Genomic DNA, 144,179 nt, shown 5'->3' with positions numbered 1-144,179 from the left:
GGCCCAGGAGGGACTCCCCCGGCTGATGACCCTGGCAGGAGGCAGGGGTGTGGGCAGCTGGGCACAAGTGTGCTTCTGACAGATCCTCATCCAGGGGCTCTGAGAGCACAGGGCGGAGCTCGGGAAGAGGGCGGCACGGAGGATTTCCCTCCCCGAGGAGGGGAAAGGCTGCCGCCGAGTGGCTGTCTGGCTGGCTAGCAGGAATTACGGGGATGGGCTGTGGCTGGTGGAGGGCACAGCGTGGCCCATGGCAGCTGTCAGGGCAGCAGCCCCGTGGAGGGCACTCACTCAGTCTCTGACCTCGGATCTGAGGCCCGGGAGCCTGTTTGGGGCCAGGGACTAGGGGCAGCCTCCCACCTTGGGGCGGACCCAGGATGGAGCGTGGAGGGAGGTGTCTAAGGGGCCTGACCCTGTTGGGAGTGAGAGTGGGTGCTGGGCTGAGCCTAGGATCCCTGCCAGGGAGGGGCAGAAAGAGCAGAGCGTTCAGGATGATGCCTTCGGTCGGTAAGGCTGATGAAAGATGCTGGGCAGCTTGGTGAGGACTGGGGCCTGGCGCTGTCGCCGAGGCCAGAGCCACACTTTTCCGGACGCCAGATGTCCTTTCTCCACTTTCCTTCTCAGCCCACCTGTCAGTGGTCTGGGCTTCTCCGGCAGAGCCTACGTGTGTGTCCCACTGTCCCCATGTCTCCTTGTATCTCTCTGGCTCTCTGACTCTTTCCATCTCGCTTTTTCTGATCTGCGTCCTTTCTTCTTTCTTTGTTCAAGTTTCATCTTGAGCTCATACAAAGTTTTTATGCTGCATGATGGTCAGAGCGATGGTCACCAGGGGAAGACCCCCAAGGGGGGACCCAGGAGAGATGTCTGTGTGTGAGGGGGGCAGGGGAGAGGCTGTCCCTCAGTGGGCCTGGCCTCACGCACTTGTGCCTGCCCTGCCCTGTCCCCTGTCTTCCGCCCAGTAAAGGCAGTGCAGAGCAGACTGGTGTCAGAAAGGCCCCAGCGTGAGCACACAGCACACACAGCTCTGTGTTTCTGGCATCAGGCCGGAAGTCGGCTGCATTTGGTGGCTTTAGCAGCCCAGCCCTACCATGTGTGAAACACAAGGCTTTGTCCCATCCCTGGAAAGGTTTACAACCTGACTGGAGCGGCAGGATTAAGGTGAAGAATTAACGTAAAGAGACAATGAAGCTCAATGCGGGCTTCAAAGAACTGACAAAACCAGGGTCATATTGTGTTGTGAGGTGTGGGTGAGTGGATGGGCCCCACGAGGGCCCATCAATGACAGAAGTCACCAGATTTCCAAGAAGACTTGTGATCCGAACAAGGCTGTGTACTTTTGCTTCAGAATCCTCCAGCTTTTTCACCACCAAGTGAGGCCACCAGAAAACCCCTAAACTCCATTACGATGGTCCCTTCCCCACCAATGCGCTCAGAGTGAAGATGTCCTCTGTGGAGTGTCAACCCAACCCCTGGGCAGCACTGAGCATGGTCAGCAGACGTGGCCATGTGACATCTTGCTGCTTTGGTGAGCAAGTGCTTCAGTCACCATTGACCTCCAGGAGGTCAGGACTCAGGAGGTGGACCTCTCCTGGAGCTAAGCTGGGGAAGATGTGGTCCCTCTCAATGAAGTCACCTGCTCTCTTTTAGGAGAAACAGGGGTGTTTTTGCTGCTTCTGCCTTTACCTGGAAGCTTGAACCCAAGATTCAGGTTTGGGCCTCACCATCTACCTGCCCCTGCCTCAGCCCTCCAGCCCTTGGCCTTGATGATTTTTGCATCATTCTATCTGTTAGCCGCCTGGGATTTGAGTTTGCAGGGCATCACGGGGCTCTGGGTACGGGTGGCAGGGCTGCCACTTTCCACTTCTCTTGACCCTTGGGCACATCAAGAAGTCCTCAATGCCCGGGTTCCTCACTCATCAAACGGCAGTGACAACTGTGCCTGTCTCACAGAGCTGTCGCTGTGACTATTAAATGCGTTAATGCAAGTTCTGCCCCCTCAGAGTAAGTGGCCAATTAATGTACACTTCCCTCTCCAAAGCCCATGGCTCTGCCTTAGCTTTTCTAGGGCCCATCTTCAGGGATCAAGGCCCAGCTTGTGAGCCATGACTCCTGTCTTAAGGTTTCAAGCCCAGGCTAGAAGACTGAGACGCCCCTTGCAGCATGCTCTATTACCATCGCCCAGTCATTCGCCAAATGTCTATTAATATGTGCCACATCTTTTTATCCATTCATCTGTCAATGGACATTTAGGTTGGTTCCATGTCCTAGAGAGGTGGGGTAGGGAGGGTAGGAGGGAGGCTCAAGAGGGAGGGGATATGGGGGTATATGTATGCATATGGCTGATTCACTTTGCTGTACAGCAGAAACTAACACAGTATTGTGAAGCAATTATACTCCAGTAAAGATCTATTTTAAAAAATGTCTATTAATACCTCCTGTGTGCCAGGCACTGTGTCAAGTGCTCGAGGTAGAACACGCCACAGGGCACTGTACAGCTCCGTGGGGAGACCAGCCAGGAGACGCATCAGGGGGTTAATAGCTGAGAAGCTCTGAGGACAGCGCCTGGCACACAGCAGTGCCGTGTAATGTTCTTAAATAAGTGGTGTGGGCACTTACGATGGGTAAGTACAGCGCTGTGGAGCACCCAGAGGGGCAGCTAAGCCAGGTGTGGGGCGTCAGGAGGAAGTGACACAGAGCTAAGACGAGATGGAGGATAAGAGGGGAGAAGACGGGGCTGGGCAGAGGGCGTGGCCCAAGGGCAGCCGGTACCAGCCTGAGTGGGAAGCTGGAATCAGTGCAATCTGGCTGCAGTGAGAGGGTTCCTGGGAATGAGGAGGAGCCTAAAGAGGCAGGCAGCTCGGTGCTTTGTGACCACCTAGAGGGATGGGATAGGGAGGGTGGGAAGGAGGGAGACGCAAGAGGGAAGAGATATGGGAACATATGTATACGTATAACTGATTCACTTTGTTGTAAAGCAGAAACTAACACACCATTGTAAAGCAATTATACTCCAATAAAGATGTTAAAAAAAAAAAAAGAGGCAGGCAGGGGTCACAGTGTGGGTCTTAGAAACCGTGTTAAAGAGCTGGTTTCACTTTAACTGCACCTCAAAAAAATTGTTAACCAAAAAAAGAAAAATCACTTATAAAACGAGTGAAATAAAAAGCAGTCTTCTAATAGGAAAAAAAGAAGGATCAGGTTTAACTGAACTCAGCGGAACCTCACTCCTGGTTTTGCAGGGGACTCTAATGTCCCAGCAAGGCTCCCAGACACTCCATGGCGACCGGGAGCCACCTCTGTGCTCCTGAGGGTGGTAGCCCGGGGGGAGGGCTTCCTGTGCTAGGCTTTCCCAGACCTGCGGGAGTGGGTGTTTGGGGACAGCGCCCATACCCCCCGGGCCTGACCTTGGCCAGAAGTTCTGTTCTAACCAGACTCTGGGTTTTCTGTCTCCGCAGATGTTGGAGCAGCTCAAGTGTTAGCAACGGGCCAGGCTGCTGGGCCTGAAATTGGTAGGTGGCTGCCCAGCTGATTCTGGGCGCAGGGCGGAGGGGCAGGAGGAGGTACCCCGAAAGGCCCGGGCCGGTGGGGTGTCCTGGTAGGGTTTCCTGCCGGTCGTCATGGAACCAGGGCAGTGTTCACCCGCAGGCCTGCCTGAGTGGCTAACACGGCTGCATCCCGGGGGCGTGGTGTTGCAGGAGAGCCTGTCCTCGAAGGGGACGTGAGTCGTCAGGGTCGCCTCCATCCACGCTCTGTGACTGCGGCCACGAGCCCGGGACAGCAGGATCTGCCTGGCTTCCGTGGCCTGGCCGGTGTCTCTCTCCACATGCATGGATGGAGTTCCAGGAAGAGGAGATGGGGTGTGGGTGGAGGTTCAGGGAGGGGATGTGCTCCCAGGAGAGTGGGAAATTAGGTCGGCCTCAGTGAGTTGGACTGTGGAACGTTAAGGACCAAGTGAATGACTTTGAACTTCATCCTGATGTAAAGGGAGCTGTGGAAGTCCTTTGCAGTGTGGTGACTGATTGAAGCCCCTTGTTCAATTCCTCCCTGCCCTTCAGATATCAAATACGCCATCACTGGGATTGCTGTGGGCTTCGCCATATCGGCCAGCTTCCTGGCCCTGAAGATCTGCACGATCAGGAAGCCCTTGTTTGATAATGATTCCTCCGAAGAGAGAAGCACTAACGTGGGCTTCAATGGTAAGGAAATGATGCTCAGCTGCATCTCTGCCTTTGCCTGAGGCAAGACCTGACCTGGCCAGTCACCTGGCGTGAGGCTCTGAGGGCAACACTGGCTGGAGAGAGAATAAAAAACATGGGTTGAAAAGAAATGCAGCGACCTCTCTGTGTCTCTGTCTCTGTCTGTCTCTCTCTGCTTCTCTCTCTTTCTGTAGTTTTCCATTTAGTCATTCTTGAGATTCCTAAGAATCAGCTTTCCTGCAGTAAAGGTGGGGAAGGGAGCTGAGGTGGCTTCAGACAGTAATTTCTATTCTCTTACTCAAATAGTGTGATCAGATGAGACAGATCCCGGGAGGTGAAGAGGCGGCTGCTGGCACGGGTGGGTGGTGGGGAGTGTGGCTGGCACTGCCTACCTGGGCCAAGTTGCACTTTTTTTCATAAATTGGGCAAGTCCTACACTGAGAAGCGCTGAGCGTATCCTCATGATCCAAACAGAGCTGGGCTTACGTGAACCCAGCGTGGTTCTCCACATGCCGTGGCAGCCACGGAGAGGTGCATCCCATGCAGACGCTGAGCACTCAGTTTGTGAGTTTTGACAGCAAAATGTAACGTTGATTCGCACCCCTTTTCTCTCAAGGTGGGACCTGCAAAATCCATTCCCCGTATAAGACTGCTTAATGGGATGGTGATGCAGTTTTTCAGAGAATGAGGAGGAAGGACCCTCACCATGCATCTGGAAAATATGATTATTACCTGTGAAGATGTGCAGAGGGGGGCAGAGAGGGGAGGAGACAGCACTCAGGAGATTCCAGCGTGTCCAACTGCACAAGCAACTTCGTTGGTCATAGGTGTTCACTTGCCATTGATTTTGTATCACGAGGAATATGAGGGGAGAGAAAAGTCTCTTCATCACACAGCAGGAGATGTTCTAGATCTCCTAAGGGCAAGAGAGCCCGGGATCTGCAAGGAGGGGGGAGGAGAGAAGCGACTGGCGGGGGTGGGTGGGTGGTGTCTCTGGGGAAGCCTCAGTTTCACCCGTGTGCTGGGCTAGAGGGCTCAGTGAGGGACCAGATGGAGAAGCTCCAACTGTGCCAAAGGGGAGGGGGCAGAGCACTCAGCCCAAGACCACCCCCCCCAGTGACCCCAACCCAGGGAGCCTCTCAGCAGTGCCCAAGTCAGGCGGCTCCGACCCCTCCTGCCGGCCTGGGACTGAGTGAGCTGCATCACCATCGCAGTGCCCCCTTCCCAATGCCCTGCTTTCTCTGTTTAGACAGCATCGAGCTAAAGAAGAGACCTCCAAGGTAAGGTCGCTGCCAACTTGTGACTGGTATTTTCCCTCCTGTTTTATCCATCCTGCTCCGTCGCCTGACATCTTAGCTCCTTTCTCCAGTTTGAAACTCTTCCTAGGGAACTAAGATGCACCACACAGCCCCCTCTTCTCGCTCTCCCCTCCTTTGGGCAGTGGGCAGGTGTCATCTGAGTGGGGAGCCCACAGGGCATGGTAGCCAAAGGGAGCTTGGGCTCCCTTCTGCACACTGTGGGTTAGATTTTGCCCTACCTCTTGCTCAGAGCCATCTCAGTGCATCCCCCGCTCTCAGGATCATGTCCCCAGCTCCTGCCATGTCCCAGTTGGGAAACCACATGTGTTCTGCCCCCAGATACCTGGCTTCCCTGCTACCACCCAGCCACACTACTCTTCTGCATAGAGCCTACGTGCTCCAAGGACAATCCTACCTCAGGACCTTTGCACTTGCTCTTTTGTATCATATGGAGTGCTCTGCACCCAGAGAGCTGCAAGCTACTGCAAAGGCCTCTGGAGCAAGGATCTGAGTGATACCAAGGAGGCAGCCAGACCCGGGGGCTGAGTGAAGGTGCAGGTAAATCCAGAACAGCCAGCATTTGTCGGGGTGGGGAGGTCCTAGCTGGGGGGTGCCCTTTGGGAGGTAGGCGGTAGAGCAGGTGTGGGCAGTGGGCTGGGGGGGTGTGTGTTGGCGACTAACTTTTTGAACATGGTAAGTCTGAGGCTTCTGGAGACTTCCAAGTAGAGGAGATGTTCAGTGAGTGTCTGGCATTCAGGACAGACGTCTGGGCTGAGACAGGGTGGTGGGCTTTTAGAGGGATGCAAAGCATGGTCTCCCCCTCCAGTGCTTCCCTGGGACCTGGGGCTTGGTAAGTACAAAGTAGCATCTCTTGAAGAAATGGGTGGATCTGTGGATGAAGAAGAGATGGATGTGTGGTATGCGGCCGTCAGGGGGATGCCCTGGGGATGAGCTGGAAATGGATTTTTTCAAGACTTTCACTTTCTGAAGGATCTGCCTTCCTTCAGACTTTCCAGTTTCTGGGAATGATTTCTGAGCGTGAGGCCCTAAAGCATGTTTCATCAACTCTGTCTCCAAGCATTGCCTCTCTCTGTTTCTGATGCTCATTGTTTCTCTGTCTCTTTCTGTCCCGTCTCCTGTCCTCCCCCTCTATTGTCTGTTTGGCCACCCCACAGGGGCCTGGACTGGGGGAGACAGGTGTGATTAGGGTGACCATTTACCTTATCATCAAATCAGGACTTTTTGAGAGTGGAGAAGAGACACTACTGTACTAATAATAGTGTCAGGATGATGGGCGTAAACCCATGCTGTCCCAGGAAAATCAGCCTGTGGTCATCCTAGGTTTGGGAGGCCTGGGAGGCATGGTCTCCAGGTCCTGGGGTGGCCACACAGCTGTCCTCTCACTGACAGTGTTACCTCCTCTTGCACCCAGGGCTCTCACGGAGGGGGGTAGGTACCCAGCTCCAGGGGATTTTGGAAACGTGTGGTGGAATTGGGGGCATTTGGGGCTGGGGTAACCATGGATGCCATGTGTCCCATCTCATATGCACATGTTCACACACACACCCAGACCCACACTGGCTAAGTTGTCCCATTTCTCTTTCCAGAAGAAACACGCTGAACAGCTCCCAACTGTCACCAAATCCATGACCCACTCATGCAGGAAAGTAGAATTCCAAGTCAGCCAATGCCCCTCCCTTTCCCCGCCCTAAGGGCCCTTCTCCCTGGGCAGCTCTACCTTCTTCCAGCCCTTGGGGGATTGGTGTAATGACAGGTTCCCCTGAGCGTGCAGCTGCCACCACTCGCCAGGAGGGCATCCTCGTCCCAGCTCACCCAGGGCAGCGCTCTGACTTCTCTCCCACTATAGAATCAGGGCAGACTGGCCTTTACCAGGGGTTCTAACAGGGCTTTTGGCAGCCTGGGTCAGGGGAGGCAATGGACTAAGTCTGGAAGGATGAGGAGGAGTAGCTCTTGATGGCAGGGGGTGAAGGGACCTGGGAATGCATCGATGAACCCCAGGTTCAGAACCTGCATTACCTTTGGGGGCCTTTGGGGTCTCTGGAGTGGGGAATGTAGGATAGGGGTCAGTTTTGGGTGGATGTGGGCGGAGACTCTCCCCACAGCATGGTCTCAGGGGCCCTCTGCTGGGTGACTGAGGCACCCTGGCGTGCGGCTGCGGGCTGCTGTGGCCAGCTCTGGTCCTGTGTCAGAACAGTCGAGTGGACAGGCAGAGATTCTGGCAGAGTGATCTCACCACCCACGGTGAGCGACGCTGTCTTGACCATCCAAACCGCCCACACGCATCAGAGGACACTTTGGGTTAAGGCATCGTGCTTTGGAAGCTCCAGTGCCCCTGGAAGTTTCCAGAACTGTTGCAAACCCTGATTCAGGGACATATTAGTCATGGAATTCACAAAACTGAAAGATTTCACAATGCCTAATGCTTAATCCTGGTCCATGTGTACACGCATATGTGCATGCTAGTGGGGGGAGGGGAGGCGATTATGTGATGACTCCAAATGAAGGCCTGACACGCACATGTGTGTGTGTGAAGATGCTGCTGTGGACAATACAAAGCAAACCAATTCAAAAGCATTGTTGAACGAACAGTCACTGTGCTTTTACGTTCTTACATATGATCGTGTTCGGGAGCAGCTCCGCTTTGTATGTTTGGATGTTCTGAATTATTTTGATACATTGGAGCTGTAGGAGATTTCCATAATCCAGGCGAGGTGGCTGCCGTAGTCATTCAACAGTAAGCATTGCGAGAGTGAAGTACAGGAAAGGGACCGTGAAGGGTGCAGGAGGAAGGCAGGGTGCGGAGGAAAGGAAGGAACGGATGAAGGATGGGGAGAGGCGGGTGGCTGGGAGTTAATGGCTGGACGGGAGTCCCACCCCCATCTATTCCCCCACCATGTGCAGGGAACTGTTCTCAGCATGTATCACACCAGAGCTTCTCTGCACAGAAGGGAGCACAATTCAAGTTTCCAAAACTGACACTAGATGGAGTCAGGCTGAGTCGGGAAGAAGTTAGACCCGAAAGAAAAAGCAAAGGACAAGCAAGCCATTCTCCTGTAGCAGAACTTTGCCCGTGCTTTCCATCATCTAGGAATGATTTAGTGAACATCCTGTCCTTCTGTTTTGCATGTTAAACCTCGACTTCTCTGAAAGGTGAGTTGTAAGAGTGATGGATCGCTCTTACTGAAAGGAGGAAAGGCAGTCCCTCTCTTGTCCTGCGCTGGCTGGTGGCTCTCCTACACGCCCCCCACAGGACGGGAGGGGGATTGCTAGCCACGGGCCAGAAGTCCTGTTGCCAGGATGGCTGTGAGACCAGGAATCAGCATCTCTTTGGGACAGCTAATATGGGAGTACTTTGGCAAGATTTTAAATGAAGCTGCGGGGTGTTTGCCTGATTAGATCTGAGCAAACTGGGTTTTAACAGCAAGATAAATTTTATCTTATTTGATTTGATTTTCCAAGACCTTCTCTTTGACAGAGGCCAATCAACCGTTAGCCAGCTTAGTCCATTTGATGAAAAAAAAAATTCCAAAACTTTTCTTTGTGTCATCAAGCTATCAGTTTGGCAGAAGTGTCTGCTTTTCAACGCAGCTGTGGGGTCTCAGAGTGGACAAGCCTGAGTGTGCAGGTCAGCCTTCATGAAGGGGAACAGGATCCTAGGCTGCTGGCTGAAGGAGCCCTGCCCCCAGGAAAGGAGGCACCTCCTCCAGGTCTATCTGAATGGTTGGTTCACAACTCACTTCCCCTAGTCCTGCTTTCCTGCACCTCATCACCACCCATGTGCTCTCACAGTCCTTCTTTTCGAAAAATCTTCAAAGCCACAGAAGAGTTGAAAGAACAGTGCAATAAAAACATCTCACCTTTCACCTAGATCCATAAATTAACATTTTGCCCTACTTGCTTTATCTCTGTGTACATAACTTTTTTCTGATTCATTTAAAAACTAATATAAATATCATGATATTTCACCCTTAAGTACACCATGTATCTCCCACATAATCACAGTACAACAACATGAATGGTAAGAAATGAATGGAAATGGGTGGTAATTTGATAGTATCATCTATTACACAGCCTGTATTCAAATGTTTCCCAAGTATCTCTTATATTTCTATTTTTCCAAGCCAGGAGCCACTGTATTGGATTTTGTCCCTTTTTAGTCTCTCTCGATGTTGCCTTCTCTCTCCACGGCACTGTCAGTTTTGAAGTACGTAAGCCATTCGTCTTTCATGATGTCCCATTTTCTGGATTTATCTGACTGTTTCCTCTTGAGCAGATTCAAACTGAGAATTTTGTCAGGATTGCCTCAGAGGTAACATTGCGTGTGTATCTTTCAGTGCATTGCACCAGGAGGCACATGACCCCGGGCTCTCTCACTGTTGGTGTTGCTGCTTTTGATCACTTGGTTAAGGAAGCAACAGCTAGATCTCTGCATTGTAGAGAGAAAACCCTGCCTTTGTAATTAGTAAATAATAGAAGGGGTGGGACTTTGAGATGGTGGGAACACCCTGACCCCAATAAATCTTCACCCAATGATTTTATATCTGTTCATGATCCATGTTTGAATCAATTATTGCATTGGGGGTTACAAAGTACTGAGTTTCTAGTTCCAGAATTCCTTCTACATTTAATAGCTGCATTCTTCTAGAAAAAGACTGTCCTCTTCCCCTTTTCTCTTTCTCTTTCTTGTCAAACATTATTCTTATGGACTTCAAGGCACTATAATTCATCACCATCATGAATCTTTTTCATGCTCAAATTGTCCCAAGTTATCAGTACGAGTCACTTCTTGGTGGGTTTAGACAGGACCCCAGTAGTTATTGAGCATTTCCTAGACTTCTGACACAACACAATGTCCCAGGCTCACCTTGTACTGTTCCTGCTCAGACCCGGAATCACCCATTTTCCCTCGACCCATGTTTTTCTCCTTCTCCTCCTCCTCCTCTTTCTTTTTGATGTGGAATAGTTTTTAGAAACCAAGATCTGGGCACAATGTGTGCTCATGGCTATTGAAGCATCATCGCTTGTAGGCCCTCTCAATGGACAGTCAGCAAATGTATATTTAAATCAAAAACTCAATACCATAAGGTTCTTCTTGAGATTTCCTCATTCTATATTTCTATTTTGCCTCCTCTAAAGTGAAAATCCTGTTCCCCAGACATATAAATATTTTTACCCATTTGCTCTACCCTATAATACACACAAAATACGTACTTCCAGAATTACAACACTGTACAACTACAAATTCGCTTAAAAATTTCTTTGCAGGGGCTTCCCTGGTGGCACAGTGGTTAAGAATCCGCCTGCCAATGCAGGGGACACGGGTTTGAACCCTGGTCCAGGAAGATCCCACATGCCGCAGAGCAACTAAGCCCGTGTGCCACAACTACTGAGCCTGTGCTCTAGAGCTCGCGAGTCACAACTGCTGAGCCCATGTGCCACAACTACTGAAGCCCGCGTGCCTAGAGCCCATGCTCCACAACAAGAGAAGCCACTGCAATGAGAAGCCCAAGCACCACAACAAAGAGTAGTCCCTCGCTTGCTGCAACTAGAGAAAGCCTGCGTGCAGCAACGAAGACCCAACGCAGCCAAAAATAAATAAACAAATAAACAAATAAATAAATTTATTAAAAAAAGAGAGAAATATGCAGGAAGGGCAAATTTCTAGATACAGAAAGATAAGTGGTTTCCTGGGGCTATGTGTAAGAAGTGGATTGAAAGCAAATGGACATGAGGGAATTTTTTGAGGTAACAGAAGTGTTCTAAAACAGGATTATGGGGATGGTTGTACAACTCTATAAATTGCGGAAAATCACTGAATTATAAATTTACAATGGATTAATTTATGGAATGTAAATTATGCCTCAATAAAGCTTTGAAAAACAAAAACAAAAAAAAGAATCTGCCTGCCAATGCAGGGGACACGGGTTTGATCCCTGGTCCAGGGAGATCCCACATGCAGCAGAGCAACCAAGCCCGTGCACCACAGCTACTGAGTCTGTGCTCTAGAGCCCACGAACCACAACTACAGAGCCCACGTGCCACAACTACTGAAGCCTGTGCATCTAGAGCCTTGCTCTGCAACAAGAGCAGCCACCGCAGTGAGAAGCCCATGCGCCGCAAGGAAGAGTAGCCCCCTCTCACCACAACTAGAGAAAGCCCGCGCACAGCAACGAAGACCCAACGCAGTCAAAAATAAATAAATAAAATAAATAAATTTTTAAAAAAAATTTCTTTGCAGTTCTTTGTTCTTAGAATTTAGTCCTCCACGTGTACAGAGTATTGTGTTCAAAAAGAATTAACTATTTTCTCAATGTGGTTTTGCTATCAATTTGATATAGTGTTAGAGACATTTGTTTCAGTGTATATGCTGGTTTTAGTTTAATTTTATTTTTTGAGTATGTGAAACATGCATATGGTTCAAAACTAAAAACATGTAAACAGGTAAACTCAGAGACGTTTTACTCTCATCCTGTCCACTCCGCCCTGCTCCCACCCACTGCTTTGAGGTAATTAATCTCAATAGTTCCCATTTTATTCTTCCTGTGTTCCTTTTTTTTTTTCTTTTTATAAATTTATTTATTTATTTATTTATTTTTGGCTGTGTTGGGTTTTTGTTTCTGTGCCAGGGCTTTCTCTAGTTGCAGCAAGCGGGGGCCACTCTTCATCGCGGTGCGCAGGCTTCTCACTATCGCGGCCTCTCTTGTTGCGGAGCACAGGCTCCAGACGCGCAGGCTCAGTAGTTGTGGCTCACAGGCCTAGTTGCTCCGCAGCATGTGGGATCTTCCCAGACCAGGGCTCGAACCCGTGTCCCCTGCATTGGCAGGCAGATTCTCAACCACTGTGCCACCAGGGAAGCCCCTACCTGTGTTCCTTTTACAAAAATATATTTAATTAAAAATTTTTTTACATATGTACAATCTTTATAAAATTAAATAAGTGTTTATATATGTACATATATGTATGTATATACATATATAAATATATATTATTCTGGTTCTTATATGGGTTTATTTTTATTTGGATCTCTGATTCATTTGATATGGTATGTGGTATGAGATATAGATCCAATTTTATCTTTTTCCCAAATAGCAATCCAGTTATTTCAATATCATTTTTCAAAACCACCCTGTTTTCCCCAGTGTTTTACTTGCCACCTTTATAATGTTCTAAGTTTCCACATATGTTTGGATATTTCTAGACTTCAGGGTATTCTCCAATGGTATTTGTGATTATTCATGTGCTATTACCACACTCTTTCTTTTGGTGGCTTCATGTATGCTCTATTACTTGGCGGGGCTGGTTCCTGCACACCCTGCTATTCTGTTTTAGCTATTCCTGTGTATTTGTTGTTCCATATAAACTTTACAGTCAACTTCAGAATCTAGCTACAGAAACAAACATCTTGGTATTTTTATTGGAGTTGCATTATGTTCACATATTAAATTGAAGACAATTGACTTCTTTATGATATTATCCTTCACTGACAAGAAATATATTTTTTACAAGTCTATTTTTTTGCTTGTCTCAGGAGAGTTTTCAGATTTTACTCTTATGGATTTTTCACATTTCTTGTTAAGTTTACTTCTAAATATTTTAGGTTTTTGTTGCTTTTGTAAATGGAATTTCCCATTATGTCTCCTACTTGTTCATTGATTGCTTATGGATTTTTTTTTTTTTTGGTGTGTTAACATTGATAGCAGCTACCTTATTGAATACTTTTATTGTTTTGTTCGTTTTCTTCTTGATCTCCTTGAGTTTTCATCATATTATGTCATCTGCTAAATTGTAGATCGTCTCTCCCATTTCTTCAGCCTCTAATTGTTTTCTCTTCTCTGATTGCATTGGCTAAAACCACCAATGTTAAATAATAGTGGAAACAGTGAGTATACTTGTCTTGTGCCTGATCTTGGTGGAAAATCCTCTAGTGGTTTTCATTAAGTAAAATGTTAGCTTTAGGGCTAAAGTACACATGTTTTGTCATGTTACGGGAACACCCATCAATTCCGATTTTACTGAGTTTTTCAGGAATGTGTGTGGGATTTGGTCAAAAGGCTTCTCAGCATCAGCAGGCATTAAGTTATCCTTAGCAATTATACCCTGGGATAGTCCCAGGCAAACCAGGACATATAGGCACCTTGTTACTAGTTTAGTTTTTTCCTTTTGTCCTTGTTGGTCTGCATGATTTTTGGAGGATGTGGTGGAAGATTTGGGTTTAGGCCGCCACTATGATCTTAGAGTCTCTAAAGGTCTCTTTCTCTTCCTCTTGATGCCCAGTCCATGTCTGCAGCCTGATTCACTTACTAGTCCAGCCAGCAGATGCTATCCTAGCCTCTGCCCAGCTTATCTTTTCCTGCAGGTTATGTCTGGATCTCTAGGGGCTGGTGGCACACCTGTTTGTAGAGGAATCCCTTTCCTGTAAGAGAACAGTTCCTCAATGTGGTAACTCACAGGTGTCACTTCCCCAGCTCAGGGACATTGCGGGTGGGAGGAGACTGCTCTCCTGGTCTGCCCATCTTCTCTGGGCATCAGTATCTCAAGTGCAAATGATGACTAGGTCCAGCCACTTTTGATCCTCTCCTTAGCAACACCTGAAGGGGTCCTTTCAACTCAGGAATTTTTAAAGATAATAGGAGGGATAAACTTTCTGTTAAGCCCCTGGACCTCTAGACCAGCCAACTCAAACTCTTTGTTCTTCTGGACCCACCATCCTTTAAAGGAGAAGCACAACAACCTGACAGCATTTGAGGCTTTCTCTTGGAATCCCTTCTTCCTCTTCTCTTTCTCACTATCCTTGCTTGTTTCCAACCTGCTTGTCTTCCATGGAGGCTCTGATGCCATCAAGCTTTGTAACCCTGACCTCGACCTGTGCCCTTGGTCCTCCACACATGGGGTAGTTAGGTATATGCTGTCCTTTTAACAGATGTTGACTTGGCTTGCCCCATTGAGGCTTCATTCTGCCCTGTCTTTCTGCTATTTCTGCCCCTTCTCTCATGGGCAGATGCTAGACTCAAGATATTAGGACTGAATATGCACAATGGAATGGAATAAACAAGTATACAATGTAAGCATAAGTATGTCATGCTGTTATAACTATGGGTAATGTTTATGTGAAACTACAATGAAGTTTTGGTGGGAATTTGGCCTCAACATGGAAGTGTGGGTGAGACCCTTAGCCAAGAGTGGCTACAGCAGGGTCTCTGCCGTACTTTCAGCCCAAGCTCTACCATATCGGGGTCTGGTTCGGTGACCATCTTTTCTTCCATGTTCCTAGTTTTTAATATATATGTTTACTGCCATTCCCTCATGTCAAAGCTGATACACTACATTCCCTCCCGTCAAAGCTGATACGCTAAGTGTGGAGAAGTCTCACCCTCTGTAACAGTGTATAGTTCAGACTTGAAGGTATCAGTTTCTTGTTACCTTCCCATCAGCCTGTCTACCTTGTAGCACCTGCTCAGATCTATGCAAACTCTTCGAATACAGAAAGTGGCACTTTCCCCTCGATATGCTTATTAACCTTGGGGAATGACTTCTTCCCTTTTCGTCACCAAAGTGGATGAGGTTTTGTGACCTCGGTTTGGCAGGCAGAAAACAACCTCTAGGTTGAGCTCTATCTGAAAAACTCTCCCCTTTATCTAGAGCCACTTGTCTTCAGGTCCTTTCCTATGTCACACAAGGAAATGCCCCACCTTGCTAAGATTTGCTGATGAACTCTTTCATACTGTTTCATACCTGTGCATTAGCATCTGCCATGATTAGTTAGAGCATAGTCACTCTTGTCAGTAAATCTTCCAGATGGTTCTTTTTCTTTCCAGAAATGCACAAGTGATTGAGCTCTGAGAGAGCAGCCTCTTCAGGAGAGGTTTGGCACTCTGGACAGCTGCCCAAGGTTGCAGTCTTGTAGATAGCTTAAGTTTGAGCAACCAAAGCTGGTGATGGACCGTCACACGGAACTCAAAATCCAGGGCAAATAATAGAACTTAGAGAATCTAAAGTGCCTCTGTCCTGAAGGAAAATATCGCTTCTCTTCTGCAAGAAGCTAACTGCGTAGAGGGAAGTAAGAGCCCTCTTTCCAGTAGTGAGAAAGTTTGGAAGCCAATAAATGCTCACTGGCTATCCTGGTTCCCCAGTCGGAGCTGGTCATGCTTCAGGATGGTATTGTGTCCATGTCAGTGGATCTTACTGGCAGCAAATGGCTCATGGAATGAGACCCAGACTCAAGACAGCCTCTCCAGCACCACCATCTTACCAAGAGGTGAGCAGCATTTTCTAGAACAGTAGGCCTCACCTCAGCTGCCAGAAGAAAACCCTTGTCAACATTCAGGGGCCCTGAAACATGGAAACTATGGGGCAGTCTCCTTTCCTATAAATGAAAGACAGACCTTCCAAAGGATGAAATGGCAGGCTGGGCTGGAGAGGGAGAAAGGGGTCTGATGGCTGTGGAATGGGCCTGCAGGTCTGTAGCTCTTCAAATGGTGGAGCCAACAAAGGATTAAATGAGAAAGCAGCTGCCATGCCTTGTAGAGAGCTATACAAATGCAAGCAATTATTGTTATGAGTATATAATTATTTTGTGGTGACTGTGACAATGTCCATACTTTATCATGGAGGACACAGCTGGCAGAGGCTTAGGAAACCCACGTCTTTGATTATTGCCGTAAACGTAAGGCTCCGTGGCACAGGCCCCATTCACATTTCTCTCCCCTGTAATGTTAACCCTATATTTCCGGGCTGCATTAAGGAATACTCTTTGCCTTTTCGTTCAACAGAAATCCGGGTGGCTCTATGGACTGGTTCACTCCTTAGATAAGGTTACTCTCCTTGTGTGTGATGAAAGATGAGCTATATTTCAAAACAAAGTGCTGTGTTGTAATAATTTGCCTGGATTCCCAGGGCATCTTTTATCTGACTTGATAACAATGTAGTTCATTAGCAGACTTGGTTAACTGATAACCTAAAGCGATAATGCGATACTCATAAGCAATTTTCTGTGTGTAAGATAGAATAAACCATCTTGTAAGGTATCTGTTAATTGATTTGCTTCTTTTAGCAGCATTTTAATTAAGGCAGCTGGTTGTGAACTGAAGGAGAATGCATCTGGATTCTGAGTAATCGTTTTAATTTCTGTAAACTCAATAGAATGTGGGATCCTCTCCCCCATTCCACTTCATGACATATTTTCCCAGCACCACTCCCGGGCTCTGGTTTTGTTTGTGCCCCACACAAGGTCTCCTGTATGAAGAACACAGAGAAGTATGCTGAAGACCAGTGCTTTCTCCTTGGCTTATAAAGGCAGACATGCCCTGGGAGCAGCTCCTGGGGATAAAGATGCCAATGGGCAGGAGCCCTTGGACATGTTTTTGAAGCAACCACAAGAAGTCATTGTGTCTGTAGGTGCGATGTCTTGAGTGAGGGCCGTTCCTCCTGCCCCACCCTGTGGTTTGGGAGGATGCTAGCAGAGGCCTTCCCAGCCCAGTGGCCCCCAGAACACATGCAGATCCCAGGCAGCCCATCTCAGTGGGCAGAACATCCTGCCCAAAGGGGAAGGGACAGATGGTACTCAAATACCAGGAGGAAGAGTTATCCCTACACAGGTGGAGCGGACCGCAGATGGCAGCAGCCAGCCAGGATCTAAAGGCATGGCTGTGGTTTGCTGCCTCCAGGGCTCAGTACCTGGAGGAGAAGGTAAGATGGGATCGGGTTATCTGGCAAGATCAACAAATTACACGTATGTATCAATCTCTATGTCTTTAAGTTAAAAATATATTTGACATGGAATCTATAAATTAAAGTCAACACATAAAAATTAAATAAATATGTGTATTTACTCTTCTATGCGTGTTAAAATTATACATATTGTGGAATTCTAATATATTCCATCATAGAATATATGGGGGTTTGAATAAGTAGGTAAATAACAGCTCTTTTCATCATCCAAGTTTGGAAATAGTTGAGAGGCAGACAAACAACTTAGGCAGATGGAGATGAAAGTATCAGTTATTCTGATTTTCGAATGAGTCATGACATGTCAATATCACTCTGCAGGCCTTAGAGTCCAGATTGGTCCTTGCCCCAGTCCAAGCAAGAGGTGAGCATGGCTGGGGTTGGAGTGCTGGCAGCAAAGATGCAGAGGATGGATGGGTTTGGGATGGGGTTTAGAGGTGGAGATGCCAGGGCTTGCTGATATAGATTTGGAGGTGAGGAAAAGAGTGACTCAGCCTCAGTCCTAGGGTTTGGTGCCATTTATGAGGATGTGGAAGACCCGGGGAGTGCTAGCCTTGGGAAGGGTCTGCAGCTGGTCTCAGGTCTCTTGAATCAACTCTTAGGGAGCCAAAGGATGGGCTGCACTTAGAGAGAGAGCGAACCCCGCGTTCCTACAGGAGTTCAAGCTTGTGAACTGGGGTTAAAAACACACATGTCGGAGATTGTTCTAGAATGTGCTCTGAGATCCATGAAAAAAGCAGGGGAGAATCAGCCTGGAGGAGCCATAAGGCTCTTTTACAGTGAGATGGAGTGTGCAGAGGGGTTGCTTAGACAGAGGGAAGCTGAGCTGAGCTGAAGATGCAAGCAGAGCGGGTGGTGCCTGTGACAGGAAGCCTAGAAGGGCCAGGGCCAGGCTGCACTCGGGGCTCCTCCCACTGACTGATTCTTTCTCTTCCGAGTCATTTGTCATAATCCCAGGCTTGTCAGATAAATTAAGCATCCTTCAAAGAATATGATTTTTCACGTGGACGTTATCACTGGATGACAAATAAGTCTCCCAGGCTGTGTATGCAGACTGCGGCGAAGTCATTCAGGCCTGGACATGAGGAGTTTATGAGTCAGGGAGGAGGGCAGAGCATTCTGAAACCTGGTGTGCGAATACCCAGGAGTATAAAAGACCACGGCAAAGCTAAGAAAGGGCAAAACAATCACCGTGCCCAGGCTTAGGCTGCATGGGAGGAGGGTCAGGAAGTCTGTGATACACAGTGTCCTGCCATTTGGTTGTCTGGATTTGTGAAGTCTGTTTTCTCTTTCATGAAAGTAGTTGCAGAAAGACGGTAAGCGAATATGTGAAATAGAAGTTCAGAGTCATGAAGGAAAGATCCAGAAGTCCTACTCATTTACGAGGTGTTCTGGAAGGAAAGAGCAAACAGAACAAAAACAAGGACATATCGAAAGAGAGAGAATAAAATTGACCAAAGTTGCAGAAAGATAATAGAACACAGCTTAAAAGGAAGAATGTAGTGAGACAAATGCAAAACCAACTATATACAGCAAAATCAAAGTAAAATTTGAGAGTACCAAGAACAAAGAAAAGCAAATGACCTATAAAAAATGGGACTTTGACCAAAATTAGACTTCTCATTGGCAGAACTGAATGAAAGAAGATAAAGAAGCAATATTTTCAAAATTCTCAGGGGATATAATTATGCACCATAGTATTCTCTACCCAAACAATCATTCAAGTGAAAAGGAAAAAAAACTCAAAAACTCAGAAAATTTACTACCCCAGAATTCTTTCTGAAAAAAATGACTGGAAGATGAACTTCAGCAAAATGAAAAATGAATTTAAGAGGAATGTGTGAGATAAAAGAAGTGGCAGTGAGTAAAGAAACTGGTAACATTTATATTTAAATTTAAATAAGTGATGATTATTTTAAAAATTACTATACATTGCCATTCCTGTACATTGAAATCCCACATGATCTCAATATGGGACGTTGTATGGGAGACAGATATGAAAGCATTATATTGTTCAGGGACATAATATATCAATAGAATATTGATTAATTCTCAGCAATGATAGAAAAATATGGTACTAAATTTGTGTAACGTAAATTCAGGAAGAGCTCCTAGAATAAAAAAAAAGGTGGGATGGAAAATGTCAAAGCAATTACAAGCATTAGGGGAAAAGAAAAAGGAGAAAGAGAGGAAGAATTTGGAGGAGGAGGAGGAGGAGGGGAAGAGGAAGAATGAACATTCTTGTGTATATTCTTTTGGCACAGACATGAGAATTTCTCTAGGGCAGATACAATTTTTATTCCTAAAAATGTAGCGTATGTGTGGCATGGCCAGTGTGAAGATGATCTGAGTGGCAGTTCTGTGTATAATGGCATTATCCCTTAGTATTTTGGGGAGCCTGGTCTCCAAGGCTGCTGGACCCAGATATTGGAATGGAAGCACATCCCTCTTTGACCTCTTTGTCCTCGTTTGCACCTCAGACTTGGCTCCAATGCCAGACTGCCCCGGGAGAGAGTAAGAGAAATAAATGCTGTTTCTGCCAGCCTGGGAGGGTGGCCTCCAGTGGTCTTGGCCAAGAGAGTCCTCGGGTAGCGGAGCAGACAGAATGAACTGTGAAACCACTTTGGCAGCAAGGGCAGCAACATGGTAAAACTAAGAGTAGGGGACAGGACAACCCAGTGCCTGGTGAGGCTGGTGAGGCAGAGGGTGGGGATGCCGTGAGGACAGCTGCGGGTGCGGGCTGAGTCAGGCTGAGGGGGACCTGTGGGTGTCAGGAGAGGTAGAAAAAGCAGGAGAAGGGGCAGGGCTACACTGATGTCTCTTCTCCGGTTTGGGAGGAGTAGCTAGTGTAGAGATGATGGCTGCTATTTCCATCAGTTGGATGAACTCATATGGAACAGGCCTTCAGTATAGGAATCTCTGAAGTGATGGAAGGTACAGAACCCAGACACTCTCAACTTGCCATGGTGGCCGTGCATTTATTAATGGCTCATCCCTAAAAGAACCATCAGTGTTGTAGAGGACCATGTGGAGGGTTTTGTGCACCTGAATTGCGGGTGCCTCCCCCCCTCCCCAAGAAAGTCCAGGCGGAGGGGTGGACTCCACTTCCCCAGAGAGGGAGGTGGGCAGATGAGCAGAATGGTGGGAAGGGAGTTTGCCCTCAAAGAAAGAGAGTTTTTCCAAGCAAATGAAAGCGTTTTAGAGGAAATAATATCTAAAGAAGCTTTATCAGAAGGTGAGCCATGTAAAACCCTTGATGTCCCGATAAAGAAAAATGAGTGCCAGCCAAGATGGGCATGACTTGGCCTCAAGCAGGCTAAAATCATCTCCTTTCATCAACGTCTTAAATGAGGATGGCAATGACTCACCCAGATGAGGGAAGAGGGGTGAGAAGGGGGACGAGGAATGTGCACAATCCCAGGGTGGTGACAGGAGCTGACTGACGCCTGAGCCCTGCAGCTGGGGGCCGGTCATGCTCTTAGACATCACCTGGTCCCGAGGGAACCCCTTCACCTCCTCCCCCATTCTGAGTGGGGATCCTATGTCTGTGCTCTGAAAGCAATGAGGGGGAGGAACAAAAGGTCAGATTTAGGCCAAGGACAAGAGAAAACTTAAGTGTATTGTAACTTCTAAGCTTCAGCTACTGTTCATGAAATCAGCGAGGCATTTTGTCTCTCAAAGGGAAACATCCCTTCAGATTAATGATAATTTACAACATGTCTTAGCATTTGCCTGACACAATTGAAAATAAACATTGTAAAGGTGCCTTAGCCTTTGCAAGATGGAAATGATGCCAAGGCTGAGGCTCACACTAGCTCTTTAAGGGGGTCAGTTGCTCAGGATTGGTGGATGGCGGTGGGGGGAGGAGCTGTGGGCGGGGGCAGGTGTCGGGAGGGGGTGGGAAGGGAGATGGGGAAGGCACTGGGAGGACTCTGGTGGTCGCCAATGACAACCCAGCTTTCTGTGATAGGGCAAGCCTGTGCTCTGCCGATGTGCACGGGTCCTAGTTTGGATACCTGGTCCACAGCTCAGCAGCTACTTGACCTTGGGCAAGTTAGACAGGCAAATTGGCAGGAGTGGAAGGGGCTGGGGGTTCTCCGGAACCATCATAAGGATTAAAAGACATGATGAAATGCCTTGCTCTGTGCCGGACACATGGTTGGTGGTAGATAGATGCTGATTCTTTTCTGTTTATGAACTTGGGGCTGAGAAGACAGAATCTGGGTGATCCTTCCTCCCATCCAAGTGACTGGAACAGCTAATTCAGGTCTCAAAATGCCTGAAGCCCAGTCATACGCAATTTCCCCTCTCTCGCCCCCTCAGGCAATGCGTGGCTAGAGTGGCTGCCCTGCCCTGCCCCCAGGCCCGACCCCGCCCCGCCAGCCCCCAGCCCGCCTACAGCTGCCCTCTTCCCTGAAGGCGGGGCCTGCTTGCCCAGCTGGCTTTGATCAGTCTCTCAGTGAGCCACTTTTCTGTTTTCATTCGTCCTTGTTTATGTTTCCTTGCAAACAAATGTCATGTCTTTCCCACGGGCTTCTCTGTAGCCAGTTTATTTTAACCCTGTGTCGATAGGGCCGAGTTTCTGCTCTTTGCCCCAGCCGCATTTCCTGCACCCAGTGAGCCAAACGCTGCTGCCTTCTGACACCTGTCCCGAGGTCCTGGGGTGAGGGATGTGCCCACGGGACCTGGTATGAAGCATCCTGGGGATGGATGGGCAGGAAGTGTGGGGTTTTGCAAAATCTTACTTGTGAGCATATGTGTGTGTATATATACATATATATATTATATATAATGTATATATACATATATATATTATATATAATATATATATAATTATTTTTTAAAAATTTAGTATTTTTAAAAAAATCATTAATATTTAAATAAAACTAGAAGTAATTTATTGCTTATTTTCTTACATGTTTATTGTACAAAAATTAGAAAATAAGGATAAGCAAAAGGATGGGAGAACCCCTTTTCCAAAGATAAATGTTGCTCACTTTTTGGTATGTATCATTCCAGACTTTACATATGTGAGCATGCATATATATACATATACTAGGTTTCCATAACTGGGATTGTATGGTACATTGGACCCTTGAACAACACGGGTTTGAATTATGCAAGTCCACTTACACGTGGATTTTTTCCAATAGTAAGTACTGCAGTAGGTTGAATCCGTGGATGAGGAACCTCAGATATGGAGGGCTGACCTATTTTTAACTTGTGGAGGATGGGTGCCCCCAACCCCCCGATTTGTTCAAGGGTCAATTGTATATGGTTGTACTTCCTATATTGGGAACATATTTTCCTGAGTTCTTCATGAACTGCATTGCATCCCTTTTTTGGTTGTCCCATATTTTCTTCTAAAACTCTAGCAGGCATCTGAATCAATCACACAGAGGGCTTATTTAAACCCAGATGGCTGGATGTACTGGGGTGGAACCCAAGAATCTGCATTTCTAACAAATTCCCAGGTGAGGCTGATGTAACCCAATCAATTGAACCTCCTTGCTTGGGACACTGGTTGCTTCCGAGTTTGTGCGTATAAATAACACCGTATTGAAAATAGGCCAGAGAAATCTTGGCATACTGTTAACTTCCTCAAAGATAAAGTTCTAGAAGTGAGATTGCTGAGACTGAGGGTATCACAGGTTTAAAGTTGTTGCTACATATTGGCAGAACATTTGTTTCAATTAATATTTCTAACCAGTATACCAGTTCTGGACCTTGTGTTTATTTAATTCTTTTTTTAAAGCTAAAATGTGTCCATCTGATCTAGCTAATCTAGCTAAGAAAGCTGGATTCCCCTCCCACAGGCTGTGTGACCCCAGGAAACCGCACCCACTGCTCCAAGGCTGTTTCTTCATGTTGATGGGGAAAGGATACTCCTTTGCCCACATGTCTAGGTTGCTGTGAGAATCATAAAATGATGGTGGGAGTAAGTGCTTTTTCTATACTGTGACCCACATGCAGGTGGGAGGGTCTGAGCACTTCCCTGAAGGATTAAGAAACAGCCTCTATTGTGGAAACTTCCAGAAAGTTAGAATTACTGGGGGAAATTTGCCTAAAGGGCTTGTTTTCCCAGCCAGAACTGTAGGCTCCACTAACTGCATGTAGGAGCCCCCAGTGGTGCAACGGTAAATGTTTAACAACCTGCTCCCTCCCTGGGGTGGTGGTGGTGGGGTCCGGGGTGGTGGGGGGGTGGGTAGGAAAGGCCTTGACTTTAGCCTTTGCCAATTACCATGGTGTAAATCCACCCTCCAAGCCCTCTTACAAGCTGCCAGTGTGTCATGAAATGTAGTAAAATAATTAGGAATTGATGAGTTTTGAATATTTATTACTTTTGTGTATAATATAATCTATTTAACTGGAAGTTTATATGATTTTAATTGCTATCATGGCTGTGTTTCACAAATGGCTTGCAAAAATTTTTGAAACATTTAATAATTGGCTTTCCTTAGCCAGTCCTAGGTGGCCCCAGCACACCACTGGATGCCCCTCTTGGCTGGGAACTCATTAAAAATGCAAGTCACTTTTCCATCTTTCTGGAGGAATAATGCCTGGTTATGCTGACTTCAGTTTTTACATTTGACTGTGGGCAACAAACTGACAATCTGAATTATCTGAGTTCCAAAGGTTCGGCATTTATATATTAAAATAGTCCAACATTAGGCTGTGCAAGGACTGAGGTCTGGGGTCCTGCTAAGACGTTTGGCTCTCATGCAGGGCTGCCAAGCTCCTCCAGCATACGTCTGGTGCAGAGAGAAACCCAGCAATGCGGGAGAAGCAGGCTTTGTTTCCAGAACCCCATCACTGAGGTCTTGAGAGATCCGTTTTCAGTTGCTGCCATTCTTGCCTTTTAATTATCTTTGTTCGGCTTTATTGTGATCAATTTAATTTGTTGTGCGTTGGGTGGTGAATCCTACAGTGTGACTGCTCCTTATCACATTACTAGTGTTCGTGGCCCGTCATTTTCCAAAAAGCCGACTTGAATTTGTGTATACATTGTGGTCCAAATACGAGCTAGTCATACTTCTTTCACAAAGGCAGGTAAATAATATGAAACATTATTTTGGGATCTCAACAGCGCTATTTCACTGTCATGCACCACTGCCTGTGAATTTGTGCTATGTCAATAGCCTATTATGTGTTGTAGCTAATAAACTAATAATATATTTGCTGGGTTATCTTCAAGTTTTAGGGAATCATTTAAAACTATAACTCAAAATTTAAATAATACGCAGATCCTTTTAGTCTTCTCTTGCAAATAATAAAAAATTCATGTATGCTCCCCTCCGATCTTTATCATATTTGTTGAATTTCTGACAGCCAGAGTGGACTTGGGATGGCGTCTGAGGAGAGCTGTCTGTCCCGTTGTGAAGCGAATCAGTGCTGACCTCCTCTCACCAACACTGGCGGGGCTTCTCTTTCCTCCCCAGGATTGGTGCTCATAGAGCCAAGGATGCTGGCGGGTTCAGGTGACAGGTAGGAGGTGCACTGATCTCGCTGCTTTCTGCCCATTCCCTGTGCACTTGTGGGCGTGCTAGAGCCGGGTCCTGCCTCCTTGACCCTGAGATCCTCCACTTCACCCACCTGGACATGCTGATCGCATGCAGCAGCCTGCCTACCGCAGCAAAGCTAAATGGGATTTAACCTGGGAAGGCAAGGGTGGTTCAACATTTGAAAAATCAAGCAGTGTAATGCATCACATAAATAGAATGAAGGGACATAATCATGTCAATTGATGCAGAAAAAGCAATCCACAAAAATCAACATCCTTTCATGATAAAAGCGCTCAGTAAACTAGGATTAGAAGGGAACTTCCACAACATGAAAAAGGTCCTATAGAAAAGCCAGCAATGTTCTCAATGGTAAAAGGCTGAACGCTTTCCCTGAAGATAAGGAATAAGACAAGGATGCCAGCTTTCAATTCAACAGAAACTCAAGTTCTTGCTAGAGCAATTAGGCAAGGAAAAGCAATAAAATGTGTCCAAATTGAAAAAGAAGAAGTAAAACTAGCTCTATTTGCAGATGACATGATCTTATGTATCAAAATCCCTGAAGAATCCACACCCCCCCAAAAAACCTAATAAGCAAATTCAACAAAATTGAATTTTAAAAAGTCGTATTTCTGTACAACAGTAATGAACAATCTGAAAAAGACATTAAGAAAACATCCATTTACACAGCATCCAAAAGAATAAAATACTTAGGAATCAATTTTAATCAAGGAAGGCAGGGTTTGTACACTGAAAACACGCAGACACAAACCCCACTGTGGAAGGGGAGCTGGAACCAGTCTCACCGCACTGCGGGGGTCAGCCAGCAGCCACTGGTGTGGCTCAATGGGCTGCCCCACGTGCCGGCCCCTAAGTCTCAGCCTTGGGTTCCTTTCTTGGGAACTTTCCTGTGGGAATTTCACGCAGCCTGATCCAGCCTCCCCAGAAATCCCCCGCCTTACCACCACTGCATTCCCGGAAGAAGGCATGGGATCAGCTGCAAGGCTTTGGGTGGTAGGTTGGGGAGAGACAGTGGCTGGTTTCCCCTGGGACACCTCTACCATCCAATAAGCAACTGCATCATCTTACAAAAGAGCCACTTTCTCTGAAGGACTGGGATAGGAAAAGCCAGTCTTAAGACAAGAGTCTGCAATAGCCATTCTGATTATGGGGATAAAAATAAATCATCCTAGCTCTGCTCTGGTGATCCGTGAGCTGCTTTCCAGCAGGCGTGCAAATACCTTGGATGTTGGCTGAAGGCTGCATGGGGGTAAGCCCAGCACGTTTAGAAACTGTGCTAACTCACTGTTGGTCTTTAGGGTCCTGGGATCTCCCCCTCCATGTGGGAGCCATGCTTCCAGAAGGTTCACTCAGTACAAGGTAGCAGCTGATGTCCTCAGAGCTGGGTCCAGAGTGACCTATGGCCAGCACATTTTGGACATAGAGAGAAGGAAGACTCAGCCCTTTCCCCAGAGCTCTCCGCTTGGCTCTCTAAGAACATTCAAGGGGAGGGACCAGCAGCTGCGATCCTAGAGCTCCTGGGTCACATGCATGGCCTTCAGCTGGGATGTCCTTCCTCCCAGCTGAGGTCACCTTTCCAAGGAAACACAAGTTGGAAAAAGACACTTCTGGATCCAAAAATCTCGTTGAACCTTTGCAGTTCCATGGAGCCAGAGCTGGGGTGGAGGGGCTCTGGGCCAGGTTGGGGCTCTGGGGCCTGGAGCACAGCCAAGGACATGCCTGAGGGCCCCGCACAGGTGTCCCTCACCCTGCTCCCTGATGACAGAGAAGTCCTAGGCTATTTGTGTGGGTGTCCTGAGGTTAAGGTCAAAACCCTGAGACAGCTCCAAACAAACCACGGAGAAGCAGCAGCCTGTTATTAAGTCTGAAGGAAAACAAAAGCAAAATTCCCTTCCCCGTTTGCTTGGGGAGACTGAGGGAGAACTCTTCGTATTATGTTTCTCTGTGGCTGGGTTTTCCCTTATGCGGTCCACTGACTCACTTCTTTTTAAATAATGACAAGAAGCAACAGAAAATGAACTCGAAAGATGATACTTCCCTACTCTGATCCTCAACTTATCTTCTGGCACTTTCTCTGCAGGGTTAGCACAAGGCTGAGGCCATCCATAATTCCTGGGAATAGGCTTTCAGTGGGACGGACTCCCAGTCTGGAGGCCGCCCTATACCTGGCCCGCAGCATCTAAGGCAACTCACCACTTCCCCACCTCCCTCGGTGTTAAGTCTGATAATAGGAGTTTTTTGAGAGAGGCAGTGACAAGGTGGCTGGTGTCCCCTCAGGGGGCCCTGTTTTCTAGTGTGAAGAGAGGAGTGTTGCCCACTTTAAACACTTTACACAGCGGCTCAGCCACAGAAATGCTGCGACCGGTGCACCACCCCAGGTAACGTCAGGCTCCTTGGCCAAGTGGACAGGCTATTTCTGGAGGCTCATCGGCTCTGGGATGAATGATCTGATTCTCCCTGTAGCCTAGATTGTGACACAAGCTCATCTCTGGAGTTAGAAGTGAAGGGAAGCAAGAGGTGGCATCTCTGCTTCCTGCTGGGGCTGTGGCTGGTTCATTTCCTGTTAGCTTCTTCTCAGCTGAGAAAAAAGAAGTGGGGGTGGGGGCTGAGAAGAGGAGAAGAAAAGTGGAGACTGGAAAACCCTCCAGGCCTTCTTGATGAGGTTTAAGACTCGCATGTGATGTGTGAAATGAGTTGGCCCGGAGTCAGAGCTCCGAGAAAGTGCTGCGTTGGTCCTTTTGGGGTTTTGCACACCAACCCTGCCGGCTTCAGCAGTGGAGCGTGAAGTTCTTGGCGAGGCTGGAGACCCAGCTGGAAAGCTGAGAGGGCTGGGACGTAGGGGGCTGGGTGGGTCTGGGCCATAACCCCCCCGCCCCTGCTCTTCCCCAGGGAGGGCAGAAACCCTGTATGGGTGGCCTTGGCCAAACATCTGCTTGGAGCAGGAAGCAGGGCTGGGACAGAGGGCCTTCTTGTGGCTGGAAGCAGCCCAGAGCCCACATGAAAGTGAAGGACGGTGGCACACTCCGGTGGGGCTTTGCTCTAAGCCGCCCCTGTGCAGCAGCCAGAGGGGGACAGCACCGGACAGTCTGACAAAGCAGCCCTGCCTCCGGGGTGAGGGGTCAGCACCCCACCGTCCTATCTCCTGCCTGTACTTCATCTAACCCCTTGGCGTCTCTACCTCCCTCTGGAATATGTGGTTAATAGTGTCTCCCTGGTGGGATTGTTGAGAGGGTTAGAAGGAACATATGCACATTCTGGGGCAGAAAGGAACTGACCCAAGTAACTTTGGAAAATGGTGTTTTCAACTAGAAACTATAAGGCTAAAGGCAAAAGGAACTGTGTGTAAACACTGTACTCTAGTTGGTAAAGTAGCTTCCCAAGGGCTAACAACTTTGAAGCTGTTATACCTGCATACTGGGGTTGGACAAGTGGGTAAATGGACAGTGGGTGGTGGGAGCCTTCCTCCCAAGTTGTGCTGGGGGAGCCACAGCGCTCAGCTGGGCCAGGGTGGTGCACTGCAGTCCAGACGCTGGTCGGTGAGCTGTCTCACCAGAACATACTTAAACATTGCATTGAAATTCAAAGTCTGCTGAATTACTATGGCTGAGTAACAAATTGCCCCAAAATTAGTGCGTGAATCTATGCTCACAGTTTCTGAGAGTCAGGAATTCATGCAGGAGATGGTTGAATTCAGAGGTGGTGGCTTACCTCTGCCCTGAGATGCCTGGGGCCCCAGCTGGAAGATTCAAAGACTGGAAGTTGGAATCATCTGAAGGCTGGTTCATTCACATGTCTGATGGCTGGCTAGGACCTTTGCCGGAACTGTTGGCTGGAACACCTCCATGTGGCCTGGGCTTCCTTACAACACGGTGGCTGAGTCCAAAGGAGAGTGGAGAGAGAGAGAGACAGAGAGAGAACCCAGAGGAAGTCATATTGTCTTTTATGACCTAGCATTGAAAGGCTCCAAGCCTCACTCCTCTACATTCTGTTGGGGGAGGTAGTTAAAAAGTCCACTCTGGTTCAGGAAGAGGGACCCTGTCTCTCGATGGAGGACTGTCAACTTCACACTGTAAGAAGAGCACATGGGATGGGAGCACTGGTGTGGTCATTTTTGGAAAATACCTACAATCTCCCATAGACCCTCCTAATTTTTTTCCCTTTCCCTGAGGTCACCACTGTTCCCAGTGAGGTGTGATTATCTCCTCTGTGCCTTTGCATTCATAGACAGTATAGACTTGGTTTAGGGCTTTTGGGGGAGGGGATACATATTTAGTTTTTATATAAGTGGAATTCCCTTACATCTTGCTTTTTTCACTTAACATGGATTTACTTATTAGTACATGTAGATCTCTTTATTGCAGTATAGTATTCCACAGTTTGGTTATGTTGTAATTTACTTAACTACTTCTTTATTCTGATGATCTTTGAAAAGTTTCCTTTTATTTTCTAGTATGGATAATACTGTAATAAATATTTCTCGATGTGCTATTTCACCCACGTACACAAAATGTGAACGTTTCCCAGGAAGGAGGTGTTAAGTAAATTGCTGAGTTGAAAGAGCCCACTTTTTTTTTTTTAATATTTATTTTTATTTATTATCATTTTTATTTTTGGCTGCATTGGGTCTTTATTGCTGCACCGCGGGCTTTCTCTAGTTGCAGCGAGCAGGGGCTACTGCTCGTTGCGGTGCGCGGGCTTCTCATTGCGTTGGCTTCTCTTGTTGCAGAGCACGGGCTCTAGGCGCGCGGGCTCAGTAGTTGTGGCTCACGGGCTCTAGAGCACACGCTCAGTAGTTGTGGTGCGTGGGCTTAGTTGCTCTGTGGCATGTGGGATCTTCCCAGACCAGGGCTCGAACCCGTGTCCCCTGCATTGGCAGGTGGATTCTTAACCACTGTGCCACCAGGGAAGCCCTGAAAGAGCCCACTTTGAATTGTAATGGGTGCTACCAAATTTCCTTTGAGAAAGGCAAGTCATGCACTTACCAATAGAGTGTAAATGTGTTCATTTCCTTTTGTTCTCACCAGCACTTAGCAACTGTCAATCTTTTAAATTCTTGCTTGCCTTGTGGGTGAAAACAATATACTATATAGCATGTGTTTTTAATTTGTAGTTTCCTTCCTAGAGTTAGGTTGAACATCTTCTCATATGTTTATCAGCCATCTGCCCTTCTTCTCCTGGGAATTGCCTGTTCATTTCCTTTACTGAACTGTTCATTTCAGTTTTACTGAAAAGCAGAGAAATGCAAATTTAAACAGTGAGATTTTTTTTTTTAGCAATGAAATTAAAAAAGATTGACGTGTATACACTGATGTGTATAAAATTGATGACTAATAAGAACCTGCTGCATAAAAAAAAACTAAAATAAAATTCAAAAATTAAAAAAAATAATAAAAAAGATGACAAAGATTCTCAATGCTTGTGATTGATACATTTAAGTTTAGAAAAGCCACCCTATAATTACGAATGTTAACTTATATTTTCTTTCTAAACATTTTAAATTAAAAAGCAACCCCAGAGCCATAAAAAATAGTCTTAGTTGTCTTATATGAGGTGATACCAAAGTTGATTTTTTTAAAAGTGAATACAAGTTTTCAGCATCACTTTTTTTCTCCCAGACTTTTGTTATTTACTTTATCTCTTAAAAATTCAAATACGTCATGTGATCTTTTTCTGGACTATCTTTGTCTTCCATTGATCTATTTAATTTTTGTGCTAGTACCCCTTGTTTTTAAAGGCAAGTCTCTTAATTTATTAGGCAAGAAAGAATACATTTGCAGTGTTTCCTCTTCCTGCCAGGAAACATTGTCTCTTTGTAGGTGCAAGTGTGACTTTCCATTGCTCAGTAAAGCTCTGTGGTATTTTCCTTTACATAGTGGCTTCTAGTTCTGGAGGGGAGTATATTCCTAGATGCTGGCTGTGCCGGTGGTGTTGTTGTTGCTTTCAGGATATTGGGATTGTTTTCAATCTATCACCTTTTGAGCTGTTGAGAATTTGAGATCCAGAGGAATCGAGTTGGTGAGACCGAGCAGGGGTTGGGGGGATATGGGGAGAAGTGTTTTGGAGGAAGTGTCTTCAAATCCTAAGACATCCTGGAGCAGAGAGAGACGGCAAGCTGGAAGATGTGCCAGAGTGATTGTGTGTGGAGTGAGGTTTGTGCAGGTGGAGAAGCAGGAGGGGACTCTTGAGTTGTGGGGTGAGAACCAGCCTGCCTTGGGGCTACAGGGATCTGAGGGGTAGAAAGAAGGCAGCTCCCCTAGGCAGGCAGGCCCCTGTCAGCTCATCCAAATACTGTCCAACGTGTTCATCGTTTATTTATTCATTAATCTGACAATTATCTCTAGAATGCTTGTTAATGTGTCAATGTATTCCAGATGCTACAGATATAGAGGGGGAAATGAATGACGTCTCTCTCCTCATGGAGCTGACATTTAGGAAGAAGCTGATGAATGCAGGGAAGTTGTTATGCATATACATGCACGTGTTATAGAGTCTGAGGGTGATGGATGCTGGGTGGCTCTGATAGGTGCTGTTTCAGCAGAGATTGCAGAGACAGAGTGAGCCACGCGGGGCCTAGGGGAGGGCGCTCCTGGCAGAAGGTAGGGCAAATGCAAAGCCCAGAGGCAGGGGCATCCCTGGTATGTTTGAGTCCCTGGAGCTGAGCGAGGGTAAGCAGAGAGGGGGGAGACTTGAGGAGGCGCCTGGGGACCCAGGCCACGGAGCTCCAAGAGCCCTAATGAGGCAGCAGTGGCGACTCTGGAGTAGTGGGGGGGAGGCAAGATTTCAGGTCACCCGCTGCTGCCACAGTTAAGGTGGGCCCACTTTGTTGTTGGGTGACGATAGTACATGTGTGAGCATGTGTGTGGTTAAGTGAATGTGGTCTGAATTTGTATGTGTGTGTGTATGTTTCTGCGTGTTTAAATATGTGTGTTTATGTATGTTTGAGTGTATGTTTGCCTGAGTGATTATGTGTGTGTCGGTATGAATATACATGTGTTCACATGTGTGTAAGTGTCTATGTGCGTGTGTTTAGGTGTTTGTGTCTATTTGTGTGTACATGTGTTTATATGTGTGTGTGTGTGTGCTTTATGTTTGAGTCCCTGACAATACACAAAGCAGGAAAGGTCCCGACAGGGAATGAGATCCTGGTGGGGGGCCTCTCCTGGCATCCTGGCTGGGTCTCTGTCTTTGCCATGGGTCACAGAACAGACCAGTGTCACTGATGAGGTCACAGAATAAAGCCAGGAGCCTAGTGACCATGGATGCCTAGGAGCCACTCGGCCTGGGGTCAGCAGAGGGCTTCAGCACTGCCCGAGCCAACGCTCACCCAGCAGCTGGAGCTCTGAGTCCCTGGGCACTGGTGTCATCATGAAGCGTCACTTCACGGACCATAGGGGAGAGCAGTCACCAACGGACGGGACCACCCTCAGCCTGGCCAGCCCAGGGTCCATGGAGGAGAGCGTGGAAGTGCACTGGTCAGGTAAGTTGAAAGAAAGGGTGTGGCTGATGTGTCCCTGAGAGGGTGGCCCTGGAGGGGAAGGGGAGGGGAGGGCACCAGATTGCCCCTCGGTGCTGTCACCAAAGTGCTGTGTTGACCATAAAAATGGATGTGGGTCTGACCGAGGCCGCTGTTGTGAGCACATGAGGTGATTTCAGAAGGTATGAGGATGAAATCCTAAAATGTTAGTCATATATTTTAATGTGCTTTGAAAAAACCAGAATTGACATGTCAGTTCTGTGATTTCAGCAGTGATGTAAAAATTTCCTTTATAATAAACGGATTAAAGTTAATCTAGAACATCAATTTGAAGTGACCGTGGGCAGCACCTAAGGGTCACACCGGCTCTTGGGACTGAGTGGCCGGCACCAGCTCTGGTTCCATCAATCATTTCAATGCTCTGTGCCTCAGTTTCTTAATTCGTCAAAAATCATAACAATGGAATTTCTTAGGTTTTTTTTTTTAATATTAAATGAGTTAAAATGTGGCAAGCACTTAGCACTTATATGGTGACGGGATCCAATGAATGTTCAAGGAAAGGGTGAGATGCCCCTGCGGGAAGACAAGACATGTTACAAATGCCAGGGGGAAGGTGGGGCTGAGTGACCTGGCCAAAGCACTTCCCAAGTCTGGCTTTCTAAACTGGCTTTATTGAGCTGTGATTTAAATACACAAACCTTACCGATTTTGTGTACAATTTGAAGAATTCTGCCATGTACACATTTGTTTAACCACCACAAAGATCATGATGCAGAATATTTTCATCACCCTCTAAAACTTCCTAGTGACCCTTTACAGCCAGCTCCCCCGCTGCCCTTAGCTTCTGGTAACCCCTGTTCTCTTCTCTCTCCCTATAGTTTTGCCTTTTCTAGAATGTCATCTAAATGGAATCAAATACTCTATGACCTTTTTACCCTGAGTTCTTTCATTTAGCAGAATGCATTAGAGACTCATCCATGTTTTGCATGTAACAGTAGTTTATTCCTTCTTATCAACAAAGAGGATTGCCTTGTGTGGGTAGGTGTCCCACAGTCTGTATTCAGCAGCTGATGGCCTTTTCGGGTTTAGTCAAGGCCTTGGATATGACATTCAGACATTATTTGATCCCCGTCATCACATCCCTAACTTTCAGATATATCTGTTTATACTTTTGATCCTTACCCTCGCCCCAAGAGAAAGGCATTTCATCCCCACTTTATGGGGAAACAGGCACAGGGAGGAGAAAGTACCTGCCCAGGGGCCCCTGGAGCCTGCATCCTTTCAGAGACCTGAGGTGGGTTGTGGCACGGCTGCCTCAGCACCGATGAAAATGTCCTTCTGCCTCCCAGGGACCTCTAAGAGAGAGGAGCCGTCTCTGCGGCCTGGCCTGGCCGTTGCCCACGAGGAGGAATCTACTTCTCCAGCGAGGGTCGGGGCGTGCTGGGCTGGGGCAGCTCGCCGTCGTCCCGGCCCTCCTCCGGGTACCAGTCCTACTCCCAGTACCAGTCTTGCTCTTCCAGCACGTGTGGCGGCGAGGACGCTGCCCGGCAAAGCGTGTGCGCCTTCTACACCCATGTGAAGACCGTGCAGGGTGTGGCCGTGGCCTGGGAGACCGACTGTGGCTTTGAGCCGGTCGGTCGGCAGCCCCGCATCCATGAAGCAGAGTTCATCAAGAGGCAGAGGCGGAAAGGCTCCTCCTTTGAGATGGCTTCCAACACCGACCTGCGCTGGGAACTGGAAGCCGGCAAGAACACCACCTGCCCAGAGCCGGACGACACGGAGCTGCTGGTGCCCCTGAAGTGCTGCCTGCAGGAGCTGTGGGCCACCCCGCACTGGCTGGTCACCACCAGCCACGGGCTGCGGTGTGTGGCCTGCTGCCGGGTCTTCCCCACGCTGGAGGTGCTGCTGGAGCACGCCCAGTATGGCATCCAAGAGGGCTTCAGCTGCCAGATCTTTTACGAGGAGTTGCCGGAGAGAAGGTGGGCCCGGGGCCAAGTGCAGGAGCAAGAGCCAGAGGAGGAGGGGCAGAGCACTTCGGACAGTAGTGGAAGTCCAAGACCCCATGTCAAGTTGCTTCCGTCACAGTCACGGTCAGAGAAGCAATGAGCTGGAGGTGATGTGCCCCGCCCTGCGCTCACCTCCGGCACCGCAGCTGCTCCTTTTCCGGCCATCAGGACCACAGCCACGGGGGCAGGGAGAGAGGATGAGGGCCGGGGAAGGAAGCGTGCCAAAATGGGAGGGCCGTGAGAAGGGACGGGGAACACACCCTCCAAAGGGCACAGCGTTTCAACTACAGTGCATTTCAAAACCCGAATCAAGTGTTTCTGACGGTGGGTGCAAGACCTGAAGCCCGCAAGCGTGTGGCCAAGGGAATTCTTATTTTTCTGGTGGGTCTAGCGGGTCATGACTCACAGGAGAGCCAACTGCAAATGAAGCATCAGCCCTATTGTTTTCATTGTTAGGAACTCATCATAGGCCCTAGTTCTATGTCTTATTTTAATGGGATTAAACTTGAATAACTCAAAGTTTAAGGCAATGACTAATTGAGTGAATCGTGTTATTGGATTGGACCCACCGGAAATTGCCATTTCTGCAGGTTACACACTGGCACGGACATCCCGAGACAGCAGGTTCCCAGAGGTAGAGATGGGGGCTGGGTAAGTCCTGCTGACCCATGAGTTCAGATATGTCAACTCTGTTTTAAAATGTTGCTACAAAATTTTTCTTTGCCCTTACAGGGGGCTGCATTCATTCAAGAAAATACATGGATGGCCCACTGTGTGTTAGGCGTGCTGATGAGACACGTACCCCAATCGCGCAGTGAGAGGCAGATAGGACAGACGACTGCAAGCCAAGGGGATGAATCACCTAAAGGAGGTTTGGGGAGCCCAGCGGAGGGCCCCCAGACTCATGCTGGTTGTTGAGGAAGGAAAACGTTCCACACAAAGGCTGGGAGGACAGGTAGAATTAGTGAGACCAGGAGTTTTCTTCAGAGTCATTAAAACTAAGAAAGATTGTTTCTAGGAGCGGGTGAGCCATGTTAAAAGTGAGAGTGAGTGGGAGTGAGCTGAGGGTAAAATGTTTCCTTTCATTTGGCACATGGAGGTTGCTGATGGCCGTGATGAGAGGGGTGCCAGGGACTGAGGGTGGCAGAGGCCAGGCGGGCATGGGGCAGTAGTGGACACACAAAAAACCACTGGACACAAACATTAGACAGCTGTGCTGGCAAGCTTGTCTAAAAAGGAAAGCAATGATGGCTTAGCTGGACAAAAGGAAACTACAAAAAGGCAAAGATGGGGAGAGAGCAAGTTTATATGTAGTGGGAACGATCCGAAAGAGAGAGGGAGGCTGAGAATGCAAGAAAAATGGGGAAAGAAGAGCCACCTAAGAGGAGGCTGGATCCTGACCAGATACGGAGAAACCAGCCCCTGACGAGAGAAACTTCATGTTCTCTGTCGTAGGCAGGTGGGCAGTTAGGTCAAGTAGGGCTTGGGAGCCAAAAGGATGGAACTTGAATTTTTTCCCCTGAAAACTGCAAGGAGCTCCTGAGGAATTTTAAGCAAATCAGGTTGGCCTTTGTGAAAGATCTCTGTGGTGAGCAGGGTCAAGAAAGGATGAGAGAACATCACTGGTGACAAGGGGTGCAGTTGAAGAGCTGTAGGCAGGGTGAGTTCAAAGAGATTTAGGAGATGCGAATCACAGGTTTGGGCTAGTGTTTGATGAGGGTGGTGAGAAGAAGTTGTCCACAACGACTTCCAAGTGTTGTTGTTTTTGTTTTTACCTGAGTGGTTGGTGAATGTGGGTTCCATTTTGGAGCACCAAAGGACAAGATTTGCTGGGATGCCCATGAGCCCACTTTTGAATAAGCTCAGTTTATGATAGAAACCTTTGGAAGGGAGCTAGTTAGAAGGATCTGGGGCTTTGAAGAGTGTTAAACGGGATGGAGATAGATTTGTGGTCATCTATGTATGTGTGGTTACCATGGCCCTTTCCGTGACCTTGTGTTAGATGCATTCTCTGTACCAGTCCCAGTGCAGCAGAAGCTATGGGATCATTTTGGAATGGATGTCAACCATGGGGATGATATTGCAGCACCATTTTCAAGATGCAGCAGAGTCACAGACTTTCTCAGTTCACTGTGAATAGGGCTGGAGGACCTTCAGGAAGAAAAAAAAGGATAGGACAATGGTCCAAACTTTGTCAAGCTCTTCTGAGAAGAGCTATGTGGTGTTGGAGGGAGCTCAGTAGGCAGGTAGAATCCAAGGACTATCTAAGGGGAGAGGAGGCAGCTGAACCAGAAATAGTGAGCACTGGTGAAGAGGAGAACATTTCTATTTAGAAATCAGTTGCAGAGGGAACAAAATGAGGCATGGCATCTAAGCTCTGGAATTTCAGCCTTTAAAAGACAAGTGTATTTATGTGTTAAACATGGATATTCTAAGGGCCAAGCATTGTTCTAAACACTTTATGAGTAATAAGTCATGTAATGCTCTCCACAAACCAATGAGGTGGGTCCTAGGATTAGTCCTATTTTATAGGTGAGTAAACTAAGACCTTGTCAAGGTCATAGAGCTGGTGTACAGCGGAATCAGGCTTCACACCCAGGCAGCCTGGTTCCAGAGCCTACACTCTAACCATCACACAAAGAAGCAAAATTTTAACATAAAGACAGATGCAAGGTATTCAGAAAAGCAAACATGTCAATTCCACAGGTTGTATTTTCTTTAGATTAAGTAGTAGCAGCTGGAGACAGGGGGAAAGATGATGGGCATTAAGGACAAATGAGAGATGACAAGAACATTGGCGAAACAAATTTTTATGTAGAGGATAACTTCAGCTGACATGGATGGAGGAAGGAGGGGATAAAATTGTTCTTCAGATAGTGACTTATTTTTAAAACATATCTCAAACTCAGCTGAGGTAAGTATTCATTCATGGTTTAAACTCATCACTTTGTAGAGACCTGGGACCTCCACCAAATAAGACAAGGATCAGGGTGAGTAAGGGGAACCTTTCCAGAGGATCAAGGGACCTCAAACATTTTAGATCTTGAACCACTTTATACCCTTTATTTTCCCAAACTACAGAAAGAGATGGAACTTATTTTATGAAATTTACAGAAATGTGACAACAAAGCCTGACAAAGATGGCACTAAAAGAGTAAACAATATATTGATCTCACTTATAAACACAAAATGATACCTAATCAAATTTATAGAGTGTGAAAAGAACAATTCACCATGACTTGAGTTTGGGTCATCTCATGACTGTAAAGACAGAAGTTGTTAAATCTAACGATACTTCATATTGAAAGAAGGATCTTATGATAGTCTTAGTAGATATTAAAAAGAAAAATATTCAAAAATAACCCCATACATTTATGGTCAATTGTTTTTCACCTATGGTGCCCAGATAATTCAACGGGGGAAAGAATAATCTTTTCAGCAAATAGGCTGGGACAACTGGATATCTGTATGCAAAAGAGTGAAGCTGGCTTTCTACCTCATACCACATACACAAATTAAAATAAAAAAGATCTAAATGTAAGAGTTAAAACTATAAAACTCTTAGAGGAAAACAGAGGTGTAAATCTTCATGATCTTGGATTAGGCAATGGTTTCTCTTAGATATGACGCCAAAAGCACAAGCAAACAAAAATTATATAAATTGGACTTCATCAAAATGAAAAACTTCTGTGTTCAGAGGATACTATTAAGAAAGTGAAAAATGATCCACAAAATGGGAGAAATAGTTGCACATCACATATCTGATAAAAGTCTGGTATCCAAAATATATAAAGAACTCTTATAACTCAACAATAAAAAACAAGTATCCCAATTTAAAAATGGGCTAAAGATTTGAAAAATATTTCTTCAAAGGAGATATACAAATGACTAATAAGCATATGAAAATATACTCAACAGCATTTGCCTTTAGGGAAATGCAAATCAAAACTACATGAGAAACCCACCAGGATGGCTATCATAAAAAAAGGACATAATAATAAGAGTTGGTGAGGATGTGGAGAAATTGGAACCCTCAGACAATGCTGGTAGGAATGTAAAATGGTGCAGCCACTTTAGAAAACATTCTGGCAGTTCCTTAAAAAGTTAAAAATAGAGTTATTATACAGCTCAGCAATTCTGATAATTGAAAACAAATGTCCACACAAAAACTTATACATGAATATTCATAGCAACATTATTCCTAATACAAAAAAGTGAAAACAACCTACATGTCCATCAAGTGATGAATGGATAAACAAAATTATTCAGCCATAAAAGGAATTCAGTACTGATCTATGCTATAATGTGAATGAACCTTGAAAATATTATTCTAAGTGAAAGAAGCCAGACACAAAAGGCTACAAAATGCATTATTCTATTTATATGTAATTTCCAAACAGGCAAATTTATAGAGACAGAAAGCAGATTGATGGTTGCCTGGGATTCAGGGAAAGGAGAGGAGCGAGAAGTGACTGCTAATGGATATGGGGTTTCTTCTTGGGGTGATGAAAGCATTCTGAAATTAGATAGCAGTGATGATTACACACTTTGTGAATAGCCTATAAACCACTGAATCGTATGCTTTAAAAAGCTGAATTTTATGGTATGCAAATTATATCACAATTAAAAATGTAGTAAATACAACAATAATTCCTATATTATTTTTAGAACTAAGGATAGAAATTTTCTTCAGATGGTATAGAGTATTTATCTTAAACCAAGTAGCAAAAAATCTACAAGTGTTCCCATTGAAATCAGGTAAAATATGTCATCTATTACAATTTTTATTTAACATTGTTCTGGAGGTTACAACCAATTCAATAAAACATGAAACAGAAAAGTTATATATAATGGACAGATAATTCTGTTCATTTTTTAGAAAAAGACAATATACTTACCTTGGAAACTCAAATGAATTTCCAAAAAAAAGAGGTAATCGAAGGATTGAGACAAAATATATATCAAAAGATTTCCTATGTACTAAATGTGACTGATTAGGAAATAACATGGAAAATATTCCATTCAATAGATACACAGATATTCTTGGAAATATTGCAAGTGCAATGAAACATCAAAGTGATTATCTCCAGTTGATAATTGTTGATAAATTTTGGTTTTCCTGTAACATGCATTATTCTTTGTTTTCCATTTGAGGAAGTATGGCTTTTATAATAAAAAGGCAATAAAACATTTAATCAAACATTACCTGAGGTTAGAAGTGACATTGGGGGCCTTCCGTGTCCACATTTGTGGTCTATAGACCACATTCTGAGAAGCCCAGCTCTTGACATCTTAATCCTTGGCTCTTCTGAATCAAATTAGCTTTGATTTTAAGAGCACTTTCTAATGAATCAGGACTCAGCCAACTCAAGAGAGTTAAATTACAAAGCTCTTTTTGTGGTGTGTCCTCATTTCTTATAAAGGTTGAAAGCTGTGAGTGAGAGGGAGATCTCATGAGAAAACTGTGGTGGGAGCTCAACAGCAAGAAAGGGTAAAAGATAGTGAAACTGGGAAGAAAACAAGATCATGAAAACAGGGCTTTGCAGGGAGAAGAAGGGGAAGGCACTGCAGCAGGATGAAGGAAATGGGAGAAGGGAGACAGAAGGGGAAAGAGAGAAATGGCAGATGTTAAGGAGGATACATCGACAGGGGAATGTGACATCACAAAGGCAGTCCAGGTATGAGGCTTCGGTGGGGGAAGATGAGGGTCCATCAAAGATGTCAGAGTCCTGACTGACCTTTCCATGGGAGTCTCTGAGGTGCTCAGCTATGGATGCTGTCATGGGCTGAACTGTGTCCCCCTCCCCCAAATTTAAAAGTTGAAGTCCTAACCCCTAGTACCTCAGAATGTGACCTTATTTGGAGATAAGGTCTTTAAAGAAGTAAGTAAAGTAAAATAAGGTCATTATTAGGCTGGGCTCTAATAATATGACTGATGTCTTTATAAGAAGAGGAGATTAGGGCTTCCCTGGTGGCGCAGTGGTTGAGAATCTGCCTGCTAATGCAGGGGACACGGGTTCGAGCCCTGGTCTGGGAAGATCCCACATGCCGCGGAGCAACTGGGCCCGTGAGCCACAACTACTGAGCCTGCGCGTCTGGAGCCTGTGCTCCGCAACAAGAGAGGCCACGATAGTGAGAGGGCCGCGCACCACGATGAAGAGTGGCCCCTGCTTGCCGCAACTAGAGAAAGCCCTCGCACAGAAACGAACACCCAACACAGCCAAAATAAATAAATAAATAAATAATAATTAAAGGTGCTAATAATTAAAAAAAAAAAAAAGAAGAGGAGATTAGGACACAGACCCACACAGAAGAAAGACCACAGAATGAAGACACAGGGAGAAGACAGCCATCTGCAAACCGAGGAGTGAGGCCTCACAAGATACTAACCCTACAGACGTCTTGATCTTGAACTTGTCCTCCAGAGCTGGGAGATAATACATGTCTGTTGCTTAAGCCCCCCAGGCTGCAGTGTCTTGTTATGGCAGCCCTAACAAATGAATACAGATGCTGGAGAGCAAGAGCCAGAGGCAGGCAGGCGGCAGCCAGGAAGGCTTGAGGAGGTCCCTGTCTCCGGTGGGGAGGCTTCCGGGTCTCAGGCCCCCAGGAGAGCAAGCGCGCAGTGGGTGCAAAATCAGTATTTTGTCGATTTATATGCCCAGAATGGCATGACTGAATTTGGGACCAAGAGGCTGACTTATGGCAAATACGGAGTGGGCTTACTGGCCCTGAGCGCTCAGAGTGCTTTGGGCTCCCATCAGAGGGGATCTGGTGTGTGTGTGTGTGCGTGGTGGCACGTAGGTTGGTTAAGAGAATACAGTATGTTCCCTTCCATTCTCTTCTAAGTCTCTACTGCTTGCCCTGTCAGTGAGACTGAGTGGAAGGCCCCACCTGGAGATGAGCTGGGCCAGGGATGATGAGGACCAGGATGTGCTGAGCTGTAGGCAAGATGCAACAAGCGTTCACAAAAGCAGTTCATGAAAATGCCATGTCTCGAGCTCAAAGCATGGCGCCAAGAGCCAGACCCTGTGTGTACATGTAAGCACGTGTGCGTGCATTTGTGTGTGAGTGGGTGTGTACGTGTGTGTGCATGTGGTACGTGCTGCCCTGCACTGGGCCGTGCTGTGCCTGGCTGGGCTGGAGCACAGGGACCTGGAGAGAAGGTCCGTGAACAATGCTGTAACACCTGAGGGCTTGCTGATGCTCTGCCGCCGGACTTCCTGCGGCCCCTCCCAGGGCACACCCAGCAACTGCAGCGTGAGGTACCATCGATCTCAGGAGAAGAGAGTGAGAATTCCTGACAGCAGTATTTTGCAAACTTGAATACTATCCTTTCAAAGGCCAAGAACAGGCCCGGGTTGACTTAGTTATTGCTGCTTACACAATGACTTAAACAACACAAATATTCAAGTTTATAGTTCCTTGATAACCATAAAAATAAAAACAAATTTACACATTAAATACAAGCACAATTACAACAGCAATAAAACTCAAACTAACAACATTAGTTTTATGTCACTGCTGAGCTTGGTGTTTGCGAAAACAAGTTGCTTCCTAAATGAATATGGGACTGAATACAAGGTGGATTCTTCTGGGGCTGATGGGTTCTCACTGCAGCATGCTAAGATGACACAATCTCCCAGCCTGGACAGTATGTAAAGCTATACCATCTGAGATCATCCCAATTGCCAACCTACATGCAGGAAAGACATAGAGATGACTGATGGCCGGTGTCTTGTATTAGGTATCAGAGAGCCCAGCAGGGACATTTACGATGCTGTGTGTAGAGATTTGTATAGGAAACCGTGGGGGCTCTGAAGAGGGGACTTAACTCAGCCTTTGGGGGCTTGGAAGGCTTCCTGGAAGAGGTGATACCCCTTCAAGCAGAGTCTTGAAAGGATAGAAACCCAGCACCCCCCTGAGGGAGCAACTAGCCCAGACATCCCAAACTGAGCTAGGACTGGGGCTCTGCATTTCTAGAATAAAGGCTATCACTATAAAGAAGGAAAAGAGGGTTTGTTTTGCCCTCTAGAGAGCTTGTCCCTTTGTCCCCATGATCTTCTCTTCAGGCAATTAACAGTTCAGCAATTTCATCATCAGAGAGCCATTCATTGACTTAAGACTTGTCCTTCTCTATTTTAATTATAATATCCTTGGAAAGCTCACACACTAAGACAATTATCAGCCTTTTACATGAATTATTTCATCAGTTAGCTAGAGGTTCAGAGAAAGTCCCTGAGGGAATGGGAACAGAGTTAGGGCAGGGCCGTGGAAGAGAAGTGGGGCCAGATCTTGGAGCTCACCTGCGGAGGGGTGGGTGCCAGGAAGAGGGAAATGTACCCTGAAGATGTCTTGTATCTCTCATCCGTCCTTGTGTGGAGTGGGGTGCATATGTGTGTGCCCTCAGGGGAGTAAAAGGGTAGGTAGAGTGGGATGTCTTCTCACTCACCTCTGAAGGAGGTTACTCTAGATGCCGCACAAAGCACTAGCTTCTTGCATCTTGTCCTCATCCAGACAGGAAGGCTCGGAGGAGCAACCGGGCCTGCCAGAGATAGAGGCTGGCTGAGCTATCAGCCAGGCTTCCCTTTTGACCAGCCCTGGCTCTATCTGGGCCAGTGTTTTGGAGGAGCCTGAGCAGTCCTGACTCTGATTTTACTGGCCTGGGGGGAGCTGAGAGCTGGACTCAGCACTCCTCTGCAGAGGCAGAGAGGAAAACCAGGCTGGCCGTGAGATACTCGGCTGAAAGATGCCTAGTCCAAGAACAGCATGGTGACCTGGAGCTGGTGGAAGACAATCAACAGCCAGTTTGTTCTTGGACATGACTCTGAATCTTGTGCACCCTCTTCTCACAAAACCCCAGAAGCCCTCGGTTGCCCCAGTGACTGCATCAGAGACTTCCCATCACTCTCTCTGTTTCTAAAGTGGGCATGATTGGCATTTTGCGTGGACTGTTATTTCCCATGCAGGACTGCCCACTGCAATGTAGGGCATTCATGTCATGGCCTCTGCCTCTGAATGACAGTTGTGCATCCACCCCTCAAATCATTGTGACAATCAAAAATGTCCCACACATTTCCAAAAACCCCCTAGGGGGTCCAAGCTGCCTATTGAAGGTTGTCTTTCCAAGGACAGCCTCTGCCAACCTCTAGCACTGACCTTTCCTTGTTTGATTAACCCAAAGTAATAAGTACCCACAGGGCACAGGGGATGGAGCAGGGAGACCAGGATGGGCTCATCCATGCGGGGATGATGGGGTGCTGAGGGGGTGGATGCTGGCATGAAAGCTGCTCCCAGCTCCAGATCTCTGTGGCCCAATAAAGGCTGCTATTTAGGAACGTCTGAAATGCACGAGAGGAGAGAATTATCTTCTCCCAGACTCCCAGGCTATGTTTTTCAGTCCTAGGCTAGGATGAGTGAATGAAGGATTTTCTTGGTTCTCTTGTTGCCTTTGTTTTGGGATCAGCTGTCCCTCTCCTTGATAGCTGACCTTGGTGACTGAGTCTCTTTTCTCCTGGCTCCCTACCCCATCTCTATTTGTCAGCTGTCTTCATCAGCTCCCTCTTTGGCTGCCTTCTTCTTCCCTCCTCCTCCTCCTCCCTTCTTCCCTGCTGTTATGGGCTGAATTGTATCTCCCCCAGAATTCACATGCTGAAGTCCTAAGCCCTAGCACCTCAGACAGTGACTGTATTTGGAGATAGGGACTTTAAGGAGGTAATTAAATTAAAATGAGGTCATTAGGGTGGGCCCTAATCTGATATGACTGGTGTCCTCATAAGAAGAGAAGATTAGGACACAGACACACAAAGAAGAAAGACCAGGTGAAGACACAGGGAGAAGATGGCCATCCACAAGCCAAGGAGAGAAGCCTAAGAGGAAACCAAACCTGCTGACACCTTGATCTCAGGCTTCTAGCCTCCAGAACGGTGAGTACAATACATTTCTGTGGTTTAAGTCCCCCAGTTTGTGGCACTTTGTTATGGTAGCCCAAGAAACAACTTCCTTTCTTTCTCCTTCACCCTTGAGATATACATTGATGGCCCACCAGGCACTGGGCACTGTGCAGGAATGGGTTTTCTAGGGCTCAGTACTCAGCCCTTCTCTTGTCTCAGATTCTAGACAATGACACTTGTTTTCAAGGCATCTCACATTGGCTTGAGGATGAGTCAATTGTCTTTCCTTTTTCTCTACCCTCACTGTGAGTTATAGACTCTGAAATTCAACACTTCTCTTGGATTACTGTCAATTGCATTGGAGATATTAGACTCAAAGTAGCCCCTGCCTCCAAACCTAGTGGTGCCCCCTCTGTGATGCCTGGGGGACCCTTGCGACACCTCCCCTCCTTCACTGATGGCACCCACCATCATTGGGATGAAGTGCAAACTCCTGGATCTGCCATTTGGGGGGCCGCTAGGGCTTTGTTCCTGCCTGTTCCTCCATCCACATCTCACTCCCCAGACTCAACTGGTCTTTTAGGCCCCCAGAAGCCACCTGCAGGACTTGAAAGTCCTGTGTCCTTTAGCCTCTGTGCCTTGGCACATGTTCCCTTGCCTGGAACAGTCCCTCACCCGCTGCTGGCGGGACTCTCCCAGCATCCTTTAATTTTCAGTTCAAGGGCTGCTTTCACGGTAGATGTTGCCAGCAGGACTAGGAAGAGCAAACAGGCATGGGCTCTGTTGTGATCAGTGATATAGATGACCTGTCCAGTTCCTAATCCCACCCTCTTTCCAGTCCCTTCCATCTGGAGACTTCTAGAATCTGGGGGCCATTTCTTTCTGCATCCAGCCTGCAGAGCCTGACAACCAAGCTCACAATCACTGCTAAGGTCATGGAATGACCCAAACTTATATACTATAGCTTGGTTTGGAGAAGCTATTTCTATCTAGATGTACTGTCAGCCTTATAGCTTCATATTTCCTTACCTTTAGGGAAAAACCAGTGCACTCCACACCCCTTCCCTAGTTGTGCATGGGAAAGATGCTGCAGGTTTCATGGAAGTTCCACCATTGCTGGTTGATGGCTTCTCCTTCTGATTGGATGGATGCATCCTCTGTAACCATGATCTCTTCTTTCCTATCCTCCCTCCATCAGTCACAGCTGAAACCCTTTCTGTCCGAAGTATACTCTTTGTTCACTCCCTATTGGTGATAATTCAAGCATGCAACTAAGTGCTTTTGGCTCCAAAATGCCTGTGAGCATTAAGGAGGAGGAGATCTTGAAAATTACTTGTATAAATCCAGACTGAAAAAGTAACACAGAAACACACCTAACACCTTAGAAGGGGGTGTTTACTTTTCTTTGGTGCTTTTAGCTTAGGAATATACTTGCTATACACAAAATCAAGCTGATTAAAAAACCACGCCCTCTTCTTTCATCTCAGACCAGGTTTTAGCAAACAACTGAATAATGGAAGAGGAAAAGGAGACCTCCACTCCCCAGCCTGCCATGTGATAGCAGAACACATTTATTTTGAGGGAATTTGGATTTCTAAGATTCTTTCGGTGGTGACGGATAGAATCAGCATTAGTTGAGTAGGGCCTCCGCATAGCTTAGTGTCCACAGGGACCTGGATCAACTTCAGAACAGTCTGAATGCTCGTCCAGAAACCCCAGACAGGGAGATTTTTAGAAGAGATAACTTTTGAAAATAATTGGATTGTATTATTCTTCTAATTCAGAACATAGACCTGATGGAGCCAGGGGTTGGACAAATAAGTTGGTGGAGGATTTTTAAATTGTCCTAAGGTTGTAAGCGAGTGAGCAGGCAGCGGGCTGAAGGTAAATATCTGGAAGGCCTTTGCTATTGTAGTCCAGAACAACTGAAATACTGCATCTCATCTGGGTCATTGGCAGTGTCTGCCCTGGAGACTGGGTGTGTTTCCCTGTTCCGGGGTCATGCAGCAAAGGTCTTATTAAGATAGTCTGGTAGATTATTTGGGAAGCTGAAAAGTATTGGGAGAGCACACAGCTGAAAAGAGAACAGCGTTACGTATTGCAGAACTGCAGGAAAAGCACTTTCCAGCCCCTAAATCTCCAGCACAGCATCAATTCTGGCAAAAAGAAAGTGAGGCAAAGGGTGGGCATTTAAGTCTAATGCTGAGTGGAATATCTGCTCAATTCTGCAAGGAGAGAACGATATTTAGAAATGATACAATGGTGGACTTCCCTGGCTGTCCAGTGGTTAAGACTTCACCTTCCAATGCAGGGGGTGTGGGTTCAATCCCAGGTCGGGGAGATAAGATCCCACATGCCTTGGGGCCAGAAAAACAAAACATAAAACAGAAGCAATATTGTAACGAATTCAATAAAGACTAAAAAAATGGTCCACATCAAAAAAAAAAAAAAAACCTTAAAAAAAAAGTGATACAATGACCAAAGCAAAAATTGGCTCCTTTAAATGTGACTGACCTGTGTAAAGAGCCCTTTCTACTTTCCACCAATGGGGAATAAATAGCAAGCACAAAGGTTGAGGTGGGAGGTCATGGAGGACACCAAACAGTCCTGCCGCTTCCTTAGCGCCCTGCGCATGTGCAGTCATGCTGACATGCCATTTTACATGTGTCACCTTCATCTGGACAATGAGGTTCAGAGAGGTTATGTTGCCCAAGGACCCACAAGTGGTACCCGGGGTGGGATGCCGGTTGACTTTCAGAACCAGCCCTCCTCCTCTGGCATCCTCTCTGCTGTCTCGCCAAGCGCTGTCTTCCATAGTCAGAATCCAAGTTCCCCGTCCAGATACTCTGTGGCCCAAGAGCCCTGGACAGGTCTCCAGTCCTCTTTGAGCCTGAGCTTACTAACCCGTAAAATGGAGCCTGGGACCTCACAGGGATGGGGTGTGAGGCTTAGTTGCTCACACATGCAAAGTGGTTTCCAAGCTCTGGTCTGGAAGTCTCCCAGAAATGTGTGCATTCCTGGGCTGTAGGATCCAGTTGGACATCCGTTCTTGCCCTCACTTCTTGTCCTTGGCATCAGACCCAGCAACCTTGCAGCCAGTTCCCCGCTGGCTCCCCAGTTCCATCACCCACCCGGTGGGGAGGGGTGGAGCTGCTCCCTCCAGGCAGACTGTCTGGACAGTCAGCCCAGTCTCTGCAGGGCCCTGCTCCTTGTGAGGGTCCCCAGCTAGAAGAGCCCTAGGGAGACCCTGGACCCCAGGGAGTACCTGGCATTTGGAGAAATCACAAGGGCTGTACACCCACTGGCCTGGGCTGCAGGGTGGACGTCTCCTCTGGGACGTGCCCTGGGGCTGAGCATCAGTGGGCAGCACCAGCTCTGTCTCCATGCCTTCCCCACCCCCATTCACTGCTTTTAGAGAGAAGGATAGGGTGCCATGTTCTCTTCCTCTTCCAGGGACCCCAGTCCAATTAGGGCCCACATTTTCTGGAACCCCACAAAGCCCTCCCCTGACAGACACACACAAAACATACCTCATATACACTTACTTTGCTGTAGAGATGCTGCACTAGCACGTCAGGCTCAGGTCCCAAATTTAGAAGCATGGTGAAAAGACCATCGGCTCAGAGTGATCTGGGCTGAACGGCCTTGTCATCACATCCTGGCAAGGATCAGCCCTTTCATCTCTCTTCCTCTGCTTCCTTATCTGTAATAATAAGAGTAAAGATAGGTGACATTCACAGGCCAGGGGCCAGGTGCAGTGCCTTAACTGGAAATGTCTTACTTGATCTTCTTCAACACCCAATGAGGGACATGCCAATTTCCCCATTGTACAGGTGGAGGAAACTGAGGCACATGGAGATTGAAAAGCTGTCCCAGGGTCTCACAGTGTCGGGATTTAGTGGCATGGTGCAAAGTATCTAGCCCAGGTCTGTGGGTGAGGGCACCCTAAGGGGCCATCATTGTTTATAGTGTCCACACACTCTGAACTTATCTGTGTGGACCTTCTCAATTTTCCAAGCGTCCCTGTCCCTGATACCCTCCCACCCGCATCCAAATTCAGCTGCTCCTTGGCTCCCAAAGGTCTCTGTGGAGCGACTGCAGGAGGTTCCCTGGGCAGCAGGTTAGCCTTAGGTCAGGGAAGCCCCCGCATTTGGGAGTCGCCCCCCACCCTCTGCCCAACCTCCAAGACACCCTCCCCTTAGCAATAACTGGCCTGTAATGCAAAGTGACCTCCAATGTCATTGCATCTAGTATGTCCTGTGTCTGAGCCATCGCCTCCCAGAACCTCAGTTTTCGCATCTGTGAAATAGGGGTGGTGAAATGAGCCGCCCACAGATCACAGAGAGGATCGCCGGCGGAGGCCCGCGCCTTAGCCCGGCGCCGCTCGGGGCGCCCAGAAGCCCTGGCCCGGCGGGGGCAGGCGGCCCGAGGGGCGGGGGCGGGGGCCGGGGCCGAGCCGGGGGCGGGCGCGGGGCGGGCGCGGGGCGGGCTGCGCGGCGGCGGGGTCGGTGGGGGGGCGGGTGGGGGTTGGTTGTGGTGGCGGGCGGGCGGCGGCGCTGCTCCCGCGTCACAGCGCCGGGCGCGGCGGGGAGATGCGGCTCCTGGTGCTGGCGGCGGCCGTGCTGCTGGCGCGGGCTCCGGCCCCGGGTAAGCGCGTTGGGACCGGGCGCCTCGGGGACCCCTCGGGTGGGGCGAGGGCGGCCGGCGCCGGGGAGCCCGGGGCTCGGGGCTTGGGCCTGGCCGGGAGGCCCTGCCGCCTCCGGGCTGTCCCCTCCCGGTCCCCGTCGGCGTCCGTGGGCCCGGGTCTGGTTGTCCAGGCGGCGGAGCACAGCGGCGCCTCCCAAGGGTCGGAGATGCTGCGCCCCTTCCTCGCTCCCCGCCCGGCCGGGACCCCAGCGCTCCGCGGAGACCCTCCGCAGCCCGGTTCCATTCCAGAGGCCAGGCCTCCAAGTGGAAGATGCGAGCAGAACCGTGCGAGCCCTAGTTTTGGTTTGTTTTCTGTTTTCTTCCCAACAGGCAGCACCGACAGCTGTTGGCAGGTTAGTGTGGGCAGCAACTTCCCTTTAACTCTCTTCGGAGAGTTCCTCAGAGGACCCGGTCCGAAGGGGCCGGATCTGCGCCGCTGGCGGTTGGGGTCTGAGGACTTGTTCGCGGGCGTTTCATGATGACCAGGCCTGGGGAGATAGGGGATCCGCGGCTGCCTGGAGCCGCGGGCCCTTCACCCGTTTCCAAAGCCCCGTGCTTTAGGGGCAGCCCCTACCCGCATTGCTAGCTTTCATTTGGGGTTTCTGCTCCCACTTCTAATTTGCCGAAGAATTTTCTCTCCTTATTTCTCAAGGCTGAAAGGGCTGTGCTGGCTAGAATAATAGTAATAATAAATATATCGATGGCACTCACATTTCCTGGGTGTCCATTGGGAGCTACAGTTATCTCATATAATCACGACAGTGCCTCAAAGTAATAATGACGAGAGTAAATATATATATCCAAGTGCTTTGCAAACATTAACTCAGTTAAGCTTGCCTCTGAGGGAGGTGCTATTATTATTACCCCCATTTTATAGATGAGGAAACTGAGACCAGGTCCATGAGTTGACTTGCTTTAAGTCACAAGGCTTATACGTGGTGGAGCTGGGATTTGAACGCAGGAGGCCTGGCTAGGCTATGTTGCTGGTGTTTTGTAAGTAAGGGGGCTGATGCGTAGAGTTAAGTAATTTTCCGAGGGTGGCCCAGCTACCAAATGGTGGAGCTGGCATTTGAGCCAGCATAGATCAGAGTTTTAGGGGGAAGGAACTTGCATCACAGTGGGAAGAAATTTACCCATTGTCCCCTGGCTACCAGTGCAGTGGAGTTTCCAGTGAACTTTGGAAAATGTTCCTTTCACACTTGTCACTGTCTTGGCTGACAGTTACTGGAGGTTTGACTGAGATGGTTGGACCATGGCAGCTCTAGTGGCCAGCAGCCAGTGAGATACAGGGGGCACAGGGATCTTTGTCCCCTGTGTTCCACGACCACCTTCTTAATTGCAGGTGCTGTCAGATAGGGTGTCCCCAGAGAGGGGCTTTTTGGGGGTCAAAGACATTCTCATGTTTCCAGGAGACCTCAGGAGCCTAGAGAGCTGGAATTAAAGAACCGTTAGTCCACCCTGGCTGTGCCTAAGGCTGTGTAATGATGACAGCCCCTGCTAGTGCAGCACTCACCGTGTGCCTGTCTCTCTTCTAAATTTTTCACCCACAATCCCTCGTCATGGTCCCCCTCAAGAGAGAGCCTGGCAGAATCACTTTATACATAAGTCTAGACTCTTAACTGGTGCACTTTTCTACCTCTCCATTGTGGGGAGAAGCGGGACCTTAGGGGTTACCTAGTCCCACCTATCATTTTACAGAAAAGCAAAGTGAGGGGCAGATATTCACTAAAAGCTGTGCTGTGGTCCAGATCGGTGAGTGAGTGTTGTCTCTGATGCCAGACGGCCTAGGTGCTAATTCCAGCTCTGCCATGTTCTGTGTGAGCTTGAGTAAGTGGCTTAGCCTCTCTGGGCCTCAGCCCTCTTGTCTGTAAAAATGGGGATCAACATACTATGAGGATAAGTTGAGAAAATACATCTACAGTGCTTAGAACAGTACTTGGTCTAGAGGGCACACCCAGCAAATGTTAGCGTTCATCTTTGGTCAAGGCCATGTGTTTGTCCTGGATGAGAGCTATTTTAAGGTGACCGCCTTAATATGAACACATTACCTACCCTATAGACTGGGTCTCTGCTTGGTGCTTGGTAAATACTGGCTTCTAGTGCCATGGGTTTTTAAGTAATACAATTGTATTTCTTTCAGAGATTTATTTGTCATGAATTCAGACTGTCCTTTTAATAAGAATGAGATTTGCACTGCCGACTGGAACACACAATTTGCATTCAGGGAGCCAGGAGCTCCTGGCTCCCCGAAAGGATGGGGGGCAGTCTGTTCAGGACAGAGAAGAAGTGTGGAGCACAGAGCCACTAGCACATCTCTGGCCAGGTCGGAACAGAGGGGCCCCAGCCTTGCCACCTCTGTGTCCCAGGTGAGGCAGGTGCCTTGTTTTTGTTAGAAGTTCTGTACTCCCCTGCACCTGTAAGTTGCTATTTCTCGCTTCATGATGAGTGTGAGGAAGAGAGAGAGGGATGGAGGGAGAGGGGGAGGTTGAGTACTACATGAGTTGGTTGTGTACCGTTTGGCTACAATGATGTCCTTTTAGGCCATTTTCTGAGCTTTAGTCCTTTTCACAACATTATCCAAATGGGAATAAGAGGATTAGACCCCATAAATCTTATCCGCAGGAACTTGATGTTCACTTACAGGCAGAACCAGCTACATAATTTGTGGGATCCAGTGCAAAATGGAAATGCAGGGCCCCTCATTTAAAAATTGTTAAGCTTTTAAGACAGCAACAGCAGAGATTAAATCAAGTGGGGGCCCTCCAAGCATAGGGCCGTGTGTGACTGCAGATCATACCCACAAGAAGCCCATCCTGCTTACAGGTCACTGTGCATGTCACTTTCTGTTATCCCCACCTGTCACGCCCTCAGGGAGTGCAAATTTTATCGATATTTTCAAGGTGCTTTCTTGTTGGAGCCTTATACCCACCACGCAAGGCATCATCTTCCTATTTTTGAGATGAGGAAACTGAGGCTCTGAGGGCCTCACTCCTAATAGAACCAGGGTTCCAGCCCGGCTTTGTTGGATTCCAACCCCTGGCTCTCTGCCCAGCCCCGCCACACCACTGGGAAGGCTCTGGGCCTTGAGCATCCTAGCGCCCAGCCCACGGTAAGGCGGGCACACCCAGCTACCAAGTCATGGAGCATGTGCTTGTTGAAGGAATATGGTTCTCTGCAGCAGGAATCCCAACCCTCTGTTTTGGGTCAGTCTCTTTCCTGCCCATGTTGTCATATTCCTCCTTTAAGAACTGGTCTTGGGGGCCCTGATTGAGGTGCAAAGGCCCCTCCTGAGGTCAGTCTGCAAACACAGGTGGCTGCCTGGGCGATGGTGTGGTGCACTTCACTGGAGGACACTGATCTTTCCATTTCCAGCCTGCACCATGTTCCTCCTGCCTCAGGGCCTTTGCACAGGTAGAATCGTCTTCCAGGAAGATCATTCTTCACTGCTGCCCTGAATTTATGTCATGAATTCCACCTCAGCCTTCAGCTCACAGTCACCTCTCCAGGGTCTCTTTCCTTCCTGACATGCAGAGATCAGAATCTCACCCTGATTTTTTTTTTTTTAAATAAATTTGTTTATTTTTTGCTGCATTGGGTCTTTGTTGCTGCACACGGGCTTTCTCTAGTTGCAGCCAACAGGGGCTACTCTTCGTTGTGGTGTGCGGGCTTCTCATTGCGGTGGCTTCTCTTGTTGCAGAGTGCGGGCTCTAGGCACGTGGGCTTCAGTAGTTGTGGCACGCAGGCTTCAGTAGTTGTGGCTTGCGGGCTCTAGAGCACAGGCTCAGTAGTTGTGGCACACAGGCTTAGTTGCTCCGTGGCATGTGGGATCTTCCCGGACCAGGGCTCGAACCCGTGTCTCCTGCATTGGCAGGCGGATTCTTAACCACTGCGCCACCAGGGAAGTCTCTCACCCTGATTTTCATAAGTCCTGCACCTTTTCTCTGTAGCATGTGTTGCTGTTTGTAGTCACATTCTCCTGTGTCTTTTTCCTGATGACCAGTGCCTAGCCCACTGGACTCTCAGCTCTGTGAGGTCAGGGATGTGTCTTCTTCTCACAGTGTCTGGCACATGGCAGATCTCAGGAACTACATGTTGAGTGACTAAGTAAACAAAGCATAAGCTGGGGTGTAAGCTGGAGGAAGCGGAGCACTGAATGTGGAGGTGGCCAAGGGATGGGGACGGGGGATCTACCTCCCACCTCATTTCCCTGCAATGCAGGGTCAGAAAGCAAGAAATTAAATTCTCCAGCCTAGAATGACTTTGATGCTTCTCCCTCCTTGGCCAGGAGAGGGGAGACTCTGCCCTGCCCCGGGCTGCTCCCTTACCTTACCTGGAGTCAGAGGGTCTAGTGAAACCCCACCTCCCCTGTCTTGTAGTTGGCTTGGCCCATGTTTGCTTGCCTTGCCCCTCTGCCCTGCAAGGTGTGGAGACCCAGAAGGGAAAGGCCTGAAACCCCCCAGCCCCGGCCCCTCACTCTAGTCACCCTGCCTCCACTGCCTGCCTCTTGGCCCCTCTGCAGCCTGATGACTGCCATGGGGCAGAAGCTGTGTGATGCTCTCTCCTAGTATTTAAACATCCAGCTCAGCTAACATTGGCCAAGCACTGGGTCCTTTATCTGCATTTTTCCCCTCCCTCAAGCAATGCCACTTCCCACAGCTGCGTGCCTGAGGGTTGAGTTGTGTTCCCTGGGCTTCAGGTAGTCATTTCCAGTGTCAAGGGGAGGGCGTTAGCTGGGGCACCAGCTTTCTGAGAAAGGTCACTGCAGGCACGGGGATCCACACAACCTGAGAGCCGGTGTCTTCTAGCAAAGCTTAACGCCGCCGAGGAGCCTGTGGGCGTCGTCGTTTCAGTGCCACCCCCATACGCTCTCACTGAATGCGGGTGTAGATATACGGGCTGGTGGTAGGACTAGGCCTGAAGTGAACCTTCCTGAGAGCAAGCTTGTATTGGTTCGCTAGGGCTGCTATCACAAAGTGCCACAGACAGGGGGCTTCGGCAACAGAATTTTGTTTCTCCCAATTCTAGAGGCCAGAAGTCTGAGGTCAAGGTGTCTGCAGGGTTGGTGTCTTCTGAGGTCTCTTTACTTGGCCTATAGATGGCTGTCTTCTCCCTGTGTGTTCACGTGGTCTTTCCTCTGTCTGTGCCTGCGTCCTAATCTCCCCTCGTTATAAGGACACCAGTCATGTTGGATTGGGGTACACCCTATGGGCCTCATTTTAACTTAGTCATCTCTCTAAAGGCTTTCTCTCCAGTACAGTCCCATTCAGAGGTCCTGGGGATTCGGGCTTCAGTATAGGAATTTGCAGGGGACGCCGTTCAGCCCATAACAAGGGTCTTGCACTTCAGTGGGAGAAATGTGCCTGGGCCATTTGTAAGAGAGTATGGGGCTAACTGAAGGCAGAGAGGCACACTGGTAAAGACAGAACGGAGGGTTCCTCTGGGGAAGGTAGTTAAATCCATTCCCTTTCCTGGGAGCTGCTGACTCGGCCTGAGCTGCAGAAGAGGAAGAGTTACTAGTTTGCCTCTAGGATGGAATCTGGCCTCTCATGGGGACTGGAGCACTTGGCACGTTCTCCTGGTTTCAGTCACTATAAATAATCCCTCCATGCAGCATTAATAGGAGGAGACTAGGGTGTGGGGTCCTGGCTGTGCTCTCATCCCATCCATATTGTTTCAATTTCCTGCCTTCCCCAGCTCTCCTTGCCTCCAGTGGGGAGACCTCGGGGGCGGGCAGAGCGGGACTTCAGTTCTGGAAGCCAGCTGTTCCATCTCTGCTGCTCTCGGCCTGCCGAACCCCCGGGCAGCTAGTGGAGTGGGGTCAGCCTGGTGTTCCCAGCTGTGTGGCCACTCACCAGGGAACTCCTGCTGTGGGACCCGTGTGAACTTCAGCCTGGATCCTGGCATTCGGGGAAAATGCTTTTGGACTAATTTAACATGGTGTGTGGGCAGGGTGGGGGCCAGGTGGGCGAGGTGCGGGGAGATGGTAAGGGCAGTTCCTCCTCTTTTTGTCCTGCGTGAGTGACTTGTGTGGACAGTGAGATTGTTACTTGGGAGCGTGTGCCTTCCTTGGTTACCTGTTGATCTGCATTCCCCGAGTATCTCCCTGGGCGGCTTTGTCCTTTGTCAGTGTAGACCTAGAAGACCTCGTTCTTGTCCACGAAGAGCTGAGTCCAGCCAAGCATCAACCTTTTTCTTCTGAATTCACTTCCATCTTTTTTTTTTTTTTTTTTTATGGTGACCAAAGACTATCACAGTGCAGTGAGCTGAATAATGACCCCCAAAGATGTCTGCGTCCTGATCCCTGGCACTATGAATGTCACCTTATATGGCAAAAGGTGCTTCATGGGTGTGATTAAGTTAAGGATCTTGGAGTATCCTGGAGTGTCCTGGTGGCCTGGCTTTTAAGAGATGAGAAAGAAAATGAAATGAAATTGACCCTCAAGTCATATCTCTCAAGGTGTTTAGTTTATTAAATCAATAGCGGAAACCATACGTAAGGATGAGCTTATTGCCTGGGTTTTTACGATGAAGGATACTTTGTAGGTCACACTCCCCCCCAGTAACCACCACCCCAACACACACAGGGCCTCACCTTGTTGACTCACAGCCTCTTCACAGTAGAAGGTCTGAATCTTTGCTCTCTTTTTCATCCTTCCTCCTTGCTTACCTGCAGCACTCACCAGAGTTCAAAGCTTTGGGTGACTCTGCCATCAGGGCCCAAGTCCCTTCATAGGACCAGAAGGTGGTGTTTGGGGGCCATTTGTAATTTGGGATGACCTTGGGGGCACCTGCTCGAGCACTGGAGTGGGCAGGGAATGGTGCTTCCTGGAGTCGTGTGCTGGGCAGCGCAGGGGTGACGATGCGGGACCTGGTGAGAAGACAGCCCAGCTTGGACAGAAGGAAGCTCTGGGCATCCTGCCCCTTTCTGGGCTCTGCCTGCCAGTGGGAGGTTCCCCTGACCGTGAGCTCCGGGGCTGCACCGCCGCACTGCACAGTCCTTGCAGACGCCATGCAGCGCGTCTCCTGGGAGAAGGCCTCTGTGAGGGCGGCTAGGCTGGATGATCTTGGGCGGCCAGGGAGTGGCACTCTCAAAAGTCAGCTTGGGGCAGAATGGTGGCTAGGAGGGGCAGCCCTAACTAAGAAGCCAAAGAACAGGAAGTAGCGGCCTGGGCCTGGAATCCTGGAGCATCTTTTGGGTTGCCGGGAGAGTCTGGCACCCCTCCCTGCTCCTGGGCTCATTCATTCTTTATTCTTGCACTTCAACTGCTTGACCACGGATCCTGGTCCTAAGAGACTTGGAGCAAGAAACTGAGACATCCCTGTCAATCCAGCTCCCTGGTACTAGTTTAACACCCGCCTGACCAGTACTGATAATCTGCCTTGGTTACAGTTGAAATACCTGAGACAGGGAAAGGGGCTACAGCATTTTCCACTCAGGGAGGTGATGGAACTGATGGAAGCAGGCCTTGGGAGGCAGTTGGGGAGGGGGGATTGGATGTGAGCTGGAAATTTTTAAGAGCTTCCCCAAATCCAAATCTTTATATGATATCTCCTGAATTTTAAATGTCAGCAACTAATTAAAGTAAAAACAGTACATCTGGGCCAGGTGGTCCATGGCATCCCGCTTGGCTGGGATCATCTCATAGATGAGACATGGGTGCCCACAGAGGCACACTCCACACCCCAAGGAGGGCTCTTTCGAGAAGGCGGAGTGAGCATAGAGGGGATGGGGGCGGCCCACCTCTCTGGCCATGCAGACCAACCTGGCTCCTGGAGAGAAGATGCCATGTGTGTTCACCTGGGGAAAGGTGGTGACCTTCCTCACTTTCTTCTTTCCTTTTTTCTCTGCAGAGGTCTGTGGGGCCCTCAATGTCACCGTGTCCCCGGGGCCCGTGGTTGACTACCTGGAGGGGGAAAATGCTACTCTTCTCTGCCACGTCTCCCAGAAGAGGCGGAAGGACAGCTTGCTGGCCGTGCGCTGGTTCTTTGCGCGCCCGGACTCCCAGGAGGCCCTGATGGTTAAGATGACCAAGCTCCGGGTGGTGCAGTACTATGGGAATTTCAGCCGCAGCGCCTACCGTCAGAGGCTGCGCCTCCTTGAGGAGCGGCGCGGGGTGCTCTACACCCTCTCCGTCTTGACCCTCCGGCCAGCCGATCAAGGGCATTACGTCTGCAAAGTCCAGGAAATCAGCAAGCACAGGAATAAGTGGACAGCTTGGTCCAACGGCTCCTCGGCGACAGAAATGAGAGGTAAGGGTGCGTCCACTCTCTGGGGAGAGTGGTAGGGTGACAGGTCAGTGGGCCTCCCTCCAGCTGGCCAGGCAGTGGCCTCCAGGACGGCTCTGCTGAGCTGGAGCACATCTTTTTGGCCTCTAAGGGCCAAGCCGTATGAGGCAGGCCATGGGAATGAGGATAGATCTTTACATGGATGCTGTGGCTGACTTGTATTATAGGCGTGGAAGGCTGAACAGAAAGGGGCAAGTGTCTGGTGGCATCCCAACCCACCCCTGGGCAAAATCTGTTTTGCCAGCTGAGAGATTGGTCTGGCTGTGTTCTTTGCCTCCAGCTCAGGTCTGCACAGCCTTGATCGCTTTGCCTGGCAGGGTGCCGGGCACCTATGGGAGGAGGCCCGCATTGGGAGGTCCTGATGCCTGATGTGAGTTGCCAGGCCTCAGAGCAGGGCAGCCTGAGAGGCTCTGATCCATCACCCAGAGGAACTGATCCAAGCCTTCGGCAACAGCTCACTGAGAAATTCATCCGAAAGTGGGCAAAGGACCAGAGGTGGCCCTCCCTTCCTGGAGACAGATAGGAGGCGTGGGCCGCATTCCGGAACATCTTAGCTACCAAGTGCCATATTTGAGGGCTATCATTTTTTGCCACTGATGTTCCATTCAAGAAGACATCTCTCACAATTTTAATAAGACTGGCTACTGTGTACTAAAATTACATCTTTGAGTGCTTGGAACCTGAATTTGGTCTGGTAGAAGATCAAGAGGATCACAGAGTAAAGCTGATGACCCCAAGTGTGAAAAAGAATCTAATTTTGTTGTATACATGTCATATAACATTAAAGGCATTAGTGATGTTGTTGAAGGGATAAAACTCAGTTGTGAATAGGCATTTTTCATATCCTATATGTTAAAGTAAATAATTTACATGGATAGTCCAACTTCATTTGTCTTTGGAGTTTGCTTATTTTAATGTTCTTAAGCATGGAATGATATATCATCTGAAATGTTGTGCACTTTTTCTCCTTAAGCAAATTAATTCAAGAAAACAAATGACTATTAATATAAATATGTATTTTGGCACAGAAAATAGAAAAATACATCGGATGACCACAGGCTAAGGAGGGAATCCACTCTGGATATTACTTGGCTCTGATACATAAGATCTTATATATGCCCTTTTAATTTTTATGTCTGGGTGTATTCCGGAGCCGTGTAGTAAATCTCTCGGCAGTGACGACAGCTCTGCCAGTTAGAATAGATAAAAAGATTTCCTACATTCAAGTGAGCGCCGTCATCAAGTCCGTTATTTCATGTGCGTCTACTTTCAGTGAATGAAGCTGGGTTCCTTCTAGAACATTTATTTGGGTATGTGCTGCAAAAACCTGAGGTGGTTCTTAAGACTTCAGTGGAACTAATCTCTTTTCCCCACTTCTCGGTACTTTGATTTGCTCTTATGAGTGGAAGAGGAAGGGGTGGAGTTACAAGGCGTGTCCAGGGAATTGTGTGTAAACTGCAGCCTGTCACATCCCTGCTGGTCCCTGAGATGCTGGCTCCTGACGAAGTCCAGCTCATTAGCCATGTGCTTGCAGAGTGCTTTACCAGTGTCATGCAAAATGAGAAACTGGAACAGAAATTTAAGAACAGACCAAATAACAATTTCCCCCCATAATTGCAGTGTTACTTGCTTTATTTTACTCTGTGTGTTTTTGAGTTTTCCCCAAACCAGAGTAAGTCCTTGAGCATGTGTGTGTGTGGTGAAAAAAAAAAAAAAGTAGCAATTATTGGGGAAAAAAAACTATGTTAATAAATGAATTTGTCATGACTTTTTTCCTGAAGACACCTCTGAAAGTATGGGGCTAAAAAAATATTGGCTATATTAATTTGGGACAAAGCATAAGTTGCCATTTTATGTTTTAATTGTGCAAATTATTAAAATATGATGGAGAATTGGGGATTTTGAAGAATGAGGAAGTAGTAAATTAGGGTTTGTCTGGAAACCGCATATGTATGAGATTGTGGGTGGGGAGAGCTCCTGACTTCAGGGTTGTTGGTGCCAAACAATATGATAAATAATGAAGAATGAAAATGTGTGATTCTCTGGGTGATAATGGAGCCACGCTTGGCTTATTTTAGAGAACCTGTCATACCACGTGAACTTAGTGTCATTTTTATCACACAGAGGTAGAAGGAAAGGCAAGGAATGTTACACAATTTCTTCAATTGCTTATGCCATGTGACCATTTCACTGAGCCAGAAGCCCTGCCTGCAGAGGGCATGGATCCAAAAGCCCTAAGTGACACATGGTGTTGGAACCCTCTGGAGCAGTTTCCAGGAGGGTTGATGTTAGATTTGATTTCATTTAATTGTTTTATCAATGTCATTGAAAAGGGGGTACACATCACCTCAGCGAACTTTACAGAAGGTACAAAATTGGGACGTTCTTAACATCAGCAAGGAGTAAAACATAATGAAAAGGGAATCCAGGGAGGTAAGAAATACAAGCAGGAAATAACAGAATGAGATTCAATTTGGAAAATGGCAGAGTGATACATTTGGGGAAAACAAATCGCAGGCAGTGTTGGAGAGTCAACGGGAGGCTCTCTGTGAAGGGACTTTGGTGATGTCGGTGGTGAATTAGATGCGCGTCTGCAGGGTGATATGGCAGCAGGAACAGACTGTGTTATTTCCGTCCACACACAGTAAGTTGGCCTGGTGTCCCTGAGAAGGAAGTTGGTTGTGTCATGTGTACTGTGCTGGGGAGACACTAATGTGCACTACACCGTCCGTTTGGGGAACCTCATTTTCAGAAAGATAGATTCAATCTAGAGAAGAGTAGCAAACATGATGAGGAAATGAGTGGCAGCCTTCAGAGAGATGATCAGTCCAGCTGAGGAAGCTTTGCTGGGCTCAGCGAAGACATTGCATTGGAAAATAATACGGACTACAGAGTTCCGCAGTGCTCGGTAGATGCATTTATCTCTCACTCAGTGGGCATTTATTTTATGGCGCATCTGCTCTGCTGGAAACTTGGGGACACGGGCGGATCTGTTTAGAGGGTGGTAGATACAGAAACAGATACGATGTCATGGAGTCGGGTGCAGTGATAAAGGTGTGCATGGAGCATTGGGCACACACACAGGAGGGCCCCTGAGGATGAGGCAGGGGGCAGTGCTTGAGCGGACACTGGCTGTTTACGTGGGGCAGGGAGCCAGAGGGGACTGTGGGTGGAGGGCCCTACAGCCGTGGGTCAGGACTACTGGAGCCTGAACTGGAAGGTCGGGCCGGCAGTGGGTAACGAGGGGAGGCAGGCAGGGCTGATAGTGGAGGGGCCTGTACTGAATAATAAGGAATTTACACTTGATTTTGTAGGCCAGTATTCTCAACCTTGCCTAATGATAAGAATCTCCAGGGCCATTGTTAACATGCAGATTCCCAAGCATCTGCCCTGGAGATTCTAGTCTATTAGGTCTGGGTTGGAATTTGAATATTTAACATCCAGTCTAGATGATTTTATCATCAGGCATTTTGGGGAATCTCTGCTTTAGTCCTTGGAAACCCTGGGAAGCGTTTAAAGTCTTTTGACAGACCCCTCTGTTGGCTGCTTGGGACATGGATTTGGGGGGGATCAGACTACAGGGTGAAGAGGCAGAGTCTTTTGTATTTGCCCAGGCTTGAAATGATGCAAAGTTTGGCAGTAGGAATGGAGAGACATTGGAGGTCAAATAAGAAGTTTTTAATAACTGGGTGCAAGTAAGGGAGAAAGCTTTGGGATGATACCCAGGGGCCTAACTCAGTGGGTGCAGGATGGTGCCCACGGCTGACAAAGGGAACATAAGAGATGGAGCTGGCCACAGAGGAATTGAGAGTGAGGTGGCTGGAGGCCGTCCTGCACTGATGTCCAGTAAGTATGCAGAAATGTGGAGCTGAAGCGCCCATCTGATCTGGCCAGTGAGAACTGATTCTGAGTCGGGCAGGCGAAACCATGGGGGTGGGTAAGATCCCCAAGGGGATCCCCAAGGGGCAGGGGCCAAGGGTGAAGCCCTGGGAAACACCAATATTCGGGGCAGCAGACTTGGTGTTTGGAATGGGCTCCTCTGGGCCAGCCCCCTGGCAGTCCGGAAAAGGCAAAGTGTTTTCAGGAGGAGAGCAGCACTGCAGAGCGAAGATGTAGCAGCTTCTTCCCAGGAGTGCAAAAAGTCAATATGGGGGAAATCTAGAGGCGCACAGTGTTCCAGGCAGGAATGAGGTGCATTGACCTTAATCCTGGCAGCCTGGTGAGCCCTGTGTCCTCCTTTCTGATGACAACCATCTCTAGGTAACAGCTTCTGGCTCATTTGTCATGAGCAGGGGAGATGCAGGGGTGGGTCTCGCTGTAGGTGAGATAGGAGGAAGTGGTCCTGCCCTGCCTGAACCCAAGAATATGGGGAGGTCAGGTCCTGAGTGCCCTGTCCCTAGCACTGAGCAGGCTGAGCGAGGCTGGAGTTGGTGGAACAGGGAAGTCAGGATGGAAATAAAGGGAGCATGAGCAGGGGTTCGGGGTGATTTCCAACAGGGAGACGAAGCTGCTCAGCGGGGTCTCTCTCTAAGGGGTGCCGTGTTTATGCTTGGGATATTCAAGGTTTGCTGAGCTGGAGGCTTCATAGATAGACTAGTGCAGAGTTTTCCAAATGTTCTTGGTTCCTTTAGGCCAAAAGAAATAACTAACAGCTTTGCTTTTTAAGTAGTTGGGTCCAAGTTAAAAAAGGATTTCTGTCCTAACATGTCCTGAGAACATAACACATCCCTGGACGTGGAGACAAGCTGTTCTCTTTGGGGTAAATTCCAAGATCACTTTCGAATCGAGTTGAAGCTTGCTGTTTTAGGGGGCCAACATCTCTCCTGTAGGTGCAAAAGCACTTTCATTATTTCAGAAGCAGTCCGATAGCTACTTGTGGTCAATTTTTTGGCAAATTGTGATACTTTCTGGAGTTCGCTTTACTCTGTCCCTGTAGACACAGAGGTAGTGTCTGACCCTGCGTTTGTTCTCCGCACTCAGCGCTGACTGGTACTTGCTGTGCCTCAGGCGTGCAGTTTAAATTAAGCCCGCCGTCTTCCCTAAGCTGGTACGGCAGGTCTTGTTGCCTCTCCACACGCCCTTCACCCTGTCTGCCCCTCGTCCCCGTGTTCAGGCACTTGCCCGTTGTGTTTTGTGCCCGCTTTCTTTAGTAATCCCTTGACCTCCCTTTGCCGCCTCTGCTCCCCAAGCTTTGGGGGTCTCCCTACCTTTGTGCCTTCTCCATCCTGCTTGATGTCCCTGCGACCCCCATACCTGTCCTCCTCAGGCACTGATGTGGCCTGGTCCCTCCCAGGACACGCAGACCCTGGAGAGTTCTAAGCGCAAGGACGGCCCTGGTGTGGGTGTGGGAATGGGAGGTTGGACCAGTTCCTAAGCCTGGATTTTCTTCAGGAGGGTTTCCGGGATGAAGCCTGAGAGTCCCTGGGGCTCCCGGTCAAGGGCAGGCTGCAGCGCGGTCCTGGGTGCCACATGTCCCTGACAGTTGTTGAGCTTTGACATGGCCAGTTCGGTGCTTTGCTTGAGGGCACCACATGGGCCCTTGGCACCAGGGAGTGTGAGCCCTCTGGGGTTCTCAAGAGTGACATTGTCATTCATTTTAAGCTTCTGGTCTTAGGGGTACAACCGCTTGGATTCCCCATTCCCCACGCCTCGTACAAAATTATCCTCAATGGCTTTTCAGCCCAGGTCTGCCACCCACTGACTCAGAAGCAGTCTGATATTCTGAGCAGAGTCGAATCTCCATCTTTTCAGATGGAGATGTTTTCATCAATGGTGAAAATGCTAATAATAGAAGCAATTTGCAAGGGCTGTCTCCTGCAATTTAAACAGTATTTCAGTCTAACCCCAAACAGCATATTTTAACAAGCCAAATTGTTATTTGACTTCAGATTATATAAGTGAGCTTTAAATGTTAGGAGTGGACAAACCAAATAGAAAAAACTCTGTTTACCCTAAAAAGTATTTGGGGGCAAAGATGAAATTATAATATAATTTCTTATCTATTTAACCCCAAAATATTAGAGGGAATTTAATAATTGGATCTGAAGGTACCACCACAGGGAACCGATATTTCAAGTTTCCGTGACAGAAATTAAAGAATTCCTTTTTCTCCAGAGACATGGAACAGATAATTAGGAATGAGATTAACAAAACATTTAGTGCTACTGCTTAATTAAGCAAGCTCACATCATGATGTTTAAAGTGTCAACAGGTCCTATACTCAAAAGGAACAAATTGACAACTGGAGTGTAATTTAAACACCACTTCAAACACTTCTTCATTGTATCTACGCTCCTTGTGACTGCCATGTTCTTGGAAGAATTTAAGAGATTGGAATTTAAGCTCAGCACCATGTATGAAGCCCCAGTTTATGAGCCTTTGGTCCCTGTGCTTTGTCCAAAGAGAGTTATGCATGGGGAGGTTTGATCCCTCCCTCTGGGGTCCCCAACCTCACAATCTGAAGGAGGAGACATATGTCAATATGGGTATAGGTCAGGTTTGACATTATCAACAAAGCTAATAGAAAGAGAGTATGAAAAGGCCATACAAGAGGGTGAAGCAGGTACGGGGGAGTCAGCGGAAGACAAGGTTACATTCTTTGGGGAATAGGAGAAGGCCACCTGGAGGATGTGGCATTCCGCTGGGACCACAGGGTGAGGAGGGATGTGACGACTATGGGCCGTGTCAGGAGATGAAACAGCTGGAGCAAAAGTATGGATGAAGGAGAAGAGGGATTTGCAAATAACTTAATGGAGTTGGATGCATGTTTGTGATTGGTAAGGGCTGAGGTGGGCAGTGATAAGAGGAAAGGTTGGCATGGTGGCCCTGCCCGGGGACCTGGACTCCAGGGACCCTGCCAGATTCTTCTTAAATGCACCCACATACCTGACACAGTGCATGGTACACAGAAGGGCTCCATAATGAACTTTTTAGATGAAGGACTGAATGAGTGACCCAAACTCTTTGGTATAAAGCAATTTTAATTAATGGCAACAAGGAGTGGAAGGTGGTAGCAAGAGAGTAATATATAGATCTACCCTGGGGTTGTGTCTGGAGAGGGCCTGTTACCAAGCCCTAAGGTTTAATGTTTCCTAACCGCTATGTGGGGACATACACATGGCCTTTGTATTCTGCAGCTGATTCCGTCTCAGAATGTGAAGTTCTTATCTAACTGCCTTGTCACAATGGGAAGTCTGTTTAACATGGTTTTTCGTTTGCTTTTTTGCTTTGTTTTCTAGAATTTGTCTTAGAGTGAATGCAAAGGGAAGAGTGGCTTAAAATAGACAAAGCTGGAGCTTTTCTGTTTCTCATCAGCTGCTCCATCAGTGCAGGTCACTCAGAGGTCCTAGTCACATATATGGCTTTGTCCAGGCCCCAAGAGAGACTGCCTTTGGCCTGAGTCTTGGAGGGGCGAGGGGGAAAGGAAGCAATAGGCAAACTTCTGAAAGCAGAAACAGAGAAGTTCTCTGTGTCTCTCTGGGTTGTAGTTGCCTTTCTTGAGAACACTGACACAGTTATACATAGTGGGGACACAGCTACATTTAGTTTTTCCCTTGGGAAACCATCTGATCATTGAATAAGAAGGGCCAGTGAACTGACTATATTAATTTTTGAATTTGGAGCAGAAGTGTTGACTCCTCTTTATTTTATTTAAGGGTCTTTCCTTGTGCATATTTCATATCCCCAGCCTCTTCTGGTCCTTGGAGATTTTCCTTTCCCATTGATCTGTGCAGAATGCTGCCTGAGGAAACTGAGGTAGGGTGTGTCCGCTCTCCAGCTTTCTACACCTCCTGGGTGCAAATTAGCAAGGTCTACATTGCAAGGTCCAGGGCCTTAAACTTCTGCCCCTCTCCTTTCAACTCAAAAGAGCTTAATCATCTTATGCTTAAGGTTTCTGGGCTTCCTGCTGCCATTCTGTTAGAAACTAAGAACTCAGAGGCCATAAAGTAAATCATGACAGACCCAAAGCATGCAGCTCCAAAGTCAGAGCACTGCAGAGAAGTCAGCCCTGAAGGCCTGGTGAGCTAGTGTGTTCCCCCTGCTTCTGAGACAGGTCTTCCATGGGAAGGAAGGCGCTGGGTAGGCCAGGGTGCCCTGCCCTGGGCTTTCTTCCCAGCCTTCCACAATATAAGTTGGTCCCAGCACCAAGCTTTCTTTGGGAGACCTTGATCCACCAATACAGCATCATATTCATTCCATTCATTTGTGCGCTCAAATTAACTATGACTTGTTATGGGCCAAGAAGGATTCTAGGAAGTGAAAACAGATGCAATTCCAGCCCACATGGAACTTCCCTTCTGCTGGGGGAGGCGGACGATGAACAGGAGAAATGAGTAAAGCATAGTGATGCGTTCTAAGGCAATGTGTTCAGCAGGGACAGAGGGTGTGAAATATTAGATAATCATTGGAGGAAGGTCTCTCTGACTCAAATTCTCTCTAGTTTCCAAGTTTGAGTCGGCCACCTGGGGAGACGCATCAGCCCTTATAGACAGTCTGCTCTTTTGAAAATAACTTTCTTGAAAGCTGTGTTCTTCACCTTGTATTCCTCTGCTCTGAGACATGTTATTAAGGGGCCCTTTTGGAGTCCTTTGTAAACAACACTTAATGTGATAGGCTTATTCCTTAGGTTTTGCTGTTACTCTCGTTTTCCCTGGATTAAATTGAAGAGCATTGGTTGAGTTCTGAGTTCTGGACCGCAACCTGGACTGGATGGGAGATTGAGGCCCAGAATCTGGCCCCTCGTGACCTGGATCCCCTCTCCCATGTCTCTTGGGACTTGGTGCCCAATGCTCTCTGTAGTAGCGGTATGTGAGACAGGGCTTCTCCATGTGGGGTCCTGGGACCTCAAGCCTCAGAATTTCCATGACTGTGTGCTCCCTAATCATGCAGATTCCCAGGCCCTCCCCAAACTCCTTGAACCAGAAGCTCAGAGGTCATGCCTGGAAATCCCCATTTTAACAAGAGGCCCAATTAATTCTCCCACACACTGAAGTTTTAGAAATCTTGGTCTTCAGGTGCTCGGTGAAGGCAACACCCTCTACCGTCAGGAGTTATAGAATCCTGGAGAATGCTTCAGCCTAGCCTGACCGGTAGTAGAAATAGGAAGGTGCAGGTGTGTCTCTCAAACTCAGGGCCAGTCTTTCCTGCATCCGTGCCGCTGCTCCCTGCGGCCTCCTCACTCCTCTGTCTGTTCCAGGGCCCTCCCTACACTCCTCTCCATCAACCTCTGCCTTCCGGAAGGTGTTCTGTGTCAGAAAGGTGCACCGTACTTTGGGTGTAACCCATGGTTGCAATTTAAACTCCTTTAGTTATAGGATTCTTTGTTAAAGGAACTGGAGGCATAGGTGAGCAGGCAGGAAAGAATACTAGGAGAAGGGGAGCCTTCCCAGGGCCTCTAAAAATCATGAGCCATCTGTTCACTGGATGACGGGAGTCAGTCCTTCAACGCAGGCTCAGGTAAATGCTCTGTATCATCGGTGAACAGGAGACAGGAAGGAAACAGGAGGTCCCTCAGCCGGAGGGCATTGTCACAGGGTCTTGGTGTGAACTCAGGGGAGGGCATTGTCACAGGGTCTTGGCATGAACTCAGGGGACATGGTCTGCCACAGCCTGTGAAACATGCCCTCCCCAGGGGAGTCAGTGGGACGGTCTGTCCAAGTCAGAAATCAAGGGTCTCAGTTTTCACACCTCTCTGAGTGATGGTTTCCCCACAGGTCCCAGCAAAGGGGACTTGACTAAGAGTCTTTCTTTCCAACCTGCTTCCTCCAGACATGAGGCTGATAGGATCGTTTTGTCTCGGTGCCTCTGGGCTGTGTTCTTCCAGACTGTTTGATCCTGCAGCACTTTCAGCCGGTCTTCCCAGAGGCCCGAGACGTGGTGGCTCTCACAACCCCCACCCCTTCTTAGATGTCGTCTGATTCTGCTCTCCTGGGGAGGGACCCAGGACAGCCTGCTGCTCAGTTATCCGGGCCACCACCTCACAGGAAGGTCAGCCAGGCTCTGCGCACTGGGCGCCGGGGTCCCCAGGAAATTGCAAAGCAGTCAATAGGTCAGTAGGTCAGTTGATGACTTAGCTTTTGAGCGCTCTTTACTCTCCTTTTATACTGTGGCCCAGACCGATTAATGAGTGTGCACAGGAGTCAGAAATCAAAATGCCCACTTTCTGATAAAGCTGTATTGAGAAGAGTGCTTTGGTGCTGAGGCCAAACTGGACTTCCTTCTGCTTCTCTGATCAGTTGCACTACCCTCCTCCCAGGCCCCACACCCTGTGGGAGGAGGTGGTCCTGGTACCGCCCTCCTTCACGGGACCTCTGGATGCAGGAAGGATGGAAGAGGCAAGGTTCCCCGGGAAGCAGGGCTGGCATCACTCCCAGCAGCTGGAGTAATGAACCTTCCCAAGGGGGTGCCCACTGCCCACCCCCACATTAGCTCTTGGCTGAGACGCTGGGCTCAGAGCATGCGGCAAGACAGAGGCCACCTTGAGCAGGGCATTGGCCATGGTCTGTGGACGCAGACATGTGGCTTGACAATGTATCGCATTCATTTTGAGACAGCACGGGATTAGCAGCTGAAACAAGATAGCTACGTGGAACCTTGGGAGAATTTCAAAAGCTCTGGCAGAGTTCATGTAAAAATTTTTCTTTCTTGTACGAACAGATAAGATTATGACTGGTGTTGCTGATCATCATATGCCAAACAAAGTTTCTGCACTTTCCCATAAAACAACTGCACAGGAGAGAAATGAGGAACCTCCATGAATTCCTTGCTTAGAGCCCCCTTAGCTTTGAATCCCAGCTTGTTGGCTCTTTCAACACCCATCTCCATAAGTCCACTGGGGAGACCTTGTTACCTTCTATCCCAGATAAGGCAAAGGGAATTGTAATTGGACTAAATCAAGGGCCCACAGCTTCTGAAATTAAAAAATGAAAGATGAATCAAAAGTGGTCCAAAGGCACTGGCCTTTGCTGGAATGGTAGCAGCCCGACTGAGTTGCAGACGTTTAGCCAGAAGGTCAGGGAACTCTTTCTTATGGACCATTTGGACAACTGAAGATTCACATTCTGAGGCAAAGGACTGATAGCAGAGGACCATGCTAGAAGTTAGGTGTGGGAATTAGAGCAGTGAATAAAATAGACCAAATCCCTGTCTAAGGTCCTTGTGGATAAAAATGGCTCACTAGCTCTCAGGCACTGTTCTGAGTATTTCACATATATTAACCCATCTGGTTCTCACACTCACCCTGAGCTTATTATCATCTCTGCATAACAAATGGGGAAACTCAGGCAGTGGGAAGTCAAGTGACTTGCCCAAGGTTACATAACCAGCAAACGGAAACTCAACCCAGTGTACATCAGTGCATCTCACACTTTAAAGTGCATGTGATTCATCCAGGGAATCTGGGTTTAAAAGCAGGTTCTGATCCAGTAGATCTGGGTTGGGTCCCCTGCAATCCTGCACTTGTGACAAGCTTCCAGGTGACACTGATGCTGCTGGCCCATGGACCACACTTGGAGTACTAAGGCACTGGGCCATGATGGGCATCCCTGATCTCCTGAAAACTACGGTCCTCAGAGGTCCATTTCTTTCTCATTTCGGTATTGTCTTCATTAGGACTCTGCGGTTATCCCAGCCTAGGCTTAAATGGTTGAAGATGAAAACCCATTCAAGCTAATTCAGAAGAGAGGTGGGGATGGTTGAAGGATACGGAGCTCATGCAATGCAAGGTTAGCAAATAACACGTCAGCCCTCTTGGTACCCAGAGTGCCATCAAGATCAAGGCCTCCCATCTCCACCTTCCTCCTGCAGGTTCTGCCCTCTGCTCCATTTGCTTTCCTGTTTTCCAAACACGGCTGCCCACCCCAGAGTCCATAGGCTTTTTCAACCCCAGGGCCTACAACCACCATATGTACTTTGTTTCTTAGTTTAAATTCTTGAAGGGGGAATCTGATCGGTTGCTCTGGCAGTGAGCAGATTACAGGAGCTGTGGGTGGGGCAAATTAAGCAGGAAAGGTGATGGACGAATTGTCTGACACGTTTAATATCACACGCAAGACCAGACGTCCACTAAGAGTTCATTCCTGGATGTCCAGATTGCTTCCTTTGAGGGGCCGTCAGAAAGAAATAGATCATTCATTTATTTACTGGGCACCTACCAGCTGCCAGGCAGTGTGTCCCAAGATGGTATCAACTGAGGTAGAAGACCAGCTTCTGGTTTTGAGGAATTTAGGTTCTACTGGGAGAGGGGTTCTTTCCCACAGAACAGAGTCCTCCTGAGAACAATTAGAAATGCTGAAAAATATCTGTATTTCAGCTTTCCTAATTATATATTTATATTTCATAAGTATATTTGTATTACATGATTACACAATTGTCTACATGCATATGTATTTCAGCTATCTTAATTGTTCTCTGAAGGACTATATAGATAGAGTGCAGAGAAGAGCAGTGAACGAGACCAATTGTCAGAGTCGCTTAACTCTTTAAGAAATTCAGCCGTTCTTACGCAGTGCTTATTGAGAAAAGTTATGCAGAAAGTGACAATCAGGTTGTTTAGGAGGCAAGCAGAGCCTCTGATAGAGCAAAGTTCTATCAGTGAGATGAAAACTGGAAGCGCTATAATAAATACTTGAGGCTTTCTACTGGGGATCCCTGAAGTAAGGGCAAACCAGAGAGAAACCATATCCTATAAAAACTGAAACCCAGCTTCTAAACAGTTCATATCCTCATTGGATTAGGTGATCATCCCCCTACTCTAATTTCCCACTAGGAAAATAAAATTTTATCTCGAGTCTCCATGATTTTCCATATATGACGTCTGGCATTCAATTAAAAAATTATCAGGCACATCAAGGGACAAGATCAAAATCAAAAATGGGTAATAAAAATAAGCCTATGGGCAATGCAGATGTGAAAGATATCAGTCATGTACATTAAAATAATGTGATTAATATGGTTGAAAAATTAGATAACATGCTGGATAAATTCATCAGAGAGCTAGGATATATAAAAAGAATTAAGTGGATGATCTATAACTGAAAAAATGCATAAATGAAATCTTAAATTTAAGAGATGGCTTTAACAGCAGGTTAGACACAGGTGAAGAGAAGATTAGTGATCTGTGTGGTAGATCAATGGAAATACCCAGTGCAAGGCCTGGAGAAAAATAAAGATGGAAAATTCAGAATTGGAATCCATGACAATAATAATATAAAAGTTTGTGGGAGGGGCAGTAAATAAAGTTCCAGACCATCTTTGCCATATTCCTTACCTCTCATATTGATTCAATTTTTATTCTAGCCACCTTTGTCTTTTTATTTAGGTCTTAGAGATTCTCTTCTCTAGAGCTCTTCAGTGTGGTAGCCACTGACCAAATGTAGCTATTTAAATTTAAATTAATTAAAATGAAATACAGTTACAAATTCAGTTTCTTAGTCCCATGTGGACAAGCCATGTTTCACATGCTCAATAAAAACATGTGGCCAGTGGCAGCTGTATGTGCCTTGCAGACACAGAACATTTCCATCATCTCAGAAAGTGTAACTCAATTCTGTTTCCCTGACAATTGAAAGCAGGCACAGTGAATTCAGTGCTCAACCACTGACTGAAAGCAGACAAAATAATCTCAAAATCAGATGCTTGCAGCTGTGTGACTGTCTTACATGGAGAATGTGCTCAGAGCACTGACCCTGAGTCATCAGATGACCTCAGGCTTCTCTATCTAGGGATACCCAGGCAAGTACACTACATTTTGGAAAGATGTCCACTAAAATGGTAAAATATATAATGTTTTGGTTCTTGGAATTCCCACTGGGGAACTCTTTATTTTGCAAGTCTATGGGGTGAGTGAGGCTTCTGCTGGACTGAGTACCAGCAACTTAATTCCCCTCTCTGGTCTCTTACTTGTTATATGTAAGTCATTGCACCTTCCCCTGGCTTGTGGGTTGTGACAATTAAATGTGGTTTTTGCAAATATGAAAATTACTTTATAAATGTAAGTGCCATATATACCGTATGATATTATTTTGGACTGAGGTGGGCCAGGTCCATAAGCTACTCCACTTCATGCTATGCCATTTCTTTTTTGTCTTACAGTGATTTCCCTCAAAGCTTCTGAAGATTCATCGTTTGAGAAAAAGAAAGAGACCTGGGCATTTTTTGAAGGTAATGATTGCTTATTTCTTTATTATAAGATGCAGCCTCACTTTTAGATAATAGGAAAGGAATAGACTTCTTAGTTTTGCCCTAATATCAAATGGTTTTCTTGCCCTAAACTTACTCAAGAGTAGGTTGGAAATCCCTGGTGGTATCAGCCCACAGATTTTGAAAAAACAGACATGAAAGCTCCAGTCTGCATACTTTGGGGTTGTTTGTTTTGCGCCAGAATTTCTACTCCGAGGTGATATGAGGGAGGGATCTTCAAGTAATATAAAAATGCAAATTACATCTACTGTGACTAATTTTATCTCAGGTTTCTTAAGGAGTTTGGGATTCTGGAAACATCTGTAAACCTTAAGCAATTGATTTTCAACCCATGTTAGCATCACTGGGGAGCTTTAAAAACGCTAATGCCTGCACCACATCTCTAGAGATTCTGATTAAGTTGGAACTTGTTAAAAGCTCTTCATGAGTTGCCAGCATGCAGCCATGACCTTAGGGAGGTGTTTTCCAAAACTGGTTCCAGACCACCAGCATCAGCATCACGTCAGCGTCAGCACCACTTGGAAGGCTGTTACAAATGCACTGTGTTGAGTGCTACCCTTGCTTATGGAATCAGAATCTCAGGGGGTGGTACTCAGCAATCTGGTTTTTTTTTTTTTAAATAAATTTATTTATTCATTTATTTATTTATTTATATTTGGCTGTGTTGGGTCTTCGTTTCTGTGCGAGGGCTTTCTCCAGTTGCGGCGAGCGGGGGCCTCTCTTCATCGCGGTGCGCGGGCCTCTCACTGTCGTTGTCTCTCCCGTTGCGGAGCACAAGCTCCAGACGCGCAAGCTCAGTAGTTGTGGCTCACGGGCTTGGTTGCTCCGCGGCATGTGGGATCTTCCCAGACCAGGGCTCGAACCCGTGTCCCCTGCATTGGCAGGCAGATTCTTAACCACTGCGCCACCAGGGAAGCCCAGCAATCTGGGTTTTAACAAGACGTATGAGTGATTCTGAAGGACACTCAGACTGGAGCCTTAGAGCAGTGATTCTCAACAGGAGGCGATTTTATCCCTCTAGGGAACATTTGCCAATGTCTGGATACATTTTTGGTTGCCACGACTAGCATTTTGGTGCTACTGGCATCTATTGGGTAGAGGCCAAGGAAGCTGCTACGCATCCTCCAATGCACAGGTCAGCCCTGACAACAAAGAATTATCTGGCCCCAAAAGTCAAGAGTGCTGAGGTTGAGAAAGCATATGGCCTTAGGGTATGGAAAACTCACAGAAATTGTTATTGTAAAGTGGTTGAGGATTATGACCATAAGCACTGAAAGAATGTATTTTGTGAGTTCTCAGGGAGAACCTTTGATCAGTAAAAAAAAAAACAAACAAAACAGATTAATGTTAAGATGTGATCAAGAAACTGTGAAGGATTACATCTTGTGAAGGCATTGCATTTTTTGATGATGTATGGACCTAGCCAAAAGGATCTAAGGAGATGTGTGCCTTGGGCCTTCATCATCACCTTTTGTTAATTCAACAGTTGTAAGAACTTGCCCTTGGGGGAGAGCACTTGGATTCAAACCTATGTCTTCCAATAGCTAGTTAAAAGCAGTGGATTGAGGAACTTTCTCTCTTAGAAAAATGTAACCATAATTATGAACATGGTTTGCAAACCATAAGGTGTCACTCAGGTAGGCCATTAGGATTGTTTCGTTTTGAAGTCATAAATATTGCATTTCTCGGGTTGCACTTTAACAGTGATTCTTTGTATTCCCTGCCTTTTCTTCTGCACATTTTGTAGATAGTGTTTTCTTTACTTGATGGCCTCCAAGTAAAATAATCCCCAATTCCCTCCCTTAGTCTCTCATTCAGTGAATGCCTATTTGTTAACAAAGAGATGTGTGACTTTCCTCCTCATAAAGTGAAGCAGTAGAAAAAGCAATTGATGTATCCGTATTTCTGAGGCTGTCCTATGACCCAGGCACTGGGAAGAGGTGGGAGTCTGGAGATGTCCTGGGGGCTTCCTAAGGTAGGCCACTGGCAGATGTGACAGCAGGAGCCCTGTTTATCATCAGATGCATAAGGATATCATGGGGGGGTTGTTAGTAACCCAGACTCTGGGCTGCCCCCCCGCCCTGCCCCACCCCCTTGCCAAGAATCTGATTATTATATTTAGGAAGAGATAAAAGAATTTGCACTTCATCACGGCTTGAGGTGTTTCTGGTGCAAGTGATCCAAGAACTGTTTGAAAATGCTATGGTACAAAACCCAAGACTCTATATATTTGGCAGGATTGTAGCATTTAAAAGTCCACACACGCCTTGTGGCACAATCAGCGTCTCTAAAACACTTTGTGTAATTAATGATATTTTAAAATTCATGTGTAGCTACAGAATATGAGGATTATTCTCAATCTAACTCTGCACAAAATCTGTAGGCCAACATGCACTGTCTTCTCAACACAGAGAATTAGGTCCCTTCAGGAAGGCTGAATTGGAATTCTCACTGTGTATCCTGCCTCAGAGCCGCTGTGTCCAAAGTGCTCTTTCCCTGTGATTTTAGCAGCAGCAGCGGCAGCAGCATCTATGGGTTTTGCTTTTTTAACCCAGCCACAGCGTTGGCGAGGTCAGGGGTACAGTTGAAATTCCCCAGCGCCTGATCCCAGGCCTTTGCCCTTTTGTTCCTGGATGGGAGAGCTGCGGCAGGGCTTGAGGACGGATATCCATCCTCCTGGGGCTTAGCTCAGCCTGGCTGTGTGCCTGTAGCACACAAAAAAAGCATTGTCAGTCCTTTTGGTGAGATGCTGGAATGAGTTAAAATCCCTCAAGGCTATTGCTCAGGTATTTCTCCCTGAGCAAGATATTATCACCGGCTGGATAAAAAAAATTAGTAGAAGTACGAGGTTTTCTCAACATAACTGTGATCTAGGTATTTGTCGTTGCCCTGGAAATGTAGAGGACGGACATTGACCTTCTGGATTTAGTGGTTCGGGGGGAATTGGGTTCCTTCCCTGTGCTGAGGAATGCTGGGGTCACTGGGTTTCAAAGCAGCTCTGAATACTCCAGCTGGCCTCAGGGTGGCCGTGCAAGAGGTGTGCAGGCTGGCTGCCTTTCACGGGGACCGCTCTGCCTGGCGTGGCCTGGCTTTCTGGGAGGGTGGGAGCTGGCATGCAGACATTGTGCACCCGGTCTTGGCCTCCCTGCCGCGTGCACATCGCTCCAGCCTGCCGGCCCCACCATCTGCTTCAGGGAGGCCCCAGGCTGGGGGCAGCGGGGAGATAACTTTCTGCATGGCGGCTTGCAACTGAGTCCAACGAAGCAATGTCTTTGGAAGTCCAATGGCAGAAGACGAGACTGCAAGTGAATTTGGAGACTATAACAAGATTTTTAGAATTATTTTGAGTGTTCAGTGTTCTGTGGTATTTTAAAAGCTAAGCCCAGATTTGGTTAAGTGCAGATGTTTTGTTCAATTTGAACCTGAAGGTTTGGATTCAGCCTCTGGACAAGCATTGTTTGGCTGGGTCTGAGTTTGAAAACCTCTGGCCCACATTTATAATTAGAGAGGTGTTTATATAAAAGGTAAAGGAAAAGACGGAAGATAGGGCAACGTTGGGCCAGTATTCCAGCCTGAGAACGATGTCTGGAGCTGCACTGCGGCTGCCTGTGTCACCGGGGCAGAGCTTGGCTCTAGCCTGCTGGCAAAATGTATCCCTGGAGTGTTGGGAGCTTGTGACCCCGGCTCAAATGACTCAGGGTTTAACCTTTGTTTTCAGAGAAAGGGGAGGTGGTTTTAGCATTCTGAGTAGATACAGTAGGGAGATTGCCTTTGTGCAGCAAAGGAATGATTGGAACAGAGGAAAAAGTCAGAACCTTGGGGTAGTGGCTGCTGCCCAATCCAGGGAAACTCAGGTGTTCTTCTTGAGTTTTTCCTCCTCCTACAAGGTGACACTTTTTAATGTTCTTGCGGCTTCAAGAATACAATAGAGCAGGCATGATCCGTTCTAGGCCTGTGGGGACCCACATGCGGGCGGCTGGTGCCTGCTGGCCGGTGTCCACAGCCTGGAGGGCCTGTGTGCTTGGCAGCGTAGCTGAACCTTCCGGACAGGCCAGATGTTTTATGACTGCAGCTGCGGCTCCCTGTGGCGAGCCCCCTCTGTGCACGTTGAGGAGGCTGTGATCTGAAACCATCATGTGGGCCTCCTGGTGCCCCTTGCCTCCTGCCTGAGAGTGGGCCACAGATGTCTGCAGCATGCTTCTGGGGACACTTGTGGGAGAGTCTCGCTGCGACCTTGTTCCCCCTTTGGTTCCTGCAGTCCCAAAACCAAAGAAAGAGTTCTGATGAAGAGGGGAGCTCGTGGGTTAGGTCGCTTCGCTCCAGCAGTGCAGAAACTTTAGGAAGATAGTTCTTCTCTCCATCCCAAGACTGAAGCCAAATTGCTGTTGCCTTTTGGTCCCGGGGCCCGAATCTCCGGAATCCTTTTGAGGCAGATGCTGCACCCACCGGCGTCCGTTCTGTCTGCCTGGCACTGTGACCACATAGTTTCCCAGCCTCTGGTGCCAGAAATGGCTCTGCAGTCCTGTTCCCGGAATAGTTTGCTCAACAGTGTGTGAATCCAGGACTGGCCTTATGTTCTCCGTGTTCTGTCCTGTCCTGTATCCTGTCCTGAGTCCCAGTCTGTGACCTCTGCTCTGTCCCTTGGAATTTCATGTTGTTTAAATGGAGGCCCAAGCCTGTCTCCTAACTGACCACTTGCAGAGTTCTCTGCCGTATTAATTTGCAAGGCCCGCACATCAGAGACACAGGCATCTATTTAGAAAGGCAGTTTTGATCTCAGTTACAGGAGAGAGTTTTCTCTATTTCTATCTCAGTCTCCTCATACCCCATTGAGCTCCTCGACCCCTGTAACCTGGCTTTGTCCCTCCCATCACACTGAATGGGCTTTCCTCCAGGACTTTTCCAGTAGCTTCCTAGTGGGAAATGCCAATGGGTGTTTTCCAGTAGCACGTGATGCTGGTAGAGAATCTTTCTTACAACATTCTACTCTCTTGGCTTCTAGAACTCTCACTGGGTCCTCCTCGGCTCCTGTGACTGGCTCCTGCTCCCTTTGTAGGATACTCTTTCTTGTTCCCATCCACCTGCCCTGTTCCCTGCAAGTGCTCCCTTCACCTGCAACCTTGTCCTATTGTGTTTTCTACTTAGTTTATTTTTAGTCCTGGCTTCTAAGTTGCCTTCTAAGAAACCTACTCGAACTAGCTTAAGTGAATATGCTGGCTGAACCTGAGACCAAGGGAGGCGCTCCAGGGGCAGGGACATCCCTGGACCTCCCAGGGGAACCCGAGATGTCTGATTCCATCCCATTCCCCCTCCTTCCCTCTCCTTGACCATAACCTTACCTGCTTCTCCAGGCTCGCCGCAGAAGCCAGCCACCCCAGTACGCTTACTGCTTGCTTTTTCAGCTTAAGCACTTAATCAGCTGCTTCTCTAGGTCCCGAGTGCATTCTTGCTGACTCAGTAATTCCACTTCTAGGAACTTTAATCTGAGACTCATTAAGGTTTAAGGTTGTGAATACTCATCATAGAATCATTTATTATAGGGAAGTTCGGAACACTTTGAGTAGCCAATGATAAGATATTAAGTCTCTCATGATGATGTATTAATACCGCAAACTTTTATCATAGTTTTCAAAATTAAAACCACTCTTTGAAGAGAGCATAATGAGAAAATGAAATTTAAATAAAAAGAAAGATATAAAACAGATATAAATGATCTTAATTTAAAAATTATACATATACATCATAAAGTACAGCAGTAGTTAACTCAAAGTGATGGATGGCTGATGACTTTTTTTCTCTCTCTATTTTTACTCTCTCTCTGTATTTTTGCATTTTCTGTGTTATTTTAACTACAACTCACCACAGAGGTCCAGTCCTCTGGGAAGCCCCTCCCAACCTCCCCAACTGGGATGGGTCCCTCTTCTGCGTGTTTCTGGTTCTGGACACGTATTTCTATGGTTCAGGTACCATGCAGCCCTCTGATTTCTTGATGAGAAGACCTTTGGATGTTCATCATTATATTTCTTGTACCTAAGAGCAGGCTGAGTATGTCTGTTGGCTAAAGAAATTTGTCAGCAGAGAAACATTTTTGCTAAGTTCAAACATTTACTAAGTTCAAATATCTGCAGCCTTTTGCTTCATAGAAGATTTAAATAATCATTCTAGCTTCCCTTCTGCTTTCTGAGCAGTTTGGGCATCTTATCAATCGCACTGGTGACAAAGTTGATGACTGGAGTTTAAGAAATGGATGTATATTTTTATGGTCTGAATGTTCGTGTCCCCTAAAATTCATATGTTGAAATCCTAACCCCTAATGTGATGGTATCAGGAGGTAGGGCCTTTGGGAGGTGATTAGGTAATGACCGTGGAGCCCTCATGAATGGGATTAGTGTCCTTATAAGAAGGGACCCTTGAGAGCTTGCTTGCTTGCTCTCTGTTCTCCTCCACGTGAGGATACCAAGAGAAGACGTCTCCAAACCAGGAATAGAGTCCTTACCAGACACCGCACCTGCCAGTGCTTTGATCTTGGACTTCCTAGTCTCTAGAACTGTGAGATATAAATGTTTGTCGTCTAAGTCACCCAGTCTATGGTATTTTGTTACAGCAGCCTAAACTAAGATATACATGAACATGATTGAATCATTGGAACGTAAAGCAAACTTATTTTGAGATAATTGTAGATTAATGTATATTTCTAGTAAGTAATGCAGTGAGATTCCTTGTACCAATTGGTACCCTTTTATCCAATTTCTCCCAATGGTATCATCTTGCAAAACTGTAGTATAACATTGCAACCAGGATATTGACATTGATATAGCCGAGATACAGAACATTCCCATTACTACAAGGGTCCCTGATAGCAAGACCCATTTTTCTCCCGTCTGTTCCCTCCTTAACCCCTGGCAACCACTAATCTGTTCTCCATTTCTATCATTTTGTCGTTCCAAAAAAACGTTATATAAATAAAATCATACAGTATGTAATTTGGGGGGATTTTTTTTTCCACTCAATATAATGCTTTGTGCAATAGCTCATTCCCTTCTAGTGCTGAGAAGTGTTTCATGGTGTGGATGGACCACAGTTTGTTTACCCATTCACACACTGAAGGACATCTGGGCTGTTTCCAGTTTTTGGTTATTATGAATAAAATTGCTACAAACATACACATACAGGTTTTTGTGTGAACTTAAGTTTTCATTTCTCTGGACAAATGCCCCAGAGAGCAGTTGGTGAGTTGCATGATAGCCGTAGGTGTATCTTTTAAGAAACTGCCAAACTGTTTTTCCAGAGTGGCCGTACCATTTTACATTCTTACCAGCAATGTCTTATCTGTATCTTTGTCAGCATTTGGTATTGTCCTAGTTTTTATTTTGGCTGTTCTGATAGGTATTATCCCAATATGTGGGATATCTCATTCTTCATATGGGTATTTACAGAGCAAAGTTTTAAATTTTGAGGAAATCTAATTTTTCTAATTTATCAAGTTTTCCTTATATGGATGGTGCTTTTGGTGTCAAGTCTAAAAATTCTCTGCTTAGTCCTAGATCTCAGAGATTTTTCTTCTGTGTTTTCTCCAGAAGTTTTCTTGTTTCTATTTTACATTTAAGCTTGTGGTTCATTTTGAGTTGAGTTTTGATAGCGTGTGAAGTTTTTTTATTTGGAGCATCTCCTGTGGTGTGGCCTGTCCCGACAATCACCTGCGTGTCCCTGCCTTCTAGACCTCTACGTGTATGCTGTGCTCGTGTGCTGTGTGGGGATTCTCAGCGTTCTGCTCTTCACCCTGACCATCATCTGGCAGTCTGTGTTTAGCAAGAGGAAATCCAGAGGTAAGAGAACAGATAAAGTCATGTCTGGAGTGGGAGCACAGCCAAACCACAGACAGGCGGAAGATGTTGGGCAAAGTATCACTTTGGTTGAAAGATGCATCCTGAGTCAGGGATTATTCACCTGTGACTGGTAAGCAGTGTGAGTGAGGAGATGTGTCTACCTTAGACTCCGCTAAAATCAACGTCGGCCACTGTTGATGTCATTTCAGTACCCCCTTTTCTCGAATCCCTTCCTTCCGTGGTTTCTGAGGGCCCTTACCTCTCTCTTCCTCCCAGAAGAGGCTGTGGAGTCAGGTGACCCTGGGTTTGATTCTGGCTCTGCCGCTTAAGACTGAGTTTTTAGACACATTCCTTAACCACTCTGAACTTTGGTTTCCTCATTTATTAAATGACATGGGATCACACCACCTTCCTTACATTGAATGTTGTTGTGTGTTCATAATTTAATTACAGTACCTGACACTGTGCCGGGCAGGCAGATGGGATTAGAAAGGCACCCCTTCCCTTCTCTTACTGTCCAGTCTGAGTGTTCCCTTCCTTCTGTCTTCTTTCTTGTTGGTGTCCCTGTCCCCTGGGTTCTGTCCTTAGCCCCTTCTTGCTTTACTCTTTCTTCCTTAGTGATTACAGTTCTCACGACTCTGACTCTTACGTCCCTATGAATGCTGCCTGCTTTCTCTCTCTAGTCCCCGCCTCTCACCAAACCTCCAGGTCGCGTTTCCACCAGCTCCTGTTTCCTCTGAAATACCCTCCCTGTGCACCCCGACTTCAGAATTTCTGAAACAGATGGGGACCCTGCAGCTCCCAGAGATGATCTGGGTAAGAGCTGGGCTCTGGAATTAGAATAACTCTGGTTCAAATGGCGACTCTTCACCTACCAGCTGATGACTTACCTGCCGTGCCTCACCTTCTCCCTCTAAATAATGGGGAAAATACCAGTATACCAGTCTCACAGGATTGTTGTGAGGATTAAGTTGAAAAAAAAAAAAAAACACAAATAAAACCCTTTACCCATTCCAGCTCCTTGTAAGTGTCCTGCATTTATGATGACATATGGTTATAGTTCTATATAATAATTATTACTATTAGCCCAAGGTCATAAAGCTGGGAAGTATTAGATTTGGTGGTCATGGCTTAGGGGGACAATTAAACAGGGAAACTGAGCAGAGTTTCCAGAGGGGACTCTCCCTAGAGGTGCAGTCAGGGCTAAAGGAATCTGGGAGGGAGGGAGAGAAAGGCATTCAGGGACCAGCACCCGTGGGATGCTGTTTCCGCCCTAGAGCTTAGGGGACAAGGGGAGAAGAGGTTTCTGGAACTTGTGAGAGCTGCAGCTGTGGGAGCACCAATAAGAGCCTTAGAAGAGGGACTCAGGCAATGCCAAACCAGGCCGCAGCAGGGAGGGAGCGAGGATCCTACCTTCCTCAGCCCCTCCCTGCCCCCTGCCTTCAGGTGTCCCTCGGCTGCTTTCCTTTGGTCCTGCCTCCCAGCCCGGAAGCCAGAGGACGTGCACAGAGGTCAGCCTCCAGGGCCCGAGCAGGGTGGAGAAGGGATGGGGAGCTGGACGGGTACGCAGGCCATGCAGCACTGGAAGCGGAGCCAGAGCTCTAGCCAGATCCATCTTCCGCAGCCCGTGTGCTGCCCACCATGCTCTGTGTGTCCGTGCTGCACTCCGAGAGCCACCCTCCACGCCTGCGCACACCTCATCCACGGTGCCCGAGCTTTTCTCCTGTTCCAGAGACTTGATGGCTTTGATGAGCTCGTGGCACATGTTGCACACGTGCCAGTGTATTTGCCTCCCTCCAGGAGGACGGTGTGTAAGACAGGGACCATGCGTCTGACCCATTCTCCTTGGAATTCGGCTCATGACAGCTGCTCAACAAATGGTGGGCAAATGGCTTTGCTTCCCAGCTGCTTTGCTCCCAGCTGTTGGAGTTTGGATGCCACATTGGCAGTCTCCAAGCCTGTTTTGCTCGAAAGGCACCTCTGCCTGGGCTCAGGGGCATGATAGAGAAATCTGCCTGGAGTGCAGGCCCTGTTAGGCCGTGGGGAGGAGCAGGGAAACAGCAACGTAGGCAGTTCAGGAGAAGTCCTTCTCCTCCAAAGCCAACAAGGCAGACTGGGACATAAGCTCCAGGCTTCCCACAGAGCCACTGAGAACCCAGATCTTAGCTGCCCTCGTGCCCCTGGGAGTGGGCTCCAGATGGCCTCGTGTGTGCCTGTGCACAGTGTCCGAAGCCCTATGAGCTGTCAGGAGCTTTGCCTGAGCACTTGCTGTGGGCCAGACCCCTCCACATTCTCATGAGTCCTCACCACCAGCCCGAATGACAGCCCATATTGCTCCCATTTGACAGAGGACACAGCTGGGGAGCTTGATCAAGTCCTGAAACAAGGGAGTGGCAGAGCCCGAGCCCAGCCCGATCCTCAGCCTCCGTGTTTCTGTTCAAGAAAACCTCAGCCATCTGGGGGCTGACGTTGCCCAGGAATTTTCCTTCAGCCTTCAGTGCGGTTGTTGCTGAGGTCCTCCACAGACAGCAGTTCACGGCTCCCGCAGCTCCTCGGGGGCGTGGCATCCGTCTGGTACAACCGCTGCCCACAGGCTGGCATCCTGTATCCCTGGCAGGACCGTGCATGTTAGGCCTGGCGTTAGCCCTCACCTGGACCTGGGAGGCGTAGAGCAGCACTGCCCAGACCTTCAGGAACAGACTGCTCACCTGGGAACCTGCTCCAATGCAGGTTCTGATTCAGAGCGTAAGGGCAGGCCTGACAGTCTGCATTTCTAATGAGAAGTGCAGGCAGCGCCACCCTGATGATGGGAGGCCTCACTTTGAGTAGCAAGGCCTTAGAACCAGTTCTTCTTCACTCTAGCCTGCTCAGCACTTCTCTTTACAATGAATATTTTGAAATGATCTCATTACTATCTTGAAATGAAACTCATAGATAAACTATGCTCCCTGGATGCACAAAAATCAAATCAGGCCCAGACCCCCTTGTTATATAGACAGTTTCTGGGTTTCCTATGCAAGTGTGTGTTTGTGGGTCCTTCTGCATCCTCCTGCCTGCGTGGGAGCCACAGAGCGCCCAGGTTTGCAGGCTGCTCACACGTGGGAAGCAGAGGACAGCCTGGCACTCGCTCTCCCGCTTGCTCAGCAAGACCTGTCTGAAAAGAGGATGTCAGAGTAGCTGTCTCTGCTCCTGCTGTGATCTCCCGCTGGGCCCCTGAGATACACACACCCCATCCTGGAAGCCAGGGGACCTGAGGGCCAGTCTCCTTCTCTCTCACCTTCCAGCTGCCCTGCCCTCACCCTGTCCTCCTAGGACACTCATTGTTCATAGAGCTGGAATTAATTGCACCACGTGTGACTTACTTTCTACTTTGCTCTGAGCTGTGAGTCTCCATCCCTACTCTTTGTGAGTGCCGGGGTACCCGGAACTTCATCCCAGGGCCTCTGCAGCTCTGAGTCACCCTGGAATGCACCAATCCTGGTGGCGTTACTCTAGTGGATTTTCAAGCACACTGGTTTCAGAGGCCTTTGCTTCTTCCGGAATGAGTCCATACCTACTGCTTTGGTGTGGCCCCAACAATCCCTCAACCTTCCGTGTTTGAGCTTTTAAAAGGACAGCTTTGAAGGCACACGCAACCAGAGGGAGAGGGGTCTAGCCCCTTTGTCTCGGCTCCCATGTTTGTCACGACTGCGTTTAGCTTGCACTCGATGTGCTAAAGCCCTGGCTCCAAAGCCAGGCTCCCCACGGCTTGCCAGGCACCTACATCTGCCTGCCACAAACTGGCTCTCCGCTTGCTTCCCCGTGGTGACGGGATCAAAGGGCCTGTGATCTTTTCTCCCAGAAGTACAAGAAAGAGGGAGCTGGGGCGCTGCCTCCCACTCACAGCCCCGCTTAGTGGAGGGAGGAGGCCGCCAGGTACGGAATGGGGTGTCCCTGGGACCCTGGGGAGGATGAAGGGCTCAGCAGCCTGGCATCAGAGACGCTCGGACACTGGGACACCCCAGCATGAGCTCTCCCCTCCAAACACTTCTGAGACGCAGGCTTGGTCATCAGAGCGTGTGGGAAGTCTCGGTGAGCTCTCCTGGGCCCGCTGCCCCATCAGAAGGGAGCCCGTCTCCCCGAGTGGGTGCTCGGAAGCCTCCCCAGTAGCTTCGTGAATAGAGCGCTGGACCTAGGGCCTGGATTCAAGCTCCTTTACTTGTAAAGCAGGTCTTCTCAGGCCCCAAATAAACGACCTGAGCCCCAGGTGTCCTCGCTGTGAAATGGGGATCAAAGTTACTCTTACCTCACAGGGCTCTGGGGACACTTTCCCCGGTGCCGTGGCTGCCAGTCCTGGGCCTGGGCAGCTCCAGGGGCCACCTTCTTCTGTGTGTGGTCCCCCTCTCCAGGTGGCATCCCTCCACTGTAGTCATGGTGACGGTGGCTCGGCCCTCCCGACGGCTAGGGCAAATACAACCCCCCTGTGCACTGTCCCGAGTAGAAATACAAAGTGGGCTACGCATGTAGTTGGACATATTTTTTTTTAGTAGTCACATTTAAAAAGTAAAAAGATAACAGGTGACATTAATTTTAATCCATTTTATTAAACCCAATATATCTGAAATACCATTTCAACAAGCGTCATCATAAAGATTCTGAAAGAGATATTTTACATTCCTTTTTTCATATGAAGGCTGAAATCCAGCAGGTCTTCTCAGGCCCCAGATAAACATCCTGAGCCCCTAAGATTTCACAGTTCCAGCGCATCATATTCTGGACCAGTTACATTTCCCGTACTTGACAGCCACCCCAGCTCACGACTGCCATACAGGACAGCATGACTCTAGATAGAGAGCTTTATGCACTGGTGCTTTCACTGAACGGCTGTGGCCCTAAAATGCTCTTTGTACCAAGACAACAGGAGGTAGAAAACTTGGTTCTCCTCCTCAGCTTTCCACCTGGTGACTGAGGGAGACGGCTTTACCTGTCCTTGTAACCGTGCCGGCGTGGAAGCGTGGTCGAGGCAGGGCTGCTTCCTGGAGGGGCTGGCTCTTGAGCTTGGCGTGGCGGGAGCACCGTGCTGAGCAGGGGAAACGGCTGGGCGGGAAGAGGGCATCCCAGTCCTGACCCTCCCCGCAGAGAGATGCAGATGGTGCTTTTCCAGGCTGCAGGGCGCCTGCCTGTGCTGGGGCGGGAGGAGGCTGGGAGAGCGCTGTGCAAATGCACCGGGCCCTGTGCAGGGGATGCCACTGTGCTTGCTCACCGTGCGTGCAGAATGCTCTGTGAACGGAGCAGGAATATCCACAGGACCTATCTCAGAGTCTCTGCGAGGCCTGCGGTTCTGAAGAAGGTGCAGGCAACTTGGGGGGCAATGAGGGGGAAGGTCAGCCGTACCTCAGAGGCCCTAACACTGCTACAGAGCGTGGTAGGATGGGGGGCATGCCTGCCTCCACCCCACATTAACCATAGTGGGGTAGGCAGTGGTGACAGGGACAGTCCCAGGTGGCAGTGATGGCCTCCAGCCTGGACATGTCACCTGGGAGGTTTGGCCATGCGGTGGCGTCTGGGTGCAGTGTGGCCCCAGGCTACGAGGCAGAGGAAGGGTGGCTGGGGACCTCGTGCTCACAGATGTCTTCCTATCAGAAGAGGTGAGACAAACAGCCCTTTCTTTTAGAGTCCTCCAAGTCCTGAAGATCACAAGTCACCACTTAAAAAACACCGTGTCCCGAGTTTTCATTTCTCTGCAGGTTGGTTGCCTTGCGTGGAGCCGGGAGCCTTTGGGTCAAGTGCCCTGGGTGCCAGGCTGTGGCCTGTGGTGGAGACTGGCTCCAGAATCACCCTTCATTGCTTTTCTTCTCTTCCTGGTCTCACTTCCCCACTCTCCAGTGGGTTTCTTAGGATCACCTCCCACATAGACTCTGCACTTGAATCCCTGTCTCACAGGCTCTGCTTCTGGGAACCCCTAACTAAGACAGGTGACACAGCTATGTAATCAGCAGTGATTATGCTATGCATATTTAAGGGAGATTCCAGGCAAGGTCTATTTCTCAGATGCCCATAATTCTTCCCCTTGGTGCCCAGGATCACTTTTGGCCCCTGGGTTGTCCCTCTTCATTAAAGGGACATCAGCCCTGCATTCACTGGGCTGAGACCTCATAAGCTTCAGTTGGCAAGTGCTTGCCGAGGTGCACGTCCTGTGCCTGGCACTGACTCTCCTCGCCAGGCTTCTGGCCCTTCTGAGTTAGCCCCCCACCCCCATGGCCAATTACTAAGGAGCACCCCCCCCAGCTGCTCTCCTGCTCCCCGGCTTCCTGATCTGCAGGCTGCCTGCCTTACTGCCCCTGGACCGGACTTTCCCAAACACAGGTCAGAGCATGGGGTTCTCTAGGGCCCAGTCCCGGCTCTGCCCTGCTCCAGCCCTGGCACAGGGGACCAGCCGTTTATCCTGGACACTACTTTTTTTGTCTGTAGGAGCCCTAATACCAGCTGCCCAGTTCCTCTGAGAATGGCGTGGAGTAGTTACAAGAGGGCTCTGGAGTCAGGCTGCCCAGTTTTGTCCCTTCGCAGGTGTGTTAGTTTGCTCGGGCTGCCATAGCAAAGCTTATAGGTGGCCGTTGTCTCCCTGTGTCTTCACATGGTTTTCCCTCTGTGCATGTCCGTATCCCTAATCTATTCTTATAAGGACACCAGCCCAACCTAATGACCTCATTTTAACTTACTCACTCCTTTAAAGGCCCTATCTCCAAATGCAGTCATATTTTGAGGTATTGGCCTTTAGGGCTTCAACATATGAATTTGGGAGGGGGTACAGCTCAGCCCATAATATTAGCTGTGTGACTTTGGGCAAGGCTGTTAACCTCTCTGTGCCTCAGTGTCCTCCACTGTAAAATAGGTATGATGACAATGTTATTGTGAAGATTGAATTAGAGTACAAAGTTGTGGTCTTCAAACATTTTTGTTTGCATAGCCCCTAAAATCATTTAAAAAATTATGCATCATTGAACGTTTTTTATTTTTGACATCTAAACTTCTTTATCATAAATTGTTGTAAAGGATGTAATTTCCAAGGCAAATATTGACATCTTAAAAAGAAATGGTTAAATCTTTCCTTTACATCTAAGTATCATGAATTTAACTACATCTGTTGATTTTAAAAGACTCCATAAACAAACTTTAGCTGTTAGAAATTTTATATTGTCCCTTCTTCTCCTTGAATTTTTATCTTCAATCCACTTCCCCCACAAAATTTTATCCTATTTTCATACATTTTTGTTTTGAAAGTTCTTTGTTGATCGCTGATTATATTTCTCTGTAAAATAGTATGTGTATAAAAATTTAAATTAAGATTTTAAAAATTTCCTTATTCCACAAGTCTCTAGGTGCTAAATTTTTTTCCTGGATTGAATTATCAGTAAATACTGCACAATTAATAAAGATTTAGAAATGAATATAAAATTAATCAAAACCACATAAATACAAGTTTAGATAAATAATAATCATAAGAAGTAAAATTTTATTGGAAATGTATATTTATTGAAATGGATTTTTATTTTTACCTCCTATATTCTTGTATGAATTTGTAATAGAATTCAGCATCACTTCTATTCCTATATTTTTAAGAGATGTTAGCTCTGAAATACCTCGTTCAATATAAAAATAGGCAGGAATGGATGAAGTTTCCTTATACCACTCAGTACTTTAAACTGCTTCTGAGTTTTATGTCAAAAGTCACAATGATCTATCATTGAAAATTTTAATACTCTACCAGCTGACGACTGGATTAGGTCATATTTCAATCCTTGTCGAAAGCAAAATATTGGAAAGCTTTCCTCTAGTGAAAAGTTTATTTGCCCAGTCATTGCTTTCTCAACACTGACACCAATATTTTTTTTTTAATTAATTAATTTATTTATTTTTGGCTGTGCTGGGTCTTCGTTTGTGTGCGAGGGCTTTCTCTAGTTGTGGCAAACGGGGGCCACTCTTCATCGCGGTGCGCGGGCCTCTCACTATCGCGGCCTCTCTTGTTGCGGAGCACAGGCTCCAGACACCAGGCTCAGTAGTTGTGGCTCACGGGCCCAGTTGCTCCGCGGCACGTGGGATCCTCCCAGACCAGGGCTCGAACCCGTGTCCCCTGCATTGGCAGGCGGATTCTCAGCCACTGCACCACCAGGGAAGCCCTGACACCAATATTTTAAATCATTTATTGATTCATTGGGGCCATTGATGTGCCCACTGGCTTTTACCCCCAGGACAGGTCTCTGTAGTACAAGTCAGGGTGGGTAAGAGGTAAGCCTTGATTTTATGAAGTAGAAAGGGTGATGTAACAGGGAGGAAGGGAAAGGAATACAGCCAGACCTCAGGCACGTTCCAGGGGAATGAATTCTAAGGAAAGAATACCGTGGGAGGTGAGGATCCAGAAACAGATGTCCTTAAAACTGTTCTTCCTAAGAGTGCCCAGGGGTATGCAAACTCCAGACTAAAGACCACTGATCTATATAATAAGCTTAGAATAGTGCCAGAAACATATGAAGTGTTCAGGAAGTATGAACTATGGTTCTATATAGGTATTAAGTAAATGGAATGCAGAAAGAGTTCAGATACTATTAGGGGGTTGGACAAGACAAACCAAAAAAACCCCTCTAAAGCTGATTCTGTCATTCTGGTTTGGAGCCTGCATTGGTCACTTGCATCACAGATCACTTTAAGTGTAGGAGCTTGAAACAACAACTGTTTTATTTGCTCACAATTCTGCAGGTCAGCAAGTTGACCTGGGCTCAGCTGAGCAGTTCTTCTGGCCTCAGCTGGATCACTCATGCAGCTGCAGCCTGCTAGTGGGTCAGCTGGGGCCTGGCTGCTTCGGCGCCTCAGCTGGGATGACTCGTGTCTGTTTCGTGTGGTCTCATCTTCCAGTAGGCTAGCCAGGCTTCTTCATGTGATAGCAGAAGAGTTCCCTGCAATGAGAGAGAGAGAGCTCACAAACCTCAGAGCACAAGGCCTTTTATGCTTCTGCTTGTGACTCATTGGCTAATGTTTCATTGGCCAAAGCACATCGTGTGGCCAAGCTCAGAGTCAGTGTGGGAGGGAGTTACACAAGGATGTGGATAGATATATTAATGCGTGATTCATTGGGGCCATTGATGTAACACTCTATTACACAACTCCAGGGCCCTGTGGCTGTTTCAGCTTTACTTCTCTTTGAGGTGAACTCAATGATGAGCTTAGATTGGACACTTGTTAGGATAACTGCCTAGGTATTCTTATTTTTCCTCTGTAGCTAGAACATGGTTTTTCTGAAGGAGACCTACTATGGAGGATGTCATTGCAAAAAAAAAAAAAAAAAAAAAAAGGCTATTTTTTCCCAGGACCTCCTCTTAGTCCTGGAAGAGCTTTGATCAGAGAATTAAAACCCATTTTATAGACAGGAGCGCCTAAGTGGAGAAAAGTTGCCCCAAGAAGGCTTTCTCATGACTAAGGCAGAGCTTAGAAGTTGGGTGACTCTATAACTCTAGATTAGAACCTGATTCAACCTGGCTTGGCAAAAAAAATGAATTTTGGTGGTTATGTAACCAGGAAGTCTGAGGTGTATGGCTTCATGCCTGGCTTGATCCAGGTATGGAACAATATCAAGTCACTGTGGTGTCCTTGCCATGGCTCTGCTGTACTCATCCAAAGAGAAGGATAATAGCCCTGAGAGGTGGTTTGTGCCAACGTTTGGGCAATACCTGGCCACCTACATTTCCTAGGGATTCCTGGAGAATATATATCTAAAGTAGCATTTATTTACCATCTTCTATTTCTTTTTCCTTTCACAGTGAGACACTATTTGGTGAAATGCCCTCAGAACAGGTAGGAATATTTTCTTCTTTTTTTCAAGTAAAACTCTTTGCTATTTTACTTTCTTTTGATATTACCAAGAAATGGTTAAATTCATATCTTTACCTTAACGTCTGCATATTAGTTCAAAAATTGGCCTAAAAATGTGTGTTCTGCATGCACTTGCATGTTTCCAGATTTCATGTTCTGACTGTCACCCTGAGAGGGGCCAGCAAACATGTGGCTCATGCTGGCCCAACATACATGCTGGAGGAGGCTTGACACTTGCTCTTGAATGACTGTTCCCCTGCTTAGGAAGGAGCTGGCAGGTGGACTGAACCACTTTGATGCCTCCTGACCACAAACACTCCTGATCCCCTTCCACCAATGCCTGCTTGTCCTATGTCCTACTCTACAGAATGCGTCCATTAGTGATATATGTGCTAAGATGCTAGCCTTTTAGCTGATGGGACACACCTCACAGGTAACAATAGTTATGGAGTTAGGGTAGATATTGCAAACTCATAGTATTTAAAAATTTGAGACTTCTGGTCCAGGCAGGATGGATTAGATCAACTTCTCCCTGCTCTTCCCTGCTAATAAGCACAACTGTCATTTCTGGAAATAATATAAGAGACAAACAAAGGAGGACTCTGAAAGGTAGTAAGAAGAAAATCATGAAAGACAAAGGCAAAGAGAAAAATCTTAAAAGCAACCAGAGAGAAACAATGCATTATCAGGGAAACACAAATTTGAATGACAGTGCATTTTTCATCTGAATCCGTGGAGGGCAGAAAGAAGCAGCCCATTTTTCAAATACTGCAAGAAAAGAACTGCCACCCACAAATTCTATATTCAGCAAAACTATCCTTTAGGAATGAAGGGGATATAAAGACATTCTCAGATGAAGGGAAACTAAAAGAATTTTTAGTTTCACTATCAGGCCTACTTTAAAAGAATGGCTAAAAGAAATTCTTGAAATAAAAGGAAATATCTTGATGTATTAGGAAGGAAGAAGGAAGAATTGAAAGAGCAGAAATATGGGTGCATAAGTAGACTATTCTTTTCTTCATGAGTTTAAAAAATAATATTTGATGATTGAAACAAAAAATTATAAAACCATCTGATACTCAAGAAGAGCATTATGATATATAAAAATGAGGAGGGTAAAGTGACCTAAATAGAAATGAGATTTCCACACTTTACTTCAAGTGATAGAACATTTTTACCAGTAGGCTGTGGTGTCACACATGTGTATTGCAATGCTCAAAGCAATTATTAAAGAATTATGAAAAACACATTCAAAAACAGTATAGAATAATAAAGATAGAATCCTAAAATATGTTAAAGTAACATAAAGAAACAGAAGGATGAGAACCACAGAAAATAGACAGAAAGCAAATAATAAAATGGCAGACTTAATTGCTGACATACTATTTATCTTAAATGTAAGTGGTTTAAATACATCAGATGACAGAGGCTGACAGAGTGGATTAAAAAAAAAAACCATGACCTAAATATATGCTCTTTACAAGGAACTCATTTCAAACACAGTGACATAGGAAGATTGAAATAGAAGGATGGAAAAAGATATACCATGCAAACATTACCAAAAAATTCAAGAGTGGGCATAATAATACATGATAAAATAGACTTCAGTGCAAAGAAGCTTACTAGAGATAAAGAGGGACATTAAATAATGATAAATGGGTCAATCCACCAGGAAGACAAAGATCCTAAATGTGTACATATCAAATAGCAGAACCACAAAATGCCTAAAGCGAAAACTGAAAGCTGAAAGAAGAAATAGATAAGTGCACAATGATAATTGTCAACTTCAACATCCCCTCTCAGCAGTAGATAGAGCAACTAGATAGAAAATTAACAAGGATTTTGAAGATCTAAACAACACAGTCAACCAAGAGGACCAAATTGATATGTATCAAAATACTCCAACCACCAGTAGCAGAACACATTTTTTTCCATCCCCCATGCAACATTCACCATAAGATATGGTTTATCTTAGACCAAATCCTGGGTTATAAAACAAATCCCAACAAATTTAAAATAATTAAAATCATATAAAATGTGTTCTCTGACTACAGTGAAATCAAACCATAAAGCAGAAATAAAACAACAGCAAGAAAATCTCTAACCATGTGGAAATTAAACAACACACTTTAAAAAAAAATCCATGGGTCAAAGAGGAAGTTTAAAAGGAAATAAAAAATACATAGGATTGACCAAAAATGAGAATAAACATAACAGAATATGTGGTATGCAGCTAAAGCTGTGCTAACAGTGAAATTTATAGGATTAAATGCTTACATAAGAAGAGAGGAAAGCCCTCCAATCAACATTCTGCGGTCTCACCTCAGGAAATTAGGAAAAGAGCAAAATAAACCTGAAGCAAACAGAAGGAAGGAGATAATAAAGTACAAAGCAGGAACTGATGAAATTGAAAACAGCGGTGTGATAGAGAGAATCAATGAAACAAGAAGCTGTTTCTTAGGAAACCTTTGGGAAAAAAAGGGTAACGTGTACATAGGATTTCTCTGCTGTATTTCTTATGACTGTATGTGAATGTACAATTACCTCTGTTAAAGTTTCAATTAAAAATTGTATTTGATATCTCTGGGGGATCCTGTTTACAGTCCCAACAACCCCTATACTTGACTGCTTTGTGTTCCTGCTATCGAGTTTGGGATCCTCAGAAATTCTGTTACTCATATCAAAATGCAAAGTTATTTTATTGAGAGCTTACTGTCTACCAGGTACTGTTCTAGGAGCTTGGCAAGCAGCAGTGAAGTAAAGAGACAGAAATCCCTGCCTTCGTGAGTGCAAATGTATATGTATATGTCCCCAGGAGAGATGTCTGAGTATGGTTGAGTGAGGGGATTAGCAAGTCCTTTCCCCCAAAAAGCAACTATAAATCTTAACAAAATTGACAAAAGTAACCATTTTAGCACTTTGGAAAGACCAGAGGTATATATTAACCTGAGAGGCTTTTCTACTTGAAAAACTGCTGAACTGCTGAGAGCAACAATGGTACTCTGTGGAGTTTTGGCCTTGGGCTGCTCTGATACTCTCCCTTCCCAGCTTGGCTGATGAGGAGATTCTTTTAAGGCAGGAAGTGCTGGGAGGACCATCAGCCTCTCTATTGTGGTAGAAGGGGGCTCACTTGACTTGGAGCAGTGTGCAAAGCCCACGTTCAGCAGTGTTGGCAGTGGAAGTGGCAGGCTTAGCGGTATTGAGCAGGGAGGCCCAGTGGTTCTGCTAGCCTGAGGTTTGGGTCACAGTTGGGTCAAGCATATCTCTGGCTGAGACAACATGCATGTGCAGAGGAGAATGGAGGGCACCCAAAGGATAGAAAAAGATACATCATGCAAGTAGTAACAATAAGAGAGGTGGTAGCTAAGTTAATAAGACATACTTTAAGACAAGAAATATTACGAGAGACAAAGAAAGAAGTTTTATAATTATAAAAGATCAACATATCAGGATAATTTAACACATTATATGGACGAAACAACAGAGCCTCAACATACATGAAGCAAAAACAGAAAACTAAAAATGAAATTTTTTAATTATTCTAGAGTAACAGCTGGGAATTTCAATGCTCCACTCTCAATAATTGATAGAATACTGAGACAGAAAATCAACCAGGACACAGAAGATGAAGCAGTTTTACCTGACAAATAAGAATGCTTTACCCAGTGACTGCATGATGTATTCTTTTCAAGTTTATTTGGCACATTCTCCAGGATAGGCCATATGCTAGGCCATAAAACAAATCTTTATAAAATTAAGTATTTTATTTATGTAAGAAATCATATGAAGTCTGTTCTCTGACCACACCAGAATTAAATAGAAATTAGTGACAGAAAGAAATCTGGGAAATTCCTAAATGTTTTGAATTTCAAACAACATACTTTTAAATAATATGTGGGTCAAAGAAGAAATCAAAAGAAAAATTAGAAAATATTTTGAATTAAGTAAAAATGAAAACACAGCATATCAAAACTTATAGGATGCAACTAAAGTAGTGCTTAGAGAAAAACTTATGGCCTTTAAATGCCTATATCAGACAAGAAGAAGGGTCTAAAATCAATACCTTAAGCTTTCACCATAAGAAACTAGAAAAAGAAGTGTAAGTGAAGTCCAAAGTAAGCAGAAGAAAGGTTATAATAGAGATTAGAACAGAAATCAATGGCACAGAAAACACTTACACACACACACACACACACACACACACACACACACACACAAACACACAGACACAAAGAAGTATCAATGAAACCAAAAGTTGGTTCTTTGAAAAGATCAATGGACTTGACAAACCTTAAGTTAGACTGTCCATGAAAATAAAAAAAAGAGAGAGAAAATAACCAATTACCAAAATTAGGAAAGGAAAAAGGAATCACTACAAACCCTACAAAAATTAAAAGGTTATAATCCTGATAATCCAAGTTTATTCTAACAAATTAGACAACATAAATGAAATGGAAAAATTCCTAGAAAAACACAAATTTCCAAAACTGATTTAAAAAGAAAGCTATAGTCCAAATAAACCTATAATAAGTCCAGAAGTTAAATTGTTAGCTAAAAACTTTCCAGCCATGAAAAGCCTAGGCCCACATTGCTTTACTGGTGAAGCATGCCAAGTATTAAAGGAAAATAAGAATACCAACCCCTCACAAAGTGTTTCTAAATAGTTGAGAAAGCGTAGTCTTTTCAACAAATGATGCTAGGACAAAATATATAAAGAACACTTACAACTCAATAATAACATGATAAATAACACAATTAAAAATGGGTAAAGAAGACATACAGATGGCCAACAGGCACATGAAACTATGCTCGACATCATTAATCATCAGAGAAATGCAAATTAAACCACAATGAGATATCATCTCATACCTGTCAGAATGGCTAGAATCAAAAATAACACAAATAACAAATGTTGGCAAGGGTGTAGAGAGAAGGGAACCCTCATACACTGTTGGTGGGAAGGTAAGTCAGTATAGCCACTGTGGAAAACAGTGTGGAGGTTTCTCAAAAAACTAAAAATAGAACTACCACATGACCCAGCAATTCCACTCCTGGGTATATATTCGAAAAAAACAAAAACACTAATTTGAAAAGATACGTGCACCCCTATGTTCATAACAGCACTATTTATGATTGCCAAGATATGGAAGCAACGTAAGTGTCCATCAACAGATAAGTGGATAAAGAAGATGTGGTATATATATATATATATACACAATGGAATACTACTCAGCCATAAAAAAGAGTGAAATTTTGCCATTTGCAGCAACATGGATGGATTTGGAGGGTATTATGCTAAGTGAAACAAGCCAGACAGAGAAAGACAAATACTGTGTGATATCACTTATACGTGCAATCTAAAAAACCAGTAAATATAATAAAAAAGGAACAGACTCACAGATATAGAGAACAAACTGGTAGTTACCAGTGGGGAGAGGGAAGGGGATTAAGAGGTACAAATTGCTATGTATAAAATAAATAAGGTACAAGGATATATGGTGCAACACAGGGAATATAGCCAGTATTTTATAATAACTATAAATGGAATATAACCTTAAAAAATTGTGAATCACTATGTTGTACACCTGACACTTACATAATATTGTACAGCAACTATACCTCAATTTAAAAAAATGGACAAAAAAGACTTGAATAGATATTTCCCTAAAGAAGATACATAAATGGCTCGCAAGTTCATGAAAATATGTTCAATATGACTAGTCATTAGAGAAGTGTGAATAAAACCAAAACGGGATGCCACTAAACACCCACTACAATGGCTGTCATAAAAAGACAGACAATGTCAAGTGTTGGCCATGTTGTGGTGAAACTGGAACCCTGTACATTGCTGGTGGGAATGTAAAATGGTGTAGCCATTTTGGAGAAACAGTTTGGTGATTTCTTAAAACATTAAACACAGACTTAACCATATGACCCAGCAATTTCACTGGTAGGAATCTACCCAGGAGAAATGAAAACATATGTCCACACAAATACATGCATGCAGCTTTTCATAGCTGCTTTATTCATAATCACCAGAAGCTGGAAACAATCTAAGTATATCCATCAACTGGTGAATGGATAAACAAAACTTAGTAATTCATTCACTGAAATACGATTTGATAATAAAAAGTAAGAAACTGCTGATCTATGCTACCACAGGGGTGAACCTCAAAAACGTTGTACTAAGTCAACTAAGCCAGATGCAAAAAATTATGTATTGTATGATTCCACTTATTTGAAATGTCCAGAAAAGGTAAATTTATAGAGTCAGAAAGTAGATTAGTAGTTGCTTAGGGCTGAGGGTGGGAATAGGGATTAACTATAAATAGGCAAGAGGGAACTTCTGGGGGGTGATAGAGATGTTCTAAAACTGTACTGCGGTGATGGTTGCACAACTTTATAAATCTGCTAAAATTATTGAATTGTACACTTATGATCAGTGAATTTTATGGGGAGTAAATTATGCTTCAATAAAGCTATTTGTTTCTTTTTTAAAGCATATGCCCCGAAAAGGCTCCAAGGACCGGCATTTCAGGCGTGGGGGAAGGTTATGGCTCAGGTGATCAGAGGCTGTGGAGGGGCCAGCCTGCCAGTGTTCCTCAGGATTTGCATGCTGTGATCTAGCGTCTGGCCTCACATTCTTAGCAAGCAGTGCGGGAGTTTGGGCTCCACTTCCTTCCATTCCCCGGCCTTCCCCTTCAGTTGCACCTATTCAGAGCTGGTGCTGAGGCTGGAAGTAGAGCGAAGGCGTCACCCCAGCCTGGTGGGCATTAGAGTTTGGTTCTCCCCCAGCCCAGTGATGCCTGCCAGAGGTCAGAGATGACCACAGAGTCCCGCTTAAATGCTGCCCCCTCTGCCCGCCGGTGCTGTCAGTGAAACTGGTTGGGCGCCTGAGTTGAGCGCTCCCTGTTGGCGTATCTCCTGTTGGGCCAGCCCACAGATCTGCCTCTGGAAAGCCTGCCTTTTCTAGTCCACTGCACCCCAGGACCCTGCAGGGGCCAGGGCTGCCACCATGAACCTGGTAGCGGGTGCCCTTCTGACTTGCATGCATCTTTCTATTAGAACCTCATGCTGGTTTGACCTAGTACAGCCCGTTCCCTGCCATGGGGCCTCACTTGTGAACTGGTCAATCCTTGCCATTTTAACTGGCCTTGACCTGAATTGTTCTCTGCCTCTGTAGCCCAGGCATTTTTTGGTTCCGTCCCTGTTGTGCCAGAGGGCTCCCAGATCCCGGCTCCTTCATCTGTGCTATGGCAGTGGGCAGCAGGGCCCCGGAGTCTCAAGCTATGATCGGGACAAATGTCCTTCTCTGTCCTCTGACCCCTTCCTCCTAAGGGAGAATGGGCAGAGAGCACAGGACCAGGGCAAGATGCCAAGAACAGAAGCCCTCAGGCAGGGGAGGGACCCTCAGGAAGAGGCCACATGCTGGCGTTGAGGCTGTGGTCACTGAGACAGGGACCTTGCCAAGTGACTGGGGCAGAACTTGGGGACTCTAGGGAATTCCATGACTTGAGAGAAGCTCAAACAGAAGGAAAACAAGTCTCATCTCGAATGTGTGTCATCCTTGAAGTCGGAAGTTGCCATTTCCTGGGAGGGGCGGCCTTGACCTTTGGGGCTGGGGGACAGTTCCTTTCTGATGGCAGAGTGCTCTCTCCCGGAGCAGAGACCCAGGCCTTAGTGAGCTTCTCAGGATTCTGCAAGATTTTAAGCGTGCCCTCCCTGGGGAAAGCAGCCCTGAGAGCAGCTCAACTGGTAGGTATGAAACTGTACCCCAGAATAATGGAAGATCAGATTTTAGTTGAAATGCCACCAATTTCAGAGTTATAATGTGTTTTCATACCATGATACCTCATCAGTGCACTCATGTGCCTTTCTTCAAGTTCAAGAAAATTGTCAAGAGGGTGGAAGGGGGCACCAAAAAGGCGATTCCCAGCCGGTATGTTTCCTGACCTTTTGCTTGACCTCTTCTTATGGGTTTGAGATAATAAATTTTTGCAAATGGGAGAAATTAAAATGGACATTGTGTCACCTGTGCTGATGCAGTTACAGCTGAAGTTGTGTAAGCTTTCTTCATGTTTTCTGGTGCATACACTTTCTCAAGGATAAAGAGTCAGGGCCACAGACTATTTACATGTTGGATAAATTACAGGCACAGTTTTACTGTACTTTGTGAGCTTAGTTTAAATCATTTTTCAGTCTTTTCTGAACCATCAGAGATTTTTAAACATACTCCCACAGTCGAAGTATGGGATTTAATAAGTGATTTGTTCAGGATCTTAGTGAAGGCAGAGATGTGATTTCAAAGCGAATATGAAGATATATGCTCAAAACTGAGATATGTAACTACTTGCTTCATTTGTATAATATTGAATAGCAGCAGTGTTATAAAACATTTATTCCTTCTGTGAAAGGCAATCTGCTGTGATGGTTAAAGATTCTGTGGCCAGGCTGCCTCAGTTCACATCCGGGCTCTGCCACTGATTGCTGCGTGCCTTTAGCTAATTTTTCAACCTCTCTGATAAAATGAGGGCAATAATAGTCCTAGCATATAGTGTGTTGGGAGGATTTCATGAGTTAGTCAGTACAAAGTGCTTCCAACAGGTAAATGGTGAGCTCTATGCAAATGGTTCTGTTATTATTCAGTCAATACTTACGATTGATTCTTCTGTAAGCTTGTAAGGCCCATAGAACAAGGATGAAATAACACACAGCCCATGCCTTGAGGTCTCCCTCTAGTGGGAGACCCAGAGAAACAAGACCGTGGCAGCACCCGTGGGATGCCCACGGAGCTGTCACGGACACCCGGAGGAGGTGCTCCTAACCCTGTCCCAGGGGTCTGTGGGTGGTAGGGAAGGCTTCCTGGGGGTGAAATCTGGGCCAAGTCTTGAAGGGTGAGTTAGAGCATGACAGGAGAAGAGGGTTGGGGGAGGGCAGCACACAGAACTGGGGAGAGAAAAGCACAGCGGATGAAGGGATTTAGTCCATGGAGGTGAGGAACCCTGGAGATTCAGGGCAGAGCAGCAGGGAGGTGAGGCTGGAGTTGGTGGCAGGGCCAGATGCCAGGGGATGGCAGTCATCATAGTAATAACAATAACGGAGCCACACTGTTATTAAATGCCGTGCCCTGGCACAGTGCGAAGCGTGGGACACACACCATCTTCTTCCCGCCTCACAACAACCCCATGAGTGGGTGCTGTGATTATCTCCATCCTACAGATGAGAAAGCAATACAAAAAGTGTTGATGTTGGTGAGGTCTCCTGGCCAGTGAGGGGAAGACAGCGAGGGCTGCCAGCCCAGGCCACCTGGCTCCGGGGCTCACACATTAGCATAGGTGTGCTGGGAAGCTTGGATCTGATTGTGAGAGCTTTGGTGTTGGCATTCACACAAATGAACAAGAAGTAGATGCTGCAGAAATGTTAGGGCAATGGAAGGAGAAGCGGGAAGGGTTTGGCGATCGATGCTGGGATTGGCTGCAGCTGCCCTGCATCCCTTGACTTTGAAAAGTGCATCCCTCTGGTCATAGGCATCGATCTGTGGGTGTCTGAGCCTCTGTCCGCATTCAGCTGAGCAAGCAAGGGGGCGAGGGCAGGGACGGCAGACTTGGGTGTGTGTCTCCTGACCTTCCTCCTGCATCCCTGACATCACTGCTGTGCAGTCTTATCCTCGCCCCACCCCAGGGCTCAGGCTCAGCTCCCTCCTTCCAGAGCCCTAGGCAGAGGCAGGCATGAGGAGGACAGGCCTGTGCGACGGGACCTGGTTGTTATTCCTGGAATCACGTGACAAACATCCACCTGGTTTTAGTGTCAGTTTGAGCTGTGCCACTCAGCAGCTTGGTGACGTTGGACCAGTCACTCAGCTTCTCTGGGAATATTTCACCCTCCACAAAATGGGCACAAACTTGCCTTTGTCCCTATGGCTCAGGGTCGTCGTGAGCATTCAGTGAAATGATACCGGCTGTGGACTAATTCCTCATAATTACTCACGGAGTGCCCGTGTACCTCTGCAGCTGAACACTTTATGGGATTTACTTCTAATCCTCATAAAAACCCTGCAAGGTACAAATTAATCTCCCCAGATTAAGAACATGAATAAAACTGCCAACTCTTAGATGAAGAGTTAGCTCTCTGTAAACCTTTTGATTCCAGGTAACAGAAAAGCCAGCTCAGATGGTCTTACCCAGGAAGGGACTTGGCTGGCTCACCTGACCGGGGATGCTGCAGTGGGTGGGCCTTGCTCCGGGGGGCACAGGGTCCTTAGGGCAGTGGCTTCTGCTCCCAGCCCTTCTCTGGGCAGTGCTGCCTCCAGGCTTTGATGTGTCCTCAGGCCAGGCCAGCTCCCCTTGGGAAGGGAACGGTGGCAGCTCGTGCTTTCACCCCTGGCCTCATGAAGGAGTCATCTTACTTCCTAATGAGCAAACACAACTGAACTCATTGTTATGGGACCAACCTGAACCAAGCACTAAGGCCAGAGGATAAAACTGTGCCGAGCAGGGGGTGGGGGTCAGTGCCACCCAAACATTTGCCTTCAGCCCTAGGGGGCAGGGAGTGCATGCTGGGCAGGTAACCCCAATGACCTCTCCTTGCTTTTATTCTTATGACCCAAGACCAACACTGCATAGAACCGCTAAATTTTGGGTGCGCCAAAAGGTTCATTCGGTTTTTTCCATAAGATGGCTCTAGTAGCACTTAGTTGTCTTTAACTTCATTTGAAACAATTTTGTTAGATTGTATGTGACAGCTGTCATATCAGCATGCATTTTAAAAAAGACATCAAAATTGGTGAATTTTTGTGTAGCCATTTTAATATTGAAGTTGGAAGAAAAAAAACAACATTTTCAGCATATTATGTTTTATTATTTCAAGAAAGGTAAAAACGCAACCGAAACGCACAAAAAGATTTGTGCAGTGTATGGAGAAGGTGCTGTGACTGATCGAACATGTCAAAAGTGGTTTGTGAAGTTTCGTGCTGGAGATTTCTCACTGGACGATGCTCCACGGTCAGGTAGACCAGCTGAAGTTGATAACAATCAAATCGAAACAATAATTAAGAACAATCAACATTATACCACGTGGGAGACAGCCGACGTACTCAAAATATCCAAATCAAGGGTTGAAAATCATTTGCACCAGCTTGGTTATGTGAATCGCTTTGATGTTTGGGTTCCACATAAGTTAAGGGAAAAAAACCTTGACAATATTTCCACATTCGATTCTCCACTGAAACATAATGAAAACATTCTGTTTTTAAAGCAAATTGTGATGGACTATTAAAAGTGGATACTGCACAGTAATGTGGAACGGAGGAGATTGTGGGGCAAGTGAAATGAACCACCACCAACCACACCAAAGGCCGGTCTTCATCTAAAGAAGGTGATGTTGTGTATATGGTGGGATTGGAAGGGAGTCCTCTGTTATGAGCTCCTTCCAGAAAACCAAACGATTATTTCCAACAAGTACTGCTCCCAATTAGACTAACTGAAAGTGGCACTCGACGAAAAGCATCCAGAATTAGTCAACAGAAAACGCATAATCTTCCATCAGGATAACGCAAGACTGCATGTTTCTTTGGTGACCAGGCAAAAACTGTTACAGCTTGGCTGGGAAGTTCTGATTCATCTGCTGTATTCACCAGACATTGCACCTTCGGATTTCCATTTATTTTGGTCTTTACAAAATTATCTTAATGGAAAAAATTTCAATTCCCTGGAAGACTGTAAAAGGCATCTGGAACAGTTTTTTGCTCAGAAAGATGAAAAGTTTTGAGAAAACCATAATTCAAAAAGAGACATGTACCACAATGTTCATTGCAGCACTATTTACAATAGCCAGGGCATGGAAGCAACCTAAGTGTCCATCGACAGATGAATGGATAAAGAAGATGTGGCACATATATACAATGGAATATTACTCAGCCATAAAAAGAAATGAAATTGAGTTATTTGTAGTGAGGTGGTTGGACCTAGAGTCTGTCATACAGAGTGAAGTAAGTCAGAAAGAGAAAAACAAATACCGTATGCTAACACGTATATATGGAATCTAAAAAAAAAAAAAAAGGTTCTGATGAACCTAGGGGCAGGACAGGAATAAAGATGCAGACGTAGATAATGGACTTGAGGACACAGGGAAGGGGAAGGGTAAGCTGGGACAAGATGAGAGAATGGCATGGACATATATACACTACCAAATGTAAAATAGATAGCTAGTGGGAAGCAGCCACATAGCACGGGGAGATCAGCTCAGTGCTTTGTGACCACCTAGAGGGGTGGGATAGGGAGGGTGGGAGGGAGGGAGATGCAAGAGGGAGGGGATATGGGAATATATGTATACGTATAGCTGATTCACTTTGGTATACAGCAGAAATTAACACAACGCTGTAAAGCAATTATACTCCAATAAGGATGTTAAGAAAAAAAAAGTTTTGGGAAGATGGAATTATGAAGTTGCTTGGAAAATGGCAGAAGGTAGTAGAACAAAAGGGTGAATACATTGTTCAATAAAGTTCTTGGTGTAATTGAAAAATGTGTCTTTTATTTTTACTTAAAAAACTGAAGGCACTTTTTGGCCCACCCAATATTAAGGAAGCACCTCCTGACCTTACCAGTTAGTGTTCAGAGATTTCAAACTTACAAACTAAACCACCTCCAAGCCTTTACGCAGACTCTGTGAAACTGGCAGGGACCACGAAGGACGAGCTCTCACAGTGAGGCCCAGCAGAACCTCTCAGGTGATGTAAACCATTTATGATGAAAGGCCATGGGGAGGCTGTGGACAGGGAGGTGCCTTGGCAACTGCCTCACGAAGGAGCAGCTTTTATCCTGGTGCTTGTCACAAAATGCATGCAAAAATGTCAGACATAGGATGAAAGCAGCAGAAAGTAATGCATCAGGACCCCCGGGGTCTGCAGGTCCTTTCTAGGTGTGCCCGCTCTGGCACAGGTTTCTGAGAACCCTGCCATGTCCGTCCAGTCCCTATTCAAGGACTCCGAGAGCAGATTCCATAATAATGATGATCATAATGCTGGTAAAGCTGCTGGCAAAGCTATGGAGACAGTTAATAGATCAGTGGTTGCCAGAGGTGGGGGAGGGAGGGATGAATAGGAAGAGCACAGAGGAATTTTAGGGCATGGAAGCTATTCTGTATGATACTACAGTAATGGCTACATTATAAATTTGTCCAAACCCATAGAATGTACAACACCAAGAGTGAACCCTAATGTAAACTGTGGACTTTGGGTGATGATGCGTGTCAAGGTAGTTTCATCAATTAAAACAAGTGTACCGCTCTGGTGGGGATGTTCATAATGGGGGTGGTCAGGGGTCTATGGAAAATCTCTGTAGCTTTTGCTCAATTTTGTTGTGAACATAGAACTGCTCTAAAAAAATGGTCTTTTTAAAAAAATAAAACACGGAAGAGGAAAAAGTCTGGAAATATTTATGAAGGTCATGTTTTGGTTACGATAGACTTATTTTCTTTCGTCTCCATGCTTGTAATTACCATTTTAAAACATTTTAAAACTCACTTATTTATGAGAAAGAGTCATCTCAAGGGAGGCACCATTCGTCTGCCTTGAAAGTGAAGTTCTTTAACTTGTACACAGTTCCTCGGCATGTGCTGTTGATTGACCTTGTGTGACAAGGAAAGCCCGTGGAGCACTTTGAAAAGCCTAGAGCAAGATGTCAGGAAATTCGCCCTATTTGCACTAGTCCTTGGCCTTTATCAATGGCAGCTACCTTGGGCGGGGGCCCTGTCATTGTAAACGACAGTGAGGTGCTAACATAGTTGTTGAGACCTGCGTTCCTCCTGCAAGATTCCACACTTGACATTGCAAGGTACAAGGTTATAGGGGGATGAGCGTATCGCAGGCAGTCTTGGAAAGGCAGCCTGGAGCTGCTCGGAGAGGAACTGAGGAAGCCCTCTGGGGGTCCTGGTGAGTTCTTATGGTCTGAACTGAGGTGTGCAGGCTGGAGGAAAGGAAGCACGCGGACACTTTGGAAGGTAAAATGGATCAACGGAAACACTGACTTTCAAAGATGGTGTTGGAGCAGGAAGGGTTCAGGGAGGGCAGGCCCAGAAGGATGCTGGCAGGGCCAGATTGGCACATCTTCCTCAGCCCCGCTCGCGGAGGGCTTTCTGGGTCGGGATCTTTTGCCCGACAGACCACACTTGGCATCCCAGCCACCCCAGTTCAGGCCACGCTGAATCCCTCTGCAGTATGTGACGGACAGCTTTATGCCAGGATGAGGATCCTCTGCTCATTCAGCAGGAAACGGGATTGAACAGACCCCAAGGGGGCATAGTTCATATGTGGAGGCACAAAGCTTGTCCTGGATCCAGGGAAACACCAGGCACCTGGGGGATGAAGGTTGGGTGTCTGAACGCTCCTCGGTGGGAACAGTTAACTGTTCCTCTGGTGTATCCCAGTGAGGCAGGTATTTGATGGAGGGGTGGCACTCCTTATGCACAGGCGCTGTGGTTCAGTATGAGGGCGCTTTGAGCTCACATTCACTTATGAAAGCAAGGTGTGCCTGGGTGTTTGGTTCTTCATTTTAAAAATGTTCCTTGGTGAGATCATCTCAGTTTATACTATTTTATTTTTTTTCTGCTCCCAGACTCACTTAGTTGTAGAGGCACAGAATTTCCACATGGCTGGCCTGCCCACACCCACCTCCCTTTGGGCAGCACAATCCCAGGGACAGGCATGTGCTCCCCTCCTTCTCTGCCCAATCTTGGGCCAGGATGGCCCTTGGTCTTGGGCACCAGTCACTGCTCCTGCCTCCGGGACCCTAGCACTCAGGCTGGCCCCTCTTCCTCGCACCAGGGCAGGGCTTTGAGCAGCTGTAACCGTCCTGGATTTTGTACAGACTGAAAGTGCAGTGGAATGCTGATATCGCCTTCCGGTACCTTTTTGGGGAGCTGGTTTAAGCCTAGAGCAGCCATTGTGGATCTGGCTTGATTGACCTTCTTCCTGCCCTAGTTCTCTTGTTCTCTGTTGTCTGGGCTGGGCTCAGAGTCCTTGCTTCAGGACCAAGGAGGCAAGTCCACCCGGATCAGATCCCAGATCTCCTGCCTGGACCTCTCTGAGGCTTAATTTTCCCATCTGGGCAGGTCAGAGATTATGGATATCAGGCACTTTTCACAGTGCTTTGCGTAGGGTAGACAGGCATAGCTCTTATTAACTTTAGCTTCTGCAAAATATGATCGCTCACAATTTGTTCAGTGCCTGGTAAAATCCAGGTTGCCTGCTTTACCTAGTGTCCTGGAGTGGCCACCCATTGCTCAGGGGTGCAGCCTCTCTCTACGCCCTGTTCGCCTGCTCTGTCCTGCTTGGCACTTGTACAGCACTGCTACGTCTGTGGCTCTAGGAGGGTGCACTGTGCTCCCTCGGCAGAAAGATTTTCTGATCAAGGTTTAAGTTGAAGTTTGTGCTTCCCCTCAGGGCCAAGACATGGCACCATGAGATACCCAAGCAGCAATATTATTCTCCCTGGGTAGCACCATGACATGCCCCTACCCCCCTACTGTATCCACACGCTGGAGATTAGGATCCATGCGGTTTAGCCATTTCATGCCCCATCTAATTTAGGCTGAGTTTCTTATCTGACCCTGACTATAACCCTGTGAGATAGATAGCAAGGGTACATCTCCCCATATTACAGGTTGGGGGATGCGGCCCAGGGAAGTGAGTGACTTGCCCTGTATCACCTCTCTAGTCAGAGTGGAAGCAGATTTAGTGCAGGTTTTCTGCCCCCGTCCAGTGCCCGTTTGCTAGATCCAGCCACCACGTGCCACGGAGCAGAGGTGCCCAGTCTTTGTGGGACAGAGACTCCTATGAGAGGCGGCCAGGCCGGAACTTGTACATGTCACAACAAGGGTCCCACATGTGCGCCTCCTGCCCCGCCCTTGTTGGAGCCAGAAAAACAGCCCTGTTCCCCACAAATAACACTTCTGTCTGATCACACAGCTCTCTAATTTAGCTGGAGTTTCCGGCCTATTTTCTATCTTCCTTGGTTTGACTGGCTCCAGCAATGCCCACTCCCTTGTGTCAGACACAAAATACAGTCCTGTTGCAACCCAAGATGTAGAATAACTTTTCTCGTAAGTGAATCATAAGACGGACTTGGCCAAAAATTCCTACCAGCCCTGCTGGCTCAACGGGAAATGTTAAGATTCTGAGGGAATAACTGTCTATCGTATGTCATTGTGGTGACTCATTGTATCTGAGCGCTCATGATTGAGGTATGAAGTAGAACTGAATTTAGTTTAGTGTAGTTTTACTGTTTTCAAGGAGAAATGGTGATGACAAAGCAGATCTTTTTTCAGCTTACTGAAAGCCCCGGGCATAATGGCCTAAGTTTATGATGTCTCAAAATTTTCATTTTATATTAAAGAGCTAAAGAATTAAAGCCAAGAAAAGAGAAGAGGAAGGGGGAATATAATCTGATTTTGTGGGGTGTGAGTTGCAACTGGCGAGGATAATCCCAACTCAGAGGCAATGGACAAAAAGAAAATATCAAATGATTTTAGCAAAAACAAATGACCACGCATTTAACAAAAAGCCAAAATTCAAAAGTCGGGAAATGTTTGCAATAAGCATGTCACATTGATGTCAAAGATGCAAACAAATCTATAAGAATGACTCAACGATCCTAATAAATAATAGCAGAAGGTGTCCATACATCATTCATAAATAAGGAAACACAGTTAGACAAACACGGGAAATGTTCCTCCTAGCAAGCAAAGAAATGCAAGTAAAAGGAGATATCACATTTTTCTTCATTAAGTGAGAAATGTTTTAAACTGATAAATCTGGTGTTAAAAAGGATGAAAAGATAAATGCCCTCATCCATTGACCAAGCGGCTATAAAGTAGTACTAACTTGTCGGAAATCATTTTGACAGTGGGTTTTTTTTTTTTTTTTTTGACAGTGGGTATTGAATAACCTTTAAAATGATCCTCCTCTGTGAACTAGTATTTCCAGGTCTAAGAATCCAAAAACAAAAGTCTAAGAATGGAAAACCATTATGCACAAATATATTTATAGCAATGTTATTTGTATATCAAACTGGGAAACAAATTAGATGTTTAGATGTCAGGGGAAGGCTAAGTAAACTGTGGCATGTCTTCTCACTGGAATAGTGGGAGGATGTGACAATATGGAAAGTGTAGATTAAGTAAAAAGAAGGATGCAAAATTGTAATACAATATTATTTTTTAAAAAAACAATGTATAAGAACCAAGGAAGAGTTGAAACTTATGTCCCCAAAAAGCCTGCACATGGATGTTGACAGCAGCTTTATTCATAATCTCCAAAACTTGGGAGCAAAAAAGATGTCCTTCCGTAGATGAATGAATAAATAAACCCTGGTACATCCAGACAATGGAATGTTATTCAACATTAAAAAGAAATGAGCTATCAAGCTATGAAAAGACATGGAGAAAACTTAAATGCATATTTCTAAGTTAATGAAGCCAATCTGAAAAGGGTACATACTGTATGATTCAAACTATATGTGACATTCTGGAAAAGGCAAAGCTATGGAGACAGTTAATAGATCAGTGGTTGCCAGAGGTGGGGGAGGGAGGGATGAATAGGAAGAGCACAGAGGAATTTTAGGGCATGGAAGCTATTCTGTATGATACTACAGTAATGGCTACATTATAAATTTGTCCAAACCCATAGAATGTACAACACCAAGAGTGAACCCTAATGTAAACTGTGGACTTTGGGTGATGATGCGTGTCAAGGTAGTTTCATCAATTAAAACAAGTGTACCGCTCTGGTGGGGATGTTCATAATGGGGGTGGTCAGGGGTCTATGGAAAATCTCTGTAGCTTTTGCTCAATTTTGTTGTGAACATAGAACTGCTCTAAAAAAATAGTCTTTTTAAAAAAATAAAACACGGAAGAGGAAAAAGTCTGGAAATATTTATGAAGGTCATGTTTTGGTTACGATAGACTTATTTTCTTTCGTCTCCATGCTTGTAATTACCATTTTAAAACATGAACGTGCATTAATTTATAATGGAAAGAAAAAATAAACATTTCAGGAGTTTAAAAAGCTAGGAAATGAAGCTGTATGTGTGGTTGTGTATTTAAACAGTTCTGAGGGTTTCTGATCTCTTGTTTTCTCTTTGTGGCCAGAGTTTTGTAAACACACATCCCTTTTGGCTATTTGTAAATTTACACAGTTGACCCTGTACTCTAAAGCCATGACCAGTTAGAATTTCTGTTCCCAATAAAAATAAGCTATCTTTGGGGACTCTCAGTGTGAACTGTATTCTTGGAAATTTCCCCACAACGTGACTCAGTCTTTGTTTATTTTTAAAACTCCAGGACTATATTAGAATAGTCTGTTTTCTTTTATTAAATATATGTAAATTTGTATTAGTGTTTAATTTACTGTTTTTCAAAGATTATACAATCACATGATTTAATAATTAAAATTTTAAAGTTAAATAATTAATTTAAAAATATATGTACAGTGATAATTCTCCTTGTCCAATCTTCCTTCTGTTTATTTCCTCAGCACCCCCATTTTAAGGATCCACTATTTTTAAATTCTTGTGAATATTTCCAAAGTTTCTCTATGTTTGTGTACATAAATACTAATATATATTATTTTCCTGTATTTTTATACAAAAAAAAGACACATTTTACACATTGTCCAACACCTAGCTTTTTCACTTAACAATGTGTCTTTTCTTATCCCTAGATAAATAGCTTCCTCATTCCGCATTACAGTTACAAAGGACCCCGTGTGTGGATTTGTGGATTCACCATAATTTCCTTAACCAGTCCCCCGCTGATGGACAGTTGGGTTGTTTCTAATCTATTGCTATTACCAACAGGACTATAATGACTTATATGTACATTTCATACCCATGCAAGGATATCCACAGAATAAATTCCCAGAAGTGAAATTGCCGGGTCACAGAGTATAAGCCTCTGTAATTCTGATAGACCCTGTGATCCTGAGTGCCGAATTGCTCTCCATCAGGAAGGGTTTACACTTGTACCAGCAATACTTCTGAGTGCCTGATTCCTCACACCCTTGCCAAAAGAGCGCTCTGCCTTAAGTTTGATTGTTGCCATTCTGATATGTGCAGAAAGAAAGTGCAGTACATTTTAATTTGGATTCCTCTTTCTTGAGGAAGTTTTAGCATGTTTTCCTAGGTACGAGCCTTTCCTCTTGTGTGAAAACTGTTTACCACCTTCATTCATTTTGACTATTAGGTCATATCTTATGGATTTCTAGAAATCCTTTGTATTAGGGAGATCAAGGGTGTTACCAAGCCTCTCTTGGTAACTGTACCTACCTGGCTGGAATATGTGTCTGAGGACAAGAGATTCTAAAAGAGGCTGCCCTCTGGGTTGCTGGAGCCATAGGATGCATTTGAAATAAGACGATGGCCATTCAAGGAAGTGCTTGGACTCCACCCCACAGGTAGCATGGAGAACAGGTTTCACATCAGGCCAGTCTGGGTTTGCAGCTTTCGTGTTGTCTGCTTACAGTGTCACTTAGAGCAAGTCACTTAGCATCTTTGAATCTTGGTTTTGTTACCTGTAATGTAAGGCTTACCTATTACTTTGGGTTATAACGGTAACACATAGAATCTGATACTACAGTGATTACACAGGTAACCACCCAGATAATTGAAAACACTCACAACACTCCTGAGGGTTAACTCAGTCTTTACCTTAAAGGTGAAGGTACATACAGCAGGAGGAGAAAGTGTGAACAATCATGGGGGGCCCTAGGGACTCCCAGCTGCAACTCCCCAGGGTCCCTTCTCACTTGCACAGGTGCTGCTCTGTCTCTGGATTGTGAACCACAAAGATGTGTGCAAGGAACGTTGGTTTTAGGGGAGCTCAAGGAGAAGATTTAGGGATATCTTAATATCCTACTGGTGATGTAACCAAGCCAGACTGTGTAAACCCATTAACCAGGTGTAAACAATCTATACATACAATCTATACATCCCAAAACAATGTAGGCAAGCTGGCCCTGGGTCTCTCCAGAGATTTTGGAACTTTACACAGCACATTACAAACCCCTAACTAGCTCAACTCATCATCCTTAGCCAAGGGTCAGTACCAGACCTCCAGACATCCCTGGAGATAGGCACAGAGTGACCCCAGTCCGGCTCTAAGAGTACCCTACCTTACACACAGGTACACGGGGTACTCGGAAACTATTGCTTCCTTTTCCTTTCCCTGGAACAAGCCTGCCTTTGCCTTCACCAGGACCTTTTTCTTCTCCAGCTCAGGGGAGACTGTCACCAGCGTGACCAGCTTGGTCCCACTGCAGCCCAAGAAGGGCAAGAGGCGGAAGGAAAAAGCTGACGTTCCTCCCGCAGTCCCTGCCAAAGGTAGGAAGCCAGCCAGCAGTCATCCATGTGGAGAGCGCCTGGGGTCTGATGTGAGATCAGGACAGGAGAGTAGGCAGGGGGAGGATGTGACATCCCTGATTATATGGTCTGGAGAACCCCACCTAGATTCTGGTCATAACTGAGCCCCGTCCCTGAGGTGGGCTGGGGGCACTGCCATTGGCCACGCAGGGCTTTAGCGGGGGTCAACCTCTACAGACTCTTCCACAGTGTATTTCCCTTTGAAGTACTAACCTGCTCTGCACATAGCAGGGTGGACCAAGGGGGTGTCAGCATCCTCTTGGTTCATTCAAGGGAAAGAAGGCTCTCTGATTTTCCTCAAGATAAAAACCAGGTGTGTAATTTATTTTGGATTTGTTCTGGGGATTAAAATGAGGGTTATTACTTGATTCCAGTTATGACTTAGAGCAACATAAATGAGGAAGATGAGCATTTCCTGAGGCGAGAAGTAAAACTGTTTATAAATCGTTCCTAAAATAACTGTGGCCAATTTAGGAGAAGGTCATACATCAAAGGATTTGATACACAGTTAGGAACACAAGGGTTGCCCAGGTGAATAATTTAAGAACAAGACAGGATCCCTTTTATCCCTCAACTGGGGCTTCCCAGGATGGCCCCTTGGCACCCTTTGCACCCTGTGGTGGAAGGCAGTGGTGCTGAGACTGAACGTATACTGGGTGGACAGAAGGGGCTGGGAGGCGTGAGCGTCCTGTGAGGCACGACACTTGCGTACCTGGGGAGGGAAGGGAGCTGCCCCTGCTCTGTGCCAGGGGTTGTACTGCTGTATCACCTCATTCAGTCAGCACAGACGGTGCCCTACTGTACGAAAGACGAAAAGGAGACTCAGAGAGCCACGCGGTTGAGCCTGGCTTTGAGTTCAAGTCCCAGTTCATCTAAATACTAGGTAGTTACATGATGTTGGAAGAAGAGCCTCGGTTTCCTCCTCTGTTAGATGGGGACAATAAGACCCTCCCTGCTGACCTCCCAGGGCTGCTGTGAGGGTCAAAGGTCACCGCTGTCAGCGTTAGCGTGCAGCTACGAGGACGCCCCAGGGAAGGTCCCAGCCTCAGCCTTTACCAAGTGCACCTGGTTCTCACCTGCACATCTGACCTCTTTGTAGCTGGTGGTGTTTTATGCCGTGGTTTTGTTGACCTTGTTGAGAGGAGAGGATGACGTATCCAAAGGCTAGGAGAGGATGACCCTCCCCCGAGGGGCACCAGTCCAGCTGTTACCTGGATCAGAAACTAGAGTTCCTCCACGAGAACAGGAAGGGGCCCTATGTCCGAGGCTCTCTGTCCGTGGTGCTCATGATATGTGGGTTTTAAGAGTCCTGGGAGGAATTGCAAACTAAACCCTTGATGTGCTTCCACAGCTCCCATCGCCGCCCCGTTCCATAAACCGAAGCTGCTGAAGCCACAAAGGAAAGTCGCCCTGGTGAGTAACCGCATTCTCTGTGTTGTCCCCTCAGGCCCTAAACACAACTCTGGTCCAAGGAGTACCTTTATTGACTGAAAACATGCTCCAAGTTCTTGGTGCTTTGTTCCCAAGCAAAGGCATTCTCTCTTCTTGGGTCAGCTTTTGAGTCAGCTTTTCTCCATAGCTAGTTCCCACAGAGTGGCTTTTTAAAAATCCAAATGGAATTACTTTTCATTATCAATGCTCCTTTTTGAAAAGAAGGGAAAAAATCGCACTCAGAAAGGTATAAAATAGAAAGTGGACCAGCTTGTATAAATTTGTCTTGATAACCACTCTGAAGAGACTGCTGAAGAACTTTCCAGAAAACATGTTATACTTTTGAAACAATTTCAGTTTTACGGAAGAGTTAGAAAGATGGTACAGAGAGTTCCCGTCTACCCTTCGCCCAGCTTCTCCTAAGGTTAACTTCTCACATAGCCATGGTGTATTTGTCAAAACTAAGAAGTTACCATCAGCACATTACCATTAACTGCACTCCAGACTTGGATCAGATTTCAGCAGTTTTTCCACAAATGTTCTTTTTCTGGTGCAGGATCCCACCCAGGCTGTCACATCACATTTCGTGGTCTTGTCTCCTTAGTCTCCTCCAATCAGGGCCAGTGCCTCCGTCTGTCTGCTTCTACAGCCTTGACACTTTTAAAGAGTAGTAGCTGCATTTTTTACAATGTCTCCTGATTTGGGTTTCTCTGAGGTTTTCTGATGATTAGAAATGAGGTTATGGATTTGAGGGAAGAACAACACAGAGGAGATATGCCTTTCTCATAGCGTCCCATGGAGCGGACGTGCTATGATGTTGACCGTGACCACTTGGTGAAGGTGGGTCTACCAGGTTTCTTCAGTATAAAGTCACTATTTTTCCCCTTTCCATACTTTATTTGTTAGAAGCCAGTCATTAAGTCCAGGTCACACTCAAGGGGAGGAGAGTGAAGCTGAACCTCCTGAATTCAGGGAGGGGTCTCAAAGACTCTGTGGACACATATGAAGACCACCACAGTAATTAATAGGTATTTTAGGGGAGATACATCAAGCCTGTGCAAATAGCCTGTTTTTCCTTGAACTTTCGTCTACTCATTTTAGCATTCATCCGTGGATTTTGCTTGCAGCACTTATTACTATGGTGAACTGATGGTGATTTTCTGTTTTCCTCAATCCATCTCCATTTACTACTTGAAATTCTTCTGTAAGGAAGAGCTGGATCCCTTTCCTCATTGACTTATTCACTAATTTCTTTATACAAGTATGGACGCATGAAGATTTAATTTTTTTTAAGTTTGTAATCGTATTGTTATTTATTTTGTTGCCAATTTTGTTCAACAGCTGTGTATTTGTGTGTGAGAGAGAGAAAGAGAGAAAGAGGGAGAGAGAGGCAGAGAAACTGGCAAACCAGTTCTAAAAAGTTTATGTAAGATAATAAGATTATCTTGGCCTTGTGGAGGGCCAAGATAATCTTGAAGGAAAAGAACAAAGTGAAGAATTTATAGACCAATTCACAAGATTTATATTAAAGCCATAGTAATTAAGCTGTATAGTAAGTAATGGTATTAGCATTAATGTATTAAGCACATTAGGTAATGGTATTAGCACAAGAATAGATAAATAAACCAAAGGACTAAAGAGCCCCAAACATATCTACATATGTATTGTCACTTGATTTTATGACGAAAGTGACATCGCAGTGCAGTGAAGAAAGGATTCTAATCTTCAGTATACAGTGATGGGTGTGTAGGATCTCCACATGAAAAACAATGACCCATAACCTGTACTTCACACCACACACAAAAAGTAATTAGAGAAGGTTCATACACTTAAGTAAGAAAGGTAAAAATAAAGCTTCTTAAAATTAGCTTATCTGCATAAGGTCAGGGCAAGCAAAGCTTTTTAAACAAGACATGTAATGTATGAGCCATAAAGGAAAAGACTGAAAACTTTGGATTACATTAAAATTTAGGAGGTCTATTCTGATTAAAGATATCAGTACAAGAATGAAAAGGGAAGCCACCTATGGGGAGAGTGTATCTGCCACGCGTATATTTGATGAAGGATCCTTACCTAGAATTTGTGAACACCTACAAATCAATAAAAAAGAAAAAGGCAACACTACAAAAAAATAGGCAGAAGTCTTAAACATGTGCTTCACCAAAGAAGACATACAAATAGCCAATCAGCACATGAAAAGTATTTAATCTCATTGGCGTCATGGAAATGGAGGTTAGAAGCAGAAAACCAGTTCACATCTACCAGGATGGCTACAGTGAAATACTTATATGTTTTCCTTTTTTTTTGCCTGTTTTTCTCTCATCCATTTGGAATTTAGGAATGGATCCAATTTTATCTGTCATTCTTTTTTGTCAGATTCTTTTTTATTTAACTTTATGTTTCATATTTCAATAATTGCTACTTGCCAGTTTCATTATACTTCATCACTACATTCTAAACAATTATTTAAACTTAACTTTTATTAGTTCTGTTATTACTTTTTCTTGAATCCAAAGTCTTCCCCCCAAATATATTTGCCTTTACATTTGAGTAGCTTGTCTGTGAATGGAATTCTAGTTTCATAAACATTTTCCACTCTGTTCTGGGAAATATGCTAAGCACTTTGTGTGCATTTCTGTTTACTTCCCATATTGTTCAGCATAAATGCCATGCTCATTACTGTGGCCTCTAATGCTTTATATCATGCAAGCCACATGTAATTTAAATTTTCCAGTAACCACATTAAAGACGTAAAAACAAACAGGTGAAACCAATTTTCATAATATGGCTTATTTAACCCAATATATCAAAATATTATCATTTAACCAGTATAAAAATTATTAATGAAATATTTTAATGCTTATTGTTCTGCTAAGTCTTCAAAATCCAGTGTGTATGTTATGCTTCCTGCACATCTCATTTCAGAACCACAGTTCAAGAGCTTAATAGTCACATATGGCTATTGGTTACCGTATTGGACAGTGCAGCCCTGTAATGATCTAGCCCCCATGACCTCTTTGACATCATTTTTACCACTGTCCCCCTTTCTCGTTCCCCTCCCATCATTCTGTCTTCCTTGCTAGTCCTTAAACATACCAAGCATGTTCTGGTAGGGCCTTTGTTGTCTTATATGCCAGGACCGCCCTCCCCAGGCTATGTCTGTGGCTTATTACTCACCCCCTAGGGTCTCTTTTCAAATATCAACTCAGTGGAGAAGCCTTCCTGAAACTCTATATAAAACTCCACCCACCCTCTGAAGGAACTCCCCATGAGAGGCATCCTGACGTACTTTTACATGTATCTATTACCTGCCTCTCTCTTCTCAGAATGCAAGGTCCATGAAGGCAGGGAGGTTGTCTGCTCTGGTCACTGCTGTGTTCTCCACACCAGAGCAGTGTCCAACAGGATGGGGATGTGTGATTTTGCACCCCAGCTTTGTGGAGTAGGTTCTGTCATTGTGCTTTTATAGATGGGCACAGTGAGACTCGGAGTCAGTAAGGTGACAGATGGACGACTAACCCAAGGTCATGCAGCTTGTGGGCTGCAGTCAGGACTTGAACCTTTGTCCTTCTGAAGCCAGAGCGTGAGGTTTTTTTTTTTTTGTTTTTTTTGTTTTTTTTTTTAAATTATTATTATTATTATTTTATTTATTTATTTATTTACTTATGGCTGTGTTGGGTCTTCATTTCTGTGTGAGGGCTTTCTCCAGTTGCAGCGAGCAGGGGCCACTCTTCATCGCGGTGCGCGGGCATCTCACTATAGCGGCCTCTCTTGTTGCGGGGCACAGGCTCCAGACGCGCAGGCTCAGTAGTTGTGGCTCACGGGCCTAGTTGCTCCGTGGCATGTGGGATCTTCCCAGACCAGGGCTCGAACCCATGTCCCCTGCATTGGCAGGCAGATTCTCAACCACTGCGCCACCAGGGAAGCCCCAGAGCGTGAGGTTTTAACCAGCTTAATTGAAGCCTTGTCTCAGAGTGGAACCTGGATCTCTGTGCATGATTCTGACATCCTCTCATGGCTCAGCCTTGCCCCTGACCTTCCTATTCTGTGCCCAGGTTTCTGCTGTTCTCCTAGACAGGATGGTTCCTCTGTTTTCCAAAGAAAGCCTCCTTTTGCCTGCAGTGAGTTGTGGGTCCTGAAGGGCTTTTCATACAGTGTGATTCCATCTGGTTCATATCATCAAAAATTCCTTATCAGTTCTGCTCTATTGACTACACTGTCTTGTCCTCAAATGTAGCAGCGGAGTTTTTGCTGATTTTAATAGATTTCTGGTCATTCAGTAGACTTTGGGAAACTCAATTGAACACAAAGGCTAAAACTATCAACTTTCCTTGGGGCATCCTTTATCCCATCCGTTGAGAATCAGTTTCCCCAGATAGTCTGAGCAAACTCTCTCCCAGCTGTCCATATCACTGCACATCTGTGTGTGTATGTGTGTATCTTTTCCAGATCTTTTATTCTTAATCCTGATATTTATCAACAACCTCAAGAATGATTATACTTTGTAAATTTCCCCCATCTTACATTCTAAGTTGCCCAGGGCCTGTTGTTTCTAATCCAATCTTTTACCCCTGGTAACAACAGAAACCGCTCTTTATTGACGTTCCATTGATATATCCCAGGGATATATAAGAAAAAGCGCTTTTTGCAAGTCATCATATTTAATTCTCACAATAAGTCCCCCCACTCCCAGATTTGCCTGTGAGGACACACAAACACTCTGTTTCAGAAAAGTGAGTTCCTACAACCCACAGGGGGTAGCGTTGCATCTCCCATGAAGACTGCTGCCGCCCCAGTAGATGGGGCAGTGTCAGCAGCCTTGAATGGACAACTTTCTTTAGTCCACAGCTATAAAAGCAGTTTGCCTTAAGCAGTTTGGGGCCACTTACAAACAAAGTAGATTCAACAGCATTTTCAAAAATAACTGGTCTTAATTGCAAGTTTTTATGGTTGATTTTTTGTTTGTTTGTTTGAGTTGGTATGCCCCTCTGGATGGAGATTCAACATAGGAAATTCTTAATTTTCACAGAAAGTAAGTTGGGGCAGTTATCTGCACTTCAAAATGGATTCTTTGTTTTAGGGAAATATCACCCATGACAGTTGTTAAATACCAATTGTCCTTTGATCTTTTAAGATATGAAAAGGCTTGAAATTTTTATACCAAATTTTCCAGAAACGAGTCCATTTGGAGACCAGTTTGCACCTATAACAATACACAGTGAAGAAAAGAGCTGACTTTGAGTGGACCTCTGTCTGACCAGCAGTTTTAGAGTCAAAAATACCAGGCCTAGCGTCTGCAGTTTTTGGTTAATATTAAGATTTATTTTCACAGGAGGCCAGCATTGACCTTGGTCTCAATTTGGTCAATATTTATCTCTCAAATCAATGTCTTGATGGCAGCTGAAACTAAAGTCAATAGCTACTTGTTGACTCACACAGGCCTTAGTGGGTAATTTAGAAAATAACTTGGCAACATCTTTTCTTTGGGGTCTGGTACCAATTTAGGCGTTTAATTCTGTAATTGTTGCATTTTGCCACAAAATCCATAAAACCGTGCTTCCTGGAGTGGTCACAGGCCACAGAGCCCTCCGGTCACCCAGCCGCTCTTTCCAGAGTGATACTGACACATGCTCACCCCAAGGAGGCAACCTGCCTGCCACCTCCACTGATTCATTGGCAAAAAGCGAGAACCCCCATTTACTGAGCACCTACTGTGTGCCAGCCCCTCTGCTAGGTGTTTTGTAGGCTCCATCTCCCTCATCTCAACCGCACATGCCAACTCCCGGCAGACCCTCAGACTCCAGGCGAAAATGACAAGCCTGGCTCCTTGTGTTTTCACCCTCAGAGCATTAACAAGTGGGCATCTTTTCTTATGTTTCCAAGATAATGTGGCATTTTGCAAGAACTGTGTATACCAGAGACTAACAGTGGTTGGAAGGTTTAAAGAAAATGATAGGACTCAAGAAGAAAAAAAGAGGTGAGAAAGGCACTTTAGACTTTTTATAATCAAGTTATCAAAACTGCTCTCCCCTATTTTAACCCAACAACCTGCTCTCAAAGTTAGCTCATCAGCTCATGAGGCCGTGCGTTATCACCAAGGCTCTTTCTGCTGGACAATGTGATCCCTTTGTCTAACAACCTTGAACACTGACAGTGAAGACCCCCATTTCTTCCCTATGGTTTAGGGCTCCTTGAACCCATGGAGCTAATTCACACACTTCCAGGAAAAGCTGTCACTGCTTCCTTGTTTCAGAAGAAGCAGAGAAAGCCGGAAGTGCATGTGATTTCTTTTTCTTGCCTTAGGTCACTTATTGATTCAGAGACCAAGTGGAAGAAGAGAAAGCAAACAGTTTCTGTGATGTGGAGGCGAGACCTCGGTAGCAACAGGGACCGTGAGCTGGAAGGGAGGAGGGCAGCATCCCCAGATCAACTCACAGGGGAGGATGCAGTCCCGTGGGCTCCTCCTGCCTCAGGGTCATGCCTCCTCATTGAGGGTCCTTCAGTGCCTCACCTCTGAGTCCTCTCTCTCCATAATCAAGTCACTCGTATGTAGCACTCGGTAGCCGGAAAAGTCAGGCCGCCCCCGTTCTCTAAGGAGAAAACTGTCACTTGTGAGCAAAAGACTGAAGACACAGGAAAAGTAGGAACATCAGGGGCTTAATTACCACCAGTTTCCCAGTGGGTCTCTTGTATCCTGTCTCCCACTCTGATCCCTCTCCCACATTGCTGCCTAGGGATTTTTCTAAAACGGATCTCCAATCATGTTATTTCCCTGCTTAAAATACTCTCGTGGGCACCCCCGTGCCTCCAGGATGAAGCAGGGCTTCCCGTGAGTGGCAGCTGTCATCATCTGTCTCACGCTCCACCCCGTTACCCTGTGTGGTCCAGGTCATCTTACCCTGGGCCCCACGGGCTCTGTCCGGACCTGTTGCCCCGCCCATCCTCCCACAGAGCTGCCACTCACCTCCAAGATGTGGATCACTCACCACCTTCTTTTTGAGGCCTCCTGTCCCTTCAGTCCCACTCCTCCACAAATCTGGACTCTCCCAGGCATCAGAGTTATGCTCTGCATGTCAGGGACCTCCCATTGCCAACTCTCACGACCCTTTTCAGTTCATCTGTTATTTCTGACCCCTCGATGCATCGATGCCCTTGTCCCTGGAGGTAAACGGGGGTCACCTGCCATCACCCCAGCTGACTGCTTTCCCTCCTGGCTGTCGCCCCTCCCCAGATGGTTAGGCTGGCTTCACCCCCTCCACCTCTCTAGAGTACTACCTGTCTCTGGGGTCCTCTTCTCCTTGAACACATTGCCTGCGAGAGTCAGCACTCTCACAGGTGCAGCGGCCGCCTGTGCAGCCCACTGGCTCCCTAACCTGGCTCTTCAAGTCAATTCCAGCCTGGTTCTTCTGACTGTTTATGATACACCCCACCGGAAGCTCCAAGCGCACCCCAAACTTACCGCGGCACACACAGACCTCATCACCTTCCCGCAGTCTGCTTCACCTGGGATATCATGCTTCCAGAATCTGTGTGCCTTCTCCTCCCTTGCCCCCATGTCCACTGGTGACCGAAGGCTGTCTGTTCCTTCGCAGGGGCCTGGGCTTGACCCCAGGCTAACCCCCGCCACGGCTGGTTCTCACGCCCGCCACCTCCCCATCCATCCGACTCCAGGGCCTCTCCATGGGCCTCCTACAGCACTTGGCCTCACCTGTGTCTCAGCACTTCCCACTCCATGTTGAAGTCATGTTAACCCACCTGAATGGACTTTCTCCTCCACGGCAACCACATGGTTCCTTTGTACAAAGTGACCTCTACATCTCTCTTGCTGTGAAGGCTGTACATTGTAGACACCTTGGATAGTGCAGATGGTGGGAACTGTTTTTTTTTAATTGTGTTAAAATACACATAACATAAAATTTACCATCTTAACCATTCATAAGTGTACAGTTCAGTGGTGTTAAGTATATTCACATTGCTGTGCAATCTCCACAGCTCTTCATCCTGCAAAAGTCTGTACTCATTAAGTAACAACTCTCTGCTCTGTCCCCCTCCAGCCCTTGAAAACTACCCTTCTACTTTGTCTATAAATTTGACCACTCTGGGTACCTCATATAAGTAGAATCATATGGTGTTTATCCTTGTGTGACTGGCTTATTTTACTTAACATGATGTTGTCAAGGATCATTTATGTTGCAACATGGGTCAGAATTTTCTTCCTTTTTAAAGGCTGAATAATATTTCAGCTTATGTATATATACTACATTTTGTTTATCGATTCATCTGTGGATGGACACTTGGGTTGCTTCCACATGTTAGCTATTATGAATAATACTGCTGTGAATATGGATGTACAAATATCTCTTTGAGTCCCTGCATTCAAATATTTTGGATATGTACCTAGAAGTGGAATCCCTGGATCACATGGTAGTTCTCTGTTTAATTTTTTGAGGAACCGCTATACTCTTTTCCATAGTGGCTGCATGATTTTACATTCCCACCAACAGTGCACAAGGGTTCCAGTTTCTCTACATCCTTACCGACACTCGTTATTTTCTGTTTTGTTTTTTTTTTAATATAGTAGCCAGCCTAATGGGTATGAGATGGTATCTCATTGTGGTTTTGATTTGCATTTCCATAATGATTAGTGATGTTGAGCATCTTTTCATGTGCCTGTTGGCCATTTGTATATCTTCTTTGGAGAAATGTCTATTCAAGTCTTTCCCCCATTTTAAAATCAGATTGCTTGTTTTTTGTTGTTGTGTTTATAGAAGTTCTGTATATATTCTGGATATTAACCCCTTTTGGATATACAATTTGTGAGTATTTTCATCCATTCTGTAGGTTGCCTTTGCACTTTGTTGATATGTCCTTTGATGCCCAGAAGTTTTAAATTTTGATTAGCATTAGTTTTAAAGTCATCGACAACCTGCCCATCACTCTGTCCCCAGTGGGGGACCTGGGATCTGCAGACTATGTGTGGAATGAATGAACAATTGAGGGCAGAGATCTGAGATTGGAGCTCTAAGTCCTCACTGCTCAACGTGAGGTCCACGGACCAGCAGCCTGGGCATTGCCTGGGAGCTTGTTGGAAAAACGGAAGCTCAGGCCCCACCCTAGACCTACTGATTTAGAATCTGCAATTCAACAAGGTTCCAGATGAATCTGATGAACATTAAAGTTTAAGAAGTGCAGCTCTGAGTAACTTAACAAACAGTAGCCAGCTCTGGTTGGGTCATGGCTGGCAGGACAGAGTCATCGCCGGCCACCTCCGGAGATAGTTGTATTTACATTTTAGTGAGACAGTTCAGCCCACTTGGGAGAATGGTGGGTTTTCTTATTTATCCACAAAGAGAGAATTAAACATGAGAATCTGCTTCTAAAGGGCATTGTGACTCTCTTTCATTCCTGTAAACCTTTCCTGGATAGCTCATCCCCGTCTCAGCTGTGTGTAGCCCTGTCCTGTGATCTCCTAGGACCCCTCACAGTCGCAGGTAGAGAATTCTGACACGTAGGGAATGTGTGCCCAAGACCTGCGTGTCTGGGATTCCTTTGAGTTTAAAGTCTGCAGTAAACCTGCCTCCTCTCATGGAATCTGAGAGATCAGAGCACTTAAAACAGAGGGACGAGGTTCATTCCATCATAGTTGAAAGCAACCTGTCTTAGGAGTGGGCCTTGCACCCAGTGGTCAGCCCAGGACTGAGGTGCCAGCCCTATTGAGTGTTTGCCTGGTGTCAGGAAAGAAGCCCCCTCTTCCAGCTCAGTTTTCACTATCGACAGTGTACTTGCAAGACCAAAAAGAGTTTTTCTCTGATCAGTAGCAGAAAAAGGGCTTTGAGGCACATTAGACACCAGTGATAGAATTCTGAGAGGATTTTAATAATAACCCAAATCCCAGCAAAATTATTTCCAGAGGACACGCATTTCAGGTTTCTTGAAGGATGTTTATAATAAGCTGAAGAATTTCTCTTGTTGTCGTTAAATGTGCTAGCACTGGTTTCAGTTAAATTTTGCATGAAAAAAATATATTAACCTGCATAAAATATGTTCATAATCTCGATTTAAAATTAAAAAGAAGGAAAAACCCACAAGCACATGAACAATCTATCTCCCCAAGTAAAAGCCTTGGGAAAAAAACAAAAACTTTGCTTGTACCACGCTAGTACCATTTTTACAGAGATAAAAATCCTATGCCCCCCTCGGTACACATGCACATCCCATTATTGTCACGGGGAGTTATGTATGTCGACTGGAGGGAAGAATAGATGCCGGGGCTTCGGAAGGGATGAGAGTGGGGAAAACAGAAGTCATTTCGTTTCACAGGCTTCCTTCAGTCGGGGGAGGGCAGGTGGCTGGGCCTTTCGTAAGTGGGATGTGATCACCAAGGAGGCGAGATCAGGCCTCCCCGAAGTGGCAGTGGGAACATCTCGTATTAGAGACTCTTAGCCCTGACGCGGGCCTGTCACTTCCCCGCAGGCCACGAGGTCCGTGCCGAGGCCCCTCTGTGCTTCGCGCTGTCTAAAAACAGCTACGGGGCTGGATGCTTCTCAGCTTCATCACAGGCCAGTGGAGGTTGGTTGAGGCTCTGATGTTATTAACAATGGGCCAAGTGAAGCCGTTACTTTCAGGAGTCTTTTAAGACTGGTAGCACCTTAAGCACTCATTGGGAGCCCCCTTTTGGGAGGTGACAGGAATCCTCTAGAATTGATGCAGAGGGAGTCTGCCTCGCCCTGTTCTAGAAGGGTAGTGTGGCTTTGTGCTTTCAGGAGGGAGGTGATTTCGGAATTGACCACCTTGGAGCTGTGTTTCTCCAATTTGCTGCATCACAGATTCCTTTGGATCATTCTGCAGTCTCCCACTCAGTGTTGACAGGCAGTGTACGAGGTGCTATGGGAACAGGAGCCTTGGAGCCCCCTGACAAAGGTGAACAGGCAGCAGAGAAGTGAGCCGGGCCCGAGGATGGTCCAGGCTGGAGGCAGGCCCGGAAGCCCAGTGGGTCCAGTCCCCTGAGTGACCCTGCCTGGTCGCACAGGCCCACCCTGCTCCCGGGGGTCCTGGGCCCACTCTGGGGCAGGGCCATCTCTGTGTGTCTGCAGGGAATGTCCCTTCAGAGTGGTAGCTTGTTTTCCATCTCGGCTCAGCTGATTTGCTGCCTTTATTGGGCACTTCATTGCTGGGATCATTGCACTGCTGGGAAATATTTTTTTTTAACTTTTTCACTCTATTTCATTTTTGTAATCTCATGGAACAATATCATTTCTGCTCACATTTGATTTTTTTTTTTAAAAAGCCTATTTCATTTAAAACTTCAGTTTTGAATGCAGAGCACTTCAGAGTTGTTATTAAAAGACTTTTTCAGTCTCAAATAGAGAATACTAGAAATGAAGTGCCATTTTAGAAAAAAAGAAAAGAAAGAAAAACATCATCAACCTATCTGTAACATCAAGGTAGGCATCCAAAATATCAGGAAGAAAATTTCTATGTGGTACTCTGAGTTCATGACAAACTAATGGTACATGTAGGGGATTTTGTTTCCCTAGCCAGATTCAATTCTCATTTATTATTATAAGTTCCTAAAGCTGAATTTATAAATTCCAACAAGTACATGTGATGCAATAAGACACAGTCTTGTGAATTAAGATTAGAGTGTGCATAGAAAGATGATGAATACAAACTATGAATTCAATCATATGTGCCCATTGCCCATATTACATATGAATCCAACAAATAAGCTAGCATACCTCCTACTATTTTGTATTTGCTCCTAATGCTTGCCCTGTACCTTGTGTCTAGAACATAATGCTGGTGGTGATGATGGTGATGGTGATGGCGATGATGATGGTGGTGGTGATGGTGATGACGGTGATGATGGTGATGGTGATGATGATGATGGTGATGGTGATAATACACACCTTCACTTTGATGGCACTTGCCCATGCAGGCACTATCCCAGTGTTTACCAATATGAACATTGGGATGACTCTGACCTATGCATTGTAATGTGTCCATCTCATAGATGAGGCAGGGGAGGCATGGGGAAGTAGTACCAGCACAAACTCCCCCTCCAGGAAGTGGCAGAGCTGGATCTGACCAGGCACTTGGCCCCCAGTCCCTGTTCTTCCTCGCTGGACTCTGGGGTCTGCTGCCTCTCATCAAAAGCACTCAGTAAAGTCCTATGCCACTGGGTCGAGGGTGTTTTCTGTCCTGACTTTACTGGATGGGTTTTCATGATGAAAGCTGTAATGGTAATTCTGCATGGGGTGCAGGAGTAAGGCTGGCACTTCAGGATCTCTATTTGTTAAAACAGAAAGTAAAATTCTTCCTTGGGCCTCCTAACAGGTGGCTTCTGTTAGGAGATTGGCTTATATTCTTCTAAGTATTTTTCTATGTACATATAAACTTAAATCCATATATATGTGTGTATTCCCAAAGTGTATATACAGTCGACCCACAGTCATTGTAGGTCTTGTCCACGGATTATGACAAATCCATTTCTGTGTGTTCCCTAAAAACAATCCTAAACAAAATGTTCACACGTTGAATTGTCTTCTCATTAACAATATATCAGGCTCATATTTCTATATCAGTACATATAGATCTACCCCATTCTTCTCATGACTGCAAAGTGTTATGGCATCATTGTTTCTTTAATCAGTCCCAACTCTAATTTCTAACTCTTTGGATCAATGCTCTAGTGAATATCCTTTCAGATACAAATTTGCTTAATGGTGTTTCTGTAGGAGAGATTTTTAGAAATGGGATTATGATGGGAAAGTATATCTGTGTTTTCAATTTTGATAGATTCTGCCCAATTACCTTCCAAAAGTGTTTTCTTAATTTATTCTCCCACCAACAAAGGATGAGAGTGAACATTTCCTCATACCCTCCCCAGTGTAGGATATCTCTCTATCTATCTATCTATCTATCTATCTATCATCTATCATCTATCTATATCTACCTATCATCTGTCTTTAAAACCATGAAGTTGAAAGCCATATGCAGATTTTATATGATTCCAAGTAGTAGAATCCAAGTATCGTACTTCTCAGTAGACTGTACTCATGGAAACCCTAGATAGGCTGAAAGAGAAATGAGTTCCATGGTTCTGCCCATGATTTCTGAGAGCATCCTCTTCCTACATTCCTGGGACCAAGGATATCCACAGAACAGTTTTTAATGAGTGTCAGACTGGTTTTCTTTCATTTTGTCTTATTCACTCATTCATTTAAAAATGAGCATTGAGTATCTCCTATGCACCAGGTAGCACCTGGGTCAGATATCTTCCTAGGAGCTAAGTTATAAACAGTGGCGTGCTCCAGCCCACTCCTATCCACTAGAGAAAACAAATCTCTTCAGCATCTTGAAATCAGCCATTGCGGGAGGATTTACACATGTAAATCAGCAGATGCTACAAATGAGAGTTTTCTTCTTGGAGGGCCAGTTGCTCGGCAATTTCCCTGCATACCACTGGGTGCAGCAATGGATAAGTTTGACAAAGTCACCACTCCCATGGACCTGAGTGGTGTGGTTACAGGACAGCTCTTGCGCTGGCTCTGTCGCTTGCTAGCTATTGAGCCCAAGCTTGCCATTCCTTTGCCTTGATTTCTGAGGTCCAATGGCATCCAGCAGCATCTGGTACATAATGTTTTCCAAATGACCTCTGAGTATCTTCAGTTCTCTGCCTCTAAATATTTCGAAGGGAAATTGTTAAAGCAACACTTGTTCGTTTCTACGATAAAAATTGTAGTCATAGTTGAGCCCTTGTGTAGCATTTACTGTTGAACTACCAGGTAATTTTCTAAGTACATTACATATATTAATGCATTTAATCCTCAAAATAACCCTGTGGGATAGGTACTATTATTAATCCCACTTTATGTATCCCATGCCTCTGATGAGGAAACAGAGGCACAGAGTGGTTAAGTAACTTACCTAAGGTCACACAGCCAGTAAATAGCAGTTTTTCAGTCTCCGAGAGTCCATGCTCTTAAGTACCCCTAGACAGACCCTTGCCCAATCTGATGAATCTAGAAAAGTGTTAAAGATTGTTCAAGATTGAAGACTCTCAGAGTGGACTCCTATGTAGTAGGTAACCAAACACTCTCTTTTTCAAAGCATAAGCATTCTCTTGAATAATACTGCCAGGAAAAGTAATTTTGGAAGGCAGCTGGGAAAACATACATCTATGGTCCACAGGGAAGAGAAAATACGTGACTGTATTAGATCATGGAGCTCTCACTGTGCCACTGTGAAAAGTTTCATGTATCAGGACCCTCCCCAAGAGCGTTATCTATAATCACATTTTAGCTTCCAAAACATATGTTGGTGAAATCTAGAGATATCCATCTGTCTGATGACTTGTAATGCCTCAGGCCTTTCAGTGCAAAGCTTCAGCACTTTCTAAAGCTGGTCACTTCTGTCTGTCCTCAGAGCAATTAGCCAGGGGCATGTGACTTTCCGTCATGTCAAATTCATTCTGGTAATGCACTTTGCTAAACAGCCTTTGAATTCTCCAGATTCAGGAGCATGATGTGAATTTGCCCAGCTCATGATTTCCGAATGACTTCATCCAGCCCAAGGTGCCAACACACCTGGATAAGACTTTAAAATCTTCATCTCCATCCAAGGCTTCTCTGCTGAGTTAGAGAGCCTTTCTAAGCCCTCCAAAGTCCTAGAGAACACTGGGTTATTGGCCATGAGTCACCGAGTAACCATGTGGAAGGGAAGCTGGGTGTGAGGTAGGCAGATATAATTGCAAGGCTTATAGATGGCTGAAACAACAAAGGAAGTGGGCCTCAGAGAGCGCCTCTATATCCGTGCACAGAAACAAAGGGTCCTGGTCTCTGGGTCCTGACTCAGATTGTCAAGATGCACCTAAGTCAGCAGTCACAGCCGCCTGCTGGATGTGAGAATGCAGCTGGATTCCAGCTCCCAGCTCTGAGGGAGGATTCTGGTATCAGTTATACCACTAGAGCCAGAGGTCCCATTGGACCACTGACCTCAGCCCCAAAGAGACGGTGAGAGCAGACCTGGCATGTGGCTCCAGCGGGTACCTCAGAAAATTCCCCTGGATTTTCCAGTCCTACCCCATTGACGCTTGGCTTCATAGTTCTACCTGTTCAATGGGCACCTCTAATCAAGAGTCTGTTGCCACCCCACATGCAGCCTGGCCAAAGCAGAGCCTGCACCCTTGTCACTTCCATCCCATGCTGGTAAGAGGCACACTTGCTCCGTCCTTGGAGGTTAAGAGTCCTTTGTGGGTGAGACTGTGGAGAGAGACAAGTGGTCACCTGAAGGGATTCCCTCCTCCTTCATCATCCTCTCGTCAGTGTCAGCACCACGTGTCTGCTCTTGGAGCCACGCCCTCACATACTCTGTCCCTCCACACCAAGCCAGGCCTCTGATGAGCGTGGGGCAGCTCTCCTGACCCCACTTCCCCTTTAGCTGGAGCTCACCTGCCCACTGAGCAGTGCAGACCTGTTCTGAAAACACCCCCTCCTGAGATTTCTGCCAGTGAAGCTTCTCCCTTGTCTTTGGAAGGTCACTCTTTTCCCCCTTGGGATTTCAAGGTCTGCTGTCTGCCTGGCTGGCTCACCTGGGTACCAGGCGTCCACACCAGAGCCTTAGTCACTGCGGCTGGCCCTGTACTTGTAAGTGTGGGGCACTGCCCATGAGCAGAGGGTGGATTCTGGGCAGGCCTGCCTGGCTCTGAGTCCAGACTCCATCCGACAATGGCTGCAGGACCGTGAGTGATGTACCTGCCTTTTAAAGCCTATTTGCCCCTCTGTGAAGTGGGCATGACCGTTCGCTCCACCTCACATCCCTCAGGGCTGGTATGTGAGGATTGAATGAGTTGGTGAAGATTAGTTGACATTTCCTGAGTTCTGTCTCGGAAGGACCACTTCTCAATCCCCATCCTCTGTCGCCTCCCAAAGTCACTTCTGGATTGTGTCCTTCATACCACAGTTTAACATCTCTGTCTTGGAAAGGTGTCTCGTTTGTTCAGTTTGATTCTTTATTTTAATTTAATGTGCATACCAGGGAACTCTACTTTTTCTTTCCATAATATGTTTAAATATAAGTAAACATATAAACATAAACAGTCAGCAGACCTTTGGAACTCAAAATTAAGTCAAGTTCATTTCCAAGGCTTGTTGATTCTTACAGGACATATAAGGACCACAACAGAGTTTTCTTTCCTGAGTTGGGACCTACAGGTATCCATTGAGGGCCCTCCAGCAAACAGAGCTTCACTGAATGCACAGCATCCCTCACCCCAGTGGCCATAGTTGCATGTGTACGGATATTGGGAGGCGAGAGTTTGTTTTATCAGGTACTCCTCTGTTGAATAAAAAATGAGCACTTATCTCAAAGGGGGAAGAGGAAGTCTGCCCTTGATAATATGGATAATATGTAATTCTCTCTTGGGTAAATAGATTCCTGATCGTGCAACTCAGTAGAACTGCAATCACATTTTTAAACTCTAAGGTGACGTTAGCATAAACATCCCATGTCCTAGTTATTGATCTGTTGCTGCGGTAATGGTATTACCCAATTGAACTTCTGACATTGGAGAACTTGCAGTGGCTGCAATTGCATTTTTCTTTTATTCCTGCAATTTAATTCAACTTGCATGTCCAACTGTGATCTCTGTGAAAAAGTGTTGTTTTGCAGGAGTCTGCATAGAGTGTTAAATCTCTCTCTCTCCTAGTAGGAAAGTTCATTCTTGGCTTGAACCCCAGAAACACACCAACAAAATGAAACACTCAAGAAACTTCCAGTTAGGAGCTCGAAGTGAGGTGTGTTCCCAAGAGTTACACAACTTCTGCCTTTTGGGGGTTGACTTTTCTGGTGCTAGTTTTATCCAGTAAATCCTTCCCCATAGATATATGTCCCATAATCATCACCCTAAAACTGGGGGTAAGTGGGGCTTAAATGAGAAGTGGGAGGTCCAGCCTGGAGGCTGTCGTCTGCTGTAGCAGCGTCTCCTCACTGGCAGGACAGAAGGATAGGGGATGGGAGACATGGTGTTTCAGACTTTGAAACTTGCATACTCACTTTGATACACCTGGAGTCCAGAAGATTCCATCACTGCATTAGAAAACTGGTCTGTGTGATAATCCTTTCCCAGTTCTTCTGAGGGGATGTCGTGCTGTGTGGAAATTTAATCTGGCTCAGTGGCCATCACTGAGAACTTGAGTGCAAGTCTAGAATTGGTGAGTCCCTCAGGGACAGTGAAATAGTAATTACTGGATCACTAGCACCTACTCGAATGGCTAAAGTAAAAAATACGGGCAACACCAAGTGCCATCATGTATGCAGAGCAATTAAAACTCTCAGATATTGCTGGAGGGAGGGTAGAATGGTGTAGACGCTTTGGACAAATAGTTTGGCAGTTTCTTTTGAAGTTAAACGTACTTTCCATGCGACCCAGCAACCCCATTCCTGGGTGTTTACCCTGGAGTAATGACACATTACACACAAACCTGCAATGAATATGTATAGCAACTCGATTCATAACCACCAAAAACTTAAAACGACGCAAATCTTCTTCAGCAGGTGAACGTATAAGCAAAGTGTGGCATGTGACACACCATGGAATACTCCTTACCATCGAAAGGAGCAAACTGTTGATACGTGCAGCAGCTTGGATGAAATGTGAGGGAATTATGCTGAGAGAAAAAAGCTGATCCCACAAGGTTACATACTGTAGGATGCCTTTCATATGACATTCTCTAAGGGAGAAAACCATAGTGACAGAACACAGATCAGGTTGCCCCATGGTCAGGTTGGAGGGAGGACATGACCTCAGAGGAAAGCGTGAGGGCATGTGATGGGACTGTCCTGTGTCCTGGGCCCAGAAACCTGTACTTGTGTTCAGATGCATACAACGATCCCCCTAAAAAGTCACTTTTACTGCACGTCTTTTAAGAAAATTAAATTAAAAAGTGAAATAAAAATCTCCTTGGTGTCCCTGGAAGGCATAGTGAGAGGTGTGAGTAGATCTGTAATCCTAGGGCTGGGGGTGCACGGTGCATGCATGAACCTGTGGGCTGGGGGGTTAGGGGGTGTTGCCTGTGTTGGAGAACATAGCTCAGGAGCATGTTTAGAAAGGTTTAAATATTTATTTATGTAAATAAATAAATAAGAATTTATTATAAAATCTCTTCATTCTTTGGCCAGTGAGCAGTTTGATAATTACTATTATTAGAGAGAGAGAGAGGGAAAGAGAATATGTCATGGTGGATCCCAGTGCAATCTCAGAAAACCTCACAAGGTTGGGCAGTTGTATGGAGGAAGATGTGGCCAAAGATAGTGTCCGGGAGTCCTCACCGAGGGCTTGGCTGGGTTTTGAAGGAGGAGGGGTCCACCTTGTGTATGAGGGGAGAGGGAATTCCATGCCGAGGGATCCAGCATAAATTGAAACCTGAGCTCCCCTCACCTGCTTGGGATGTTACAGGAGGGGAACCTGGGAGGAAGACTGAAAGCAAGTCACGTGGGATAGTTTGCATCTAGAGCATAAGCCTTGGCACTCTTAGCAGTGGCAGGGTGTCCAAAGTACATCAGTGCCTTCCCTTGGGGCCTTGCAACCTACAACACGTATTGCTAAAGAACTCCTTTGATATTCCAAACAACAGATCAGAAAGATCCGAGAGGAAGGTACTGTGAAAGAATAAATCTAGCCCTGCTTCTGGCTCATGTTGACACCCATATCCTGAGCCCCACCCAATCCTACACCCACAGTGGGCTGGGTCCTCTTTTTCCGTACCAGAGACAGCAGACTCCAGGCCGCCGTGATTGCTGAGAGCTACTGGAGATCACAGGTCACTGCCCCACACCATCTGGCTACTTCCACTTAGCCCTGGGAGTAGGAATTTCCAAGATCATGGTTTATTTTATGTATTTCATTTTATTTTGAAACAGATTGTCATTTATTTGTCTTTTACAACAAGATATCTGGGCACAGGCTAGGGCCACTGCTAGTGCATATGGCACTTTTATGTAGATTATAGAAGAGTGCCCCTTCTGAATAGACAGATTGCAGAAGGGCTGCTCAGCACTGTTGGAACAGCCCTGCACCCTCTTGGGAAAGCTGAGCATGGAGTGAATTTCAACCCTCAGTTACCTAAACCTCGGGCCCTTGGTTTCCTGAGACCAAGAGGCTCCCATATCTTGAGCATGTGGGCCCTGGTTTCCATTCTTTTTGCCACAAGTCTCAAAATTAATTCCATTTATTTTTCACTGGGAAGAGACAAGACACCTTGCCCACGAAGGTCTGAGCGCACAGATGTATTATCACTTCCCTGGATCAAGGAGCCCTTTTCTGTGGGATTTCGATCTGTCTTCCACTCAACACTTGCTAAACCTCGTCCAAGTCTTTTCCTGAGGTTTGCTTCTCCTTATATCAGCTGCATGAGAAGTGGCAACAAAAGCAGTGGCTTCAGGGAGAGCTGGGGAGGGGCAGGTGGGTGCACCGGGATTCGGGCAAAAGCAACCTGATTCGATAAAGCTGACTGCTCCACACTCAGAGCTCTGTTTGCTCAGTTGTAAAGATGAGGATAAGCGTGGGCTCTGTCTGTGCCCTGGATTCAGTTCAGAGGGCAAGACTGTCCCGCAGCCCATTACTCACATGGAGGCAGCCGCGCCTGGGCCTCGGTTGCTGCCTGCAGTAGCCTCCTTCTCATGGTTGGAGCCAAGCGCCCTTCTTAGCAGGATATAAATGCCAGCATCCCCATCCCATGTTTCCTAAAAGCTAATAGGTATATGGCCCAGCAATGCAGCTAGGTCTGTTGCAGCCCAGGGTCCAGCTACGCCGTGGGGGGCAGGGCTGCGGGGGGTGGGAGGGGTGTGTGTGTGTGTCTTGGGGGGTGGGGGTTGTGCCATATGAGAGAGTCCTAGAGCCTCTTTATTCCAGTGTTGTTCCTCACCGAATAGGGGGAGAGGATGGCTCTCCTCCCATGTTGACATAAAATGCAGTGACTTCTTATATGCACCCACCCCAATCCTCTCCCACTAAGGCAGCCCATTCCCTCTTCCCTTCTCTTCTGTCACCATCCTGACTAATCTATCAGTCTGCTCAGCTGTCAGGCAAAGTACCATAGATTGGGTGGCTTAAACAAATATTTCTCACAGTTCTGGAGGCTAGAAGTATGAGATCAAGTTGTCTGCAGAGCTAGTTTCTTCTGAGGCCTCTTGCCTTGGCTGATAAATGGCCATCTTCTCCCTGTATCTTTACATGGTCTTCTTTCTCTATGTATATGAGTCCTAATGTCCTCTTCTTATAAGGACACAAGTCATCTCGGATTAGGGCCTGCTCTAATGACCTCATTTTATCTGAATTACCTCTTTAAAAACCCTGATTCCAGCTATAGTCACATTCTGGGGTATTGCTTCAACATATGAATTTTGCAGGGACACAATTCAGCCCATAACAACTAATTTCCTAGAATCTCTTCCTTATGTGTCAGAAGATATCCAGGACTACTTAGTTCACATAGTTGTTGGTAACGCATGAAGATCTCAGAAGGTACACAAATGGATATTTGAGCTGACACTCTAGAGAAAAATGATGACACCAGAACATTTATTCATTCAGCAGGCACGCGTTTAGCATCTTCTATGGGGTAGGCCCAGTGGTGCCAGAATCATTCCATACATCATCTCATTTAAATCCTCATTTACATCAGCAGGGTAGGTCCTTGAGTGCCAGTGATGGAACTGGCCCAAGGTCCCACAGCTGGCATTTGACCCAATTCCTCCTGCACCCACGCTCTGCAGGCAGCCACCGGGTGACGGCCTCTCCTCACCTCCTTGCCGTGAACACTTTCACTGAACCGGGAGAATTTCCTTTTATTCTCACCTTCCTTGGGTGCAGTGACACATGTCTACATCTGAACCTCCATCCCCTCTTGCTCATAGAATCCCATTCCAGACTAGGGAGTGGATTCTTCACGACTAGGAGGAAATGTATGAAAAGTGAGATTAAAGGCACATAAAACAAAGGGGTTTAGAACCTACGAGACTCCAAGCAGTTGACACAAATACCAGGCCTCTGCTGGAGGAATAGAAAGGGAAATGGACCAGGAGTCTCTCCAGGCTGGGTGAAAGGGAAAAGAAAGTAAAACCAAACAGTCCTGGGAAGAGGATATGGCACTATTGCTTCTCACATGTTTAGAAAGTTCTGGAGCCTCTTCTAAAGGACCCTACCAGAACTTCCAGCTGTTGGTCCCCAGCCCCCTCCTGTTTCCGGGAACACAGCAACAGCAGACCTAAGTGTAAAGCTCATGTCTGAGGCCTGGAAGCCGTACCTTCCACAGTTTCCTTTGTGTTTTCCAGTGCAATCGAGAGCTGCTGCAGGCGTGTTTGTGAACAGCCAGTTCAAGAGTATTAAATTTTGTCTTCTTGAGTGCTGATGCCCCATGTACTTCCTGCACCACCAGGAACAGGACGGGGGCTTGAAGAGAGGGTCATTTGAGGGCCAGAAGCTGTCAGGGAACTAACAGAAGTATGTCTTGATTCACCTTCGGAGACCCATTCACTGTACTCCAGTTCTTGAATTGCCATACACATTAGGAGTGATTCCTTATCTTAAATCCAAACAGGTTTGTGTTGGCAAGATGGCGGACATCACCTGACATACGGGTGGGGCCTTGCAGCAGGTCCCTCACCCTGCCTCTGCCTCATTGCACTTGCCCACTTTAACCTTTACATTCTGCTCCTGGCTCCCAGTTTTACTACCAGTTCTACAGTCTTACCTGGTCTCACTGATACGCCATTACTCTTCTCTAAGCTACTTCTTAATGCACCTAAACCTTCCACTAAAGCATCAGTGCAAAGAAAGGTAGCTGGGTGAAAACTGGTGAGGAGTCTACATTTTGCCCATTTCAGTGGCTGTTAGGAATTTATTTCTAGTTAAACAAGCTGGGAAATGTAATTAAGCACATGGTTGATAGCCAAGGATGCATGCCAGAAAAACAATACGTTCTTTAAAGGTGCCAAGGGCTAATATTATGCATCTCCTGTTGGAAACTGTATACACTTCACAATTCAGAGCCTCCTGTGTGCTGCCTCATATCTTCAATCAAATTATTATATTCCAGAAATATGCATAAGGGAAATGATTCTACACATTTTATGGTGGGTTGTTGCTTGTAGCAGTAATTGAAGTACCTTTCCACTTATGAAAGTACTAATTTTATTTGTTTTTATTGCTTTTCTAGATGCAATTATTTATTTAGTGTGCTTTGGCTTTATTAAATTATGTTTACTATAGGAACATCATAAAAATGTATGAAAACAACACATCAGCCAAGCCAGCCTGGTGACCTGTATTGAGAAAGCTAGTGTTATTTTTCATATCCAAACGTAATGGAATAACTTAAGAATAAACAGATAATCTACGCTAGAAAACAATGCAATTTCAAAGTAATGTAATAAAACACCTGGACAATATGATTTCATAAATCTTGGTTCTAAAATTTACATGAGTTGGGTTTTGTGTGCTTATTTGAGGACACATGACATTTCTAAATGGAATCATTTTAATGTGAAATGTAATTAAACCAAAAGGCAAGATGTAAATGGTATTTTTGTTGGCTGGTAAGATATGGATGACTAAGAAACAACGTAAAGATTTTTGGTATCAAAGGACAAGCAGGAGGCTCTGATCCCTATAATTGTCCTTAACGCTGAAATTTTAAAAGGACCAGACAATTTTGAAGGTCGCTCAGCGGTCGCCCCTGACCAGTCAGTACTGGCCGTAAGGAGTTCTTTACATTCTCTTTTTGTCTCTTGCTCCCTGTCCTCTAGTGTGATGCTTCATCTCAAAAGAAAAGAGGCTTTTTGCTTTTGGCATACTTTTTAAGAAACTTAAATTGAATGTGTACGATTTATTTGTCGTGACTTCTGGTGAGTTAACCAAGGTATAGCCAAAAAAATAAAAATAAAACAATGACAACACAGCCAAAGCAGCCAAAAAACAAAAGCAGGGCTGCTTAAATGAAAGTGATGTGTCTTTTACGACTATAAATTAGTGACCAGCTTTTATTTTTCTAATTGTGAATTAAAATGAATTAATGTGCTGTTTAAATAATGTACCATCTAGAAAATTTGAAAGGTACCAACAAATGTCTACAATAAAGGTTGAGTCTGTCTCCAGCCACCCCATTTACTTCCCCAGAGGGAAACTTGGAGACCAGGTTCTTGACTTCTAGGCGAGTTCCAAGGGTTTTCTGAGTATATAACATATATACATGTATATATACTCCCATACACTACACAAATGATAGGAAAACATACAGTACACATATACAGCTCCATCATTCTTTTTAAAGACTGTACCAGATACTCCATTATGAATGCATCAGGCTCCTATTGATGTCCACTGAAGTGTTTCCAGCTTTTTGCTTGTACCAGTAAACACTTCCACCAACAATATACAAGAGGACCTGTTTCTTTCTGTTTCTTTTGGAAAACTTTTAGTTTGCTTGTCAACTTGAGAGACAAAAACTGATGTCTAAGTGATTTTAAATCGCTTTTGTCTTATTTTGAGAGAGGTTGAGTCACACTTAATATGTGTAAGAGCCTTTGTGTTTCTCTCCCTGTGCACTCTCTGGTCCTGTCTCTTGTTCTTTGCTTAATTTTCTAATGGACTGTTGGCCATTATCTTTGTTAAATTGTAAGGCCCTTTCATATGAGTTGTGAATATTTTGCTCATGTTTTCAATTGTCCTTTGACTTTATTTAGAGAATATTCTGCAATATATAGCATGAAAATTTACATATCTTTTTTCTGTTGCTCCTGGATTTTGTGTTAGACTTTGAAACACCTTCCATATGCTGAGATTAATTTTTGAAAATTTCCCCACACATTCTTCTAACACTTTTATGAGTTCATTTTCCATATTAAAATTTTAATTCATCTGGAATTTATCTAATGTAAAGAATGACATAAAGGATATGATTTGTTTTTCAAATGGCTACCCGAGTATCCCAACACCATTTATTGAAAAATAATATTTGGGTTAATTTCTGGATGTTTTCATCAGTCCCATTGAGGTCTATTCATTTGTTGATACCACAGTGTTTTAATTATAGCAGCTTTATTTTTAATATGACTGGAGTTGGATCACCAATTATTCTTTATTTTAATAATGTTTCTTAATCATGGTAAGAAAAAAAATCTATGACTACATTATCAAGAATTATTTTTAACAAAAATTTTAAAATTTTTATTAAATGCCTTTCCAGCATCTATAGAGATAACCATATGGTTTTTCTTTCTGTTACTACTGTGAATTATATTAATAGATTTTTCTAATATTGAACCATCTTTGCATTCCTGGAAAAAAAGTCAACTTGAACGTGATTATCTATCTTTAGTGTGCCTTTTCATAGTCTCTGAGTAAATCTGATTTATGCTAATTTATACTAATACATTACTAATACTGAGTAAATCTGATTTATGCTAATTTATACTAATACATCTTTGCATTCCTGGAAAAAAGTCAACTTGAATGTGATTATCTATCTTTAGTGTGCCTTTTCATAGTCTCTGAGTAAATCTGATTTATGCTAATTTATACTAATACATAATACACTATACTAATATACTAATAATTTATACTAATACATTTATACTAATACTAATACATGTTCTAAAATATGTGAAGTTCTTCCTTTTCTGTAATGCTCTGGATCAGTTTAGTTATTATTGGAATTGTCTGTTCCTTAAAGGAATCTCTCTTAGAAATTCTCTTATCAAACTGCCTGTGCCTGGTGCTTTTTTACCCCACATTTGTTTATTTATTTATTTTTGGCTGTGCTGGGTCTTCGTTTCTGCGCGAGGGCTTTCTCTAGTTGTGGCAAGCGGGGGCCACTCTTCATCGCGGTGCGCAGGCCTCTCACTATCGCGGCCTCTCTTGTTGCGGAGCACAGGCTCCAGACGCGCAGGCTCAGCAATTGTGGCTCACGGGCCTAGTTGCTCCACGGCATGTGGGATCTTCCCAGACCAGGGCTCGAACCCGTGTCCCCCGCATTAGCAGGCAGATTCTCAACCACTGCGCCACCAGGGAAGCCCTGTGCCTGGTGCTTTTGACAATATTTTCTTGCCTTCCTTCTGGCCTTCCTTCCTCTGTTCCTTTCTTTTCATTCTTTATTTTTGATGGTAGTTAGTAGTTTGACATTTTCTGGAGTTAATGTTCATAATTTATATTTTTCTGGACTAGTACTCATTTTATCCTGTATTTCAAGGTTTTTGCAATACGTTGAACAAAGTTGAAGTTTTAAAATTTCTTTCATTTTATTATACCTCCTTTCTCATTTCCTATTTGATTCATTTTTGCTTTTTCCCTTTTTATCTTGATTAATTTTTTTGTTTGTTTCATTGGTGTTTTTCAAGCACAAGCTTTTGGATATTTTTAATTATTCTACTGTTTTCTATCTTCTGACTTATACAGTCTAGTGTTAATTTTTTTCATTCTTCCTTCTGCTTTTCTTTATTTTGTTCTTTTTTTTACTAACTTCAGTTGGATGCTTGATCCATTTAATTCATGTTGTTTAATATAGATATTTAAGGTTATGATTTTTCTCTGAGTACTACATTCTTTAGGCTCTGGCATGTAATATCTTCATCATTATTTTCAAGATATGCTGAAATTTCAGTTTTATACAGGTTAAGTCACTTAAAATTTCTAGATGGTAGCATTCTAGTTTTGTTGTCAATTTTGGGGACTTTTTGTTTCTGTCTCTCCCTCTATTTTATTTATTTATTTATCTATCTATCTATCTATCTATCTATTTATTTATTTATTTATGGCTTTGTTGGGTCTTCGTTTTTGTGTGAGGGCTTTCTCTAGTTGTGGCAAGTGGGGGCCACTCTTCATCGCGGTGCGCGGGCCTCTCACTATCGCGGCCTCTCTTGTTGCGGAGCACAGGCTCCAGACACGCAGACTCAGTAATTGTGGCTCACGGGCCTAGTTGCTCCGCGGCATGTGGGATCTTCCCAGACCAGGGCTCGAACCTGTGTCCCCTGCATTGGCAGGCGGATTGTCAACCACTGCGCCACCAGGGAAGCCCCTCTCCCTCTATTTTATCCTTTTGATGAAAGACTGTAGTTACATTATTTTACTTTTCAGAATTAAGGTTTACTTTGTGGCCTCATGTTTAATCTTTTTTTTAGTTAGTATTCTGTGACAACTTAAAAATAAATCATAGTGTTTTTTGCAAGACATAGTGTTCTATATAAGGTAACAAGATCTATCTTATGTTATTTAGGTTTTACATATCCTTTTTAATTTTTTGTCCATTTGTTTCCCTTTGAATCCCCAAAGTGCTATGAAAATACATGCCTGATGAATGTATGTGTGATGTTGAACTCCCGGTAGTCAGCTCAAATTGTGTTGTTTTTTGTCTTATAGCCAAAGATTGCCGAAGAGAACTTGACCTATGCTGAGCTGGAGCTGATCAAGCCCCACCAGGCTGCCAAAGGCATTCCCACCAGCACCGTCTATGCCCAGATCCTCTTTGAGGAGAACAAACTGTAACTCTGCATCGTATTTAATATCCGCCACCCCAGTTATTTATGAAACCTTGGATACAAAGTCCTTATTTTTGTATTTTCACTTGTGCCTTCTGTGTGGTGGGAGCCCCATTCCAACGGCATCCCAGGTGCCTTCAGAGAGGCACAAGGCTCCTCTCTGCAAAAGAGCAGGGGCTGCAGCCCTTGGACAAATCTCCCAGAACAAGATTTTCTGGGTCTGAGCCCTGAGCAGTGAGGACTCTTGATTCTGAGACCATCCAAGGAGATTTTCTGCTGAGCCAAACCCCTTCATGTTTCTTCTTGTTTCTTTGGGTTTTATATTTTTTAATCTGAATTTTAATCTGCTACCCTTCCTGTATCTGTGATATCAAGCTCATAATATATAGCTAGAGGAAATGCCATTATAGGCCCAAGTGTGAGATGGTAGATATGTACTAATTGGTTTTCAAAGGATCAGATAACATTGCCAGGGCACCCAGAGCAGTGCAAAGTGTTTATTGCAAGCGGTCACTCAAGATAGCACCTCTTGTTTTAAATAGATGCACTGACCCTGGTGATTCAAGGGCAGAGAGACAGATTGTGGGGCAGTCTGACATCTAAGCTGACAGTGAACTATCTGGATACCCCAGTGCCCGTTTCTCTACCCACCATCACCCACGGCCACTGGACAAGTAGAACATCTTTCATTCTGAAGGGCTTCCACCCCTTTGGCAGGGAGACTTATCCTGGTGTAGAGACTCATATTCTCCAAGAAGTTCTCACTCACCCTTTTCCAAAGGAGCCGGGGGGTTTGCCATCGATTGACAGAATGGAAGAAGGGGACCTCTTGGGAGTGTGCCGAGGTTATCAACTCTAATTGAATGTCCTCTCGTGTGAAAGCATAGTCTTTTGCCTGGTTCCCCAATGGTAGGAGAGTAGGAAGTATACGCAGGGCTGGAAAAATGTGTCCTGAACACCCTTCTGTTATAAAGTGCCTTGCCCGACTCAACTTTGCATGTGAATTCTAATTGGCTTGGCTGGGAGGCAGTGATGCATATGGCAAATAGATCCATGGGGAAGTGGCTCTGGGGGCCTATATGACATCCAGGATCTCACTGAAGGCAGATCCATTCTGGTACAGAGTCATCCTGTCAGCTGTGTCGTTAAGGACACTTCTTGATGTGTGAGTGCGGTCTGGGTGGATTTTTAGTGCACACTACAGAAGTTGTTTGGCTTTGTAATGGACCGTGTATATATGGTAAATTATATATTTTAAACACAACCTTGAGTGTGAGTTGTGCCCCTCTGTACAGCCATGTGAACTTGGTTGAGTTTCTTATCCCCTAATTGTCTCAGACTCTATGTTTATACAAAGGTGAGTTAACCTCTCTTAGAATTCTTATAATGGGATAATGACTATTGGAAGATTCTGGACACTATAAATAGCTACACAAGTGCACTATGTTAACATACATGCTAAATCCAGTCCATATTTTCAAAATGAAAATGTCTTTACTATTTAAGGCTCTTATTGCAATAACTTTAAAAAGTAAATATTCGTCCGTAAACTTAGCTCTACAGTAACTTTCCCAAAGACCCATGATAGCTTACTGGAAAGGGACCAGTCGGGAGCAGGTAATGATTTTCCAGAAGCAAAAATAACCTGACTTTACAAAGAGGAAGTCATTCTCTCTAGCCTGTACCTGCGTCTCATTCCCTCCCTCTCTGCCAGATATCCAAGGTAGTGAATAAACTGCGCAGTTTTTGAGGAGGAACTTCCCAGAGCATCTCTTTAGGACAGGAGGATATAAGGTTAGTACACCATTCATATCATAATTATCCTAGGCATCCTGTCATATTTTTATCATGGCAGTCTTCCAGCAGAACATGGTTATATGGTGTTTTGGGGATGGAGGATGATTCCCTGATTTGCACAAGGAGCTATTTGGACTGGTGGGGACCTGGGAGTGCCAGGTGGGAGTGGAGAGTCGGGGTGTGTGAAGAGGCGATGGTGGGGAGAGGGCCATGGAGTAGGAGATCTCCAGGCCTCTGCAGAACTGAACTTCGATCACCCCCGAACCCACCCCCTTAAATTCAGTGGGAGCTCCGTGCCATCACATATGGAAGTGAATGCATTCCACCAAGAAGAGCACAAGCTTTGAAGAGCTGGTAGCTGTAGGCTAAGTCCAGCAAGTCATTGCTATTCAATGATTCAATTCAGACTCTCCAAAACTCTGGTCATAGCTGCATAAATCCACACTGAGGTGCGTGAGTGGGGGACCTGCTGACATAGGGTATAAAAGGAGGCGGCAAGACCCTCACCGTCTACTGAAAATGCTTCCCAAGGGAATCATGGAAGCTCTTGACAACATCTAAGCAGAGCTTGTCCCACTATTCTCTTTAGAAGCAAACTGTCCAAGCTCTGCTCAGAACTGGGAGCAATGGATGATTTGCACCTGACACTTGTTTAGGATGATAAACCTTGATACTATTGTCATAATAAACTTAAAAATCGGTCTACTTATTTGTTTTCTATCAAATACACCACTAAGTCTGTATTGACATTTCTAAAGATAAGTAAAGGAATACACATCATTCAAATAGAAATTAGGAAAAGTTCTTCAATTTGCTTTGCTATAAAGCATCTGTGGTAACAACTACAGACAAGCTGTTTTCAACATGGAAAATGGCCTGTGCATTTAAATAAAGTTAGAACAAAGAGCCCATTGCTCAGAATGGAATGCAGTGGTACTTGCAGGCAGAGTGCACATACTCTCAGATTTGGCGGTGCATTTTGGCCTAGGCCATGCATGGCAGAATCTTCACAGGAGGAAAGGAGGGGGAAAGGGGTATTCCCCGAATGCACCTGTCTTGCCAAGTCAAAGCCCCAGGCCTTGAACTAAAGCAGCTGCGGTAGGAGGACAGGGCTGGGATTTCTTTAAGATCACCTCTTTGTTAAATCATCATGTCTCTGTTAACTCACAGGGCATAGAAGAAAAAGCCAAGCCTAACCCTCCCCCTCATATTTGTTGGTGTGAAAGTGACATGGGGCTCTTCATATTTTTTAGTTCATAGTCATCATCCCACACACTGATGTGCCCAAAGACTCACTTGGGATAAGAACACTAAACCAGTTGATGCTTTTAGGGACTGCTCATGGCCTCGTTCATCACTCAGCCCCTGATATGCATGACTACAACCTAGGCTGGGCCAAGAATGGGACTCATGCCCCAGGCCACAAAAAAATGGGCCAAAGCGTGCATGAGGCCCAGTCTAGTCTGATCAGAATTCTTAGGAAAAAGAAAGCATCTTTCCCTTGGGCAGCTAAGCTGGGATGCCGCCTATCAGAACCACCTACAGCGACGTCTCCTGCCAAGTAGAGAAGGCTTGGCGGATGAAGAAGATGCTGAGAAAGCAGCAGGGAGGACGGGGTCCTGCGAGCACAGAATCCCAGCCCCCAGCCCCTAAGATTCCCCCAGACTCTTCTTTTTCCTTTAGATCTTCTTTCGATTCAATAAACTACCCACTTCTCCTACTATCTAAATCCTGGTTTTGCTCAAGCTAGTCAAGTTGCAGTGGAGAGAATTCTGACTAATACAGTATGCATCAAAGCTGTTTCCCAGCCCAGGAAGCAAAGAATTTTACTGAGGGTACCACCCAAGGAGCCCACTTCCATCACGTCCAGCAACTGAACTGGCAGCCACGAGCTCCTGCCGCTGTCTGTTTCTCACTCAGTGGGGCCCTCACAGGGCTCCGAAGATGCCCTTCTCCACGGAGAGGGACCATCAGGGTTCAGGCCTGATGCTCTCCTAAGAGAGGGACTCTCAGTTTTGGAATAGGGACCCTGGCAGTACTGAGCCATGCTGGTGGCAACAGGGGAAGGGCACAGGGTAGAGACTTGAGAGGGCGAGCCCTGTCATGTGGACGTTGGAGGGAGCCTTTTTGTGCTGGCTGGCCCTGAAGTTTAGGCTGGCTTCCACATAGAACATGCTGTCTTTCCAGTATCCCTGGGCAGGAGGGAGCCTGTTATAAGATGAGGCAGCCACGTGCTGGGGATGTTGACCTTTCCCCCAACCCAGCATAACACACCCCACCCCCGCCCCACACACCAGACAGAAGCTATTCGCTGGGTTGGAAAACAAAGAAGAACTTTATGTTTTGGAGGAAGGATCTGCCTTCAGCCTGGACCTGCTGAATTTGGGCTCCGGGAAGTGTCCACATGGATAGGATAGACTAGTTCTCCCTAAGCTTTAACATGTGCATGAATCACCTGGATCTTTGTTAAACTGTGGCTCGTGGTTCAGGAAGTCTGGGTGAGTCCTGTGAGTCTGTGTTTCTAACAAGCTCCCAGGGGATGCCCATGCTTCTGGTCCCCAGAGCACACTTTGAGTAGCAAGGATGTAAACTGTTGGGAAATGCAGATCTGGAACCCCAGGGGGGATGGGGGTGTCCTCAGAATATAGGTCACAGCTGAAGCCCTGGCAGTGAGCAAACTCCTCCAGAGAGAGGCGGGTCAGCCAGGAGGGAAGGTACCAGGCCTGAGCGGTGGGCACTCCCCTGCCCGCAGGTCTGGTCTGGAGAGCAGGCGAAGAGCCTGACGGGGACCAGAGCAGAGCAAGCTGTCAGAGGAGTCGGAGATGGTCGGAGAAATCTGTGTCTGGGAGTTTCTGAAAGGAGGAAGGGCTCAGCAGTGTGAACTCTGCAGCGGTCAAGTAGAATAGAGGTTAAACCTCTGCTCATTCTGAATTAATTGTTCATTTCACATTTTTAAAAAAGATTTGTTTTGCTGGGGCAAACAATTCCCCAAATGCACAAGCCTAACAGGCTTCGGTGCTGAGCCGCATCTGCCCTGCTCAGGGGATTTTTTCCAAAGCAATCAGTGTCTTTTCACAGGGTGGAAGATTTGGAGAAGACTCTTAATTAATGCATAGGGCGGGGCGGAGGGTGGCCACGGAGGGTTTCTGCTTCTGTTGTCATTGATAAAAGATGACTTGGTGCCTGCTTTCTAATAAACACAGCTCAACCAACTTCACACCGATTGAGTGTCCGATTGTCAAATGTTAACGTACTGCAGCCTATAGTTTTAAATAGAATTAGAGATGTTTACAGCTTTGGTTAAATGCACCTTGTTCTTCCACATTAAACTCTATTACAAGTGTCCTCCATCAGCAAACAGGAGAAGGACTCATTAGGAGCTGGTCTGTGTGCGGGCCGTGGCTGCTGCCGAAAGAGCTAGTGTTCTATTTCCCTTTATTACAGGTTTCTAGCTGGTGGGGCATCGGCTGTGATTGCTTCCTATTTATGAGTATGATTAGAACCTCAGGTTCCTGGGTATACGGGCGGATCTTAGGGAATCCACAAACACCCAGGGATTTTTATGCAGAAGTTTGCACTGCGTATCTGAGAGTCTGATGCTCTCTTCGGTTTTCTAAAGGGGTCCACGAGCCACTAAAGATGGACCCTTTAGAGACTCTCTGCCACGGTCCTAACTGCCAGGTCCCCCAGAGCATCATGATGAAGCTGGTCCCTTTGCAGCTGGGGAAACGAAGGAGACGGAAAAGGACCTGCTAGTTGGTGGCAGAGCCGGTGACTCCTGGCCCAGGGACATCCATGAAGCCCACCCATAAGCCCCACGCCCACCGTCAAGCTCTGTCTCCAGGAAGCCTACCTGTTTCCACCCTGGCCTGCTGCAGGGCTGGTCTTTGGCCTAGCTAAGGATCAGGGCTGCCCAGCCTCCCCTTTCAGGATCTCCCCCGTCCCTGTCCTTCCTCAGCCCCCCTGCGCATCCCCAGTTCTCAGGGAACCCCAGTTGGGGGCCCCATGACTGCACCTGGCCCAGCCTGTGGCCAACTTGGAGTCGTTTAAAATGTCTTGCTCCGCTCCCCTCCTCATCCTCCCACGTCTTCTGGATTCCGTTTCCTGGTTCTTCAGTGGTCTCCTTCACTAGGTATCCCCTCTCTTGTTTTGTACCTTCAGCTGCTCCCTCGGTCTCCAGAGTGGCAGGCATTTCTCAGGCTGAGTGGACCACCTCCCGCGCCATCTCCTCCTGCTCTTTCCCTCCATAACCCGGAGTCTACGCTCCCTCCTCTGCCCCTCTCGCCTCTCAGCCTCCACTGGCTGCCTTCATCCCCATCCCTGAATGCAGCTCTGCCCTAGGCCTTCAGGGATCGTGGCTGAGCGCGGGCTCTACTGTGGAGCATGTGTTCTAGCATTTGACACAGGCGTCCTTTCCCTGATTTACCCATTTGCACCCCCTAGGCCACCCCGTAATCACCTCTCCTCCACTCAGCCCTTCAGGGATGGCTTTCTCTAAGGTGCCGTCCTCTCTCTCTCTTTGCATGCACACCTGTGTCTCTGACCACTCTTTAGCTGCAGCCTGAGGACCCCACATCCACGGCTCCAACTGGACCCCTCTCCCGAGCTCCATGTCTACCCACCAGCCGTACCCCCCCCAAGCATCCTTCTCACTTCTCAGAAGCCAATGTCCCATCCTGACCACCATCATGAATGTCCCACCCCGTCATGCTCTCCCTCACAACCAGCACTTGAGATCACCTTATTTTATCATGAGGAACTGAGGCCATTCTGAAGTGAGGAAAAACTGCAATAAAAGGGATCATTTGGGATGCCCAAGGGATGGCAGAGAGAGCAAAAAGATACTCTGCAGGGAGAAGTTCTCCACCTTCAAGTCCCTAATTGAGGAATTCTTCCCCACTCTCATCCCCGATGAAGGGGGCTTGGTGGCCTGGTTACTTTTGTCTCTGATTTGTTCTCTTGATTTTGACGGATCGGGAATTTATGCAAACAACTGTCTACATGGTTTATGGATATGTGAATAAAGAGACTTTTGCTAATTT

The 144,179-nt window shown here is 46.1% G+C and overlaps 2 protein-coding genes and 1 long non-coding RNA gene across 6 annotated transcripts; 2 read left to right on the top strand and 1 right to left on the bottom strand.

Annotated features, from left to right (window-relative positions):
- The first annotated feature begins 30,806 nt into the window (after window positions 1-30,806).
- FAM170B (family with sequence similarity 170 member B) lies at window positions 30,807-48,514 on the top strand. The gene is given in 3 exon segments (XM_082407146.1): window positions 30,807-32,233; window positions 33,580-33,633; window positions 33,636-48,514. Coding segments are annotated over 3 exon segments (867 nt in total). The 5' UTR covers window positions 30,807-32,121; the 3' UTR covers window positions 34,337-48,514.
- Window positions 48,515-48,658: 144 nt separating this feature from the next.
- Window positions 48,659-138,604, top strand: VSTM4 (V-set and transmembrane domain containing 4). Of its 4 annotated transcripts, none has more exons than XM_082407142.1 (8): window positions 48,659-48,773; window positions 56,664-57,062; window positions 71,190-71,258; window positions 79,016-79,123; window positions 88,915-88,948; window positions 109,232-109,338; window positions 110,729-110,790; window positions 137,222-138,604. In XM_082407142.1, exons 1-8 carry the CDS (start codon window positions 48,719-48,721, stop codon window positions 137,345-137,347), a joined length of 960 nt encoding a protein of 319 aa, XP_082263268.1. In that variant the 5' UTR covers window positions 48,659-48,718; the 3' UTR covers window positions 137,348-138,604. The 4 variants fall into 4 exon arrangements, with proteins under 4 accessions (XP_082263268.1, XP_082263271.1, XP_082263270.1 ...); XM_082407145.1 differs by lacking the exon at window positions 137,222-138,604 and adding an exon at window positions 121,572-126,025; XM_082407144.1 differs by lacking the exons at window positions 109,232-109,338; window positions 110,729-110,790; window positions 137,222-138,604 and adding an exon at window positions 99,833-101,036.
- On the bottom strand, window positions 131,690-137,215 carry LOC309635652. The gene is made up of 2 exons (XR_014248945.1): window positions 135,888-137,215; window positions 131,690-135,578 (listed from the first exon to the last, which is right to left on the bottom strand). It is a non-coding gene; the product is annotated as an uncharacterized lncRNA (long non-coding RNA).
- Window positions 138,605-144,179: the final 5,575 nt, after the last annotated feature.

Source organism: Balaenoptera borealis (assembly GCF_965194805.1).
Source record: "Balaenoptera borealis genome assembly, chromosome: 10".
NCBI lineage: Eukaryota > Metazoa > Chordata > Mammalia > Artiodactyla > Balaenopteridae > Balaenoptera > Balaenoptera borealis.
The sequence above is the reverse complement of the archived record's forward strand: the minus strand, read 5'-3'. Positions and strand labels throughout refer to the sequence as shown.

Excerpts from the sequence above, each read along its gene's own strand:
- VSTM4 (XM_082407145.1), top strand. The coding sequence starts at position 48,719 with ATGCGGCTCCTGGTGCTGGCGGCGGCCGTGCTGCTGGCGCGGGCTCCG. Across the intron at positions 48,774-56,663 it reads GGCGCGGGCTCCGGCCCCGG|AGGTCTGTGGGGCCCTCAAT; the intron begins GTAAGCGCGTTG and ends TTTTCTCTGCAG. Across the intron at positions 79,124-88,914 it reads TAGCAAGAGGAAATCCAGAG|TGAGACACTATTTGGTGAAA; the intron begins GTAAGAGAACAG and ends TTCCTTTCACAG.